Source organism: Cololabis saira, chromosome 14 (assembly GCF_033807715.1).
Source record: "Cololabis saira isolate AMF1-May2022 chromosome 14, fColSai1.1, whole genome shotgun sequence".
In the NCBI taxonomy this organism is placed as follows: Eukaryota; Metazoa; Chordata; class Actinopteri; order Beloniformes; family Belonidae; genus Cololabis; species Cololabis saira.
In genome coordinates, this window is record NC_084600.1 from 8199711 (window position 1) to 8343889 (window position 144179).

Genomic DNA, 144179 nt, shown 5'->3' on the forward strand with positions numbered 1-144179 from the left:
TTTTGCCTCCAAGACTGCCCGAGCCGCGGCCCGCTTGGCCTGCCGGTACCTATCTACTGCGTCAGGAGTCCCACCGGCCAACATAGCCCGGTAGGACTCCTTCTTCAGTCTGACGGCATCCTGTACTTCCGGTGTCCACCACCGGGTTCTAGGATTGCCGCCACGACAGGCACCGGAGACCTTGCGTCCACAGCTTCGAGCCGCCGCGTTGACAATGGAGGCAGAGAACATGGTCCACTCGGACTCGATGTCCCCCGCCTCCCCCGGGATCCAAGAGAAGCTCTCCCGGAGGTGGGAGTTGAAGATGTCCCTGACAGAGGGCTCGGCCAGACGTTCCCAACAGACCCTCACAATCCGTTTGGGTCTGCCCGGTCTGTCCAACCTCTCCCTCCGCCAGCGCATCCAACTCACCACCAGGTGGTGATCAGTTGACAGCTCAGCCCCTCTCTTCACCCGAGTGTCCAAGACATGCGGCCGAAGGTCAGATGAAATGACAACAAAGTCGATCATTGACCTCCGGCCTAGGGTGTCCTGGTGCCACGTGCACTGATGGACACCCTTATGCCTGAACATGGTGTTCGTGATGGACAAACTGTGACTCGCACAGAAGTCCAACAACCAAACACCGCTCGGGTTCAGATCGGGGAGGCCGTTCCTCCCAATCACGCCTCTCCAGGTATCACTGTCATTACTCACGTGAGCGTTGAAGTCCCCCAGTAGAACAATGGAGTCCCCAGTTGGAGCACTATCAAGTACTCCTCCCAGGGACTCCAAGAAGGCCGGGTACTCCCCACTGCTGTTCGGCCCGTAGGCACAAACAACAGTGAGAGACCTTTTCCCGACCCGAAGGCGCAGGGAAGCGACCCTCTCGTTCACCGGGGTGAACTCCAACTGGGGGGCTATAACCAAGCCCACACCAGCCCGCCGCCTCTCACCCTGGGCAACTCCAGAGTAGTGGAGGGTCCAGCCCCCTTCAAGGAGCTGGGTTCCAGAGCCCAAGCTATGTGTGGAGGTGAGCCCGACTATCTCTAGCCGGTATCTCTCAACCTCACGCACAAGCTCCGGCTCCTTCCCCCCCAGCGAGGTGACATTCCATGTCCCCACTGTGAGAGTTTTGGTCCAGGGATTGGGTCGTCGAGGCACCCCGCCACGACTGCTACCCAGCCCACATTGCACCGGCCTGCCATGGTCCTTCCTGCGGGTGGTGGGCCTACGGGAAGGCGGGCCCACGTTGCCGTTTCGGGCTGAGCCCGGCCGGGTCCCACGGGCAAAGACCCGGCCACCAGGCGCTCGCCTACGAGCCCCAACCCCAGGCCTGGCTCCAGGGCGGGGCCTCGGTGACGCCGATCCGGGCGACGTAACGGTCCTCTGATTTCTCCTCTTCATGGTAGGCTTTGTGAACCGCTCTTAGTCTGGCCCGTCACCCAGGACCTGTTTGCCATGGGAGTCCCTACCAGGGGCGAAAGTGCCCCCGACAACATAGCTCCTAGGATCACTCGGGCACACAAACCCCTCCACCACAGTAAGGTGGCGGTTCAAGGAGGGGATAAAATGAAAATTCGACTCATTCGACATATCAGGTAACTCAAAATTGTATAGTTGTAGTTTTTGAGTCGAATAAAATGAAAACTCAAAAACTACAACTATACAATTTTGAGTTACCTGATATGTATAGATAGTCATCCATCATCCAGATCTCCTGTCTTCTTTTCTGGACCTGAAGGTCTGCCTTTAGTTCTGCCAGCCTACCACCCGGCTTCGCTCTGACTTCCATTGCTTCAATAGTTGCAAGTAGATTTTCAAGGCTGTTGACAGCATGTAATGTGAATATTGCGAAGGGGAGAAAATAAATATGATCAGATCAAAATTAATCATACACAACAAAACAATATAGTGTAGCTTCAGTGTTACCTGAGGCAATATCACATCATTCCTCTGAACAGAAGGCTGAATTTGCTGATTGCATCAAACAGGTCTGCAAGAAAGTGACAGAAAGCAATCATCTTCTTGATCTGAAGGACATAACCAACATATAATCAGTAATGTTATGGACCTAAGAGAACAAATATGACATTTAAAAAAATTAATACAGACCTTCCTGCTCTTCCTACAACATCTGCGTTGGCTGATGATGCACTCAAATGATCCATTTGAAAATAGACTGCTGTGAACTATCCTGGATTCTGCAGTTGGTGGTCCCTTCCTCCACCTCCAGGTTTCAATAGAGTTTGCAGGGCAGGAGACACATGTGAGAGCCAGCGTGTCCCACTGACACCACTTGGGACGTTGACTCTGACACCCAGCTCCACTCCCAACGCCCTCAGCTCTCTCATGGATTTCCTGCTAAAACGGTATGTCTTCCACAACCTGATCTCACAAAAATCCGTGAAATGCCCACGACCTCTCACCACTATTTTCCGTGGCACCAACACGGAAATGCTATAATTCCGTGTGAGCACCACGGATATTGTACCTATGCGAAGTCAATGGGATCCGTTGTCGTGATATATACACGGATTATTACATTATTATTATGCATATTGTTCTTTATTATAGTGGCTAAGTTATGAGTTTTTGACCGGCAAGTCACTGTTTGTTACTGTCAGTTTGTAAAAGCATGTTTTTAATGTTGTTTTAACAGTGTTTTAATGGTGTTTTGATGATTTGTAACAGTATTTTGACGGCAAGTATTTAACCGTGTTTTCTAGTATTTAACGTAAATTCGAGTATTTAACCATGTTGTTTGCTGCCGCCATGACGACGGAGGTGGCGTAAGTGATGTGAAATTATTATTTTTAGCACAAACCATAACCTTTCCTACTTCTAACAAATCATAAGTGATGCCTAACCTAACCAGACCTTAACCAGAGCGTCGTCCAGCCACAAAATATCATTTTTAATTGCTTTTGAACCAGGAAGTAGTGACAGGCGATATTTAAATTAATTGTTTTAACCATTCTCCCATTCCGTCAACCACAGGGAATTCCCTGGGCATTCAGATGCACTACATAATAGATATATTCAATTGATATATGTTTTTTAAAACGTTTTTATAGATTAGGGTTAACCAAACCAATGTGACTACAAATATGGCGCTGATTAACATAAAGCTGTATAGCATGGCTCTAGGGAAATGTAGTTCTTAGCTAATATTGTTTTTTTTCTTCACAGAAATGGAGGTTGTTAATACTAAAATAAGAGTGTACATTGAAGTTTAAGGGCATGATACACACATTTGTGTAAATATATTTTAAATATATAATTGTTAAATGTGTGAAAATGAATTTGCTTGAGCTAATGTTAACTCAAAGAGTGATGTAAGAGACTGGCCCTCACGCATCATGAAAAGGTGATTTTCAACACCTCCAGATTGATCCTTTTGCTGTTCACTCACATATACATATCCTATAGCAGGTTATTTTCATCTTCCCTCTTATACTTGGAAGACTGTGGAAATCAATAGGTTGGAAAAAGTCAATAAGAACTGGATTATTTGGGGCTGCTTCCATGTAGATGTGGACCAGATATAATATTTGAACAGATAATAATAATAATAATAATAATTTCAATTTATATAGCGCTTTTCACCTGAAACGACAGATCTCAGAGCACTTTACAAAGAAGACTAAAAACAAGACTAAGAAACTAAGACAAAACCTAGCTACTAAGTAAGATAAAAAGTTGTGGGCAGCAAAAAGATAAAAAATAAATAAAAAAATATTTGAATAAAAGGGGTCAAAGGAAGAGTTCAGGGGAAAGCCTGCTTGTAAAAAAGTTTTTTAAGGCCCGTTTTAAAGGAATCCACAGAAGGTGCATTCCTGAGGTAGTCAGGTAGAGAGTTCCATGGGCGTGGGGCGGAGGCAGAGAAGGAACGGTTTCCCATCGTCACGAGCCGTGGAGAGGGGACATGGAGGAGAGTGGCGTGGCTGGAGCGAATAGTGGAGCAGATAGTGTTAACTTTGTTAATCAAAGAATGAAAGAAATCTGTTTCAATTATTGAGAGAGAAAGTTGTCTCTGAGAGAGGAGCAGACAATATTATTAATATTGTCAAATAGATCATACACACCCACTTTCCGAGTGAAAGAGACAACAAAAGAATGTGTACCTTCATGTTCAGACATGTTTCTGACCTGAAGGTAAACAGAACATGCATGTTTGCAGGCCGGAGCTTCAGGAGCTGCCCTGCGGTAGCCCCCCGCTGTATAAATAAAATTGAATTGAATTGAATTGAATAGAACAAAGACAGAGCTTTTCAGTGTCAGCGCTGAGATTGTGACTAAATAAGTTTTTATTCTTGTCATCTGGAGGAGAATACAACAGTATGTACTGCATCCAAAGTCAGCATGGCTTATGTATACGTAGTTGCTACTGAGAGAGATAGCTTTGATTAAGATTGTTAACGATCTCAGGTGTTATTTGGACTCTCAAAATATATATCTGTCCTAGTGCTAATGGATCTAAGCGTAGACTTCGATACAATAGATTCCCCTCTTCTTTTAAATAGACTTAAACACCTGTAGGTGTCAAATGGTTCGAATCCTACGTTACAGATCAGAAATGTATGGTAAATATGGATACATGCTCCTCAGGGATCTGTGAAATAAGCTGTGGTGTGCCCCAAAGATCAATTTTAGGCCCCATGTTTTTTAACATATAAATGCTACCACTAGGTGATCATCAGGAGACATGGCATACAATTCCACAGCTACCCTGACGACACACAACTGTATACTGCCATGTCTCCTGTCGACACAAGGGCAATAGATGTCCTTTTTAACTGTATCCAATGTATCAAATCCTGGATGGCAAAACATTTTCTGCCGCTCAACCAGGACAAAACCGATGTTTTAGTTATTGGTTCTGAGGCTCAGAGAGGAAAACAGTGGTGCAGCTGTAAGTGCAGCTGTCTCACAGCAAGACGGTCCTGGGTTCAATTCCCGCTGGGGAAGCTGTGGGTGCTGAGTGTGTGTTAAGTTCAGCAATCAAATTCTGCAGATACGTAGCATACTGTATATGATATTTTTACAAACATATGCATAAAAAACATATCTCTACATCAGTGTTTCCCAAGCCTTGTCCTCAACTACCCCTACCGTCCCCGTGTCCTTATTTCAACACACCTGATTCTAATTAATGGTCATTAGAATTAGAATGTCTTTATTGTCATTTATACAGGTACAACGAAATTGGATGCTATCTTTAAGGTGCATGGTTTTAAAATAAATAGATATATTAAAACAACAACTATAAAAATAAATACTCTCTAAAAGGACACAAACAGGAAGACAACATACAGTTAATGCACGATTTTATGGCAGGTATTGCACGGTGCGGTCAGTATTGCACATGGAAAAAGTAAGTTTGATTATTTAGCAGTATTGAGTGTAGTTATGGCTCTGGCATAGAAACTGTTCTTGAGTCTATTTGTGCTTGATTTCAGTGTCCTGAAATGTCTGCCAATCAGGCAACAGTTCAAATAGTTCAAAGAGTGAGTGTCCGGGGTGAGATGGGTCCTTGATGATCTTCCTGGCTTTCCTGAGACACCGGGTGTTGTACAGCTCCTCCAGGGAGGGGAGAGTGCAGCCGATTATTTTTTGGGCCGTTGTGACGACCCTCTGGAGTGCCTTCTTATTTGCCACTGTGCAGCTGGAAAACCACACACATATGCAATAAGTGAGGATGCTCTCTATGGAGCAGCGATAAAAGGACACCAGCAGCTGTTGATTTAGATGATGGTTTCTGAGAATTCTCAGAAAGTACAGTCTCTGCTGTGCCTTTTTGATGATGGTGGTGGTGTTGACACTCCAGGTCAGGTTATCCTCTATTTCCACGCCCAGAAACCGGAAGCTGGAAACCATCTCCACACAGACCCCGTTGATGAACAGAGGCTGAATGTCTTTTTCCGTCTGAAGTCTATGATCAGCTCCTTAGTTTTTTCAGTGTTAAGGATCCGGTTGTTCTCTGAACACCACAGTGCCAGCTGCTCCACCACGTCCCTGTAAGCAGACTCATCCCCCCCGGAGATGAGCCCTACCACAGTGGTGTCGTCCGCAAACTTTACAATACTGTTGCTGGAGTGGGCAGGAGCGCAGTCATGGGTGTAGAAGGTGTAGAGTAGAGGACTCAGCACACAGCCCTGAGGTGAGCCGCTGTTGAGACTGAGTGCTGAGGAGATGTGGGGGCCTACTCTCACTCTCTGGGAGCGATCAGACAGAAAGTCCTTGACCCAGATGCAGATGGAGTGTGGTATTCCCAGTTCTGACAGTTTGATCACTACCAACTTGTCCTCAAAGTCTGCACAAGTCTGATGATGACACAGTCTTGTCTATCAGGGTGTGTTGAAGCAGGGAAACATCTTTAGACTACAACAGGAGATTCTTCAGACCATTAACTTTAAAGAGGTGAACTAATTTAGCCTTCAGCATCAGCTTCAAGTTAAACTGGGTTTACTTGTGTGACTGATTGTCCAGCATGTGTCCAGTTCTTTTTGTGTGTTTTTTTCATTGTGAAGATGACTGAAGGATCTCAGTATCTCAGTGTGCTGAGATCATCTTTGCAGAGTCCGATGATGTTTCTGGAGGTCGATTTGAGGATAAAGAAATAAAAGTCTGAGTATCATGGGAAAAAGATCTGAAAGGGCTGTCATTTGTATAACGTGACCTTCCTTATGTTCTCAAAGTAACCTCTATTGGCATTTGCATGATTGGCTTGAGCCTCAGGCTTCATTTGAATCTGCTGGGCACAGTCCTGGACACTCTACACTGTACAGACAATTACACCAGGGTGTGGGGATTTCTCTGTAAATCTCCTTTTTAACAGAATTTCCAGGATAACAACATAAATAATCCCAGTTTCATGTTTTCATTCTGTAAAACCTGCTGGACATTTCTGGGCTGCAGACCTTTGATTCCATGCTTGTAGATCAGCTGCTCAGTTAGCTATGGCAGCGCTCCAACTGCAGAGCAGAAGTATCATATTAGTAACAATGTAAACAAAACCATCAATAGTCCTGTGATTGAAACCTTTTCAGAGTCTGTGAAAGGGGTTTGTGTGCAAGGATAAAAAAAGAAAAGAAAAGAAAAGGCTGATTTACGTAGCAGTTAAGGCTGTGGCTCCTCTGCGCTCGCTCCTGTTACTCAGACCGTGGCCTCTCCTCAGGGACAGGGATTGGTCCAGGGCCACATTTGCATGTCGAGGGTTACCTGAATGAGAAGCACTCCGGATTTTCACTATCTGACATGCAAAACTGATGGAGGGCCAGTTAAAATGGTGGATACTTACATTCAGCACAGGTGTACTACCGTCCAACCACCCCCCCCACCCCCCAGCTTACCCCCCAGGGCTTTAAACCGTGCCACTCTTTCAGGCAGGCCTATGCAAATTAGGGCTGTGATTGAGCTGAGCCACTTCAGTTGTAGACTGTCGAGGGATAAGGTTGGAGCTGTGACAGGAACACATCCAACCCAAACAATTCCTGAGAACTTAAATGATGCCGAGGTCTTTCCTTATAAAAAAGAAACATGGAGTATGCGGCGCATGGCAGTGGAAAGAGCCAGAACAACACAGCTGGAGAGAGGATAACACAGCAGGTATGACGTTGAAGCATGGACGGCCCTTCGGGGATGACTTAACTTCTGTTTCAGTTTAGTCCTTGAAGACAGTCCTTGGTACAGTTTGGAGTATGTTTGATCTGGGTTGATAATTTTGGTTTGCTCTGATGTTTCTTCAGCAAGAGCTGTTACTGCTGAGCAGTTGTCCTTCAGCCACAGCACCCAGCAGCCTCCCACCAAGCCTCAGCCTGCCACCAGCTCAGGATGCGAGGCAGCACCACGTGTTCTAGTACCAGTACCAGTCACTGGACCAGGAGAACAAGGGGTCAACACTCATCCACCATGGTCCAAAAGGATGTTTCAGGGCTCCTTCTGCCATCCTGGCGCCTTGGCTCTGGCCAGCAGAGCAAAGGTGAGACCAGACCTTCCAGGTCAAATTAAGTTTCACTCCTTTTATCTGCCAGATGTACCAATGGTCTGAGAGTTGGGGGCTCCCTAAGTGTGTCTGATTACTGATACCTATCCCTAATTACTATCCCACCCCAAATCACCTGTGAACAAAAACAGCACTGGACCTTAGTGCTGCTTTTGAGACTGTAGATCACCATCTTACTGCACAGGTTAAAGCATGTTGTTGGGATTAAAGGAACAGCTCTACGTCGGTTTAAATCATATCTATCTGACAGATTCCAGTTTCACTGTTATAAGTGATAACCTACACCTAGGTGTAGGTTATCACTCATAACCTACACCTGCCAGCCAATCAGAATCGAGTATTCACACAGACCGTGGTATAATCTGACATATGTCTGCTTGGCATGTTTAATTGGAATGTTCCATATTAGATGTTATCTATCAGAAAAAGTCTTATGATCTCTTCTAGCAACCATTTTTTTTATCTTTGTGTTAAATTTGGTACAAACTGTACATATCTAGAATAATATATGTAGTGACAGTTGTGGAACAGTTGGTAAGCCAACCCCCCATGATGATGATACTTTCAGATTCATTAAACTGATTTTTAAACTCCCATCTCCCCAGCCCCGGCCCCGCACCTCCTCCGTCTCAGGTGATTTCGGCTGCTCTGTGTGCCATAAAGTGTTCCCCCTGCAGCGGATGCTGACCCGTCACCTGAAGTGTCACAGCCTGGTGAAAAGACATCCGTGTCGATTCTGCGGTAAAGGATTCAACGACACCTTCGACCTGAAGAGGCATATGAGGACACATACAGGTCAGGACTTCTGCTCCAGAGATGCTCATGTAAACATCGCTCACTTACAGCCTGCTATGGTTCACACACTCCAAACATGAGAATAATGTTCACATCCAGAACTAACTCAGCTACAGAAGAATCATTCAAGAATTACCATTTTAGCTGTGCAATTCATTTGACAATGATGCTGTCTGGACATGAAAGATGGAGAATTTTGTGACCGTTAGGAGGAACCTGGGCTGAGTTTCATCCCTACTCCTAATCAGGAAGCTGAGAGCCAAAAGCTGTGTTAATTTCAGCTGTAGCGCTGTTAATATGCCACTTTATTAAGTTTTAATATTTTTTCAGGCGTAAAAGTAACCGTTAAGATCCCCAACCTGTGCTCAGTTTATCCAAATAACGCCTATTAAGAAATTTGATCTGATGTTTTCGGCGATGATGAGACCGGGGAGCAGCAGCAGCAGCAGCAGCTCACGTACAGACGTGATCGCCAGGTCAACCTGCGCAGTCTTCCCGGGGAGAAACCTGCAGCTCTGTGGAGAATTACCGCTGGCTGAAATAAATCATTTAGGAAGATAAATGTTGGTTTAATAGATGAAATCTAACAGTTGTAGCTACGCCTGTTAAGAAATTTGCTCTGAAAATTTCGGGATTTCTGCCTGCCGGCTTCGGGAGCTGATTTATGGTTCCGCGTTAAATCGACGCAGAGCCTACGGCGTAGGGTACGGCGTAGGGTACGGCGTACGGCGCGCGTCACCGCGTAACCTACGCCGTAGGCTCTGTGTTGGTGTAACGCAGGACCATAAATCAACCATAAATCAGAAATATATATTTTACTTTCATAATATAAACTCAGTGAATGTACATAATCTCTTTTTTGCCCGTTTTTTGCAACCTTAGTGCAAAGATACACACATTTTTTTAATGTGTTTCTGTCATCATCTAATTTGGTGAACAGTGCTTTTGCAGTTCTGTAGAGGAACTGCATGTCTGGATCCAGACCCTAGTGGTTAGTACAGGAACTGCAAGTCTGGATCCAGAACCTTATAGTCAGTAGAGGAACTGCAAGTCTGGATCCAGACCCTAGTGGTCAGTAGAGGAACTAGAGGTCTAGATCCCGACCCTAGCGGTCAGTAATAATAATAATAATGACTTGGATTTATATAGCGCCCTTCTAGGCACCCAGAGCGCTTTTACAGAAATCATTATTCATTCATACACATTCTCACCAGTGGTGGTAAGCTACATTGTAGCCACAGCTGCCCTGGGGCAGACTGACGGAAGCGTGGCTGCCATATCGCGCCTAACGGCCCCTCCGACCACCACCAACATTCATACACATTAGGGGTGGGCGATATGACCTAAAATTAATATCACGGTATTTTTCATCTTTTGAACGGTGACGGTATAATATCACGGTATTTTTTGGTACGTTTTGGGAGGAGTAGCCTGTCCTGTCCCTTTATGTGAATAAGGTTAATATTTTTATAATATAATAAGTAAATGGTAGTATCCTTATCAAAAGGAGACATGGGAGAGTATTATGCATTCTCAACATATTTATTTGGCAAAAAACTTAAAGATCTTATATATATATATATATATATATATATATATATATATATATATATATATATATATATATATATATTATGTGTGTGTATATATTCAAGTAGCCTCATAGTTGTATCAACATCTGCATCTGACTGTTATATTAAAAAAAGTACATTTCAAAAATATTTGCCACTTAACATGTGTTAACTTGAATTACACATATTTTTTACACATATTATATTTTAAATATTTTGTAAACCTGTCTTAAAATGTAATACTGGACCTCGGTTGGGCTGGTTGGACAGCGGGTGGGGGAAAATTTCCCTTAATTTTAAATCCAAAACTTGACAGGTTTATGCCATGAGTATTCATATACAGTAATCCCTTGTTTTTCGAGAGGGTTACGTTCCAAAAAGAACCCGTGATAAGTGATATTCACATAGTAGCAACCCTTTTTTTTTTACAATTATTATACAAAGCTTCTAATTGCGGAGTTCAGCACCGCCTCGCAGGTATTTCACTGCTCTTCTGAGCCGCTCCATCCCGACTCGCGCTGCAGCGTCTTTTTCTTCTAAAGCCCGCGGTACAGGTGTGTTTTTTCGAGAGAAGAACATGGTTATGGGTATTTTTGTGTCACTCTTTTTTTTCTTCTGGGCAAAAAGATTCTTTTAGACCGACATTCATTAATTTTTTCCGGTGACTGGTATTCCAGCAGGTTGAAACAGCGCTCTGCGCTCCGCTGCCGTCAAAGACCCGCCCAGCTCCACTTCTGATTGGATAGTGTTAGTTTGGTTGAGCGCCAGAGCTGCTTTCCTCTCATTCCATTGGTAGACGAACTCGGTTGACTCAAACTTTTTTTTCTCTCTCAAACCTTTTTTTTTTTTTTTTTTTTTTTAAAGCAGTCAAACTCGCACGCCGAGAAAAAAAACTCTGTACGCCGGAGATCCGGCACGGTGCCGGAATACTTTAAGCCCTGCATTTCTTACTACTCTTGTCGTAAGGTGTAACAGCAGTAAACGATGCCTACATTGAAAGCTGTTTAGTCTTGGGACGTGCTCCGCTGGTGCTGCTCAGCAGCACCAGCGGAGCAGCGGCCCCAGCAGCAGCTGCTGGTCCCACTTGCGCTCGTTTTGGCCCGGGTTGCCTCTTCATATTCACGGGCGTGCGTGTTTTTTAAGTGATGAAACAGGTTGCTTGTGTTTCAACCTCTTGCTGTCACAACACGGCAGCAAACCTTGCATATCACCGACGTTTTTAATGCCTTATTTAGGCTTATTATTTTATAATTGATTTATTACGGTATTGACGGTATTGCAAAATCCATGTCGTGGCGCAGTGTTACACCGGTGATGACTATGACACCGGTGTACCGCCCACCCCTAATACACATTCAAACACATTCACACAGGGCAAGGTGGGTAAGGTGTCTTGCCCAAGGACACTACGACAGCAAACTGGGACAGAGCGGGATTCGAACCGCCGACCTTCCGATCATTGGACGACCCGTTCTACCACCTGAGCTACTGCCGCCCCCAGTAGAGGAACTAGAGGTCTAGATCCCGACCCTAGTGGTTAGTAGAGGAACTAGAGGTCTAGATCCAGACCCTAGTGAGGAACTGCAGGTCTGGATTCAGAACCTTATAGTCAGTAGAGGAACTGCAAGTCTGGATCCAGACCCTAGTGGTTAGTAGAGGAACTGCAGGTCTGGATCCAGAACCTTATAGTCAGTAGAGGGACTGCAGGTATGGATCCAGACCCTAGTGGTTAGTAGAGGAACCGCAGGTCTGGATCCAGACCCTAGTGGTTAGTAGAGGAACTGCAGGTCTGGATCCAGAACCTTATAGTCAGTAGAGGAACTGCAGGTCTGGATCCAGAACCTTATAGTCAGTAAGGTGAAGTAAACATAGGAAATGCTTTGCCACAAGCTGTAACTGCAGGAACTACGCTAACTCTGGTGATGCAGATCTTCCGAGATGGTATTCCTCGGAGCATCCACATTGTTGGAAACCCTTCTGCATCGTCAGCAGGGATCTCAGGTTCACAGGTGTTTCGCCCCTTAACCTGTACACCTCGCCTGAGTGGGGCAGCAAAGACTGACTAGCCTTCACCTGCGGAAGGGTTCCAACTGTGGGCCCTCTTCAGCCACAGCCATCTTGAGCTGGACTCGGCTGTTATGTCCCTGGTGGCTTTCTTCAGCTGTTTGGGTTCCAGCCCAACCCTCTGGAGAAAGTAGCGCACCGATTTTGCTGGGAACCCGCGGCAGCCGACTTCAATAGGGAAGATGGTTGCGTGCCACCCTTTCAAAACTGCTTCGTCGATCAGGTCCTGGTATTTGGCTTTTTTCAGTTGATTGGATGTGGCTAGCCTCTCTTCCCAGGGCACCGTGAGCTCAGCAACTATGATGGTTTTCGTGCTCCTGGATAGCAGGACCATATTTGGTCAGAGCGGCGTCACTGCCACATCCTGTGGGAAGACAAGCTTTCTCTTCAGGTCCACGCTCAGCTCCCAGTCGGAAGCGTGTTGCAGGATAAAACATGGGTTCTTTGCCGCCGTGCTGGACTTACGAACCTTGTCCCCTTCCCTCACAAAGGTTATGGCTTTGGGCTGTTGGGCCTGCTTGTTGTTGACTTTGACTCGCTGGTGTTCCACCCATTTGGCGATTTCCGTGAGGACCTTGTCGTGCCTCCATCTGTAGCGTCCTTCCGCCAACGCCTTTGGGCAACCAGTCAAGATGTGGTTCAGTGTACAGGAGGCTGCTCCGCACTGATTGCAGAATGGGTCTTCCTCACTGCCCCATCTCTTCAGGTTGCTTGGTGTTGGCAACAGGTCAGCCACCGAGCGTAAGAGAAAGCTCAACTTCCCTTGGTCGGTTTGCCACAGTTCCTTCCAAGACAGCGGCCGCTCCTGTGCCTGGTCCCACTGCATCCATCGACCCTGAGAGGCAAGTCCACCTGGCGGTCCTCCTCTGCTGCCTCACGGACTCTTTGTACCATGAGACCTCTTCTGGCTCTGGCATCAGCTCTGCTCCACCTCTTATTGCTGTAGTGTCCAAGGCCCAGGCGTCCTTGGCATACCACGCCCACAATTTCCTGGTGTTTCCAGTGGGACTCTGCTTCCATCACAGCTTGCTGGGGCTTCCACTTTCTGCCACATTTGATGGTCTTGCTTGCATGTCTTACTTTCCCATCTTCAGACAAAAGGAGTGTACCGACTGCCCTTGCCTTGGTGGCTTTAAACTCCTTGACCACTGATGAAACTGGCAAGGGAAGCTTGGAGGTCTTGCTGTACAGATTGATTGTACTGAAGGATGGGGGGACTCCCAGCCATTTCCGCAAGAACCTGCTGCACAGTCTTTCCATTCCTTCCACTTGGGACATGGGAAAGTCGTACAGTAGGAATGGCCATTGCAGCCGTGGTATGATGCCATACTGAAAGCACCAGACTTTAAACCTCCCAAGTAGTTGGCTGTGCTCGATTGCCTTGAGCCAGGTGTTCAGCTGGGCTTTGGTATTGGTGAGATTGCCGCTGTCCTTTAGGGAGCTGTCGAAATGCTTTCCAAGGCATCGGATCCCTTGATCTTGAATAGTTGGGATCTCAGAGCCTTGGATGCTGAAGATGTTTCCTGTCAGCTTCCCCTTCAAGATACTGAGGCTCCTTGACTTTTCCGGTTGGAACTGCAGGCGTGACCATGTTGCCATCTTTTCCAGTGCGGTCAGGATCCACTGTGTCCCCTGGATTGATGGAGTCATCACTGTCACGTCGTCCATGAAAGCTCGACAGGCAGGGTGTCTCGTACCGTCGTCTGCTTTCGGGCCTCTGCACTGCATTCCTCCTGCCTTCAGCAACAGATTCATAGCTGCTATGAACAGGGCCACGGAAATCGTGCATCCTGCCATGATGCCCTTCTCGAGCCTTTGTCAGTAGAGGAACTGCAGGTCTGGATCCAAACCGTAGTGGTTAGTAGAGGAACTGCAGGTCTGGATCCAGAACCTAGAGGTCAGTAGAGGAACTGCAGGTCAAGATCCAGACCCTAGTGGTTAGTAGAGGAACTGCAGGTCTGGATCCAGAACCTTATAGTCAGTAGAGGAACTGCAAGTCTGGATCCAGACCCTAGGGGTCAGTAAAGGAAGTTCAGGTCTGGATCTGGACCTGTGTGGTTAGTAGACTTGCATTGTTGTTGTTCATTTTTCAAAATTAATTTTGAAAAAAGAATAGAATAGGTATGCAAGTTTATTTCTAAAGCACAATTCAACAACAAGGTGATTCGATTATAATGATAATAATAATAAATTTAATTTATAACGCACTTTCCATTTGGAGAATCTCAAAGTGCTACAAGAGGGAAAAAAAAAAAATCATTGATCATAGCTAGCGTATGCTTAGATATGATTATAATTTTTATGCAAAGACAAAAAAAGAAATACATTTAAAAAAAGCATGATTTAAAATGTTAACAAAAAATAAATAAACAAGAACAATAGATAATAAATCAGATAAAATCTGTTGTTAAAATATGATTACGTTTTGGAACTGCAGATTTAGAGCTTTATTTAAAGGCAGCTGAAAATAGGTGTGTCTTCAACCTGGACTTAAATACACTGAGTGCTTCAGTTTGATCCAGACATGTCTGGTTATGACTCTGGGAACTTACAAAAACCGGATCCAGATGGCTTGAGGGGTGTGGAAGGTTCATACTGGGTCAGAAGATCACTGATGTATTTTGATACTAGACCATTCAGAGTTTAAAGTCTATCCTCTGACAGAAAGGCAGCCAGTGTAAAGGCCTTAGAGATGGATGACATGGTACACTTTTCTTTTTTTGTGGTCCACTTTTTTGGTCTTAGTGAGGACTCGGGCAGTGGAATTCTGAATGAGCTGCAGTTGGCTAACTGACTTTTTAGGCAAACCTTTAAAGATGCTGTTACAATAATCAAGCCTACTAAACATTAATGCACAGACTAGTTTCTCCAGGTCCTACCGAGATGTCAGATCTTTTGATCTTGATATATTCTTAAGGTGATAGTAGGCTTAATTTGTTATTGCCTTGTGTGTTTTTCCAAATTTAGGCCCGAGTCCATTACTACATCCAGATTTCTGGCCTGGTTGGTGGCTTTTAGGTGTATAGATTGAATATGGGCTCAAATTAAAGCCATAAATATTTTGTATCTGTAAATAAACTTTGTACTTGTAGAAATATTTTGTACATGTGCAAAAAATATTTGTACTTATAGAAATATTTTGTGCATGTGCAAAACATATTTATAGGCTACTTGTAGAAATATTTTGTGCAAGTGCAAAAAATATTTGTACTTTTTGTAGCAAAGCAAAGCAACAAACTTTTTCCAAAAGCTACAAACTGTTTTTTACAACTACGAATTATGGCGAATTACGGCACTGTTTTGACGTGCCAATAATAAGAGCCAATCAGCGATCTTTGGCACGGGTTTCAAAGCGTTTCTGGAGAGCCAATCAGCACATTGCATACAAGCTAAAGTTACAAAATATTTGCATATTATTTATTTGCATAATATGAAATCAACATTAACAATATTATTTAAGCCTATGTATGTTAGGGGTGTGGTTTTCTAGGACCCAAGTGCAGGAGAGAGAGGGAGGCCAGAGGCAGGAGTTCTCAAAAAACAAAGGGTTTAATTCCAAAAAGGCAAAAACAAAGCGCTGCAGAGCAGGATCAAAAAACACAAAAAACCAGGAACAGGAAAAACGACGAGGAGACATGGAGGGAGAACCAGTACGGACCGACAGGGAACCAAGGAATGACAAGACAAGATATACTGAGGGGATAACGAGACACAGGTGCAGACACAATCAGGGCAGATGGGACACAGGCGGGGCAAGACAGAACTGAAACTAAAACTGGGAGGAAGTGTCAAACCCTGACAGTACCCCCCCTCTCAAGGGACAGATCCCAGATGTCCCCACAGTCAACACCCAGGGCGGGCGCAGGGGGCCTGGAGGAGGGCCCAAGCCACACACGACAAAGTTCCGGGGGCCGACCTCGGGACCGAGCAGGCCAGCGAGACAGCTCGGGGGGGGCGTCCCCGAGGCCTAGGTCTTGGCGTGGGTCTTGGCGAGGGGCTTGCCTCGGGGACTTGGCGTGGCCCCCCCTCAAGGGACAGATCCCAGATGTCCCCACAGTCCACATCCAGGGCGGGCTGGGGGGGAACACGGGTCCTCGGAGCTGGCTGGGGGGGGACACGGGTCTTCGGAGCCGACTGGGGGGGGACACGGGTCCTCGGAGCCGGCTGGGGGGGGACACGGGCCCTCGGAGCCGGCTGAGGGGGGGCACGGGTCCTCGGAGCCGGCTGAGGGGGGGCACGGGTCCTCGGAGCTGGCTGGGGGGGTCCGGGACCATCACAGGAGCAGGGGCTGATGTGTCCGGGACCACCATAGGAACAGGGACAGGTGCGTCCGGGACCACCACTGGAACAGGGACAGGTGCGTCCGGGACCACCACTGGAACAGGGACAGGTGCGTCCGGGACCACCACTGGAACAGGGACAGGAGCAGGAGCTGGAGCCGGAACAAGCTGGGGCTGGGGCTGGCGCTGACGCCGTCGTTGCTGCCTCCCCTGAGCCTGCAGGCTCCTGGGCCCACCCAGAGCCAGGTGTGTTCCCCAAAAGGGGTCCCAATACTCCTCCTTCTCGGCCCAGCGCATGTTCTTGGCCGATTCTTTCTAGAATCCTGTAGCACCTGCAGCCAACTGGATATCAGACTCTGAAAATCGCTTAAACATCCAATAAATACTTTATTCATATATTCCTGAGTCACATCAGTTCGCACGAACCAAACTTTTAATGACATTTTAGTTTTATTTTGAAATACAAATTTAGAGAACCGGTTCTTTGCTGCAAATTGTGTTTTAATGTTTGTCTGTTCAGACACAGTTATAGGATATTTTAAAGATCTGGCTTTTATCTCGAGTAGTCGTCCCATACGGTCGTCATGGCGACTGAGAGATGTCCGACCTGTCAGCAGCTCCCGCTTAAAACATCATGTTGGTCTGAGGGGGGGCACGGGTCCTCGGAGCTGGCTGGGGGGGGTCCGGGACCATCACCGGAGCAGGGGCTGATGCGTCCGGGACCACCATAGGAACAGGGACAGGTGCGTCCGGGACCACCACTGGAACAGGGACAGGTGCGTCCGGGACCACCACTGGAACAGGGACAGGTGCGTCCGGGACCACCACTGGAACAGGGACAGGAGCAGGAGCTGGAGCCGGAACAAGCTGGGGCTGGGGCTGGCGCTGACGCCGTCGTTGCTGCCTCCCCTGAGCCTGCAGGCTCCTGGGCCCACCCAGAGCCAGGCGTGTTCCCCAAAAGGGGTCCCAATACTCCTCCTTCTCGGCCCAGCGCATGTTCTTGGCCGATTCCCAGGGAGCAGGAACAGGCTGGGGCTGAGGCCGACGCCGTCGTCGTTGCCTCCCCTGAGCCTGCAGGCTCCTGGGCCCACCCAGAGCCTGGCATGTCCCCAAAAAGGGGTCCCCATACTCCCCCTCCTCGGCCCAGCGCAAAAATTCCATCAGTCTGAGGCGCTCTCCCGCTGGGTCCATCAGGTCGGTCCGTTCTGTTAAGGGTGTGGTTTTCTAGGACCCAAGTGCAGGAGAGAGAGGGAGGCCAGAGGCAGGAGTTCTCAAAAAACAAAGGGTTTAATTCCAAAAAGGCAAAAACAAAGCGCTGCAGAGCAGGATCAAAAAACACAAAAAACCAGGAACAGGAAAAACGACGAGGAGACATGGAGGGAGAACCAGTACGGACCGACAGGGAACCAAGGAATGACAAGACAAGATATACTGAGGGGATAACGAGACATGACGAGACACAGGTGCAGACACAATCAGGGCAGATGGGACACAGGCGGGGCAAGACAGAACTGAAACTAAAACTGGGAGGAAGTGTCAAACCCTGACAATGTATACAATAAAGTGGTACTGGATTTACAACCCGTCTAGAACATGATTTCTAATTTGAAAAAATAAATAAATAAAAATAAAATCAATATTGAATTGGCTGGCAAAGTATCGCTATATATTGCCGTATCGATACTTTTGCCCACTCCTAATCTGTGCCAGTGGGAGCATGTAAATGTTAAACAGAAGAGGTATCAGGATGGAACCTTGGGGAACTCCACATGTCACAACTCCCCGACCCTGCACCCCAACCTGGGACTTGCTGATTGGGCCGGAGCTTCGGGAGCTGCGTGCTGGCCTGCGGTCCCCACCCCTGGTCATCCCGTTGCTGGCCCCCCCTTCTCCTCCCTTTTCTCTCTTTTGTCCTGCAGGTGGTCGTGGGTGGCTTGTAGCTTGCATTACGGAGCACAAGTCTTTCCCTGACCCTGCACCCCAACCTGGGACTTGCTGATTGGGCCGGAGCTTCGGGAGCTGCGTGCTGGCCTGCGGTCCCCACCCCTGGTCATCCCGTTGCTGCTTCCACCTGCCTGCTGTGCTGTTGCCGTCCCTGACCCACCAGTCTGGCCCTCGGCAGGAGGGTCCCCCCTTATGAGCCTGGTCCTGCTCAAGGTTTCTTCCCTCCTAAAGGGGAGTTTTTCCTTGCCACTGTTTGGCTTAAGGTTTTTCTCCCACTAGGGGAGTTTTTACCTGCCATTGTTTATGTAATAACTGCTCGGGGGTCATGTTCTGTGTATGGGTCTCTGTAAAGCGTCTAGAGACAACTCTGTTGTATTAGACGCTATATAAATAAAATTGAATTAAATTGAATTGAATGTGATTCTTGTCAGCTCAGATGTAAAGTTACTTATTACGCGAAATACTATGATAGTCATTAAAGACAAATCTTACACTTTAGTGTGTATTTTAAATGGAATATTTGCTCTCTGTGATGTTGGCAGACTTGTGTTCAGGGTTTCTCTCACAGCAGCTAAGTCTATTTTGCAAACATGAAAGTACAAATGTATCCACACTGAAAGAAGGGGGTCCTTTGTCTCCTCTTGCAGGTATTCGTCCCTACAAGTGTGAGTTGTGTGAGAAAGCTTTCACTCAGAGATGCTCTCTGGAGTCCCACATGAGGAAGATCCATGGTGTCCACCAGCAGTACGCCTACCGACAGAGACGCTCCAAAATTTTTGTCTGTGAGGACTGTGGTTACACCTCCAGCCGCCCTGATGAGTACTTCCTCCACATGAGGCAGCGCCACCCCAGTAGTCCCGCCCTCCGCAGGTACTACCGCCGCCAGGCCCACGACAACAGCAGCTTCACTCAAGCGGATCCGAAACTCAACCCCTACCTGTTGTACTCAGCCCCCACATACTACATGTAGCACTTCTGCTGATGCTGATGCTGAGATGATGAGTGCAGACACTCCACAACCAATTCAGAAATAACACTGTTTTAATAGAATATTTGAATGTTTAACAATCAGACCATCTGAGTTTTGTGACTGTGTTTATGATAGTTTACTTTGGAATAATGCATGTCGGCACTAATGACACCCATCTATGCCAGTCGGAAGTCACTAAAATTAAGATTGTGTCGGTGTGTAACTACGCCAAAACCATGCCGCTGGTTGGACAACCAGGTGGCTACGGTGGTGTTCAGAAAATGACGTGGCCTTTATTGACAATTGGAAGACGTTTTGGGGAAAGCCCGGTCTGATTAGAAGAGACGGCATTCATCCCACCCGGGCAGCTCTTATTTCTAAAAATCTGGCCAATACTGTTGGACAATCCCCCTGACATTCCAGGGTCCAGCCTTCCATCTGTTTCTGATTCACTGTGTATTTTGGGGTGTTGTTGCAACGTGATTTTTAGTGCTTCTGGAACACTAGAGCATTGGTCCAGGCCTCCATCTAATCCGCTGGTTCAAGTCTCCATGTAGTACAGTATTTATACATATACTTACAATAACTTTGTATCTATCTACACCACTGATCCAGGTCTCCATCTAGTGTACTGGTCCAGGGGCCTCATGTACAAAGAGTGCGTGGATTTCAACGTGAATCTGTGCGTGGAATTCTTGCATACGCAAAAAAAATTCAGATTCTCAAAACTGTATGTACGCCCAAATCCACGCACGTTTCTTTGAACATCACAATCATCATATTCCGATACTCATCCGCTGCAGAAATAAAGACAAGCTGTACCAACGTGAGTATCAAGGTGCAAACGTGCGAAATAAAGAACAAAGTCGATGTAACTCGGAGTGTTGCATCCGCAGGAGGAGAGATTCCATCAGCGGAGACACACTTTCTAGAATCCTGTAGCACCTGCAGCCAACTGGATATCAGACTCTGAAAATCGCTTAAACATCCAATAAATACTTTATTCATATATTCCTGAGTCACATCAGTTCGCACGAACCAAACTTTTAATGACATTTTAGTTTTATTTTGAAATACAAATTTAGAGAACCGGTTCTTTGCTGCAAATTGTGTTTTAATGTTTGTCTGTTCAGACACAGTTATAGGATATTTTAAAGATCTGGCTTTTATCTCGAGTAGTCGTCCCATACGGTCGTCATGGCGACTGAGAGATGTCTGACCTGTCAGCAGCTCCCGCTTAAAACATCATGTTGGTCTGAACCGGAGCAGCTGGTTCAGTTCAGGGCAGCGATCCAGAAGGATCCTCTTGGTACCTAAACCAGCAGATGATCCAGTCTTAACCCTGGATCAGCAGATCGGTGTGGTCCCTGAAGACTCGCTACTGATCCTGCATCAGCAGGTTCCTCTAAAGCCGGACAGACACTGTGCGATTATCGGCTCGTTTTGAACCGATTTTCCACTAGTGGGACTATTTTTTTGGATCGGGCCAGATTTCGACCCAACCGTTGGTCGTGCTTCCTGTGGTATACGTGGGGTAACGACGAGAGATTAACACCTCACGACGAGCTCCCCATCACGAATCGTGTACTCACAAGAAAATCAACCGTGTTTGAAATGCTGGTCGCTCCTCGTGAAGGTATCGCACAGTGGAAGCAGCTACGACCCGACTGGCCTCATCCTTTCACAGAGAGCATAGGCAATCTCTGATGTCTCATAAAAAACTATTACCGTATTTGTAGTTTAAAGTGTTGCAAATTCACATTACACATCATGTTTTAATAGCAGAAAAAGAAAGACCGTACTTCCCACGTCTGCCCAGACAATTCCTTGTCCAAACACGTCGTCTTATCTTTTTTGATTTATCGCCACACAGAATGGCACAAATTGCCAAGGCAGCGCGTTTGTTCTTGCTGAGCATCTTCGGTGTCTCCCAGTTCAGGGTTCCTGCTCTTCTTCTACTTCTTTTTGACGTTTTAGTTCCAGTAAACAGAAGTCCGACGTGAGTATGATGAACGTACTGTATAGTGTGAACAGGCGGGTCGCATCAGAGCATCGGGTCATACATTGTGAGACCGTAACTCGTGGGCTGCCAACTTTTGAACTCAGCAATCTAGTCGTGCAGTTTGAGATGGGACTGAATCAAACGATTTAAAATATCCCACAGTGTATTCCCAGCTCAACAGAGCCAAAGCTGCCATTGTGATTTGCGAGTTAAATCGTTGTGCTCTTACTTTTATATATTCATGTGCTTGATTGTGAGATCGCTGCAACTCCACTCGTGTGTAACTTATCTGATGTGGGGACTGTCGTGTCCTTCACGTGTGGTTGTGAACTATTTGTTGACACCACGTTTCCTCATATTCTGGACTTAACTGCATCACCAGTGAGTGTCGCAAACGGACAAAACTTCAGGAATGTGCGTACGCCAGCCTTTTCAAGTTCACTTCAAAAGGTCACTTTTTGAACATCCGACCGTGGGCATAGAAATTGGTATACGCACGTTTTTTGTGCGCCGTACTCTTTGTACATGAGACCCCAGGTTTCTGCAGGACTCATACGTAAAGAATTCTTTATTGAGTTTCAGACTCAAAGAAGTTGTCATCTTGTTAGTGCTGTTGATTGCATCATCGCTTTTTCACAAATAAAACATAATTGCTCACTGATGGTATATGTATCATTATTGTAAAGACTGTATTAACTATATCTTAAATGTATAGATTATTTTGATATCTTCTCTACTAAAATAAAATCACGCTGATAGTGTCTGTGCTGATCTTTTCTCTGTGCTCCTTTTTCACTCCACAGCTCATACATTTTTTTTTTTTTTTAAATTGTCATTAGACATATCAGATATTAACTCTTTTTCAGGATTTTGATCAGTCAGATGACTAAGACGTGCTGCTGCTGCTCGAGCAAAATGATGTCAACCTGGAAAAAAAAGGATCAAATCAATGTTATTCAACAGAAACAAAAAATGTAGTTATGTTACTTCACTTACAATGAATAAGTTACTCTTGTCAAACTGCACTACCTCCAGGAGAAACAATCACACAATCTGGTTTACACATAATCTAAAATTCAATGTGTAGTTGTGCTGTCATAGTAGACTCAGATGGGAGAAAGAAAAACTTGGACCACTTCCCTTCATTATTCTGGCTAATGTTCATTCACCGTGCAGAACAAACAGGCTCCAGGCCAACTGTGTTGGAGTTTGGTTTTCTAGGACCCAAGTGCAGGAGACAGAGGGAGGCTGGAGGCAGGAGTTCTCAAAAAACAAGGGGTTTAATACAAAAAAGGCAAAAACAAAGCGCTGCAGAGCAGGATTGACAAAAAACCAGGAACAAGAAAAAAACGACGAGGAGACATGGAGGAAGAACCAGTACGGATCGACAGAGAACCAAGGAATGACAAGACAAGATATACTGAGGGGATAACGAGACACAGGTGTAGACACAATCAGGGCAGATGGGACACAGGTGGGGCAAGACAGAACTGAAACTAAAACTGGGAGGAAGTGTCAAACCCTGACAGTACCCCCCCCTCAAGGGACAGATCCCAGATGTCCCCACAGTCAACACCCAGGGCAGGCGGAGGGGGCCTGGAGGAGGGCCCAAGCCACGCACGGCCAAAGTTCCCGGGGGCCGACCTCGTGACCGAGCAGACCAGCGAGAGCGTTCCGGGGGCCGTCCTCGAGGCCGGGCAGACCGGCGAGACAGCTCGGGGGGGCGTCCCCGAGGCCTAGGCCTGGGTCTTGGCGTGGGTCTCGGCGGGGGGCGTGACAGGGATTCTTGGCGTGGCTCGGGGACTTGGCGTGGCTCGGGGACTTGACGGGGCTCGGGAACTTGACGGGGCTGGGGAACTTGACATGGCTGCGGGGGTACCCGGGTCCGAGGCGCCGGCTGCGGGGGTACCCGGGTCCGAGGCGCCGGCTGCGGGGGTACCCGGTTCCGGGGCGCTGGGGGGGAACACGGGTCCTCGGAGCCGGCTGGGGGGGGACACGGGTCCTCGGAGCCGGCTGGGGGGGGGGGGCACGGGTCCTCGGAGCCGGCTGGGGGGGGGGGGGGCACGGGTCCTCGGAGCTGGCTGAGGGGGGGCACGGGTCCTCGGAGCTGGCTGGGGGGGGTCCGGGACCATCACCGGAGCAGGGGCTGATGCGTCCGGGACCACCACAGGTACAGGGACAAGTGCGTCCGGGACCACCACTGGAACAGGGACAGGTGCGTCTGGGACCACCACTGGAACAGGGACAGGTACGTCCGGGACCACCACCGGAACATGGGGAGGTGCGTCCGGGACCACCACCGGAACATGGGGAGGTGCGTCCGGGACCACCACCGGAACATGGGGAGGTGCGTCCGGGACCACCACCGGAACAGGGACAGGTGCGTCCGGGACCACCACCGGAACAGGGACAGGTGCGTCCGGGACCACCACCGGAACAGGGACAGGTGCGTCCGGGACCACCACCGGAACAGGGACAGGTGCGTCCGGGACCACCACCGGAACAGGGACAGGTGCGTCCGGGACCACCACCGGAACAGGGACAGGTGCGTCCGGGACCACCACCGGAACAGGGACAGGTGCGTCCGGGACCACCACTGGAACAGGGACAGGTGCAGGAGCTGGAACCGGAACAAGCTGGGGCTGGCGCTGACGCCGTTGCTTCTGCAGGCTCCTGGGCCCACCCAGAGCCAGGCGTGTTCCCCAAAAGGGGTCACAATACTCCTCCTCGGCCCAGCGCACGTTTTTAGCCGCTTCACGGCAGAGGAAGTCCAACAGGGTGAGGTAGTCTCCCGCTGGGTCCACCTGGTCGGTCCGTTCTTTCATGGTTTGGTTTTCTAGGACCCAAGTGCAGGAGACAGAGGGAGGCCAGAGGCAGGAGTTCTCAAAAACAAAAGGGATTTATTCCACAAAAAGGCAAAAACAAGGCGCTGCAGAGCAGGATCAAAAACCACAAGTAACAAGGAACAAAACTTGGAGCACATGGAGGAGGGAACAGTACGGACCGACAGAGAACCAAGGAATGACAAGACAAGATATACTGAGGGGATAACGAGACATGACGAGACACGAACCAGACACAATCAGGGCAGATGGGACACAGGCGGGGCAAGACAGAACTGAAACTAAAACTGGGAGGAAGTGTCAAACCCTGACAAACTGTTAGGATAGCCGTAAGCGGTTATTAGAACAACAAGGCTTGAATTGATTTGAATTGATATCTTTTATTTCGAACACAAGCACAAAAAAAGAAATAAAACAGAACAATAAATCAATAAAATAAAAACTAATAATATCTTGTGCCACAAAGGGGGTGCTGGTTCAGTTAATAAAGAGTTATTATCAGTGCTTAATTTGTCCATGAAGAGGTCCCGGAACATTGAGGGGGTACTGGGGGGGGGGGGGCCCCGGGAAATTTTTTGAGCATAATGCATTTAAATGCATCAATCTGGTGCACTTTGGAAAGCTAGAATAACAATAATAGGGTGTCTGCTGCCTTAACTTACCTTGGAAACATATCCTCTCCGGAGCTTCTCTACCCGGCTAAACTTATTATCCCCTCCGTTTGTGTGAGCACAGAGCATGCACAGCCTTCACCGCTGATTGGCTGTTTCCCGTGCCTGTCTCTGTGTGTAACCAATCAGATAAAGATTAAATCTTTATAAACAACATGAAATGCTTGGGATTTGTTCTGTAAATGAATTTATGCATATTATTATTTTTCATACATTAAAAAAAAACGTTTTTATATTATTATTGTTTTATATATATACGAGAGGTGCCGGATCTGCCCAAATAAGTCCCGGAACGCAGGGAGGCCAAAATCGAGAGGTGCCGGATCCTGTTCCGGCAGGATCCGGCACAAATTAACCCCTGGTTATTATTAATCGTCTTGCGATAGTTATTAATAATTAATAAAGAAGATTACTTATGTCATGCTGAGTGTCATGCTGTGTTTAATTGTATATTTATTTATTGTTTTGGAATTGTGTTAAACATTTTACTTGCATGCATGTTTTTGTTGCTTTGTTTAGTTACTGTTATTGTTTGAAATGTAACTCTTTCTGTGTTTTGAGTTTGACATGCAATTACTTTGAGTTGATTAGACACAGCTGAACACTATTAAGGCAGGAACTGGATCTTGACTGACAGCTGCAGTGGCCAATGAACTACTGCAGGCTGGCCCCCTAGACCAATGGTGAACATGGGGAGGGTTTCCTTCCACCTAGATATTCACAGAGAGAGACATTCAAGCAGAAGGATGGACTGACAGAGGCCCACATGGGCCCAGGTTGTTGGGGAGCCCCCGGCGGACCCGGACGGACCGGAAAGCGGACCCAGCAGTCTATTGGAGGCCTTTGGACGCTAGTGGCAGAAGTAGGAACTTCTGCCTAAAAGCTGTGAGTTTCTCAAACCAATACACTGGTTGTTGCAAGCCGAACCACTTCGTGATAGCCAAACGAAATATCCTGTGGTTGTAGGCCAGATTGCTGGTTATTCTTCTTTGCTCCAGGGTCAAAGAGTGTCGACTGGAGGTGTGTAGCAGAGGGATCCCTGTTGGCGTGGGCCTGACTGTTGTGGATTCAAGAGGGGGCACTAGAGAACAGTCTTTGAATAAGACAGTGAGCCCCTGAACGGATTGACTTTGACTGTTTGTTTTTAACCCTTGCCTTTTAAGGATTGGCCATTTTAAGAGACATTTTCCCCACCCTTGATTTTATTTTAACAGTCTTTGCACAATAAATGTTTGTTGCTGCAACCTTTGTATTTGTGGGTTATTAAGTACTGCTCACCCTCGAAGAACTGAAAAGTATTTCCTTGGGGACTTTGGTTATTGCATTACCATAACTTTAAGAACCACCCCTTTGACACTTATCAAAACGGGGCACAAACTGACTTATCAGGAAAATAATAACTAAGACAACAAAATCAGTCTCAAGGTAACTGTTATTCCCTACGTTCCAGCCTGTTGCCAGGGGTGGCGTTACAACAGTGAAGGAAGGAGTCTGAGCACAGACCTTTGCAACCAGCAGCTGTGACAAATATGTATAAATTCTGATGCCTAAACTACACAACAATAATTAACTAAACATTAAGACAAACTTCAGATTATATACATGTGTCTGTGTCACAATGGCTGTTCATACATGTGAAAAGACACTGATGATTTCTTGCATTCAGCTTTAGATGAAGTTGCTCCTTTTGAAAAGGAGGGTTTCTAGCCACAGGAGCTTAACTCCCTGGTATAATTCAGATATCCTCATGTTGAAACAAAACGTGCGTAAAATGGAAAGGAAGTGGTACTCTTGTAAGTCTGTAGACTCCTATCGTGAATGGAAAGATATTCTAATATATTAGTTCTGCTGCTAAGGCCTTGGCTGCTAGGGAGGTCTGAGCATCTTCACTCTGTCTTTTAACTCTAAGATCGTCCTGTATACTTCAATAACCCTAACATCGTCTATTTTCTGTTGTCTCTCTTCTCCTACAAGTCTGAGCATGGCGAGGCTGGGTCCTGCCGCAACTGTTCCTCCTGTTCTCCTGGATTCTTTGGATGGATGGCACCACAGTGGTTAGCAATGACAGTTCAGCTGGATCTCTTGGTGTTCACCAGCATCTGGAGCCAATAGTACAAGGACACTTGATAAACTAGAAAATCATGGACAACCCTAAGCATCCTCTTCACAACAGTGATTCAAAAAATGAAAAAGATTCCCTGTAGCACAGACCGCTACAGGAGATCTTCCATCCATACGTTTTCTATACCCATTTTATCCTTTGCAGGGTCACGGGGGTCTGCTGGAGCCTCTCCCAGCTCATTACAGGCAGAAGCAGGGGTCCACCCTGGACAGGTCACTAGTCCATCGCAGGGCCACATAGATATACAAACAACCAGACACACTCACACCTACGGGCAATTTAGAATCAATTAACCTAGTATTGTTTTTTGGACTGTGGAAGGAAACCGGAGTACCCAGAGGGAACTAAGCACGGGGGGAACATCCAAAGACCCCACCGGACCAGGGAGTCGAACCAGGAACCTTCTTGATGTGAAGCAACAGTGCTAACCACTAAGCCACCATGTTGCCCTACAGGATATTTCTCTTTACACAAAATTTATAGTCTTATCTGTGTCCATATTGAGCCAACATAAGCAAAGCCAGGTGGGCAGTTCATGGAGGATCACTATGGAACCAGGCCTCAAACTTTTTTTTTGTATTGAGTAGTGTATGGAAAGCAGGAATAAATGAAATAAAATGAGGCTGATGAGCCAAAAAAGGTGAAATATTGTATGTTCATACCAAACCACATGAAAAAAATGATAATGTAATTAAAACCCATATACTTTGTGTACAGCCTCATCTTTGAATGTAACGTTGCATGTCACTGTCAAGTTTAGTGAAGTGTTATAAACCAAAACCGTTCAACAGTATTACATTTGAATAAAAAGGAAAAGAAAGTTTCATAAATCATTTCATGTGCAAAGCTGGCTAAATGAAAATAAAAAGATACACACCAAATACTGATTTTCAACTTCTTAATAAAGGTAATAATTGTGATATCAGCAGAGCAAAGCACAGCGTCTTCGCTCATTTTCTTATATCACTCAAAGTGAGGAGGAAGGAAGGACTTTTCAGCATCTGCGTTTAAACATGACATTAAACCCTTAACTGAGTAACTCAAACAACAAATGAATGTAACCAAAGTTCCACATTTTTATTGAGATTAGGGATTTTTGCATCAAATTGCTCAGTAAAGCCTTTTTTGCTGGACTCCATAAGAGTCAGTGTTTGTTTCTGGTGACTACACTTAAGCTTTATGGCTGAATTGTAAATGTATAAGGCCATCTCCCCGTCTCAACATGTTTCATAATGACATATGAAAATGATATGAAAACACGGACAAATGTGACCAACATCAGCAAATTAAAACACACAAAAGCATTGTATTATCTAAATACGGGGCTTTGTTAAGATAGCTCATGACAGAGTGGGCCTCCCGAGTCTCTCCACATGTTTAACACGTATCTGAGAAACAGTCCCGCGTTAATGATGTGTATCAAGTCAGTTAAGCTACATTCCTTGTTGCTGAGTAGCATCCTGGAGTTGGAGTATAACAGAGTCCTCCGGTGTTGTGAGGACATACAGCATGCCATCTTCCTGCCCTCCATCCTCAGTGCAGATGGTCAGCTCCTCGGCCCGCTGCTCCTCCAGCAGGACTCCGCGTAGCTGTTCCTGCACCTCGGAAGCACCTGTCGATGCCCCTTCCATCTCCTCATCCTTACTGCGGCCCCTGCTGTCACCATCCTCCTCTGCCTGCCGTTTCTGTCTTTCCCTCATCAGCTGCTCCGTCAGCTCCACACTCTCGTAGCGGATTAGCTGCAGTCGCATGAAGCCATCCTCATGTTCTTTATACCTGACAGGAGGATAAAAACGCATTAGTGATGCACTGCTTCATAGCTAATGGCGCTTTTCCACTAGTACCTACTCAGCGCAACTCGACTCGCCCCAGTTTTGCACTTCTCCACTAGGGGTCTAACGTGCCGAGTAGATACTTTTCTGTAACTATTCTGCCAAGGTTCTAAGCGGCTGAGTTGGGCTGCATCTGACATCATCACACTGAAAAATTAAAACCAATGCGCATTTGGTTCCAATAAGAGACCGAAAAGATTAGATGCGGAGTACTAAATATACGATCGTTAAGCTCCAAGTCCTCCAAGTCTCAAGAGCCGGAGCTGCTGCGGCGCTTCATACAAATGAAGGCATCCGATTGGTTCTTTCCCTTCCTGCCAAGCCTCTGGTCTTCTGACCAATCCGAGCCATTCGGTGCGCAAATAACTGATTGGTTAGAGTTTTTACAGGATTACAGTTTTCAGAGGATTGATTTTTTTCTTTCCTTTTTCTGAACACATTCACTGGCTACTCTTAGGATAGAAGGACCATTTCACCCAGTATAACAATAAATGTTTTTGAATACGATTGCAATTAATACCTTTAATATTCATATGGATGTTGAAAGCGATAATCTTAAATTATCTTTCAATTCTCTTCTAGAATCAATGGGTATCTCACAAAAAGTGGACAAACCGACGCACTGTTTTAATCATACTCTGGATCTCGTTCTCACCTACGGTGTTGAAACTGATGGTCTGTTGGTGTCACCTGTAAACTCCCTTTTATCCGACCATTATTTAATAACGTTTGAATTAAATATCGTCAATGTTGAAGTTCAAAATAGGAGGTATTATTTTAGCAGATGTTTGTCTGATGAAGCTATTGCTAAATTTAGGGGAGGTTTGTAAAATAGCATTTTTCCATCTCCGTAAAATTGCAAAGATTAGGAAAATCCTCTCGCAGAGTGATGCAGAAAAACTAGTTCATGTGTTTGTATCTTCTAGACTAGATTACTGTAATGTGTTATTAGCAGGATGTCCAAGTAATTTGCTGAATAGATTCCAGCTGATCCAAAATGCAGCAGCACGAGTACTGACAGGAATCAGCAGGAGAGACCACGTCTCTCCAGTGTTAGCATCGCTCCATTGGCTACATGTAAAATTCAGAATCCAATTTAAAATTTTATTACTTGCGTATAAAGCCCAAAACGGCTTAGCTCCACAGTATTTGCAAGACCTGATAGTGCCTTATGTTCCTGGCGAGCTGGTTCGTTTTGTTAACTCTGAGTTTTGTTGGTTTGTTTGTTAGTGTGCTGGTGTTTTTTGAGTTACTTGTGAAGAAGTTCTGAGTTCCCTGTGAGGAAAGTTTTTTTGTTCCCTGTGGGAGTTTTTCTATCAAACTATGCCTCGTTTTGGCTAAAGTTTAACCCGGTTTGGTGTCGTGCGATTGGGTTCAGAGAGAACGACCCATAACACTTGTGTGTACAGACGTGTGTAGATGTGTTAAAGAGGTAAAGCCACAGATTAGTTTTCTTTATTGTTGTAATCTGTGCTTTAAATAAATGTGACATTGTTTATTATAAAACAGACTGATTTATTGCTTGTGTAGTTGAAAAATACATGAGAACAGGACCTTGAAAAAAATAATCGCATATTAAATCGCAATCGCGAAACTTAAATCCCACAAAACCACCAGAATAAGCAGACGTTTAAAGCATTTTAAATCTCGTAGTAACTAGTTTAAGATTGAGTCTACATGCGTTTTGTGGATCTGGAGAAGGCATTTGACCGTGTCCCTCGTGCCATTCTGTGGGGGGTCAGTGAGTCTGGGGTCCAGGTCTATTAAGGGCTGTCCGGTCTCTGTATGATCGGAGCAGGAGTTTGGTTCGCATTGCCGGCAGTAGATCAGACTTGTCCCGGTGCATGTTGGACTCCGGCAGGGCTGCCCTTTGTCACCGGTCCTGTTCATAATTTTTATGGACAGGATTTCTAGGCGCAGCCAGGGGCCGGAGGGGATCCGGTTTGGGAACCTCAGGACTTCGTCCTGTTGGCTTCATCGGACCGGGACCTTCAGCATGTGCTGGGGCGGTTTGAGGCCGAGTGCGACGCGGCAGGGATGAGAATCAGCACCTCCAAGACCGAGGCCATGGTTCTCCACCGGGAAAGGGTGGCGTGCCTTCTCCGGGTGGGTGGAGAAGTCCTGCCTCAGGTGGAGGAGTTCAAGTATCTCGGGGTCTTGTTCACGAGTCAGGGAACGAAGGAGCGGGAGATTGACAGACGGATCGGTGCAGCGTCCGCAGTTATGCGGTCGATGTACCGGACCGTCGTGGTGAAGAAGGAGCTGAGTCAAAAGGCGTAGCTCTCGATTTACCGGTCAATCTACGCACCTACCCTCACCTATGGTCATGAACTTTGGGTAGTGACCGAAAGGACAAGATCGCGGACACAAGCAGCCGAGATGAGTTTCCTCCGCAGGGTGGCTGGACGCTCCCTTAGAGATGAGTTTCCTCCGCAGGGTGGCTGGACGCTCCCTTAGAGATGAGTTTCCTCCGCAGGGTGGCTGGACGCTCCCTTAGAGATGAGTTTCCTCCGCAGGGCGGCTGGACGCTCCCTTAGAGATGAGTTTCCTCCGCAGGGCAGCTGGACGCTCCCTTAGAGATTAGTTTCCTCCGCAGGGTGGCTGGACGCTCCCTTAGAGATGAGTTTCCTCCCTTAGAGATGAGTTTCCTCGGCAGGGCGGCTGGACGCTTCCTTAGAGATGAGTTTCCTCCGCAGGGTGGCTGGACGCTTGCTTAGAGATGAGTTTCCTCCGCAGGGTGGCTGGACGCTCCCTTAGAGATGAGTTTCCTCCGCAAGGTGGCTGGACGCTCCCTTAGAGATGAGTTTCCTCCGCAGGGTGGCTGGACGCTCCCTTAGAGATGAGTTTCCTCCGCAGGGTGGCTGGACGCTCCCTTAGAGATAGGGTGAGGAGTTCGGTCACCCGGGAGGAGCTCGGAGTCGAGCCGCTACTCCTTCACACAGCTGCGTGCTGTCTGCGGTCCCACCCCGCCCCCCCGGTCATCCTGCTGCTGCTGCTTCCACCTGCCTGATGTGTGCTGCTGACGTCCCCGACCCCCCAGTCTGGCCTTCGGCAGGAGCCTGGTCCTGCTCAAGGTTTCTTCCCTCCTAAAGGGGAGTTTTTCTTGCCACTGTTTGGCTTAAGGCTTTTCTCCCACTAGGGGAGTTTTTACCTGCCATTGTTTATGTAATAATTGCTCGGGGGTTTATGTTTATGTTCATGTTCTGGGTCTCTGGAAAGCGTCTAGAGACAACATTTGTTGTATTAGACGCTAATAAACAACAAATGAAATTGAATTACAGGTCACTGATTGGTCGGGGGGTTGGAGTCATACGTCTGAGTCAGGAGGTGGAAATCAGCGAAAGAGCGACTCGCGGCTTCTTGTTCATTCTATTCGACCAGCAATGGCAGCAAAAGTCTGTTTGGTGATCCAACTCTGAGGGTCAGATGTTCATAAACCTGGTGGCTGAGGAGAGAATTAAAAAGGGATCTAGACGGGCGATAAGGAACGACCAGATCTACCAGGAGCTCTGTCTCTTCATAGCTGCTCCCAGCTGACTTTTCAGCATCGCCGAGACAAACAAACAAAAAAAAAAAGCGTTGCCACTTGAAGCTTCTTTCACTCTCATTTTTTAAACTTGATATGGAACACAAGCCACAGACCCAGCAGCACATCTATCATCTCCTCCAGGTTCTACATCTTTAGTGTTGTTGTCTTCTCCGTTTAGATCACACAATCAAATACGTCACAGCAGCTTCTCCAACCTCCTACTTCTCATCTGGGTGTCTAAAAACAAACGATGACAAGGCGAGTGGAGGCGAGAAGAGGTGTGGCGAGTCGAGCAGAGTAGGTACTAGTGTAAAAGCGCCATAAGTGTGTCTCAATCTGTAACACTTACCTGAATCTGGGATGTCCAGAGGGCCATTTAAACTGATGTTTTTTGTGCAGGTGAACAGTTAAGCTGTTGCCCCTTGTGAAACACTGGCCACACACATGGCATTTGTAGCGAGCTGTAAAAGTCCCCTGATAATATGGAGCAAAAAAAAAAGTTATCAGTTATTCAAGTATAAATTAATTGTCTTAAATATGTGTAAATAGATAAATGTTAAAAGAAAACCTCATGTTCTTTCTTGTGGTGAATTTTCATGGTGCACAGTGTACGAGAGTTGAAGCCACACCCGGGAACGTCGCAGTGGAATGCGGGGTCACTGCTGTGGGTGTCCAAATGCTTTCGCAGGTCCACCAGATTCTTACAGCTGCAAGTACAGGAAGAGGGAAGAGGAGAGAAAAAAATAAAATCAGTCAGTATTTACAGTTGAAAGCAGACGTTTACATACACTGTGCAAAAAGACAAAACATTTTTGTCTCACTGTCTAAAGTTAAAATTAGACTAAACCTCTCCTGTTTCAGGTCGGTCAGGATTACCAAAATCATTTCATTTGCTTTAGGAATTTTGTGGCTCTAGTGGTCTTTTTTCCAAGTGTATACAGGAAGAGGGTAGGTAGAGAATGGGGACGACATGCAACAGAGGCCCGCAGGCTGGGACTCGAACCTACGACCACTGCAGAACTGTAGCCTCAGTACATGTGCTGCTTACTTTAACCACTGTGCCACCCAGCAGCCCAACATTATTTAATATTTCTAAATGCCACAATAATGAGAGAATCTCTTTGATAATTTTATATTACTTTCTTTGGGGTCAAATGTTTACATACACAAAAAGTACTGTCTTTAAATAACATGGAGAAGCCCAGGTGATGTCATGGATTAGGAAGCTCCTGATAGGTTAACTGACAACATGTGAGTTAATTGAAGGCACACCATGGGATGTATTTTAAGGCCACACCTCAAACACTACTACTACTACTACTAACTACTACTACTACTACTACCTACATCTGAGAGAACAACATAAGCACGGAATCCAATAGGAGGGTCCAGCTGGATCAGTGCTGGTCAGACTGCTGAGAGTCCAGTTGGACTCAGGTGCTGTAGTCAATGCGTGACATGACCAGAGCCTGAACCAAGAGCTGTGTCATATGTTCTGTCAGGTAGGGTCGGGTTTTCCTGATGTTGTAGAGAGCGAAACGGCAAGACCAGGAAACCGAGGCAACATGGTCCTTAAAGGTCAGCTGGTTGTCCAACATGACACCAAGGTTCCTGGCAGAAGATGTGGGCCCAAGTGTGGTAGAATCCAGCTGCTTAACTGAGGAGGTGAGGACTGACTGACTGGACAGACAATAAGCTCTGTCTTGGACAGATTTAGATGAAGGTGACTGTCCTTCATCCAAGCAGAGATATCAAAGAGATATAAAAGCTGATATTCGCATTGAGACGGCAGTGTTACGAGGAGGGAAGGAAAGGAAGAGCTGGCGTAATCAGCAAGTAGTGGTAGGAGAAGCCATGAGTGCTTAGTGAAGGAGGTGTATAGTGACACCCTGCTTCCTTGCTTGAAATCATGGGAAAATCAAAAGAAAATCAGCCAAGACAACAGGGAGAGACTCCTGGAGCTCCACAAGTCTGGTTCTTGGGTGTATTTTCCAGATGTTTGAAGGTGCATCGTTCATCTGTTTAAACAATTATACGCACATATAATCATGGAAATGTCCAGCCATCACACCACTCAGAAAGGAGACGGGCTCTGTGTCCCAGAGATGAACTAGTTTTTAGTGATACACCGAAATGAAAACTTGTGGCCGAAACCGAAAATAATAATAAAACACTTGGCCGGATACGGAATAATACCGAACAATGGTTCTTTGCAGTTTTTCATTTATTTTGCCAATTTTTTCACCATTGCATAAATCAAATAAATGTGCAGTGAAATACCCGCCAGTCACAATTTGTCTTACTCTACTTATTGTATTTTTTCTCATAATCCTTTTTCATTTTCTCCCATTCAAATCCAATGAATCGGGTCGCGGTGGGGCCGGGCTGATCTCCGCAATTTGAAGCCTTGTATAATAATTGTAAAAATCTGGGTTATTTTCTTGGAGGATCTCATCAAACATATCAGACAGTGAGGGTTCTCCACCACATCGGTAGTACGGGCCCTTTTCTCTCCTCTCTCTCCGATCTGCTGCGCTGTGCGTCCCGTCACCGTCTCCATCACCAAGCGGCTTTCCCAAATCCAACTCAGCCTGGATCATTTCTCGTGTCCTCTGCTTTTTCCCCACATTCAAGTAATGATTTGACATGCTGACATGTTTGCTGCATTTAACACCGCACGCCCCCTCACTCCACGCTGCTCGCTGTTTGATTGCGTCGTCTAAACATGCCGTTATTAATTGTTCGTTTTTTTCCCCACTTATTCCACCAAATACCGAAAGTGTTTTTTGCCATTTTTGGCCGAACAATTTCGGTTACCGAACATTGGGTGCATCACTACTCAGGAAACATGTTGGACCAACAAAAGGATTCTTACAGAACTTTGCTCGAACAGCAGGAAATGAGTTTTAAAACATATGTGCAGATCTTCGTTGACTCATCAAACAAGAGGATTGATGAGCTCTCAAAGGAAGGCTATGATCTCAAGGTGAGTCTGGAAATGACTCAGAAGGAGTTTGATGATTTTAAAGAGCATATTGCAGGTTAGGGTTTTTTCAAAAGTTATACCTGACCTTATGTGAAAATGACTATGTGAGAAGTTAATGTAGGATTGAATATGTTTTACAAGACATAAGGGCACGTATTCAGAGGAAAAAGTGGCTGATTTTAGCAAAGCTCCTACAAACGCTTTTTTTTCGAACACCGCGTCATATGAAGCAGCAGGAGGGAGACGTCTCCACAGCTCTGCCCCATCAGACTGCGCAGACCCCGTACACGCCGGGTATCTGCTAAACCGAAGATATTTTCCTACGTTTGGACCCGTCATCCACATGAAAACGCAAATAAACGAATGTTTAAAAAAACAAAAAAGAAGATCATTGTTGGGGTTAAATATCGCCCTCCTGACTCCCCTTTAAACCTCTCTATTTGTCTTGAGTGTATCAACAAGGAAAATAATAATAATAATAATAATAAAAATAATAATAATAATAATAATAATAATAAAAATAATAATAATAATAATAAGTTGTGTTTTATTTTAATGTAAACCTCTTGTGTCTTGTGTCGATGTGATTTGAATAATGTCATGGGTGATTTTTTTAAATACCTTTTACTCTAGTTACTTCTTCCCCCTCATCCACAGGCCTACGAGAGTTGGAGATCATTCAGTATCTTTACTCGACAATATTTTCACAAATTCTCTAGGGAAAGGAATGAATTCTGGGATTTTGTTTTCAAATTTATCTGACCATTTTCCTATTTTTCAGTGTTCTCTAATACAGGCTGATGTGATTAATTACACTAAGAAACCAAAGTATAAAAGGATCATGAGCAAGTCTCTAAATTTGAACATATGCTTGCCAACATGTGATGGGATGAGATTTATACAAATAATGCTGATTCAGCATACAGGAAGTTCATAGATATAGTAAACACTAGTTTTAATCACTGTTTCCCCCTAGGCAGTTCTTCTAAGAAAAAAAGCCAAGCCTCTAACAAGCCTTGGTTTACAGATGATCTACTTAAGCTACTAAAGAAAAAGAACAAACTAAAAAAAGTATGCATTTAATCCAACACCTCTTACCCATGGTGCATATAAAAGTTGTAGAAAATAAATATATCCATTCCATCAGATCTGCAAAAAAGAACTATTTCAGTGAAGAATTTAAGAGGCATTCAAATGATACCAAAAATACCTGGAAAGTGATTAATCAGATATTGCAAAGAGGGGAAAAAAATTCAAAGTTACCCTTAGTATTTAATGATAGTGAAAATGCTGTAAATAATCCGCTTGACATTGCTAAAAAATTTAATAATTTTTTTTTGTAAATATTGGCCAGGATTTAGCTGATAAAATTCCTGACTGTCCGGGCAGTCCATTAGACTAAACCACCCAGTAGCCAAGAGATAAGGGACATAATCGATGACCTCAAAACAGCCAATTTGACCATAGTCCGATAGACTCGTCAGCTAACCAGGCTAAGCTAGCGGCGGACCGGCCTGTAGCAGCAGCTGCTAGCCGCTCCCCTGCAGCTCCCGAGCAGCCGGCCAGTCAGGGCCGGTGGGTGACGGTTCGGAGGAAGCGTAGTCCTAAAGGGCGCACGGAACACCAGAACCCGCTTTATGTGTCTAACCGATTTTCCCCACTCAGCGACACACCCGTTGAGAAGCCGACCCTGGTGATTGGAGACTCCATAGTCCGGCATGTGAGGCCGACTCCAGCGACCATAGTTAGGTGCATCCCGGGGGGCCAGAGAGGGCAACATTGAAGCAAATTTTAAGCTACTGGCAAAGGGTAATCGTAAATTTGGTAAAGTTATCATCCATGTCGGAGCTAATGACTCCCGTCTTCGCCAGTCGGAAGTCACTAAAATGAATATTGTCTTGGTGTGTAACTACGCCAAAAGTATGTCGGACTCCGTAGATTTCTCCGGTCCCTTCCCCAATCTGACCAGCAATTACATGTTTAGCCGCATGCTCTCGCTCCGTCGCTGGTTGTATCGGTGGTGTTCAGAAAACGACGTGGCCTTTATTGACAATTGGGAGACGTTCTGGGGAAAGCCCGGTCTGATTAGAAGAGACGGCATTCATCCCACCCGGGTTGGTGCTGATCTTGTCTCTAGTAATTTGGCCAGTTTTATTAGACCCTCCCCCTGACAACGCAGGGTCCAGGCCAGGATGCAGAGCTGCAGTTTAACACACTTCTGTGCTGCTTCTCGAGAACGCCTGCCAATAAAACTATAGGATTACATGATGTAATTGGTAACTCTAACCAGGTGCCTAGCAAAATAGAAGTGGTTGCAGTTCCCCGCCCTCCAAAAGTTCACCAGGTGCGGCGTTTTGGAGGCGTTAACCAAAATAACCTTGTAAAAATTAAAACCAATGCACATTTGGTACCAATAAGAGACCGAAAAATTAGATGCGGATTACTAAATATACGATCGTTAAGCTCCAAGTCTCTGTTAGTAAATGATATAATTACAGAGAGCAGGAGTGATATTTTCTGCTTAACAGAAACATGGTTACAGGAGGAAGAGTATGTTAGTTTGAATGAATCGACTCCGCCCGGCTACTTTAATCATCACATTCCTAGAAACCCTGCCGAGGCGGAGGAGTCGCAGCAATTTATAACTCCAGTCTCCAAACAAAAATTGAACCTAAGTGCAATTATAATACGTTTGAAAGCCTCATGTTTAGTCTGAAATTTCCGAGCTGGAAATCAGAGAAGCCAGCTGTGTTAGTGGTAATGGACCGGCCCCCTGCTGGGGCTTATCTAGAGTTTCTGTCTGAATTTTCAGATTTCCTTTCTGGATTATTGATCAGTACAGATAAATTCATCATAGTGGGTAATTTTAATATTCATATGTATGTTGAAAGTTATAATCTTAAATTAGCTTTCAATTCTCTTCTAGAATCAATGGGTATCTCACAAAAAGTGGACAAACAGACGCACTGTTTTATTCATACTCTCGATCTCGTTCTCACCTACGGTGTTGAAACTGATGATCTGTTGGTCTCACCTGTAAACTCCCTTTTATCCGACCATTATTTAATAACGTTTGAATTTAATGTTGTCGATGTTGAAGTGCAAAGTAGGAGGTATTATTTTAGCAGATGTTTGTCTGATGAAGCTATTGCTAAATTTAAGGAGGCCATTGCTCATCTTACGACAGTGGAAAATAGTGAAGCAGTAGAGGCCAGTGACCTGGGTTCTATCTCTGATGTTGATTTTCTTGTTAGTAACACTGCTGATTTTTTGCATTCAGCTTTAGATGAAGTTGCTCCTTTGAAAAGGAGGGTTTCTAGCCACAGGAGCTTAACTCCCTGGTATAATTCAGATATTCGCATGTTGAAACAAAACATGCGAATGCGAAAACGTGCGTAAAATGGAAAGGAAGTGGTACTCTTGTAAGTCTGTAGACTCCTATCGTGAATGGAAAGATATAAAAAGCCATTCGCAAAGCCAGAACAGCTTATTATTCAACGTTGATAGAGGATAACAAAAGTAACCCACGTTTTCTGTTCAGCACTGTAGCCAGGCTGACAAAGAGTCACAACTCTGTTGAGCCGTGCATTCCTGCAGCTCTCAGTAGTGAAGACTTTATGAGCTTCTTTAACAGTAAAATCACGAGAATTAGAGAAGAAATCAACCAGCCGGCTGTGGGCGTTTCTTCAGCTTTAGCGACTTCCCTAGGCTCTGACTTGACTCTAGACTGTTTTGACCCTATAGACCTCCCTGAGCTGACCTCACTCGTCAATAGAGCTAAGTCAACCACATGTATGTTAGACCCCATCCCGACTATTCAAAAATGTTTTTTCTCTTATTGGTACGACAATACTGGACCAAATCAACCTATCCCTAAACTTAGGATATGTACCACAGGTTTTCAAAGTGGCAGTAATTAAACCTTTACTTAAAAAAACCTTCTCTTGACCCAGACACCTTAGCTAATTATAGGCCAATTTCCAACCTTCCATTTGTATCTAAAATTCTGGAAAAGGCAGTTTCAAGCCAGTTATGTGACTATTTGTATAGAAATGATTTGTTTGCACCATCATCCCAGTTCCCAAGAAACCCACCATCACAGGACTAAATGACTACAGACCCGTCGCCCTGACGTCTGTGGTCATGAAGACCTTCGAGCGGCTGGTGTTGAGCCACCTGAAGGACACCACAGGCTCCCTGCTCGACCCCCTGCAGTTTGCTTACCGGGCAAACAGGTCGGTGGATGATGCAGTCAACATTGGAGTGCACCACATCCTGCGTCATCTCGACACCTCAGGGACTTACGCGAGGATCCTGTTTGTGGACTTCAGCTCGGCGTTCAACACGATCGCTCCCGCAATCCTCCACCAGAAGCTCACCCAGCTCACCGTGCCTGCCTCCACCTGTCAGTGGATTACCAGCTTCCTGAGTGACAGGAGGCAGCAGGTGAGGCTGGGGACCACCAGCACTGGCCCCCCCATGGGTGCGTCCTCACACCACTGCTCTTCTCCCTCTACAGTGTTAATATTTAATGGGCCCCGGGCCACTCTGTACTGAAAAAATTGGGCCCCAAGGTCAGAAACGTTAAGAACCCCTGCCCTAGAGTATCTAAATGTAGATTTGGAGGGCAGGCGTTCTGCTATCAGGCAACATTACCATGGAACCAACTTCCAATCTGGGTTAAGGACACCACCTCCACCTTTAAAACTAAACTTAAAAGGTATTGTGACATGAAAAACACATTTTTCTTGATTTTTTGTGTTTTGTTGGGTGTCTTGACATCAATTACACCCAAAAAACAACAAACTTTTAACATTCAGTGAATTGTGTGCTTTCTGGGATTTTCCGCAGAACTATGCAAAAACGGCTCATCTGGTTTGGTGGCGGGTCGTTACGTATAGACCCGCTAAATCACCGCCCCTCCACCCAGCTCCCTGCCTCCTCTCCGCTCTCAGCGCACCATAAAGGCTGATTTATGGTTCCGCGTTACACCGACGCAGAGCCTACGGCGTAGGGTTACGTGGCGACGCACACCGTACGCTGAACCCTACGGCGTAGGCTCTGCGTCGATTTAACGCGGAACCATAAATCAGGCTTAACACGGAGCTGTTTAGAGCCTCTTTTGTTCTAATCACCGAAGGAAAACTGCTAAGAAGACCCGCGGCCACTGACTGGACTTAAGATAAGGGGACACTACTGCTTGCATGCCTTTATTTTTATGATTGTTTGCTGTGGACTGCTTTTCCCTGCTGCTTTTCCGTGCATGCTTCGCCTGTCGCTCCCGGCTTAACTCTCTGACGCCGCTGTGAGCGTATGGCTGGGTTGGAGGAGGTTGGGAGGAGGAGCGGCGCAATGATTGACAGGAAAGGGGGAAAAGGAAGCGTTTTTCACGGCGCAAAAAAACACTGTCATAAAAAGCCAGGAATGGAGTACTAGAGTGAAGTTTTTCTTGTTACACTCTTTTAGACACATTTGAGGGATGTTGGCCAAGACTTTTAATAGTGTTAAAAGCATGTTAAAAAGGATGTCACAATACCTTTAAAACCTTTCTGTTTAGTAAAGCCTATAGTTAAGTGTTTAGTAAACCTCTAGCTGGTGTTGGTAAATCTTTAGGTAGTGTAAACTCTAGTGTTTTAGTGTCAGTAGTCATAGTTGCAGCTATAGAACAAGACTATAATACAGTATATCTCAAAAGTGAGAACACCCTTTAGATTTTTGCAAATATTCTGTCATATCCTTTCAGGGGATAACACTATCTTAATGAAACTTTGATATAACTTAAAGTAGTTCAGTGTGCTGCTTTTATAACAGTATAGATTTATTGTCCTTTGAAAATTACTCAGTACACAGCTGTTAATGTCTAAACAGCTGGCAACAAAAGTGAGTACACCCCATAGTGAACATGTCCTAATTGTGCCCAATGATGTTGTTTTCCCGCCCTGGTGTCATGTGACTCGTTAGTGTTACAAAGATTCAGGTGTAAATGATAAGCAGGGCTGTTAAATTTGGTGTTTTGGGCAAAATTCTCTCTGAATGCTGGACAACATGGCACCTCATGGCAAGGAACTCTGAGCGGCTGAAAAAAAGGATTATTGCGCTTCACAAAGATGGCCTTGGCTATAAGAAGATTGCCAACACCATGAAAATGAGTTGCAGCACAGTGGCTAAGATCATACAGCGGTTTTCCAGGACAGGTTCCACTCGGAACAGGCCTCACTAGGGTCGACCAAAGAAGTTGAGTCCTCGTGCTCAGCGTCATATCCAGAGGTTGGTTTCAAAAAATAGACGTGCGAGTGCTTCCAGCATTGCTGCAGAGGTTGCAGAAGTGGGATGTCAGCCTGTCAGTGCCCAGACCATACGCCACACACTGCATCAAATCGGTTTGTATGGCCGTTGCCCCAGACAGAAGCCTCTTCCGAAACCGATGCATAAGAAAGCCCGCAAACAGTTCGCTGAAGACAATAAATCCAAGAACATGAGTTACCATGTCCTGTGGTCTGATGAGACCAAAATAAACCTGTTTGGGTCAGATGGTGTCCGGCGTGTGTGGCGGCACCCTGGTGAGGAGAACCAAGACAAATGTGTTTTGCCTACAGTCAAGCATGGTGGTGGCAGCATCATGGTCTGGGGTGTGCTGGGGAGTGCTGCCGGCACTGGGGAGCTGCATTTCATCGAGGGACACAATTCCAATATATACTGTGACATCCTGCAGCAGAGCATGATCCCCTCTCTTCAGGAACTGGGCGGTAGGGCAGTTTTCCAACATGATAATGACCCTAAACACACCTCCAAGATGACAACGGCCTTGCTGAAGAAGCTGAAGGTTAAGGTGATGGACTGGCCAAGTATGTCTCCAGACCTAAACCCAATTGAGCACATGTGGGGCGTCCTCAAGAGGAAGGTGGAGGAGTGCAAGGTGTCCAACATCCGGGCGCTCCGTGATGTCGTCATGGAGGAGTGAAAGAAGATTCCAGAAGCAACCTGTGAATTCCATGCCCAGGAGGGTTAAAGCAGTGCTAGATAACAATGGTGGTCACACAAAATATTGACACTTTGGGCACAATTTAGACATGTTCACTGTTGGGTGTACACACTTTTGTTGCCAGCTGTTTAGACAGCTGTGTACTGAGTAATTTTCAATGGACAATAAATCTATACTATTATTCAAGCAACACACTGACCACTTTAAGTTATATCAAAGTTTCATTAAGATAGTGTTATCCCCTGAAAGGATATGACAGAATATTTGCAAAAATCTAAAGGGTGTACTCACTTTTGAGATATACTGTAGTTAGTCTCAAATATATCTTCGCGGTAGATATGCTGCTATAGGCCTATGCTGCAGGGGGCACCGACATGATCCGCTGGGCGGTGCCTCTCACCCTTCTTCTCCTCTCCCCTTCCCCTCTTCTCCATTTCCATTTATTATAAATATCATATCATCATCAAATATCATAGCTATCGTTTTTGTCTATCGCTCCTGTAGTTTCTTGTGCTGGCCCCCCTTTTTTTTCCTCTTTTGTGCATGTTTGCAGGCCGGAGCCTCGGAAGCTGCGTTCTGGCCTGCGGTCCCGGTCCCCCCCCCCCCATCCCCGGTCATCCCGTTGCTGCTTCCACCTGCCTAGGTGCATGTCTGCTGTGTGCTGCTGACGCCCCCCCCTCTCTGATCATCCCGTTGCTGCTTCCGCCTGCGTCCCCCCCCCCTCTGGTCATCCCGCTGCTGCTTCCACATGCCTGCTGTGTGCTGCTGATGTCCCTGACTCCCCCAGTCTGGCCTTCGGCAGGAGGGTCCCCCCTTATGAGCCTGGTCCTGCTCAAGGTTTCTTCCCTCCTAAAGGGGAATTTTTCCTTGCCACTGTTTGGCTTAAGGCTTTTTTCCCACTATGGGAGTTTTTAAATGCCATTGTTTATGTAATAATTGCTCGGGGGTTTATGTTTATTGTAGCAGTGTGAGTGCCACGGGGGCCCGACCGACAGGATGGAGAGGACACGGAGTTTAGTGCAGACCCTTTTATTACCGCAAATCACCCAGGACACAGTGCACAAGCACATCAGCACCTTCACAGCAGCTCCTCCGCCCCCTTGCTGCTGTCCAGCTCTGCCTTATAAGGCAGGAAGGGTGGAGAGTGGCAGCCACTCAGGCGGATGGGACACAGGTGCGTGTGTCCCGTCAACCTCTCCACCCTGCCACACACCCCCAACGCCAATCTTGCGCCGGGGTCCGTCCGGCCGAGCCTCTTCTCACTCTTTATTATAGTCTAATTTACCCATATCTTTCTTACTGTAATATAGTCTGGGCCAGTGCTTTTCCCACAACATTACATAAAATGTTGGTTTGTCAGAAACGTTTTGTCAGGATAGCAACTTGTTCAGATTCATACAGCCCCTCCAGTCCTTTGTTTCAGAAACTTTATATTCTCAACATTATATCATAAATATTTATCAGACATGTGTTTTTATTTATAAGGTCTTAAAGCAGCACAACGGAACTTTCAGCTTTGTTGAGTTTGGCGCCTCCTTTGGACAAAAATCGGTAGTGCTTTACCAGAAAGAACACTCCATTTCCCATGAGCACCAGCGCGTACTGCCGGAAAACCCCCTTCCCCGTCGCTGCATTTGTTTTGATGAGAGACTTTCAAAACCACTTTTGTTTTCAGCGGCCGTTTGCAGGATGGATAGCGAAGAGGTACTGTATCTATTTTTGGTTAAACAATATAATATGACGATGTTGAAAAACACTAAGTTCAACTTGGTTTTATTAAGTTGTTTCAGCGAGATAATGCGCCCTACAAACTCATACGCTCTGCACCTTTTCCCTGTCATGTTTTTTAGAAGGATTTCGTCATAAATTAGTAGTCCAACATCCTTACTGACAAAATGAAAAAATACTTTATAACCTGTGAATAACTGAATGCCCATTCCTTATATTTTGCAGATCAGCCCTGCACAATTTTACAGTTCTCAGGAAAAATACTAGAAATGTTCTATACATTTTCTTTGCATTGCATTATTTCCTCTAGTGCTGTAATTCTATTCAATTGTATTATTATTTTATAAAGCTTCCTCATTGCGAATTACACATTTTTATGATCACTATTATTTTTCTGTCTGTTCTGTTGATATTGTCAGTAATTTTAGAATTACCAAAACCCAAGACGAATATGTGAAAACATTCTAATTTTGATTCTTATTGAACATAGAACTCTACATTTACATTTGTATCATAACAATTATGTCTCTTGTTTTATCAGGAATCTGCTGTTCCTGAGAACACCTCTACCTCTGCATCATCAGAGTTTGAACCCCCACAAAGACAGAACCAACACGCAGCATATCGCCAGTTTGTGCTCTGGCAGCATGATGTTTGGAAAATAAGAGACACCTTTCCAGACCCAATGGGACAGTACACTGGTTTCAGGGTTCACCGTCTTCTGTAGAATGGAACCTTTATGAGGATTACTGCAAATATTTTGATATTGTTTTTTTTTGTTCCATTTTTTCCTGTACAGTTGTTTTTGTGTGTGTTTAAAATAAAGACATTTGTGCAAAACAAGACAGACTTTTATTTACACACCTTTCAGAAAATAGAAAAATTCTTGAACTTTGTCATTTGCATAGTGACAGCAGTTATCCCATTGATACTTATTATAAACAATAAGTAATCTGTATCACAGTAGCAGTAATGAACAACTGTATGACAGGATAAATTACTGTGAATAAAGTAAACAAGTGTAAATAGAGTAGTAGAAAAATAAACTAAAAATAATGAACTGATAATAAAAACTGAACTATGAAACAGTGTAAGAAGTTACTGTAAATAAATACAATGACTATAGTAGCAGTAGCATCTTTTGTCCTGCAGATGGCCGTGGGTGGCTTGTAGCTTGCATTACGGAGCACAAGTCTTTTCCTGACCCTGCACCCCAACCTGGGACTTGCTGATTGGGCCGGAGCTTCGGGAGCTGTGTGCTGGCCTGCGGTCCCCACCCCCGGTCATCCCGTTGCTGCTTCCACCTGCCTGCTGTGCTGTTGCCGTCCCTGACCCACCAGTCTGGCCCTCGGCAGGAGGGTCCCCCCTGATGAGCCTGGTCCTGCTCAAGGTTTCTTCCCTCCTAAAGGGGAGTTTTTCCTTGCCACTGTTTGGCTTAAGGTTTTTCTCCCACTAGGGGAGTTTTTTACCTGCCATTGTTTATGTAATATCTGCTCGGGGGTCATGTTCTGGGTATGGGTCTCTGTAAAGCGTCTAGAGACAACTCTGTTGTATTAGACGCTATATAAATAAAATTGAATTGAATTGAATTGAATTGTCCATCCTTGTTTCGTGCTGGGAGAGTCCGCGTGCGATTCACTGCTGGAGTGTAGGAGAACCGCTTCCCTGCATGAAGATGTGATTCTGGAAGTTTTCCAGATCTGATGTAGTCCTGCAGAGTGTGAGAATAAAGATACAAAAACATTATGTCTTTCTGATAATTACTGACCTATAAATCATTCAACATATTTTGATGATCACAAGTTTGAATTTTTTTCTTTGTTGAAGTCACTGTAATTACGCAGACAGTAAAAACAATTAATGTATAGCTATAGAAAAATTAGAGAAATGTATATATTTATACACTCACAAGATAAAACGACACATTATAAACACCATATAAGGTTTATTTTACTACCCTTGTTATTATTTTAATATAATTCCAACAAAGTAGATTTATTTTATATGCTTATATGGTGTTTATATTGTATTCCTTTTATCTGGAAGTGTATACTTTGCCTATATATTTCATTTTTCTGGCTATATTTTACTATATCTACAAATTTGTTGCTTTTACCATCAGTGTATAGGTATCTGTATATACAGACTTGAAGAGTCAAAAGGTTTACATAGATATTGACATTTGATACAGTAGCAACACTTACAGCAGCTGTAGTAGTTTCAGGATAAATAATAATAATAATAATAATAATAATAATAATAATAATAATAATAATAATGATGACTTGGATTTATATAGCGCCCTTCTAGGCACCCAGAGCGCTTTTTACAGAAATCATTATTCATTCATACACATCCTCACAGGTGGTGGTAAACTACATCTGTAGCCACAGCTGCCCTGGGGCAGACTGAAAGAAGCGTGGCTGCCATATCGCGCCTAACGGCCCCTCCGACCACCACCAACATTAAGGATAATTGTTTTTGTAAAACACACTGACATAGGTGTTGACAAAAGTGCATACCTGGAGGTGATGAACGTCTTTACATCCTCCTTCAACCATCTCTTGTCCAAGACGACGGCTACAAGGGCTTGTAGTGAGTGAACGCCGGGCCAATGTTTATTTTTGTCCGGGCATTTAGCTTGTTACTCTCCCGCTTTCTTTTTTTCGCCTCCTCCGCTCCGTTAAAACTTTTATTTTCTTCGTTTTTTTCGCTGCTTCGGCCATGATACCAACTCCTCGTTTAGCTCAACACCAGCCTCTGCTGAGCTCTGCCTCTGCGCTCCAAGCCCCGCCCATTTTCTTCTCGACTACGAATCGGGAAGGAGGGGGAAGTGACGTATGTGCCGTAAAGCAGTCAAAGCCGTAAAATTTGTAGTTTTTTAGTGTGGCAGGGTTCCTACCATGCTCCTCAAAGTTACATAGTGCCAGTGAAAGCGATACAGACCCCCTCAGATGATGACAGAGGTGTCATTAAGCCTGTTGGAAGTTGATGTACCATCACAATGACTCTGGAAATATGATATTAAGTTGGAAAAGTTACGTAGTGTCGCTTTAAAGGAGGAAAGCATTCCTGCTCATCTCAAAGACTATTTCACTACAAACTCTCAGGTCCATACAACCCGTCGAGCGTTAGATCTGCATCCTCCTGCAATGTGTTACAACCAGGGGTAAATATGCAATACGGTAAAGGGGGGTCAAACTATGGAATACATATTCCCATTTAGCAAAAAATGCTTCTCTGTACAAGGTTTTAAAGCGCATATGTCAAAGTCAATGAATTATCTATGGCCCCCGGGATGATATTTGATTAGTATTAGAACCGGCCCGCTGGCTGTAGCTGCCCGCTGGTGTTTTGCACGCACCAATACTACATTTCCCACAATGCAACAGTAACCCGCAAACTCACTGCAGCGCAACAATGTAACAAAATCACTGCAGCGCAACAATGTATCGGTAACCCGCGAAATCACTGCAGCGCAGCAAGCGGCTTCATCCTTCATTAGCAGTCAGAGCAGATTTAAACTTTCAGCTATATACCTCCTCCCTAAAAAATGGCTAAACGGAAGGTGGATGCTGAGAACAGGGGGTTTCAAGGTAGGTGGGAGGCAGAGTACATGTTCACTGAGGTACATGGAAAACCTGTGTGTCTTCTGTGCGGAGAAAGTGTAGCCGTAATGAAGGAATACAATCTAAGAAGGCACCATGAAACTTCTAAGAAACACACAGACAAAGACAAGAATATGGACACAGAACAAAGGCTACAGAAGGTGGAAGAATTAAAAAGAGGTCTTAAGTCCCAGCAGGCTCTGTTCACAAAAGCAAAATCCCAAAGTGAAGCTGCAGTCAAGGCGAGTTTTATTGTGGCAGAAGAAGTCGCAAAATCTGCGCGGCCATTTACAGAGGGAGAGTTTATAAAAAACTGTATGCTTAAAGTTTGTGATGCAGTGTGTCCAGACAAAAGGCAACTATTTGCAAACGTGAGCCTGAGCAGAAACACTATTGCTGAACGTATAGACCAGCTTTCCACCAATATAAAAGAACAGCTTGTGGGAAAGGGAAAAGATTTCATAGCATATTCCCTTGCTGTGGATGAGAGCACCGACACATCTGACATTGCCCAGCTGTCAATTTTCATTCGTGGAGTGGACTCCAGCCTGAGCATAAATGAAGAGCTTTTGGCATTACGTCCTATGCATGGCACAACCACAGGACAAGATCTATATGAAGAGGTATCCAGATGTGTAGATGAGATGGGCCTGCCTTGGGAAAAACTCGTGGGATTGACAACAGACGGAGCACCCGCGATGTGTGGGCACAGGAGTGGATTGGTGGCAAGGATGCGTGAGAGGATGCGGGAGGAAAACGTCACGGGTGAGCTGACAGCTTATCACTGCATCATACACCAGGAGTCTTTGTGTGGCATGTAATGGGCACAATAACACAGGCAGTTAACTTCATCAGAGCAAGAGGTCTAAATCACCGCCAGTTCAAGGCATTTCTGGGCGAGTTAGATGCAGATTATGGTGACTTGCCTTATCACACAGAGGTGCGATGGCTAAGCCAGGGAAAGGTGCTGCAAAGGTGTTTCGAGCTGCGTGAGGAGATCTGTCTCTTCATGGAAAGCAAAGGGAAAGACACAACAGAGCTCCGAGATGAAACCTTTCTGTGTGAAATGGCGTTTCTGTGCGACATCACGAGCCATCTGAATGTGGTGAACCTGCAGCTGCAGGGACGGGGGCGTGTCATCTCTGACATGTACCGTACAGTGCAAATGTTTAAAACCAAGTTGAGTCTGTGGGAGACGCAGATGCGGAAAGAAAACTTGAGCCACTTTCCCAGTTGCCAGACCATGAAAGAGAAGCTCTCTACCCCTGTGTTCCCGAGTGCACGGTTTGCTGACAAACTCAGCATACTTGCCGCCGACTTCCGACGCCGATTTGCTGACTTTGAAGCCCAAAAATGCAGGTTTCAACTGCTCGGCAATCCTTTTGCAGTTGACGTGGAAAGCGCACCACCAAACCTACAAATGGATTTGATTGAGCTTCAGTGCAATGACACACTGAAGGAAAAGTATGAGAGAGTGGGTGCTGCTGAGTTTGCACGTTTCATCCCTGACACAATGGCCGAGCTGCGCATCCAAGCTGCTCGGACTCTCTCTATGTTTGGCAGCACATACCTGTGTGAACAACTGTTCTCCTTGATGAAGCTAAATAAAACAGCACACAGGAGCCGTCTTACTGATCAGCACCTTCACTCAATCCTGAGGATTTCCTCAGCTCAGAGCATTACCCCAAACATTGATGAACTTGTGAAAAAAGATGAGACACCACCAAGTGTCAGGCTCATCCTCAGACAAGTGAGCATTACGGAGCATTAACATATTTTTAGTTTTTAATTCAGTTAAATTTTTACATTTGATTCTACAAGACATGTGATTTTTCTTTGAAGGAAGTATTGTTCTGTCTGTGTGCCATATAGTTTTGCATTTTATTTATTTTATTATATTTTATTTATTTATATTTATTTTTCAGTTAATAGACTCAGGGGAAATTGCAGATAAGAGCCATGAGAAAGAATACGACTGATTTGATTTATTCTTTATTTTCTCATTTTACTATTTGAAGCAGTAATTGGCTGGATAATAGAGTATGGGCTCAAATTAATGCCATAAATAGTTTGTATCTGTAAATACACTTTGTACTTGTAGAAATATTTTGTGCTTGTGAAAAAAAAAATATTTGTACTTGTACAAATATTTTGTGCCTGTGCAAAAAATATTTGTACTTGCAAAAGATATTTGTACTTGTAGAAATATTTTGTGCGTGTGCAAAAAATATTTGTACTTGTAAAGACAAAGCTACAAACTTTTTTACAAAGCTACAAACTTTTTTACAAAGCTACAAACTTTTTTACAAAGCTACAAACTTTTTTACAATATAGCTGATATAACATGAATTCCTCCTATGTGGGATCAATAAAGTTCTTATTATTGCCATCTGAGAAAATTAAATATATTATATTTGGTGCCTAACTGTTTCCCAAGTATATTAGTGCGTGTGTGAATGAATAAATGAGACGTAAAACGTACATTTCTTTGTAGAAAGGTGCTTTATGAAAAGAAGTCAATTTACTATTAGTTTACAGCGCAGTCATTGCGCGATGCAATGACTGCGCTGTAAACTAACCAAATATAATATATTTAATTTTCTCAAATGGCAAAAATAAGAACTCTCCAGAAACGCTTTGAAACCCGTGCCAAAGATCGCTGATTGGCTCTTATTATTGGCACGTCAAAACAGTGCCATAATTCGCCATAATTCGTTGTTGTAAAAAAAGTTTGTAGCTTTTGAAAAAAAGTTTGTAGCTTTTGTAAAAAAGTCTGTAGCTTTGTAAAAAGTTTGTAGCTTTTGTAAAAAGTTTGTAGCTTTTGTAAAAAAATTGTAGCTTTGTATCTACAAGTACAAGTACAATTTTTTGCAAGTACAAATATTTTTTGCACACGCACAAAATATTTCTACAAGTACAAATATTTTTTTCACACGCACAAAATATTTCTACAAGTACAAATATTTTTTGCACACGCACAAAATATTTCTACAAGTACAAAGTTTATTTACAGATACAAAATATTTATGGCATTAATTTGAGCCCATAATAGAGCAGCATAATATTGCATTTTCAGTTTATAATGCATGCAGTTTCATTTATGCATTTATTTTTAAAATTGCTTTTTTGCTGTTTGCCTGTTGAAAATCTTTTCTCTTTAACTTACTGACAGAGCCATAAGAAAATATTACTTTATTTATTTAATGTACAAGACATGTGATTTTCCTTTGAAGGAAGTATTGTTCTGTCTGTGTGCCATATAGTTTTGCATTTTATTTATTTTATTATATTTTATTTATTTATTTACATTTATTTTTCAGTTAATAGACTCAGGGGAAATTGCAGATAAGAGCCATGAGAAAGAATACGACTGATTTGATTTATTCTTTATTTTCTCATTTTACTATTTGAAGCAGTAATAGGTTGGATAATAGAGCAGCATAATATTGCATTTTCAGTTTATAATGCATGCAGTTTAATTTATGCATTTATCTTGATATAAGGAACATATTTTGTTTTTGAAATAAAATAGCTTTTTTGCTGTTTGCCTGTTGAAAATGTTTTATCTTTAACTTACTGACAGAGCCATAAGAAAATGTTACTTTATTCATTAAATGTACGGGACATGCGATTTTTCTTTGGAGGCAGTTTGTTCTTGTCTGTGTGCCTGCTGAAAGTGTTTTCCCGATTATTCATTTAATCATTAAATAATACACTGTATTAGGTCTTGGTTCAATAGGTTACGTGCAATCATTTCAATATGTTTTAATAAACTTTGAACCAGTCCGGCCCTCGGCTTATAGACAATTTGTTTTTTTGGCCCTCTGTGTATTTGACTTTGACATCCCTGTTTTAAAGGATGTCTGAAACACCACTTAATTTTTGTTTTGTAAATGGAACTGCTCTGGCATAAGTAATGGATGTACTGACACATTTTATCGTCTGTGTAATTTCCTTGAAATTATTTTTTGTTTGTGTTTATTTGGTTTGTTATTTAGTCGTTTATTTTTTGTTTGTTTCTTAATCATTAAATTGTACTCTATCGTTAATTCATATATCCGATAATTTTTTCTTTTGTGTAAATTCTTTGTAATTTTCATTTATTTCTATCATCTATAGATTTCTAATTGCTCATTTGTATATTTTGTTCTTATAAGTATGATATTACATTTTATGTTAACTATAGGTGGAGGCACCTGATAAGCTCTTTGAGTTTTTGCATCTTCCTGCACTTTAATTTGTAAAGTTGTTACTTTTATTTGTGTAATTTTTAATTGTGCAAATAAATAAATCTAAAAAAAAATAAAAAACATCACCCAGGAACCTAAAACTTGGGTGCAAATGGGTCTTCCAAATGGACAATGACCCTAAGCTTACTGCCAAAATACATAGAAAGTGGTTTGAGGACAACAAAGTCAATGTCCTGGAGTGGCCATCAGAAGCCCTGATCTGAATCCCATTGAAAGTTTGTGAGCAGATCTGAAAAGGTGTGTGCGAGCGAGGCGACCGGCAAACCTTACTCGGTTACACCGGTCCTGTCAGGAGGAATGGGCCAGAATTCCAGCAAAGTACTGTCAGAAGCTTGTGGAAGGTTACCCAAAACGTTTGACCGAAGTCATCTAGTTCAAAGGCAATGCTACTAAATACTAAGGAAATGTATGGAAACCTTTGACCTTGAAGAAAGTAATATAAAATTCTCTAGGAATCTCTCTCTCATTATTGTGGCATTTAGCAAAATGATTTTGGTAATCCTGACTGTCCTGAAACAGGAGAGGTTTATTCTGATTTAACTTCAGACAGTGAGACAAAAAATGTGTCTTTTTGCACAGTGTATGTAAACTTCTGGTTTCAACTGTAACACTTGAATCTTGTGCTGCAGAAGGAGTTGATACCTGTATTCACAGTAGTCACAGCTGTACGGCTTCTCATTGCTGTGGCGAAACTTGATGTGGCTGCGCAGTGAAGAGGGAGATGGGCAGGTCATGTCACATAGCGGGCATTTGTAGTGGCTCACTGTTCCAACATATAAAGGACACACCAGTATTGAGATTAAATCCTCTACATGTTGAATGATACTGCAGCGCTGTTTTGTTATCAAGGAGTTTCCTTCACTCATTGAAACTGCAGGTAACCCTACAGTCAAACGGTTGAAAATAACAAGAAGGGTTGTCTCTGTTAAACATTTTCTTTTTAAGTGTGACACAGTAAATAAAACAGCAACACAAGGCAAAACTCACTTCATTAGAAATGAGCAGTATCAGTGCGTCCGAAATGTCACTCAAAAAGTATACTTAAGTTCAGCACACTTTTGAGTAAATATCAGTAGTATGCATTAATTCGGACGCACTACTCAGAGCCACACGGCTCTTCCTGCCGTTGGGAGGGAGTTGTTACCATGGTAACAACTCCTGTCACAGCAGCAGTAGCAGCTGTTACCACGGTAACAACTCCTGTCACAGCAGCAGTAGCAGCACCGCTCCGCTCTTTCCAGTTTATCCTGGCCCAAACAACATGACATTACATAATATTACTATATACGAATATTATAATATTAATATTATATAATATTTTTATACTTAATATTATATTTATGATATATACGTATCTGCGCAGCACTTAGCAACCAAACACTGCTGCATTGCGGGAAGTTTCTGCTTAGCTAGTGTCCATCAATCCACACTAATAAATTTCTCCGGAATGAGTATGGATAGAGAATACTATTGAGTATCTACTAATGTTTCAGACGCACTAAAAAATCTCACATACTGTTTTTGCTACTCATTAGGGTGGAAGTTTCTACGCAGCTGTTGTCTAAGATTTCTAAGCTAGACTGTGGCCTAAAACAGAAAAGAAATTCCAACACAATTATTTAGTGGCATTAGGAGCCTCAGACAGACAAGCTCCGACAGGTTAACTAACACCATTTGAATCAATTGGAGGCATTTCACTCCATTAAACACAACGGCCTCCTCCATGATGGGAAGAGACGTGCATATATAAACTCAGCACAAAAAGCGAGGACATTTGCTGATTGCTGCAACATTAGAGTAACATCTTTTGGTGGAGGCAGTGTGATGGTGTGTGGCGGCATCGCCCTCACTGGAAAAATGAGGCTCATCATCATTGGAGGAAATCTCAATACAGATAGAAATGTAGATGAGATTCTGCAACCAGTGGCAATCACATAACTCCACACTCTGGGACCGAATTCTATCCTCCAAGCTGACAACGAGAGCGGCATTTATCAGAGACTATCTCCAGAATTTGGGAGTGGAGAGGATGGAACAGCCTGCCAACAGTCCTGACCTCAACCCCATTGACCACTTGACATTTTAAATAGATGCTGATTAAGTAATGACCTGCATCATTTATCCTGATGTGGACATAAGGGCAAAGGATTGAGTAATGCTGACAGCAAAAGGTGTATGAACTAACCGTGGGTCCTCATGTGGTCTCTCAGCAGTCTTTCTGTTGCAAAACGTTTGGAACAGTGTGAACACTGGAACCTCTGACCTACAGCCCAAACACACACACAAAATAATCATTACGTGACTACAATTTGTACAATTTGACTCCGTTGGAGTTGTGATCAGCAGACTTTACCTTCCATGGCACTCTGTCGTATGATGTGATCAAAGAATTTGGTGTTGTTTGCGTACATCCCCCCACAACTTGGACAGGCCACAACCTTTTCCTGCGTGTGGCTGCGAAGGTGCTCCCGCAGCTTTGGACGCCCTTTTGCAACAGCTTCACAATCTACAAAGTGACAGGCAAAGATCTTCAACGCCACAGTCCTACATCCAAGAAAGAGTTTGGCTATGTAATTCTTAGTTCCAGAAACATTTCTGCACCTTTCCATCTGCAGCGTATTGGGAACTCGCAGTCACCTGCTGGTATATCTATGGACAGACTATGCATCTCCACATGGCGATAAAACCACTCTGGGTTTTCATATGGTGGTTGCTTTGACAAATGTTGACAGAATGGAAAAAAACAGGAATATGTTTTGTTAAAGGGGAAAAAACAACCTGCATGTAGATCATCAAATCTGCACATCTTTTCCACCAGGAGCAACACGAAGCGGCCTTCAGTCTTACCTCACATTCCTCCCAAAGGCAGTTGAAATTATCTGGGATTTCAGGAATCATGTTGCGATTGTGGTATGCAATGGAGCAGCTTCTCATCTCTGGCTGTGCGTCAAGGGCCTGCTGACCAAACTGCTTGAGCTTTGTGTGGTAACAGTGAAAGAGTAGATGCCGTCGCAGCTCTCCGGAACCTTCTACGGAGCAGAAACCGCAATCTCTCCACATACAGTTTCTTTCCCCTTTAAAACAAAAGCAAACACGTGGCATAAGTGGGCATCACTCATTCAGGGCATCAATAATTGGTTATGAATACTGACGAGCACAGAATCACACAGGGAGTCATCTGTAGGGCTCCGGTTTGATATCTGATGGCCAATCTAAATGTCTGGTTGAGACTTTGTAGGGACTATAGCTCTTAAAAGTTATTTCAACGTCACAAGAGTCAGGTGTAAATTGGAACCTAATTCACCCTCTGCTTCTTCGTCGTCGTCCATGTTCAAAACAGTCAGATGATCCTCTACGTGCTCGCAAAAGTTCTCCATCCGACTGTATGACTCTTCACAAGGACCCCATTCACATTCCAGTTTAAGAGTTTTCTTCTGGATGCGTTTGTTGGGAGGCATCTCTGTGAGCCTGAGTTAAACGCCGTGTTTCCCGAGCAACTACTAACCTTACTCGCAGCTGTGGACCATCAATGACAGCTGTTAAAATGTCTCTGACAAAGGATAACGGACAGGGTTTCATACACCCCACACTTTTAGCATTTTTAAAATGAAAGTTTATACATTAACTGACAACGTCTTCATGTATTGCGGAGCCGGCGGGCTCTCTTTAGAGGTTTCGCATCATATCATCGATACCGCTGTTGGTCAAGGATTTAAGTGTAACACTACGTTCCGACTGAAACAAGTTGTAGATTATTTGTTCCGGCTGAAAAATTGGCCTCTCTACTTATTTTTCCAGGGTATGTGTATTTATGTATGAATTCATTTATTTATACCTATATAAGTTCACAGTCACAGTGACAAAATATAATTTGAATGGTATTAATAGTGAGTGATATTTTATGTAACTTGGTAGACAAAAAAAACTAAAGAGCCCTGATATTAAATTGTCATTAGTCCATACCTAATTTAACTTTGAAAGAGGTTAACAAATCCCACGTCCTTCTCAAACTGTTCATCAATGCTGCCTGGAGATGAATTCAGACAGCAAATTTTGTGCAAACTGAATTAAGAGCCCCAACATTGTATATTTACGCAGCTGTCTTATCAAATAATAACTATAAGAACATAACTTTGATTTGACAAAATATGTGGAATTTGAGAATGAAGCATTCGATTACCGTTGACTCCCAAGATATGAGTAAAGCCTGAATTTTTGTAATTCCATTGCACCCTAGTTGGTCCGGTCTGTGTCGCGTCACGGTTGGGGCGGGGCGTTTCCAGGGGGGAAGAGAGTAGTGGAGAAAACCATAGACATATAAAGGCTAGATGACTCAGTTAACCAACTCTGGGTTAGTTGACTTAACTCATAACCGGTGTGTTGGAACCAGCTGAGCGGGTTTAGTCGTCATGGGTTTAGATAACCTCAAGGTGAGACTTTAACTCAGTGTTTGTTAAACCTCCTTCTTGGAATACCCCCCCTGGTCTCTGGAAAGATCCTAGAGAAAATGTTTGTTGTAATAGGCGATAGAAATAAAATTGAATTGAATTGAATTGCTTTCATCATTGCTGTATGTGCTGCACGTTATATCCAGCAGTCACAAAAGACGAGACACCAAAGTTACTTTAGCTGATTCCAGCTGATAGCAGGATGGAAATCTGTGACAGCAAGACAATACTTCCTAAAAGTAGGCAAATATTACTTGAAATGAGATTGAAACTAATATTTAAATATGAAAAGGGAATTTGATGATTTAACAACTTTTCATCAGCACAGCAAGTACAATAATATGCCAAATTTTGCACACATTAGTTGAAAGGCTTCAAAGTAATTTACAGTATGTATGTTTTTAAATGCAGTTGTCTAGAAATGAGTCATAACATCAATCGTATAATGGCCCTACCATTGACTGCCGACCTGTCCAAGATGCTTCAACACTGTGACTGTGACTGAGTAGAAGTATAGGTAACGGAAGACAAAGAAAATCAGAATACTAGTTGCCACTATGGTAGTGCTACATTCAAAAACAGTAGTAGTAGTAGTTACTAAACTTAAGTCCAAATAATGAAGGCACAACCTCATTTTATTCAAATTTAATTTCTGAATGTTTGCATAAAGTATAAACAGTGTCTCACTTGTAGTTACATTCCGAGAGTCCAGTGCCAGATAAATTCATGATTGTGATGTCTGCTAAAAAGTATTATAATAGGACACCCCTCATCCTCCGTAAAACTCCACTTGTGCTGTAGTCCAGCCACCAGCGTCTCACCTCATCCCTTCCCTTGTATTCACACATGTTCACCCATTCACTGATAGCCCTCAGCCTGAAAACACCCTCCTGACCTATCAGAGACAGAGCAAACATAAAATATGGCTAGATAATCATAATTTTTCCCACCATACTCCATGGAATTGTAATCATGGAAGTGCAAGTGAATGCCGTTTCTGCATCAGGTGCAGGATCGCACAATGCACCACTGTATGAATATTTTCAAATAGGGCTTTTGGCTTTTGCTATTAAATTGTCAAAAAAGCTGGAGAAATGTAGCCAAAGGTTTTGTCTGCAATGAAGAAAATTCAGTGTTCTTGATGCACTTTCCTTTAAAAAGTACAAGATTATACTTTCAAAATGTACAGACAAGATATTAAAGACACAGCTGCATTTCCTGTCTGTGATTCGGAGAGTCAGGCCTGCTGCTGATGTCAGACCAGTAATAGGTATTTTTCGATATATGCATTAAATTTTTTTTTTAAGGTCACACTGGGCCTTTACTGCAGAGAGAGCCGTCAGACAGAACAGTAGCATTGACATCATAGAATCTACTCAAAGGCCAATGAACCACAAGCCTTTCAAATGAATCTGCAACAATGTTGGGCGTTCTCAGTCAGCTCCCTTTCCCTGTTTCCAAGAGAGCTTTCTACACATCGTAGAAGAGACGCACCAGATGATAACGTATCCCAAACGCTGCAGCGCTGCCAATCACCTGCGGAAGATCCAGAGTTGAGCAAATATTATCATACAAGTCACGTCATCCAAGCAAACCCTGTTATGTCAGGAACTTTGTATACCTGTATGATGAGCATAATAACTGTGAGGGTTCTCTCATGTGTTGGCCCAAGTAGTTTAAGTACCAGATTTATTAAAGTCATATTGTTGCACTCTATAAAGTCATCATCTTTTTCCTGACACTGTCGCACCTCAAGCAGCTTCAGTGACTCTGCCACCTGTTGGGGATCACACAATATTGTTAATAGAAAACAAAAGAAGGCTACACATATGTGGATGTTTAACTATGACACCAAATCATATCGCAGTCCAATTATTAATAGCTAATTCGTTATTGAGACCTCAGAACTGATGTGTATGACTCAAACATGTCTTGTGGCTCAGATTTTCCTAATCAAATGAAACAAAATGACAATTTCATGTGATCATGAGCCTGATAAATCAGGTACTATTCTAGGATAACAACCACTCATCCTGATTTGTCATAATAGTATTCGGTACAGCTGCAGCATTTTCATATATTGAGAGTTAATGTTGCTCATTGTAGGTACAGAAAGCATATTCCATACACTACAGTCATGAGAAAAAGTTAGTACTCCTCATCCCTTGTAGAAGCTCCATTGGATCAACAGGCTATTGAATCATGGAGGTACTTAGTATTACCCACATTACTTTTTGAGGGTGTTACATCTTTGATAAAAGATTAAAAAAGTTAGATATTGTTGACTGTCTAACATCTTTTTTGCCCAATGATTATTAGGATGTTTTTATGTAAAAAAAAAACCAACCCATCGGTTTAAAGAAGGGTGTGCTAACATCTGCACGACTATGTATGGTATGAAGTGCACACAAAATCTTTGCTCTCATGGAAAACTTTAAAACCAGAAAAAGACCACTGCATTTCAACACTAAACACTAACAATGAGACGGAAGTAGAGCATAAATCAATCATCCAAAGCAACTAGCCCATATGTTCACAACCATCATTTACTTTTTATTCTGTGCTGTGACCAACAGTCCAGAAACAGTATCTGTATTTCTACTACAATACACTACATTCACAGAGAAATGAGCACAAAGAAATGCTTTACCTTCAGAATGAGGTGTCCCAGTTTTGAGAGTTGTTTTATTTTAAATTTAGAGTAGCTCATCCCCAGTTTGCCAGTATCTGGATGCAGTCTTTTAAAAAGGCAAAGACAAGACAGAAACAGTTATAAATAAAAAAAAAAAAGAATGAAAATTACAGAGTAGAAGAAAAAAAGAGCGTGAAATTACCTGGGGAGGCGGTGCCTTGGGCAGGGAATTATATGAAAAAGCTGTGGCAAAGAATAGACAAAGTTGACTACTTGAGGAATGAAGAACAGCAGCATTGTTTTGCTGAAGTGTCCCAGGATGCCGACTACAGCGAAGGTCATCCCGGCAAAGTAGCAGAAAGTGTCTCCCACAAACACAGATGAAGGGTACCTGTTATAAAAGAGGTCGACAGATTGTAGCAGCACTGAAACGAGGACAACAGCTTTGGTTGGTACATTTAACTTACCAGTTGTGGTAAAATAGAGCCAATGTGGTGAAGAAGAATGGTATCATGAAGTAGAGGGAGAAAACATGGTCAACGCGGTAATCCCCTGATAGGAAAAACAACAAACAGGAAATATGCCCAGTTACTTGCAGCTTCTTCACCTCATGTCACAAATCATCCCCACTGTAAAATACCACAAAGTCCAAGATTTAATTCCTTCAAATCAAATGTTGGACTTTGTAGTCAACCTGGGTGTTCTGTAGATTTGTACAGACTTATTTTTTTAATAGATTCACAGATTTTACTTCATATTCAAGGGTCCATGCAGAATGATGGGCTGTTTCCGAGATGATAAAAATGGGGGGGCAGAAACACCCACCACTGAGCTCCAGCAGGTTGAAGACGATGATGGAGCCAGAGATGAACAAGGCTTGACCTGATTCGATACCATTGATGCCTGCTAAGATGTTGATGGCATTTGTGCAGAACACTGCAAGCATCCCCATGTAGGCATAGTACAGGATACCTGCAGAAGATGATCACAACAACAGAACAGCTACTGGAGAGCTAGTAATTCACAAGAAAAAAAAAAAGGTAGATGTGACTGGTGGAAGAGCGTCTACCTTGTGTGACAAACAATAACCCTAATAATCAACTCACCTAGATCCAGGTGCAGTCCAAGCACGGCTCTGAAGGGCTTGGGCACCACAATGACTGTGTTGCCAAAGTTGGTAAAGTAGACCATGAGCAGCGGAAGTGAAGCCATGGTGGGCAGAAGGAGCTTGTGTCTCCACCGCAGGTTCAACACATCGTCAGCAAACCCCAAGAAGATCATGCAACAGATGGCCAGAAGTGCACCAATCAGCTGGACAAACTGTCCAACAGACCACACAAATAGATCAGAGCCAGGATGCAGATTCCACAGAAACAGCTTTCAGCAATTTTACAAACCCACCTCATCGTGTGGAAAGCCCATGCATTTATCACCCACAAAGCAGCTGAGGAAAGGTACTGGGATGAAGCAGAACAGGATGATGAGGAAGACTGTCCCACTGATGACTCCTTGTGACTCTGGACTGCAAAGAAGAAGGACCAGGAAGAGAAACGAAGTGGGAATCAACTCAGGAAGGAAGGAAGCAAAATAAACTAAAAACAGAATATTTTCATACAATCTTCAGGGTTAATAAAGAGGATCAGACAGAAATGTAATAACTCACACTTCTTTTTTGGATTCTTTGTTAAGATCTATTCCGTACAGGCGAGCTGAGATGAAGTGATGTTTGAAAGCAGGAATGAGTTTGAGTGTAGCCATGCAGCCGAGGACTGACATGAGACAGTTGATAACCAGTGGGACGACTGGGATTGGTGACACGTTTGGAAGCATTTTGATTGACCTCCTGACAGCTCAAATCACGTTCCTACACTAAATAATGGGATGTTTCCTTCACGCGATCGACGAGTGAGCTCCGACTTTTAACACTGAGGTAAAAATAAGTCACCATCATTTTAGACGAACATACAACTTTGTAATGCCTTGGTTGCTGCAGCATAAAACAAAAAGCCACAGTGGTAATCTATACCATCTTTCGCTTTAAATTGTTGCTGTCATTAAATCCACACTGCCTGGCGGTATAAACTCCACGTCTGTTAACAGTTTAACAGTTAAGTCTGGAGTTTTACAACAAGACACACTTCCGGTTAAACGCTTCTATTGTGTGGCTGAAAATATAACTCTTGATTAATTAAGACATAAATGGTCAGATTTTCTATTTTTACACAACACAAAAATATGTGATAAGTTTGTGAGAATGTTTAACATCCTCGTCTCTCGAACTTAATAGTCCTAAGAAAATGTTTACTCCGTTTCCGGAAATTGTGATGTGATGGACGCAGTCTTGATGCGGAAGAGCAGGCGAGAGAAAGGCTGATTTATGGTTCCGCGTCACACCGACGCAGAGCCTACGGCGTAGATTACGCCATCGATTTAACGCAGAACCATAATTCAGGCTGAAGAAGAAGAATCTTCTTCTTCTCTCTTAACTCGGTAGATTAAGGGAATTCTGCCATCTATTGCTGAAAAATGGAGTAGCGTTCGAACATTTGTGTTGCTTTATCATTTTGACTGTGGCAAAATTGTAGCTCAAGATGACCGTTGTAAACGTTGTAAAAAAAAAAAGTAAGACAAATATATAAATAAATAAAACCGTAACTTCGCTTTTCAGCTGTGCAATTAGAAAACATGTTTGCAATTTGTAAGGACAAGTCAAGTGAGTTGTGTATCCTTAATCTTAAAACAAGGATACCTTTACTGCCATGCTTGTACCTAGGCTCATTTTAGATGATTTTATAACCCCAGTAGAGCTTTCTAGTCGAATTTACAATTAAGGGCATCAGCACTTGTATATCAACAGTTACACCTTACAACTCTGACATGTTGCAGCTGAGAAATGAGAACTAAATTGAGCTTTATCACCAAATTAATTGCAATAGCATATTGTTTGATCTGTATAATGATCATTTGGTGAAATGCCAAGTTTAACAAAATGATCACACTAATATCAAATGTAAATGTTTTGGACTATGTTGCAATTAGCTGCAACATCACTTGCATCCAGTCGAGGTTTGTGATAAGCTTGGAGAAAAATATGTTTATAACATACTAGATCAATGAGTGCTACTCATGAATTGTGTTTGAAATTAACAGACATAATTGCACCAAAGAGAATATTTATTAACAATGACAAAGTTGACAGGAACTAATCCAAATGACAGTTTAACTGAACATTGCTTTGTGAACAAGGCTGAGAACAGATTCTGTTTGCGAAGATCACATTTCTTAGTACTCCGCTTCCTCATCTCCCTCTCCCTCAATGGAGTTGATACCGACTTCCTCGTCATCCTTCTCCAGAGTCGCCATGTCCTTCCTGGCCTCAGAAAGCTCTCCCTCCTCCATCCCCTCACCCACGTACCAGTGAACAAAGGGCCGTTTGGCGTACATCAGATCAAACTTGTGGTCAAGGGCGAGCCCAGGCCTCTGCAATAGCAGTGGTGTTGCTCAGCATGCACAGAGCTCTCTGGACCTTGGCCAGATCTCCACCAGGAAGTACAATGGCTCTATCAGGAAGGTGCAGTCAGAGTGCTCCAGGGTGTCGTGTCAGTAGGGCTCCACCACAGTGCTAAGTGGCCAGGGTCGGTCACATCCAGACGTGTACAGTGACCTCATCTCCAGGTATTCATTCATTCAGATTTTTTTTTTTTCCATGAATTGAGCCCTATGGTTTGCCTTCAGGTTCCATTTTGACCCCAAGGAAATAGCTCACAGCGGTTACACTTATGTCACTGTCAACAGTTTAGTGAACAAGTGTTATAAACCAAAACTGATCAAATTATATTATTTGAATAAAAAAAAAGAAAATGTTTCATAAATATTAATTACTTCATTTTATGTTCGAAGCTGGCTAAATGTTGTAGGTTTTGCTAAAACAAAAATGATACACACAAAATACTGATTTTTAACCTCCTAATAAAGTTAATAATTGTGAGATCAGCAGAGCAAAGCACAGCTTCCTCTCTCATTTTCTTATATCAGATTACTTGATTGCTTGTTCCAGGGGTAAACTCTGAATGTGAATAAGGACAATGTCGGGATTTCATACTTGCACTGAATCATTCTACTGATACGGAAACATTTCAAGATTCAAGCTGTTAATGTAATCCTTTTAGCAGTACACAGAATCATGATACTAAATGAGATACACTTTGATTATGATTCTGCATAAATAAAGTGGTACTCATAATTCAAACAGGAAAATCAAAAGGTGTGTCCAACAAGTAACAGTTATATACAAAATTATACACAGAGTAATATGGAACTGTACAAAAAAAACAAAGGTAGTGCAAAGACATAAAGTGTGTAAATAAAATGACACAACAAATTACTGTGATGCCGTGCAACAAATTAATGTTGCAAGGTGCAGTTGAGTAAAGGCATTGCTGTTGAGTAAACATAAGACTGCTGTGGCAGTTTTATGTTGATGAGGTAGTAGTTGTGGCAGTAGTCCAAATGTGTGTATTAGTGTTATTTTTGTTTGTACATTTCTGTTTGGTCTCTGGGACTAGATGGGTCTGATTGCTTTAGTAAAGAATCTATTTCTGAGTCTGGTTGTGAGAGTGAAAAGGCAGCAGTGTTTGTTTCTGGACATAATTTAGTCAAATAACTTGTGTCGGGGAAGTGTGGGATCATCTACATGATCTAATGTCCTGTGTCATGTTGTGTCCTTATGTACTGTCCTGTGTATTGTAATTGTACTATGTGTTTTGTTATTAATGTAAAGCGTCTTTGAGTGGCTTGAAAAGCGCTATATAAATAAAATGTATTATTATTAAATAAAATGTATTATTACGAAGGTGGTGCAATTTCCAATTCAGTCAGTGTGAAAATATAATAACATTTTAAATTTGGCATTGAAAAGAATATTTTAAGCTTTTCTTTTATTTAAATTAAAAGTAACCACACTACTCCCTATAACTTTAACAGAACACTTCATTATTATTATTATTATTACTAAAACTGAGTTTGCTTTAAAAATGTATTACATCGTTACATTCCATGGGTAATATAGTTCTGAATCAGACTGTAACATAAATAATACCAGATGTGCACTTTATAATCAAGAAAATTGAGTATTTGGATTTGTTTGTATCTTTTCTGGCTCCCAAGTTGTGGAGGTTGATGTGTCCTCTGGTAATATGACTTGCACATGACTTGCAGCTCCAGCCTTTCAACCTCTCTCACAGGCAACAGCTGTTTGATCACTGTTAATGGCTGATACATGTGAATGTTTCTTATATTTGGTGTCTTGGTAATGATGATATATATGTACAGTAGGAACAGGTTTTTATATTTGCCCCGTTCAATTCTGAATGTGCAGTATATTTCCCGTCTATCTACGGTATAACTACTCTTACTGGTTGATTACACATTGGCCAGCTGAGAGCCTCCTCTGTTTTGTTTGCACTTTGGACATTAATGTTTGTGTTTATGTATATTAATGCCTCCATGGCAGGTGCCATGGAAGCTCACTGTCAGAAAGGCAACTCAAGGCAATGTACCGAAAAGCAAAAATACTTAATATTGCTTAACAGAAGTGTGAAGAGTACCTCCTCAATATGGGTTTCATGTGCATCTCCCCACTCTTCTTTCCATCAAAGGAGACAAATCTTGAGGATGTAATTAATGTTAAAGGTGGAGAAAAGGCCTTGGAGACCAACGCAGACCACAAGGTCACTGAATCTGAGGAGAGGAGTTACTACCTGTGACTATCCACTTCTATATTGAGCTTAGCCAACACTATTGCTGACATAACACAATACACCTTTGCAGCTAGGCAGACAGACGTGTTTTCTGACAGTGTGACAAAGAAAACCATTATGTATCATTAAGAGCTAAAAGTTTCTACACAAATTTTAAAAATAAAGGAATCGTTTGCCAGGCACCCCATGAGGTAGACTCGTGGTCTTCTAAAATTCCCTCTTGTCCTGATCGACGAATAAGAGGACTCTCCGACTCCGCCCACCAGCGACCCGCAGCCAGTAATAATCTTGATGACAGCATGGAAGCCCCGCCCACCCTCGCATGTGTAGCAGCAGGCAGCGGAAGCAGGCCCCGCCCCCTCCCAGCAGCAGGCCCCGCCCCCTCCCCCTGTCTCTGCCGATACAGATTCTCAGCCTGCTATTCTAGGCATGGATGTCGGTTGCAGTGAGACATGGCAGTGCGACATTATACTCTCGACTTTAACCTCTCTACGGCAGGTAAGTGTATTGCAACGAGTAACTGAATACGGTCTTATATTCATTTTACAGTTAACTGCATCAGAGCTGCATGCTGGCTAGCTTGCTAACTAGCTCATATTAAATTGCCCTTCAGAGTTGGAGCCGTAGGTTGGTGTACTCGGAATTTGCCTTGTAGGCAACATATTCGGTCATTTTATGTTTAAAATGGATCGTTACGAAGTTGAAGGTTTTTTTGTAAATTGCATAGTCGTATGATAGATGTTTGTATTACATTGTTACACTATTATGTGCCTCTGTTCGGGCAGCAGCTCAACACCTGTCCAGCTAACTGTGAATAAAGCATGTTCAATTCAGGGCTGTCGCATAGGAAGTGGCGCTTTACGGCCATTTTTGTAGTTTTTATTTGTTGATGCTTTATAAACCTTAAAATGCGGTTTGTTGATCAGTCTGGTGCTTGTGTGAAAGTTAATAAAATGTAGTTGGGACATCTTAAACAATCCTGCTTCAAAAATATTATCAAAGTGGAGGTCTGTTTCCACAAATCCACTTGCCCACTCTCTCTCCACCTGCATATCAAACACTTTTTCCAGCGTCACTTTCCCTGCAAAATCCAACCCCCATGGACCTCGTCAACATCTACAACAGCACACTGTCTTCATCCTTTAACAAACTGCCCCCCCAAAACCAAAACTGCCACCTTCACTCACTCGGTTCCCTGGTTCACAAACTTCACAAACTCAAAAAACAACTGCGACAAGTAAAACGACTTCACAAGATAACCGGTCTCGCAGTACACGCCTTCGCATACAAAGAGCACACACATTTCTACAAACCAGCACTAAACATGGCCCGCTCTGTTTATCAATAAAACTGAAATTATAATCTTTGGCCCAAAATCCACCCTCCCCACCTCCCAACACTTCTAACCTTGCATCGATGGTCACTCCCTCGCTCCTGGTCAGAAACCATGGCATCTACATGAACCCTGCACTCTCCTTCAAGTCACACATAAACGTTGTCACCAAAACGTTCTTCTTCCACTTCCGTTACAAAGCACCCCTCCGAACCACTCTTTCCTTCTCAGCCTGAAACACTAATTCATGTCTTCATCGCCTCCAGACTCGACTACTGTAATAGCATCCTGTACGGTCTCCCCTCCACTGTTCTTCAAAAACGGCAATATGTTCAAAACGCTGCGGCCTGACTGCTCACCCACACCCACTCCAGAGAACGGCTTTCACCCGTCCTCCGTCAACTTCACTGGCATCTCGTAAAACAACGCATACATTTCAAGAGTCGTGTACATGCGGCATGCAACGCATCTACGCTCTCTATGCAAGTCGACGTATTTACGTACCGTATTTTCCGCACTATAAGGCGCACCTAAAAGCCTTTAATTTTCTCAAAAACCGGCAGTGCGCCATATATTCATTACGGTAATTTCTGTTCCTGTAGTCAGGGGGATTGTGGGTAATGTAGTTGGCGCTAAAAACGTCAGGAATGGTCAGACGTTACGTACAAGACAACAGCAGCGACGCTGACTCGCATAATGGAGACTTTGACGAGACGGAGCAAAGCTGGTTTTTATTTTTTTAATAAAGTTTGACATACGGTACTTTTTTCTTCTTGTTTTTTTTTTTTTTGCATTTCCTGTAGCGCAGCTCCATCAGGTAGATACGTAACTCAACCCCAGCCACTATAGTACGGTATTTTACCATATATTTTGTGCGCCTTATAATGCCTTTATATATGGAAAAACTTTTTAAATACGTCATTCATTGAAGGTGCGCCTTATAATGCGGTGCGCCTTATAGTGCAGAAGATACGGTAATCAATTACGCCAACGTGTCGTTGCAGCTCTACATGTACGTGTACTGTATGTATTGTCCATTTATATCCCTTTTGCTTTGTGTTTTTGTAACGTTGGGTACCTTGAAAAAGCGCTATTTAAAACCTATTTATTATAATTATTTTATAAAGTAGTAAAAACAAAACTGCATTAAGTTGTTGGATGGTGGCTAAAGTACACATTTCATTCAATATATAAGATGCTAGTGATTTCACAGAACTTTAATTTGTTTACAACACAAAAAAAATCACAACCATTAAGCTGAGTTTGATTTGCTTTCAGAGTTTTAAAATTGTCACAGTGTGTCATGTTTTGATTCAGCTGATGCCGAATAAAGTGAGAAGTACAATGCAAGATTAAATGGACAAATTTATTATAGCTGAAACAGAAGAGTTTTCACATATTTGACAAAAATGCAATGTTGACATTGATGCATCATTCAACAACCCCTACATAGTGTATAAAAAGAATAGATCAAACTTGAACATTTGCAGTGTGTATATTAACATACATCCATACATAATCAATATGCAGTAATGTAGCAATGATCAAATAGCATAGACTATGATGGTATACTATTATAGCCTACGTATCCATTCCTTTTACCTTTCATACTTGAGTACGCAAAAAGTAAAAAGGATTTTTACTGTAGTATTTGTACTTTCAATGCCTGATTTTTAATTTGTTTTCTATCTTCTTTAATCTAATATGTAATGCAGCACCACTGATGCAGGAAATGTTTTCATGGACCAGGCGGCTACAGTGTTTTTCATTTTTGTTCATTTCCAGTTGACTCTGCCTCCATAGTTCCGGGTCTGTTGTCCATATTTCATGATCATGAACTGAGTGAGACCATTCACGACACAAACGGGCACGGATACCTTGCTACATTTGTAGGCAAGAATGGGCGGTAAGAATAAAGTTTATTTGCTTCAGCTTTTACTTTTAAACTTCCAAAATAATGAATAAGTCAGTCCACAACAACTACACAACTTTCAGCTGTGGTGTTCAGACTACATAACTCACTGTTTTGTAATTGAGATACTTGAGGTCTTTGTGGTGTTCAAACTATGCAACTGATAGCAGAAATACATATAGAATTAAGTGCTTTTCTCACTTTATGGCTGTATCGACTTTTTACAATTTCTCAGGCTTGTCATTCTGCGTGTGCACTCCCACGGGCTGGTGACTATTGATTTGCAGTGTTATGAAGAGGATAATATTGCACAACTAGACAATGTAAGTGATAAGAAATAACTGTATCTACTACCTAAAAGCCATGTTACCAATGACAAGTTACAGAGAGAAAAAGTCACTGGGCAGAATTTTCAGTGTTAAATGCTTTACATTTAAGTTTGTGAGAATAGTTACGAGTCATAAAAATGGCCAACAGCTACACACAAAAGAAACTTGTGTGTGTGTGGGTGTGGGTGGGTGTGTGTGTGTGTGTGGGTGTGTGTGTGTGGGTGTGGGTGGGTGTGTGTGTGGGGGTGTGGGTGGGTGGGGGTGGGTGGGGCGGACGTCTGCGTCCAACCGGCAGCATCCATGGTTTAAAAATGGAAGCATTAGATGCGCGTAAAACTTTAGGATCATTGAGATGCATAAAACATGCATAACCTAGCCCTACAAACTCAACAATCAGTAAAATATGTTTTGTCTCTCACATAGCACGTTTCCATGAAAGTCTCTGAATTGAAAGCACTTTTACTTGTATTTTGAAGGACTTCATCTGCAAAAGAAGCGTATACAAGAGTGAAATATTAAGTACAGCTAGACTGTGAAAGAAAAGCTGTCATACATTAACATTTGTCTTATTGATTGGTTTCAAAAATGCCACATCATGAGCACTGTCTATTTATTTCAACACTGACACATCAACAAATTAACTTAAATCAACATTCATATTTATGCACGTGTAATCTGTATTAATGATGCATGCTCATTTTCTCTACAGCTTTTAAATGCTTTGGAAAAGAAGTTGGAAGTTCTCTTAAATGGCATTATTGCAAGGATTAAAAAGTAAGGATCTGGAAGTTAATGCTCATGTTTTTAGATATGTCAGCACTGTATTTCATCAAGTTTATAAAGTAGTGTTGTAGTTGTATAGATTAACAGCACTGTTCTGCATTCCCCTCAAGGCTACCAGCCCTTGTGCGAGGAGCAAAAGTGGACCGATACTGGCCCACAGCTGATGGCAGGTTGGTGGAGTATGACATTGACCACGTGGTGTACGAAGAGGATTCTGCTTACCAAAACATAAAAATCTTGCACTCACAGCAGTATGGAAATATCTTAGTGCTTGATGGAGATGTCAGTAAGTATACATAATTCTACAGAAAACACAAGCCAAGTCAGTTTGGCATTTAAAGTGTCAGTGAATTCATTAAATTCATTGTTGATAAATCTCTAAATTATATATTTTCCTTTCAGACTTGGCAGAGAGTGATTTAGCCTATACCCAAGCCATCACAGGTAATGGGAGAGAGAATTATGCTGGAAGAGAGGTGCTGATATTAGGAGGGGGTGATGGAGGCATCCTTGCTGAGTTGGTCAAACAAAAGCCAAAGATGATCACCATGGTGGAGATATCCTTTAAGGATTTGATTGTGCTGTTATGGACTCGTTCTTTATTTATTTATGTTTTCCTGCCTAAGAGGAGTGAAGTGATACTACATCATGATGCTTTTTCCTTAACAAAACATCTACATTGACCAGAAGGTGATAGATGGGTGCAAGATCCACATGAGAAGAACATGTGGCAATGTCCTTGATAACTTGAGAGGAGACTGCTACCAAGTGGGTGCTGGATAAATAGTCTTTGTCACTTGCAGGATTATCTGTATGTCATGGAGAATAACATTTGTGATCCAGAACCAAATCAGTGTAGTATATAGCTACAACAGTATGAGATTTTAAAAGAAAAAGTTTTTAAATAAATGCTCAAAATAATTTAAAATGATGAAACATTAGATTATAAATAAATGGAAGTTGTTGTAAATGTATTTAATATGAAGTGACTATTAGTGGTCTGTAATTGACCTAAAAAAGTTTTAATTGATGTAAGATTGTTTGGGCTGCAGGACAGCAGAGTTTAAAATTAAAGGCACTTCACAGAACCCAATAAACAAAAATGTAGAAATGTTTTCTCATTAAAAGTAAACAAAGTGTGTGTGATTGTACTGAAATTCAGACAAGAATAAAGTGGATGTGCATTTTTTGTAATCTCATTTTGGTGGATTACAGATACTCATTCAAGACTGTGTCCCTTTGCTGAAGAAGTTTGTCCAAGAAGGAAGGACATTTGATTATGTGATTAATGACCTCACTGCAATCCCAATATCCACCGCACCCGAAGAAGGTTTCTAGTTTTCCTTCAAACTACTGCTTCCATTAACGTGCTGCATGCGTGTGCACTATAAATAAATCATTTATCATCTACTCTTCTGTTTCCTTTTTGCAGATTCTACTTGGGAGTTCCTTCGTCTCATTTTAGATCTTTCAATCAGCGTCCTGCATCCAAGGGGGAAATATTTTACACAGGTAAGTTGTCTATTTTATTTTGTCACTAAGGGAGGAAAAAAAAAGGTTCTGAATTATGTTCCCTCTCCATTGAATTTGAACCCAATGAGGTCTGCCAGACAGAAAATTGCCTTTAAAACCCAATGTAATATAAGAGAATTGCACCATGGTGTGAAACTCAGTTGTAAATAGGTTGGGGTTTTAAATTGTTCAGATTTTCCAGGGTTTATTTGGGGAGGGGGTTATTACAACCCAAAGTCGAAGGAAGTTGGGACAGTGCTGAAAATATAAGAAAACTGAATGCCCAGTTAACAGATGTGGTTTTTCATATTCCATTGTAGAAACTTTTATCCTTCTAGTGGCACTTTTCCACTAGTACCTACTCAGCCCGAATCGACTCGGCTTGACCTCGTTTATATTCGATACCCAGATGAGAAGTAGGAGGTTGGAACGAAGCTGCTGTGACGTATTTGATTGTGTGATCTAAACGAAGAAGACAACAACACTAAAGATGTAGAACCTGGAGGAGATGATAAATGTTCTGCTGGGTCTGTGGCTTGTGTTCCATATCAAGATAAAAAATGAGAGTGAGAGAAGTTTCAAGCAGCGACGCTTTTTAATTTTTTTAGTTTGTCTCTGCACTGCTGAAAAGTCAGCTGGGAGCCGCAAGCAGCTATGAAGTGACAGAGCTCCTGGTGGATCTGGTCGTTCCTTATCACCGTCTAGATCCCTTTTTAATTCTCTCCTCAGCACCAGGTTTAGGAACAGCTGCATCTCAGAGTTGGATCACCAAACAGACTTTTGCTGCCGTTGCTGGTTGAATAAAATGAACAAGAAGCCGTCAGAGTCTTTCTCTGATTTCCACCTCCTGACTCAGACGTCTGACTATCGGTGGCCTGTAGTGTGATGATGTCAGATACAGCCGACTCAGCAGCTTAGAACCTCGGCAGAATAGTTATAGGAAAGTATCTACTCGGCACGTTAGATCCCTGGTGGAAAAGAACCAAATCAAGGTGAGTCGGGCTGAGTAGGTGCTAGTGGAAAAGTGCCATAAGATGCTTTTATTATACCCACTCATTACCCTGTTGCCAGTTAACTTACTTAAAACATGATCCTGCCACTTCATTTAAAACTATACAGATACAAAACTTATAAAAATAAACTATTAAAAATTATAAGATTTCAGAAGAAAGAGCATTACTATAAATTACTGGAACATTATCGGAGTAATACACAGGGGACATGGAAGGTAATAAATAGTGTAATTAGAAAAGGTAAGGACAAAGCAGACTATCCAAATTATTTTATGAAGGATTAAAAAAACAACTGTAAATAATCCAAAGGAAATAGTCAATGAGTTTAATATAAACTTCTCAAATGTGGGTTATAACTTGGCAAATGAGATTGTGGAGCCTGCAAATAAGGAAGGCATAGTAGATCTAGTTGAATGAAATTATTATACAATTTATATAAGTGAAGTTAAAGAAATAGATATATTTGATATAGTGCATAATTTGAAAGATAAAAAGTCTGCTGATTGGACAGAAACAGATATGTCATTAGTTAAAAATATTATAGTAAAACCAATGACCTATATATGTCATTTGTCTATCAAATGAAAACTGCCAAAGTAATACCCAATTTCCTTACTGTCTCAATTCTCAAAAATAATAGAAAAATTGTTTGTCAATAGACTTGATAAATTCATAGATAAACACAATCTACTGAGCAATAATCAATATGGGTTCAGAGGCAATAGGTAATAACCTCAATGGCTGTGATGGAACTAGTGGAGGAAATTTCAACTGCTATCGAGAAAGGGGAATATACAGTGGGGGTGTTTATTGACCTGAAGAAAGCATTTGATACCATAGATCATAAACTTTTATTAAATAAACTAGAGAGATATGGTGTCAGAGGCATTGCCAATTCATGGATAAAGAGTTATCTCGCTGATAGATTTCAATATTTTGAATTAAATCATGTAAAATCGGAACTATAAAGAGTCACCTTCGGTGTCCCACAATGCTCCGTGCTAGGTCTTAAATTGTTCATATTATATATAAATGATATTTGTAAAGTGTCTAAAATAATAAAATATGTTTTCTGACGACACAAACCTTTATTGTTCAGGGAAGAATTTGGAACAGCTGCTTAATGTGGTGGAAGGAGAACTGAAAAATGTGAGGGCATGGTTTGATATCAATAAGCTATCCATAAATCTAACTAAAACTAAGTTCATCATTTTTGGTACTAGAAAAATAAATAATCAAATAACAATTAAAATTAGTGGTATGGAAAAAGAGTATACGAAAATAAATTCCTGGGGGTAATAATTGTTGATAAACTTTGCTGGAAATCACATATAAATAGTGTAAAATCAAAAATGTCGAAATCCCTAGCAATATTAAGTACAACAAATTATATCTTCTGTCAAAGAGCACAGTTTTTGATGTATTACTCACTCATAGTTCCATACATGACTTATTGTGTGGAGGTATGGGGTAACACCTATAAAACAAACAAAAACCCTATTTTCTTATTACAGAAAAGAGCTTTAAGGATAATTAATAGATCTGACTATTATATTATGAACCAACAAAGAATCTCTTTATTAAATATAATACTCTAAAATTCCATGATATAGTAGAGCAGAAAACTGTTTTATTTGCCTTTTAAAGCCCAGCAGAAACTGCTTCCAAACTGCATTCAGGATTTGTTCCAAATAAAAGAAACCCGTTATGACGTGAGGGGTAACTCATGTTTGAGATGACGACAGTAAGAACAAATATTAAAAAGAGATGGATATCAATTAAGAGAAATATGGAATAGTTGTGACAACGAACTAAAAATGTGCAATTCTATCTACAAGTTTAAGAAAATGTTTAAAGTATTGTGAATAAATATAAAACACTTACTATAAATTATATTATCAAAAACATTCTAGAATGTGAAACGTCCATTTTATTTTTTGTCTTCTTTATGCATTGTTTGTTTCCACAGATTAATGCTAATGTTTCTGATTTAAGCTGATCACAAGAGAAAAAGGGTAGGCACTATAAGCTACGCCTTCAGCCTACACCTTTTCGGCAAAAGTAGGGGTGTAACGGTACACAAAAATCTCGGTTCGGTACGTACCTCGGTTTGGAGGTCACGGTTCGGTTCATTTTCGGGACAGTAAGAAAACAAAATGCAAAATATAAACGTGCTAGTTGTTTATTACACACACACAAAATAACATTGGCTCTACGTGTGCCGGCGCTAGGACCCCGCGGATGCATGGTGTGTCGTCGGGCTGTGTTTTCCTTCATGCTTCCCTGCAGCGTCTCATGCAAACACAAACACACGTACCTGGCAGAAACATTTCTTTATATAATGTTGTCTGTCGCCCGCAATATTTTTTGTTTTTTTGGCCGGCGCCATAGTTGGCTGGCTACAAACTCTATACATCCCATAATGTATAATAATATGCCCGCGCTCTCAGCAGCGGTACTCTCATCGTTAAGGCTGATTTATGGTGCCGCGTTACACCAACGCAGATCCTACGGCGTAGGGTACACGGCCAGCGGCCGTACGGTGCACGTCGCTGCGTACCCTACGGCGTAGGCTCTACGTCGATTTAACGCCGAACCATAATTCAGGCTTTACTAGGCAACGAAGCAGGTTGACTCACGTTGCAGAACAGCGCTGCAGAGGCGCTCCTAAACGTAAATGATCATTGTTTTTTTTTTTTTTAGGCCTGGCGGGGGGTCTCGTTGGTAGGGGAAACACTGGACTTGTCACAATTATGTGCTTAGCTTTTTAGTTCTTCATTAGTTAGTGCTTTTTTCTTTAATCTTAATACTTTCTCGGTGTGAGCGCAACTGCATGTGCAGCTGCAGCAGCGCTCTGCTCCATAGACATATATAAATGGCTAGATGACATTGTGTTTAATGGTGCATGTACTGCTTAAACAACCTTAACTTGCTCAATTCTCAACAGATTTTCAAACAGTTTGGTTTGTTATGAACGTCAGAGATGTAGTTATGACACTGCATACTTGTGAATAATTATAAACATTGAAAAACGTACTTTTATATGAAAATAACCAGAAACAGATAGCTATGACATGGTATTTATATTAAATCAATATTTCTATAGTATTCTTAGTAATGTTTATATTTACATTATAACATATATATATATATATATATATATATATATACATTATAACGCATATATATATATATCTATATTATTATTACATGTATTTATATGACATTATAACATGTTTATATATTATTACATTATGATGTATTTATATCATGACATAACATGTGTGCATATATATATATATATATATATATATATATATATATATATATATATATATATATACACACACACACGTTATAATGTAATAATATATATATATATATATATATATATATATATATATATATGGTAATAATATATATGTACATGTTATATGGTAATAATATATATGTTATAATGTAAATATAAATATTACTAAGAATACTATAGAAATATTGATTTAATATAAATACCATGTCATGGCTATCTGTTTCTGGTTATTTTCATATAAAAGTACGTTTTTCAATGTTTATAATTATTCACAAGTATGCAGTGTCATAACTACATCTCTGACGTTCATAAAAAAACAAACTGTTTGAAAATCTGTTGAGAATTGAGCAAGTTAAGGTTGTTTAAGCAGTACAGGCACCATTAAACACAATGTTATGAGTGAGAGAGCTCTCCTGTGGCAAGATGGCCACCATGTGACGATGATGCTCTGCATTGGCAGCAGCGCGGGCGAGTCATCTAGCCTTTATATATGTCTATGCTCTGCTCCAAAACGTGCGGTCCTCTACTTAATATGTCCGTGTGGAAACTCGTTCAGTACGCCTCTGTTCCGAATCGAACACGCTATACCGAACGGTTCAATACAAATACATATACCGTTACACCCCTAGGCAAAAGCAATGTTTATTTTACTTTTTTCATTTTGTTTTGTAAAATAACTTGTACAATGACCGAAATACAGACCATTCATTCATTCATTTAGTTAATATTTTTCATAAATGGTGGAATGTCTCATCATTTGAGATGATTTCTATGTTCTGATATGACTAAGATGTGAGTTTTATGAAATTTACAAATTGTAGTATTTTGCTTTTTATTTACATTTTGCAAAACTTCCCAAATATATGGGTGTCAGAGGAGGAGAATACCACTTGAGGAACTCCTGTGGGATATCCTAGAGTCTGGTCATACTAGCAGAGCACGTTTCCCACATCTGCTGTCCAGCTGGAGGATTCTGGTGTGTTTCCTCTCTGGTTCCTCCGAAACCAGCTGACTTCACTGTCACTGGCCTTTCCTCCTAGACCACAAATTCCCTTCTCTTCCACTTCAGTTGTACAGTGTGTGGGGATAGGTCTGTCTTTTAACTTCAAGAAGTGAACAAAACACCCCTCTTGTGACAGGGGAGATAAAACAAATGTATATTTTATTTGTGTCTCCTGATTTGGGCTTTTCCTATCACTGGTCTGCAGGGTAACAGCGTTAACCTGACTGAGGCCCTGAGTCTGTATGAGGAACAGCTAGGAAAGCTCTCGTGTCCAGTGGACTTCCGTAAAGAGGTGGTCTGTGTACCCTCGTACTTAGAGCAGTATCCTTTCATCAAGGTTGGTTAAGTGCATGTTAACAACCGGGACGTGTCGCACAAAAATACCATTTTAAAAATGTGTCCCATCCTTAATTACTATATATCAGATGGGTCTTCTACACTGCATGGAAGAAATAAAGATCTCCAGTCTTGTCTTTTAATGTGGAATGTGAATGTGTGGATGGTTTTCTTCTTTTTACTTGTAGCCCCAAATGTGTGCTCAGACTGAAGACATTTTTGGTAAATGCAATATGGAGGTCTAAAAAAAAGAAAAGACAATTGTTACTGACTCACTGTTTTCATAGGCACTGTCCAGACCTGGGATTAGCAATAATCTCAGGCAGCTACATCAGGTAAGACCTGGCAGTAAACTGCATCTCAAGTGGCCACTTGCGATTGCATTGTAAACAGTTCAAGGCCCTGTTAGCAGTAAAAGGGTTAGTTATTTCTGTTTCTGTGCTGGGTATGATGGAATTAACTGCTTAGATAGAATACGTGACCAGAGTAGCTGTCCGTGGACGTCCTCCAGGACACATGGATATGCACACTATACTAAAACAGTGACTCTGGATGCAGGCTGAGTGATCAGAAGTTTTCATATGATCCAGAACGCGTTAACGTCGGGCTCAGCCCATTGAAGTCTGCCCCATTATATATGGACTGCATCACACTCCCTACTTATTTCAGCTATATTAGTGGGAGTAAAATCAAGACAAAAATCATTTTGAATTCAGTCTGATTTCATCTTAACGGGCACAAGGACAGCTTTTTACATCTTTTCTCTGTTATCCCAACTCAAACCTTCTGTTGTTTTAGTTGTTTGAATATTGTTGCTACAGTTTTTCATTTTTTTTTTTTGTCACAATGTTTGAAATGTGGATGTGCATGTGCTCTGAAGAAACTTGGTTGTTGATACACTGATTTGATATGTTTATAATGTGGTGTAACTTATACTACAGTAAGAGTGTGATGTTTGTTTTGTTTTTTATTTTCTTTCCTTCTTTTTTTTTAAATCGAGCTTTGAGGATACCTAATGTTTTTAAGTTGGATTTTTATTACTGCCACCCAAATGTGAGTTGAAATTTTAAGGTTATATGCAGGCAGAGTATTCATGCCCTAGAACGCTGACATGAAAAAGTCCAGGTGTGTTTTTAAAAGGGAAAGAATTCCTCGACATACACACCTCTGCGTGCGTGCTGTTTTTATGTTATGTTTGTTAGCACCTTCGTTCTCTCCTGATATATTGATTATATTAGGTGCAGGTAAAGGACGGTGAATGTAGCTTGCATATACACAGTACATTTGATAGACCTGGTAGTTAATTTTATTTATTCATTACAAATTCACCAAATACTGTTCTATCCTCCTTGACATAACTTTGTGACCATCTAAAATTAAAGTGGTTTTTGGGACAAAGAATTAACTGTTTTGATTGACTTAAATATGAGATGAAGATGTAACACTTGAGTAAAGTTTGATTTCCTCAGTGTGAGGCAGTTGCCAGTCAACATTTACCTTATAACAATTTGAAGGTCCTGTGTGTAGGACACAGGGACATCTTGTGGGATAAATCAACAATCCCATCATGCATAAATCTCACCTGACCCCACCCTTGCTAACATAAAAGGCCTGCTCTGCTGTCAGTAGGGGAAAACTAATATTTTTCCCTTCTGGACCCTTGGAGTAGGATGCCTGCATGAGCCTGTGGAGATTTGATATGTTTGCATTGTAATTATTACTTTATAAGAAAAGACTTCTGCAAGAGATTGTGTCATTTGGTCTTGTATCTGCCAAAATAGCATTTTTGACCTAATGGCACAAAAGGAAAATGATTAACACATTGATCCATTAAAAGGGGCCGGGGGTAAAACCTGGAAAGTGAGAACTACAGTATATAATGTGATTGTGGGCCTTTCAGCTATTGTTTCCATCAGACAATTCAATTCAGTTTTATTTATATTGTGTCTATTACAACACAAGTTGTCTCTAGAATCTTTCCAGAGACCAGAGCATGACCCCCAAGCAATTATTACATAAACATAACATAAACAATGGCAGGTAAAAAAACTCCCCCTAGTGGGAGAAAAACTTTAAGCCTAAGTGGCAAGGAAATCTTCCCTTTAGGAGGGAAGAAACCTGGACCAGGACCTGGATCATAAGGGGAGGAAGAGACCTGGATCATAAGGGGGGGAAGAAACCTGGAGCTGGATCATAAGGGGGGGAAGAAACCTGGACCAGGACCTGGATCATAAGGGGGGGAAGAAACCTGGACCAGGACCTGGATCATAAGGGGGTAAAGAAACCTGGACCAGGACCTGGATCATAAGGGGGGAAGAAACGTGGACCAGGACCTGGATCATAAGGGGGGAAGAAACCTGGACCAGGACCTGGATCATAAGGGGGGACCCTCCTGCGGACAAGGACCGTGGTTGGATGCATTGATCTTTGTTAGTGACTTTATCATTGTTCAACATTTTTAAATTGGGACATCTGATTTAGAAAAGCAGAAGAGGGGGGATGTCCTGGTTTATTTTCTTGGCATATTTTTTTTTCATCTTCAAAAAACTTAAAATCATTAATAAAACCAGGGAAGGAAGGGCTAGAATTCATCCAATTAGCACAACGCATATATTTACCCAGTAGTAAGATAATGATGGTGATGATTTATAATATCTGAGCCACACAAGGCTCGATGATCCATATAAAAAATGATATAGTTCAAATGGTGGCACATCATACATTGTTAGAGAAATCAATTTTTTTATTGTCACACCAAAAACATTGTGTGATAGGGCTTTTGCAGATTATTTAATTAGGGCCCGAGCACTTACAGTGCGAAGGCCCTATTGTATCTGTAGGAATTTTTTTTTCCTTGTTTTTTTAATTTTTCCGACGAAATGAGGGCCTTTTTGCCCCCCTAAACGTGCCCCAAAAGTCACAATTTTGCACGCAAGCCAGGCCTGGCGAAAAATTTGATATTTAATGGTTTGCATTAATGGGCGTGGCCTAACGGCTCAACAGTGCCCCAAAAAATGCTTGTGTGCCTCAAGCCCCACAATACGGTTTGACGTACATGCACGAAAGTCGGTACACATCTGTATCATGTCGCAACTTAAAGAAAAGTCTCTTGGCGCCATGGCCGAAACCGAACAGGAAGTCGGCCATTTTGAATTAATTGTGTAATTTTGGCGCAATTTATGCCATTTCTTCGGCCGTTAATGCAGCCCGAACCGTAAAGTGCACCCAGGTGTGTTATACATCAAATGTGCGTCTCCATCCTGCGACAATGCTTATTACTTTTCTCTTTCAAAAGCGTTACCGTGGCGACGCTAGACGCCAAAAAGCGCACCCCCCCTTCATCTCATTGGTCCATACAGATAAAACTTTGTGCCTCAAGCCCCACAATACGGTTTGACGTACATGCACGAAAATCGGTACCCACCTGTATCATGTCGCAACTTAAAGAAAGGTCTCTTGACGCCATGGCCAAAACCGAACAGGAAGTCGGCCATTTTGAATTAATCGTGTAATTTTGGCGCAATTTATGCCATTTCTTCGGCCGTTTCTTCGCCCAAACCGTAAAGTGCACCCAGGTGTGTTATACATCAAAATGTGCGTCTCGATCCTGCGACGATGGGCATTACTTTTCTCAGTCAAGCGTTACCCTGTCGACGATAGATGCCAAAAAGCCCGCCCCCCCTTCAACTGATTGGTCGATATTTGGTGGTTCCTACTTTCTGCCATAACTTTTGAATGGTATGACATACAAAGTCGTGGGTGGTGTCATCGGACATGGTTTTGAGTCCTGACCATAATTGGTGCAAATTGGCTCCGCCCCTTCTTCTGATTGGTCGATATTTCATAGTTCCTATTTTCTGCCACAACTTTTGAATGGTTTGACATAGAGAGTCGTGGATGGTGTCATTTCTGATATGCTTATGATGATAAGTTGAGTTTTATGTGAACAGCAAAGGCACTTTTTATAGTATTATTGACCTAGGAATGTGGGGGGACCCCGGGGTAATTAGGGCCCGAGCACCTTCAGTGCGAAGGCCCTATTGTATCTGTAGGAATTTTTTTTTTCTTTCTTTCTTTCTTCTGACAAAAGGAGAGCCTTTTTGCCCCCCTAAACGTGCCCAAAAAGTCACCAAATTTTGCACGCAAGACCGGCCTGGCGAAAAATTTGATATTTAATGGTATGCTTTAATGGGCGTGGTGAAATGGCTCAACAGCGCCCCTCGGAAAACTTTGTGCCTCAAGCCCCACAATACGGTTTGACGTACATGCACCAGAATCAGTACACACCTGTATCATGGCGCAACTTAAGAAAAGTCTCTTGGCGCCATGGCCGAAACCGAACAGGAAGTCACCCATTTTGAATTAATTGTGTCATTTTGGCGAAATTTATGCCATTCCTTCGGCAGTTAATACGGCCCGAACCGTAACGTGCCCCCAAGTGTGTTATACATCAAAACGTGCGTCTCCATCCTCGGACACCACGCATTACTTTTCTCTTTCAAAAGCGTTACCGTGGCGATGCTAGACGCCAAAAAGCGCGCCCACCCTTCATCTGATTGATGAAAACTTTGCGCCTCAAGCCCCATAATACGGTTTGACATACATGAACGAAAATCGGTACACACCTGTATCATGTCGCAACTTAAAGAAAAGTCTCTTGGCGCCATGGCCGTAACCGAACAGGAAGTCGGCCATTTTGAACATTCTGAATTAATCGCGTAATTTTGGAGCAATATATGCCATTCCTTCGACAATTAATACGGCCCGAACCGTATCGTGAACCCAGATATGTTATAAATCAAAATGTGCGTCTCCATCCTGCGACTATGCACATTACTTTTCTCTTTCGAAAGACTTACTGTGGCGACGCTAGACGCCAAAAAGCGTGCCCCCCCTTCATCTGATTGGTCCATATTTGATAGTTCCCCAAAAGGCACCAAATTTGGCATGCAAGCCAGGCCTGGTGATAAATTTGATATTTCATGGTTTGCATTAATAGGCGTGGCAAATTGGCTCAACAGCACCCCCCGGAAAACTTCGTGCCTCAAGCCCGACAATACGGTTTGACGTACATGCACGAAAATCGGTACACACCTGTATCATGGCGCAACTTAAAGAAAAGTCTCTTGGCGTCATGCCCGAAACCGAACAGGATGTCGGTCATTTTGAATTAATCGTGTCATTTTGGCGAAATTTATGCCATTCCTTCGGCAGTTAATACGGCCCGAACCGTAATGTGCCCCCAAGTGTGTTATACATCAAAATGTGCGTCTCCATCCTCCGACACCACACATTACTTTTCTCTTTCAAAAGCGTTACCGTGGCGACGCTAGACGCCAAAAAGCGCGCCCACCCTTCATCTGATTGATGAAAACTTTGCGCCTCAAGCCCCATAATACGGTTTGACATACATGAACGAAAATCGGTACACACCTGTATCATGTCGCAACTTAAAGAAAAGTCTCTTGGCGCAATGGCCGAAACCGAACAGGAAGTCGGCCATTTTGAACATTCTGAATTAATCGCGTAATTTTGGAGCAATTTATGCCATTCCTTCGAGAATTAATACGGCCCGAACCGTATTAAGAACCCAGATTTGTTATACATCAAAAGGTGCGTCTCCATCCTGCGACTACGCGCATTACATTTCTCTTTCAAAAGTGTTACCGTGGCGACGCTAGACGCCAACAAGCGCACCCCCCATTCATCTGATTGGTCCATATTTGATAGTTCCCCAAAAGGCACAAAATTTGGCATGCAAGCCAGGCCTGGCGATAAATCTGATATTTCATGGTTTGCATTAATAGGCGTGGCAAAATGGCTCAACAGCGCCCTCTAGAAAGCTTTTATCTGCCATAACATTTGAATGGTTTGAAATAAAGAGTCGTGGGTGGTGTCATCGGACTCGGTATTGAGTCCTTGACCGTAATTGGTGAAAATTAGCCCCGCCCCTTCTTCTGATTGGTTGTCCCTTTTTTCTGACTATAACTTTTGAATGGTTTGACATAGAGAGTTGTGGGTGGTGTCATCGGACTCTGTATTGAGTCCTTGAGCTTCATTGGCCTGAATTAGCCCCGCCCCTTCTTCTGATTGGTTCTCCCTATTTTCTGCTATAACTTTTGAATGGTTTGACATGGAGAGTCGTGGGTGGTGTCACCTGAATCGGTATTGAGTCCTTGAGGTTCATTGGCCTGAATTAGCCCTGCCACTTCTTCTGATTGGTTCTCCCTATTTTCTGTCATAACTTTTGAATGGTTTGACATAGAGAGTCGTGGGTGCTGTCATCAGACGCTGTGTTGAGTCCTTGACCTTCTTTGGCCTGAATTAGCCCTGCCCCTTCTTCTGATTGGTTGTCCCTATTTTCTGCTATAACTTTTGAATCGTTTGACATAGAGAGTCGTGGGTGGTGTCATTTCTGATATGCTTATGGGGGACGGTGGCCATGAGTGCGAGGGCCCGTTCATCGCTGCTTGCAGCTTTAATTAGGGCCCGAGCACCTTCAGTGCAAAGGCCCTATTGTATCTGTAGGAATTTTTTTTTTTTTCTTTCTTCTGACAAAAGGAGGGCCTTTTTGCCCCCCTAAACGTGCCCAAAAAGTCACCAAATTTGGCATGCAAGTCAGGCCTGGCGAAAAATTTGATATTTAATGGTTTACATTAATGGGCGTGGCAAAATGGCTCAACAGCGCCCCCCGGAAAACTTTGTGCCTCAAGCCCCACGATACGGTTTGACGTACATGCACGAAAATCGCTACACACCTGTATCAGTACACAACTTAAAGAAAAGTCTCTTGGCGACATGGCCGAAACCGAACAGGATGTCGGCCATTTTGAATTAATCGTGTCACTTTGGCGCGATTTATGCCATTCCTTCGGCAGTTAATACGGCCCGAACCGTAACGTGCACCCAGGTGTGTTATACATCAAAATGTGCGTCTCCATCCTGCGACAACACGCATTACTTTTCTCTTTCAAAAGCGTTACCGTGGCGACGGTAGACGCCAAAAAGCGCGCCCACCCTTCATCTGGTTGGTTCAGACAGAAAAAACTTTGCGCCTCAAGCCCCATAATACGGTTTGACGTACATGAACGAAAATCGGTACACACCTGTATCATGTCGCAACTTAAAGAAAAGTCTCTTGGCGCCATGGCCGAAACCGAACAGGAAGTCGGCCATTTTGAACATTCTGAATTAATCGCATAATTTTGGAGCAATGTGAGCCATTCCTTCGAGAATTAATACGGCCCGAACCATAACGTGCACCCAGGTGTGTTATACATCAAAATTTGCGTCTCCATCCTGCGACTACGCGCCTTACTTTTCTCTTTCAAAAGTGTTACCGTGGCGACACTAGACGCCAAAAAGCGCGCCCCCCTTCATCTGATTGGTCCATATTTGATAGTTCCCCAAAAGTCACCAAATTTTGCATGCAAGGCAGGCCTGGCGATACATTTGATATTTCATGGTTTGTATTAATGGGCGTGGCCTAATGGCTCAACAGCGCCCCCCGGAAAACTTTGTGCCTCAAGCCCCAAAATACGGTTTGACGTACATGCACGAAAATCGGTACACACCTGTATCATGTCGCAACTTAAAGAAAAGTCTCTTGGCGCCATGGCCAAAACCGAACAGGAAGTCGGCCATTTTGAATTAATTGTGTAATTTTGGTGCTATTTATGCCATTCTTTCAGCAATTAATACGGCCCGAACCGTAACGTGCACCCAGATGTGTTATACATCAAAATGTGCGTCTTCATCTTGCGACTACGCGCATTACTTTTCTCTTTCAAAAGCGTTACCGTGGCGACGCTAGACGCCAAAAAGCGTGCCCCCCTTCATCTGATTGGTCCATATTTGATAGTTCTCCAAAAGTCAACAAATTTTGCATGCAAGCCAGGCCTGGCGATAAATTTGATATTTCATGGTTTGCATTAATGGGCGTGGCCTAACGGCTCAACAGCGCCCCCTAGAATACTTTTCTCTGCCATAACTTTTGAAAGGTTTGACATAGAGAGTAGTGGGTGGTGTCATGGGACTCGGTATTGAGTCCTTGACCATAATTGGTGAAAATTAGCCCCGCCCCTTCTTCGGATTGGTTGTCCCGATTTTCTGCTATAACTTTTGAATGGTTTGACATAGAGAGTCGTGGGTGGTGTCATCAGATTCTTTATGGAGTCCTTGACCTTCATTGGCCTGAATTAGCCCCGCCCCTTCTTCTGATTGGTTGTCCCTTTTTTCTGCTATATCTTTTGAATGGTTTGACATAGGAAGTCGTGGGTGGTGTCATTTCTGATATGCTTATGGGGGCGGTGGCCGTGAGTGCGAGGGCCCGTTCATCGCTGCTTGCAGCTTTAATTTGAATTGTTCTTTTAAAGACAAGTCTGCCTTTTGGCATAATCTATTCATATCATTATTAATAATATTGTGTTTTTTCTTTTGTTTAGCTTTAGAGAATTATTTACTTATTTTATTGGCAACTTCTATAATGTTAAATTTAAACCACTCCCATTTACTTTCCCGATTCTCCCTCTAGGATTTTCGCTCATTTTCAGTTTAAGTTATCCTGTTTGTCAGGTCCCGCACTGTCATCGGATTGGAGCTGAAACTTGCAGTGGTGCTGTGGCTCTGGACCAGCTCTTCGTGGGGAATAATCTTTAGGACACCTTCTTATGTCCCTTTTCCACTAGTACCTACTCAGCTCGCTTCTACCCACGCCCCCGTCTTGCGCCTTTCCACTACGGGCTTAGGCGGGTGGAGTCGTGCCAAGCAGATACTTTTTCTGTAACCATTCTGCCGAGGTTCTAACCGGGCTGAGCCGGCACTATATCTGACGTCACCACCCTCTACGCCACTGATTGGTCGGGGGGCCGTCAGACGTTTGAATCAGGAAGCGGGAGTCAGCGCGAGAGCGACTGGCGGCTCGCGGCGATTTCATTTTACAGCGCAAACGTCTGTTTGGTGATCCAACTCTGAGGTGCAGATGTTCATAAACCTGGTGGCTGACGAGAGAATTAAAAAGGGATGTAGACGGGTGATAAGGAACGATCAGATCCACCAGGAGCTGTGTTTTACTCTCAGCCGCTTGCGGCTCCAGCTGCTTTCTGATCATCGCCGACACGACCAAAGGGGTTGCGCAATCGAGTACGTCACAGCAGCTTCACCACAACCCGCCCACTTCTCACCTGGCTGTGGAAAAACAAACGAGGACAAAGCGGGTAGAGGCAAGACGAGCCGTCCCGAGGCGAGTCGGGCTGAGTAGGTGCTATTGGAAAAGCGCCATTAGATTCAATTCAATTTTATTTATATAGCGTCTAATACAACAGAGTTGTCTCTAGACGCTTTCTAGAGACCCATACCCAGAACATGACCCCCGAGCAGTTATTACATAAACAATGGCAGGTAAAAACTCCCCTAGTGGGAGAAAAACCTTAAGCCAAACAGTGGCAAGGAAAAACTCCCCTTTAGGAGGGAAGAAACCTTGAGCAGGACCAGGCTCGTAAGGGAGGACCCTCCTGCCGAGGGCCAGACTGGTGGGTCAGGGACGGCAACAGCACAGCAGGCAGGTGGAAGCAGCCACGGGATGACCAGGGGTGGGGACCGCAGGCAGGTGGAAGCAGCAACGGGATGACCGGGGGTGGGGACCGCAGGCCAGCACGCAGCTCCCGAAGCTCCGGCCCAATCATCAAGTCCCAGGTTGGGGTGCAGGGTCGGGGAAGGGTTGAAAAGGGGGAGGGCCAAGGAGAGGAGTCTTGACGGACAAACCTTCTCCCCCGCCTGCCCGGGCTGTTACCCTGCCCCCCTCACTCCCATGCTGCAGGTTCCGGTGTCCGGCAAAGGATGCTGCAACATGGACAAAAGAGAGAAAAGGGAGGAGAAGGGGGGGCCAGCACAAGAAACTACAGGAGCGACTCTGACACACTAAAGTTTACACTACCTAGAGATTTACCAACACCAGCTAGAGGTTTACTAAACACTAACTATAGGCTTTACTAAACAGAAAGGTTTTAAGTTTAGTTTTAAAGGTGGAGGTGGTGTCAGCCTCCTTAACCCAGATTGGAAGTTGGTTCCATAGTAATGGTGCCTGATAGCAGAACGCCCGCCCTCCAAATCTACATTTAGATACTCTAGGAACTACGAGTAAACCTGCACTCTGAGAACGGAGAGCTCTGACAGGAACATAAGGCACTATCAGGTCTTGCAAATAATGCGGAGCTAAGCCGTTTTGGGCTTTATACGCAAGTAATAAAATTTTAAATTGGATTCTGAATTTTACGGGTAACCAATGGAGCGACGCTAACACTGGAGAGATGTGGTCTCTCCTGCTGATTCCTGTCAGCACTCGTGCTGCTGCATTCTGGATCAGCTGGAGCCTATTCAGCAAATTACTTGGACATCCTGCTAACAACACATTACAGTAATCTAGTCTAGAAGATACAAATGCATGAACTAGTTTTTCTGCATCACTCTGCGAGAGGATTTTCCTAATCTTTGCAATATTACGGAGATGGAAAAAGGCTATTTTACAAACCTGATTAACATATGGTTTAAACGACAAATCCTGATCGAAAATAACACCAAGGTTTCTCACAGTTGCACTGGAAGCCATCGCAACACCATCTAATCCCTTCCTAAGATGCTCTGGACCAAGAATGATAACCTCTGTTTTATCTGAATTTAGAAGCAAGAAGTTTCTGGACATCCAGTCCTTGATGTCCCTAAGACATGCCTGAAGTTTAACTAACGGTTCTGTTTCATCCGGCTTCCTAGACAAGTAGAGCTGCATATCATCAGCATAACAATGAAAGTGTATGCCGTGATTCTGGATTATACTTCCCAATGGCTGCATGTATAAACTGAACAAGATTGGCCCTAGCACTGAACCCTGCAGAACACCATAACAGACCCTTGACTGTTCTGAAGAAACCTCATGTACATGAACAAACTGGAACCTGTCAGATAGATATGATTTAAACCAACATAGAGCTGTCCCTTTAATCCCAACAACATGCTCTAACCTGTGCAGTAAAATGCCATGATCTATAGTGTCAAAAGCAGCACTGAGGTCCAGTAGAACCAGTATGGAAACTAATCCCTTATCTGAGGCCATAAAGAGGTCATTCGTGACTCGAACCAGTGCTGTCTGATTAGAGACTGTGGCTCTGCTTGCATAGCATATACATTTTTCTCTTAAAATAATAATATGCGTTAAAAGTAATTTCTGGTTAAATACCTCCTAAATCAGTTGTAAATTTCCGTTTGTGTGTGCTGTGTATTAGACTGATCTTCCCTGCTTGAAAGCTTCAACCAACTATTGTAATATTATGAAGAACCAGCATGTTAAGGAGTCAAGAGAGATCAAGGAATACGGTATCTACAGCATGTAATCATAGGAGGACAGTTTGTACCTTTTAATACACATAGGGCCAAATCCACAAAAGGATTGCGCGGCTTTTGCGGCCGCTAAACCGGTGCAAATGAGACAAAAAGAGAGCGTCTAATTCACAAAGCACCCGCAAAGGGGGAATTGCTCCACAAACTGCGCTGCCAAGCATATAGTGGCAGTCTGCGCCGGTACCATTTGCATGCATGCAAATTAGGTAATTCGTCGCAAAATTCCCCCCTTTCTATGCAAATAAGCCTCATTGCAAAAAGCGCCTAATTCACAAAGGCCAGGGCTATTTGCCACACGCAAAAATAGTGGAGCAAATACCGTGTTTCAGAATCGTGTATTAAACTGCGCGCAAACTCACTCCTCACTCCCCATCTGTATGTTTCTCTCTCTCTTCAATGTCATTCAAGCCTGTGTGATACTGAATTGATGATATTAAGGGTGAAATCTATAGTCAGACATGACTGTACACAGTCAGATCAAGTGGGGTTGTGGACTTCTCTCGGATTTAAAAATAAAAGTAACAGGACGGAGTTCAGGATTCATCCATACAGTAGGGGCTGCTTTATTACAAACAATTCCACCATATAAACATATAAATCTAGAATGTGTGTGTTTAACAGCTTAATAATGTCATCACATATCACAACATATATCAGACTTATAATAAAATAGCGCTGATCGTGTCCGTGTGAAGCTCAGCGTCAGTCAGGACTCTCAGCTGCTGCTGGAGATGCAGCAGCTGGACGGGTGGGCTGCCACCCGTCCCTTGAAACACGGAATTGTTACGTAATTGGGAATTAAAATTCATATAAAATAGTTTATTCCGTATTTCACAATCGTCCCATGCACGTCTGTCACATACGCACACACTAGTTAAGCCTAATTATGCCTAAATAATGGTCCGCGTTAAATCGACGCAGTGCCTACGCCGTAGGGTACGCGGCGACGCGCACTGTACGGTCCGCGTCTCCGCATAACCTACGCCGAATGCTCTGCGTCGATTTAACGCGGAACCATAAATCAGCCTTGAACAGCGCTGAGGGAGGAGGGAGGAGGGAGGAGAGGGAACGGGGCTCTGCGCACAGTGTCTTGAGGATTTACAGGCTGAGCCTACCGTTAGTTCTTAAACTTAAAAAAAAAAAAAAAAAAACGGGGGGAGAGAGACAAAAGCATGAGTTTGAAAAGTGGGGGGGGCATGTCCCCCTTGTTCCCAGGGAAATTGCGCCCTTGCGCCTCACGGCGTTTTATTTTCACTCGCTTTATTTTTTATTTCTGCAGTTTTCATTATGGACCAATGTGTGTGCAGAAATATGGATAACACTGGAAACAGCTCCGCTCGACTCAGACAAGTGCAAATTGCACTCAGCCGCAAAACTTTATGGGCGTGTTTGCGCTGGTATATCATTAGAGCAAAATCTTTTGTGAATAGGACCTTAAAGCGGGGCAAATTGCCGGCGCAAATGCAGCGCAATTCACAGCGCAATTCACAGCGCTATTTGCGGGCGCAATCTGTTCTTTGTGGATTTACCCCTTAGGGCCTGATTTACTAAAGGTTTGCGTGTGTAAAAACGTGTGCAAACTTGACAGCACCCGCAAACCAAAGTGCCAGCTGATCTACTAACAGCGTGCAAAGAGGACTGCGTCTCTCAAATGCGCAAAATAGCACACGCAATTCAGTTAGTACTTTTGCCCTGATGAATAATCAATATGGGGCGTACCCGCCAGAAATCGCTAAATACTGGGAGGGGAAAATGCAAATTGGTCCATTTACCACGCGCAATTAGATTTACCAAGCCTGAAAGTAATTGCGCGTATTGTGATTGCGTCTGTATTTAATACGTTCGAAAGGAAGGTGCTAATCTGCTGCTGCTGTTATTGTGGCAAGGAGGCGACATCCAAAATCAAAGAATACGCAGGGAGAGTCTTTATTCTGCTGCATGCTATTTTAAAAATGGTTGCACAAGTTTTATTAAAGGCCACTTTTTCTTTACACCGCGTTCCAAATTATTATGCAAATTGTATTTAAGTGTCATATAGATTACATTTTTTGTTTTTCAATTAAACTCATGGATGGTATTGTGTGTCAGGGCTCTTTGGATCACTGAAATCAATCTCAGACACCTGTGATAATTAGTCTTCCAGGTGAGCCCAATTAAGGAAAAATACTTAAGAAGGGCGTTCCACATTATTAAGCAGATGACCATTTCCAAGCAACATGGGAAAGAAAAAGGATCTCTCTGCTGTCGAAAAGCGTGAAATAGTTCAATGCCTTGGACAAGGTATGAAGACCTTAGATATTTCACGAAAACTTAAGCGTGATCATCGTACTGTAAAGAGATTTGTGGCTGATTCAGAGCACACACGGGTTTGTGCAGATAAAGGCACAACGAGGAAGGTTTATGCCAGACAAAAACATCGGATTAAGAGAGCAGCTGCTAAAATGCCATTACAAAGTAGCAAACAGATATTTGAAGCTGCTGGTGCCTCTGGAGTCCCACGAACATCAAGGTGTAGGATCCTCCAGAGTCTTGCAGTTATGTGTAAACCCTCTATTCGGCCCCCCCTAAACAACGCTCACAAGCAGAAACGGCTGCAGTGGGCCCAGGAATACATGAAGACTAATTTTCAAACAGTCTTGTTCACTGATGAGTGCCGTGCAACCTTGGATGGTCCAGATGGATGGAGTAGTGGATGGTTGGTGGACGGCCACCATGTCCCAACAAGGCTGCGACGTCAGCAAGGAGGTGGCGGAGTCATGTTTTGGGCCGGAATCATGGGGAGAGAGCTGGTTGGCCCCTTTAGGGTCCCTGAAGGTGTGAAAATGACATCTGTAAAGTATGTGGAATTTCTGACTGACCACTTTCTTCCATGGTACAAAAAGAAGAACAGTGCTTTCCGTAGCAAAATCATCTTCATGCATGACAATGCACCATCTCATGCTGCAAGGAATACCTCTGCATCATTGGCTGCTATGGGCATAAAAGGAGAGAAACTCATGGTGTGGCCCCCATCCTCCCCTGACCTCAACCCTATTGAGAACCTTTGGAGCATCCTCAAGCAAAAGATCTATGAGGGTGGGAGGCAGTTCACATCCAAACAGCAGCTCTGGGAGGCTATTCTGACATCCTGCAAAGAAATTCAAGCAGAAAATCTCCAAAAACTCACAAGGTCAATGGATGCAAGAATTGTGAAGCTGCTATCAAATAAAGGGTCCTATGTTAAAATGTAACTTGACCTGTTAAGATGTTTTTGATTGAAATAGCTTTTGATTTCAGTAAATATGACCTCCTAATGCTGTAAATTCTAAAGATGAGCATTTCAGTTCATAACAACCTATAAAATGTTATAAAACTCTGTTGTGCGTAATAATTTGGAACAGTGTATTTTAAGTTTTTTATTTTTGAAAAATTCTGTTATCATTGGGAGGTTTGTTCAATAACATTCAAATTCATTAAACTAATGGTTGATGACTTGAATATTATGCTGACTGTCATTTGCATCGACTATTTAGGAAAATCTGAGAAAAATATCATTTGCATAATAATTTGGAACACAGTGTAGTTCTTCGCCTTATATCTTGCCACCTTCTTTTAATGTGCCCCCCTCCACTCGCCCACAAGCAGGCCAAGCCTTTGTGCCAAAACTTTGTATTTTATTGATTACTTATCTTATTGAACGTGAAATCATCCTTCGTAAATTACATTTAATTAAAACCCGTGCTTATTAATCAAAAAACACAGGTTAAACATCATGACCAAATCTGCTCCGACCCGGCGTGTCAGTATCAGCGCAGACAGACTGCAGCTTCGCCTGAATTATGGTTCTGCGTTAAATCGACGGCGTAGGGTCGCGGTGCGGTGTGCGGTGTGCGTCGCCGTGTACCCTACGCCGTCTTTTCTGCGTTAGTGTAACGCGGAACCATAAATAAACCTTTAGTGTGCGCTCTGTGCGCTGTTCTGAACACTTCTCTTCTGTTCTTTCGGCCATATGATGGTCCCGTCTGTCACACATTTACTGTCAGTGTTTGCTATATAATATTTGCAATATACTTTGGACATCTGAATAAAAACTTAACTCATAAATAGATTGAATCAAAGCGCTCTCCAGCTCTGTGTCTGATTGTCTTTTTCTCCTCAGATCATGCCGAGCACCGCGGGGTCACGTAAACCCGACCAATTAAATATTAAAATCAAATTCAGTCCTGTGGCCCGTTTTTTGATTTCATATTTTTGATCTGTGCCTAAAATTGAAATATGAAAAACCAGCCGTTTTTTCGTTTTTTGTGTTATAATAAAAAACTAATAACAACATAACCAGTCACTTTTTCATGTTTTGGTTTTTGATTGGCAATTGAAAATGGAAAGAACGAATGGGTCCGTGTATCTTTTGGTCATTGGATTTTTCCGTCATGAGTGGGAATCAAAAAACAAAAAACGATTGGTTTATTTGATTTTCCTTTTAAAACAAAAAAGAAATATTGAATACACTGCATTTTTTCTTTTTCTGTGTTAATATGATTTAACAAAGATTCAAAATACGCTTTTATTTTCGTTTTCTATTTCATATAAGAAAAATGAAATCCCTAGTCAACAGGAAGGAAAAAACGAACCAAAAACAACCGTTTATTCATATTCGTGCACCGGAAGCTGGCATTTACAACCGAATGAACTTAGTTCTGGATATTTAACAGGCATTCCTGTGACAATTCTCTCCAGGGGAAGTTTGATTTTAATATTTTATTGGTCGGGTTTACGTGACTCGGAAATGGCTCTGTATGCTGCAGTTCGGGTAACCATGGCAACCATAGCGGCGCTAAAACAACAGATTAAGGATTATTTTTTAAAGATTGATTAAGGACTTGTTCCACAGCGGTTTGACGCACAATGACATTTCCTGCACGTTGCAGCAGATGTGTCTCCTGCAATGCTCAGAAATGAGCGTCAGAAGATTCTGTGCTCGGCATCATCTGAGGAGAAAAAGGCTACGCAGAGCTGGAGAGCGCTTTGATTCAATCTATTTATGAGGTTTTTATTCAGATGTCCACAGTATATTGCAAATATACACACTGCATGCGACGCGAGCGAGAGTCAGCGTCAAAAACAGTTCCATTGCTTTATTTTTTATTGCACTGTCTATACTGGTTGCGAGCGACGCGGCGTCGTTTTGAGCTGGACTTTTGTCCCACGCCCTGCTTCTATTTTCTTCCCGTCGCTCGCGTTGAAAGCCGGTTGAAAGTTGAAAAAAAAGTGTAAAGCGCTGTAGGAAACAGTCATTTCAATACAAGAACTTCAATAAAGTGGCAGCTGCTGGAGGGAGATCGCCAGGCTGGAAGGTTCTGATAAGATAATAAGATATAATAAGAATCTTATCTTAATCTTATTAGGGCTTAATTTGTCCCGGATCCTGCCGGATTGATCGTGTCCTCTGCTTTTTCCCCACATCCCAGTAATGATCTGACATGCTGACAGGTTTGCACCGCACGCCGGTCACTCCAGCTGTTCGCTGTTTGATTGCGTAATCACACGCCGTTATTAATTGTTCGGTTTTTTCCCCACTTATTCCACCGAATAATAAGCTTGTTTTCTGTTTAGAAAGTACAAACGTAGGGAGATTACAAGTAATCACCCATCTTTTACTTGTCCCTTTACTCTTTTAGGAGTCTGCTAATGTTAGGAGTTTCTTTCAGGAGCGCACGGGCGGGTGAATAAAGGCTGATTTATGGTTCCGCGTAAAATCGACGGCGTAGCCTACAGCGTAGGGTACGCGGCGACGCGCACCGTTCGGTGACCGCGCCGCGTACCCTACGCTGTAAGGTCTGCGTTGGTGTAACGCGGAACCATAAATCAGCCTTCTAAAAGGCGAGTCTCAGCTGTCAATCAAAAGAACGTGGTAGAACGTGGGGCCGATAACGCGTTCAGAGCGGGTCCGATGCCACGCATTGCGGCGCGACAGTCGGACGCTTGCATGCAGTTAGGACAGTTGGGAGCCGTAGCCTAATTTTTGTTGACAGCTTTGTACTGAACACTGATCACCCCGATCACGTTTGCAGTGTACACGTTTAAAACCCATTAAGCATGTCGGAAGGCCGTTGTGGCTGAGTTTTGTCATTAAACGCCATAAAACTTCTGTTGGACTCAGCGTAGCCTACTTCTCTGTCAGCAGCGCGTCATGCAAATATACAGGACCTAACAATAAACTCTCAAGCGGCTCTTAAAAGTACAGGAAAGCCGCTATCTGTCTTCACTGGGGGTGCTTGCTGGAGAAGGTCGGGTTGGAAGAACCTGAGAGAGCTCCATCAGCCATGCCATGAATTCCGGCGTCAGGTAAAGTTTGTGCTGCAGTGCAATTTATACATATAATGATAATCACGTGGATACCTCACGCGTGGGACTAAATTAATTCTTCCAACCCGACCTTCTCCAGCATGCACCCCCAGTGAAGCCAGATAGCCGGTCATTCGGCCATGATGAATCAAAGCGCTCTCCAGCTCTGCGTAGCCTTTTTCTCCTCAGATGATGCCGAGCACAGAATCTTCTGACGCTCATTTCTGACCATTGCAGGAGACACATCTGCTGCAACGTGCAGGAAATGTCATTGTGCGTCAAACCGCTGTGGAACAAGTCCTTAATCAATCTTTAAAAAATAATCCTTAATCTGTTGTTTCAGCGCCGCTATGGTTGCCATGGTTACCCGAACTGCAGCATACAGAGCCATTTCCGAGTCACGTAAACCCGACCAATAAAATATTAAAATCAAACTTCCCCTGGAGAGAATTGTCACAGGAATGCCTGTTAAATATCCAGAACTAAGTTCACTCGGTTGTAAATGCCAGCTTCCGGTGCACGAATATGAATAAACGGTTGTTTTTGGTTCGTTTTTTCCTTCCTGTTGACTAGGGATTTCATTTTTCTTATATGAAATAGAAAACGAAAATAAAAGCGTATTTTGAATCTTTGTTAAATCATATTAACACAGAAAAAGAAAAAATGCAGTGTAATTCAATATTTGTTTTTTGTTTTAAAAGGAAAATTAAATAAACCAATCGTTTTTTGTTTTTTGATTTCCACTCATGACGGAAAAATCCAATGACCAAAAGATACACGGACCCGAATGATACACGGATTCATCCAGACTCTCCATGGCGCAAAGTTTGCGCTCGCAAACCGCAAGACGCGCAACACCTCATTTAATTACTGCAGTTTGCACCAATTTGCATCAATTGCGCACGCAATCTTAGTTGATCACCCGCAAAACACACAACAACAGCACGCGCAAACTTTTTCAGTGCACACGCAATTTAGTACTCTTTATTTAGGATCTTAGTAAATCGGGCCCTTACTGTTCAATATGGAATTAGCAGTAATACATTTTTTAGAATACCAACAACTTAAGGCCATAATAAATAAAACATATAAACTTAACCAATCAGACCTACAACTTCCTTCTAGGATAATAGATGGCAAATTATTGAACCTAAGCACTCTAAAGTTGTTATCAAAACTTTACAGTTTAGTGTCTAAAATAGATAATTCAGTCCTCTCTTCCGATTTCAAAATGAGAGGCGGATCTCTCTTTTTTTTTATATATATCTTTTTATTGGTATTTTTGGGCAATAACAAAATGATAAAAACACAGATATCAAAATCAACCCTATCAAGTATGCCATTTTTTAAACCCCAACCCACCCACAATTGCATGGTTGTACAAAATAATATATAGATATGCAGAGAGGAGAAAAAAAAAAATATTGGGTAGCAATAGATAATAAAGTAGCAAGGACATTAGAGGCACAGATTGTAGCCTGACATGTGAACAGGGCTAGGTATGGCAGTCCAAGACATTCTGAGATGGGGGAGTGAGGCCCCATAGAGCTGGGACAGGCGGGCCCTGGATGAGCAGAAATCCCAGAATACTGATATGGTTTCAGTTTCAGGTTTCAGTTTCCATAACAGTCCTGTCCATACGGATCAAGGCAATGACAAATATCCCGGCCAAATAAACAAAAACAAAACAATAGCACTACAATAAAAACGTGTAAGATTGTGACAATAATGCAAATTAAAAGGGGAACATAAAGAGATAGAGGGGAAAGAGAGAGAGGGGGTGTGGGGGGTGGGGGGGTGTCCTAAACCCAATTCAGATTATTGCTCATCCCAATTCAAAACTTGTAGCCTATCATATTAAACTAAGAAGGGGAGCCACATTTTGCGAAATTTCACCATGAAGCCTCTCAGTGTGAATTTGATATTTTCTAATTTTATGTATAACAGAACATCCTTAATCCATATGCGGATCTCTCTCTTAACACCGACCAGATTTCTGGTCACAAATATGTTTAAATACTTTCACTATGACTAAGAACCCAAACTTAGAACTTATACAGTACAAAGTTCTTCATAGAATACATTATACAGGACAAAGGATGTTCCAGATGGGCTTTGTCCCCTCTAACATCTGCTCACAGTGCACAGAGAATACCCCTGATAATTATATACATGCTTTATGGTTTTGCACACCGGTACGGAGGTTCTGGACGGAGTTTTGTGAGGATTTATCCACAACTACAGAATTCCAGTGTGCCCCACGATATGTATATTAGTATAGGTCTCCGGTTTTTCCTGGGGGGACGTGGGCGTCCTTCCAGGGCCGGCTCTACTGGCCCTGGCTCCTGGCTTCGGCCTCCACTCCCCCTCCTGCCCCCCCTACACGATTCATACGCACACAGGCGAAGGGGCGTAGGGGACATTGTCCCGCGTGGCCCGGCACTCCCCACCTCACGGTTTTAATAACACTGTAGACACTGCATATTCAACATGTAATAAATACATTTAACAAGGATACTTAGTTCTGGAGTGGGGGGATCATTGTCAGCATGATACCCTGACCTCCCCCTCCCTGTTTTTATTGCATTAATTACATGCACTCAACACCAGGGGCGGGAGGGGGGCCGACATCACCCGTGTTCCCTCGCCGGCCTGGGATAGGTGGGTCGCGATGCCCGGGCCTGTGGGGCTCGCCGTGCAGCCTGGGGTGCCTTCTGGCGGTGCTGGACCCCCCCTGGGAGGGGGAAACGTGCGTGAATGTGCGTCTTTGTCTGTGAGAATGTTTTATGGAAGGGTCCTGCCATGGAGGATTTGGGCCTCCATGGCTTGCTGGCGGTGGGTTTCCTCCCACCCTCCTCTCGCCCTCTGTGGGGTTGCTGGTGGCCTGGGTTCCGGGTTCTTCCCTGTCGGCCTCTTGTCTCGCGGGGTAGCCCCCCCCCCTCCCCTCCCCGCCCCCGCTAGATACACTTCAGGTGGAGCTTTGATAGAATTATTACACTCACGTAGACACACACACATATACATATATTCATACATGCATACATACACACAGATAGCCACACATATACATACACATAGCCACACAGATATATACACACGCACACACACACACACACACACACACACACACAGCCACTCAGACATATACACACACACACACACACACACTGGCTTGTTCACCTGCATGCTTGCTCTGTAGTTTTTGGGGTTAGTTAGCGGTAGCTTAGCTCAGACTGTGATTTGATTTTGAGATTTGGGTCGATTGCTGCTTGTGTTTTGGTCGGCTCCATGTCGGTTTCGTGTTTCGTTTGTGGTTTCTGTTGCAGATTTCCAGTGCTCGACGTGTGCCTCCATGTGTTCTTGCTTCTTGCTTCCTGGTTTAGCAGTATGTATGCGTATATATATATATATATATATATATATATATATATATATATATATATATATATATATATATATGCATATATATTAAGTATAGTAACAATGCACATATATGTGCCTTAGGTTTTTACCAGCATGGTATCAACCATTAATATGTGTGCAGACAAGGTAAAAAAAAAAAGGAACCAGCATGTTGGACTGAATTGTTGAGGATAAGAGTGCTGCATTTAAAAATGTAATTCAGTTCAATAATACTTTATTTGTCCCTGAAAGGAAATCACAACCGTGGATCAAGTTTGATTTGTAACGTCGGGTGTCACCCATTACAGATCATTTAATCTATATGTGTTATTGATAGATAATACATAAATTAATCTCATAATTTACTCTATATACAAGCATTTCCAGTGAAGAGTCAGTATTCAGGTTATTCTGGTCTGTTTGGATCAGGGATCTCATTGGTTTGAACCTTCATCAGCTGTGATTGCTACATCTTCAAATGGAATGCCTGCAAGGTAACAAAAATAATATAAAATTGTTTCAAATGGGAAAGTGAACAGAACACACTGGTTCAATCATAACAGAGCATTGTGGGTTAATTTCACCCAATGCTTATGAAGGAGAAGGATTTGTAACAATGGCAATGTTAAAAGGGTCTTCCTTACCAATGCCATTTATCTGCTCTGAAGAGTTGCTCACAAGGAAGGAAGAGGAGCTGGATGAGTTGTTGCCATGCAAGAACATTGAGGAGTGAAGGGACGTCACTTTAGACAGCGAGTACTTCTTTTGCGTTGCAGTGTGACTCCACTCTGTAAAACAAAACAAACTCAAAAGGGTGAGAACCCAGACTGAGCACGATGTGAACTTGAGGTTTTAAAAACCTGTATATAGACAGTTAAAGTGAGCATTTCTAACCAGAGTTTTCCAGCAGTCTCATTTTTCCACAGCACAGGTAGGTGCTCCAATGCTTTCTCACACTTTCCTTCATGGCACAGTGGAACACAAATATGAAGAAACCTACAATGCAAATGTTTTTCAACATCATATTATCATAATTTAGCTTGTACAGTTACAGGACACAGATGGAGATATGTAAACAGTTTAGTGTTGACATCACTGATAAACCTAAACTCATGTTATAATTTTTGGTATTCCAACACTAAATCATCCATCCATCCATCTTCCACCGCTTATCCGGAGCTGGGTCGTGGGGGCAGCAGTCTCAACAGAGATGCCCAGACTTCCTTCACCCTAGACACTTCCTCCAGCTCTTCCGAGGGGAGTCCGAGACGTTCCCAGGCCAGCAGAGATACATAGTCTCTCCAGCGTGCTGGGTCTTCCCCGAGGTCTCCTCCCGGTGGGATATGCCTGGAACACCTCCCTAGGGAGGCGTCCAGGAGGCATCCCATACAGATGCCCAAGCCACCTCAGCTGACTGATGTGAAGGAGCAGCGGCTTGACTCCGAGGTCCTCCCGAGTGACTGAGCTTCTCATCTCTAAGGGAGCTTCCAGCCGCTCTGCAGAGGAAACTCGTCTAGGCCGCTTGTATCCGCGATCTTATCCTTTCGGTCTCTACTCAAAGTTCATGACCATAGGTGAGGGTAGGTGCGTAGATTGACTGGTAAATCGAGAGCTTCGCCTTTTGACTCAGCTCCTTCTTCACCGCGACGGTCCGGTACATCGACCGCATAACTGCGGATGCTGCACCGATCTGTCTGTCCATCTCACGCTCCATCTTTCCCTCACTCGTGAACAAGACCCCGAGATACTTGAACTCCTCCACCTGAGGCAGAACTTCTCCACCCACCTGGAGAAAGGCACGTCACCCTTTCCCGGTGGAGAACCATAGCCTCGGTTTTGGAGGTGCTGATTCTCATCCCTGCTGCGTCGCACTCGGCCTCAAACCGCCCCAGCACATGCTGAAGGTCCCGGTCCGATGAAGCCAACAGGACAACATTATCTGCAAAAAGCAGAGACGAAATCCTGTGATTCCCAAACTGGATCCCCTCCGGCCCCTGGCTGCGCCTAGAAATCCTGTCCATAAAAATTATGAACAGGACCGGTGACAAAGGGCAGCCCTGCCGGAGTCCAACATGCACCGAGAACAAGTCTGATCCACTGCCGGCAATGCGAACCAGACTCCTGCTCCGATCATACAGAGACCGGACAGTCCTTAATAGAGGGCCCCGGACTCCATATTCACCGAGCACCCCCAACAGAATGGAACGAGGGACACGGTCAAATGCCTTCTCCAGATCATCAAAACACATGTTGGACAAATTCCCATGAACCCTCGAGCACCCTGCGGAGGGTGTAGAGCTGAATCCGAGGTTCAACTATCGGCCGTATTCTCCTCTCCAGTACCCTGGCGTAGACTTTCCCGGGGAGGCTGAGAAGTGTGATCCCTCTGTAGTTGGAGCACACTCTCCGGTCCCCCTTTTTAAAGAGAAGGACCACCACCCCGGTTTGCCACTCCAGCGGCACTGTCCCCTTCCTCCATGCAATGTCGCAGAGGCGTGTCAACCAAGACAGCCCTACGACATCTAGAGACTTGAGGTACTCAGGGTGAATCTCATCCACCCCCGGTGCTACTGAGGAGCTTATGAACCACCTCAGTGACCTCGGCTTGGGTGATGGATGAGCATGCCCCAGAGTCCTCACTCTCTGCTTCCTCAGTGGAAGACATGTCAGTCAGGTTGAGGAGATCCTTGAAGTATTCCTTCCACCGTCCGACGATGTCCCCAGTCGAGGACAAGAGCTCCCCACCCACACCATAAACGGTGCCGGCAGAGTACTGCTTCCCCCTTCTGAGGCGCCGAACGGTCCGCCAGAATTTCCTCGAGGCTGACGGAAAGTCTTCCTCCATGGCCTCACCGAACTCCTCCCAGACCCGGGTTTTTGCCTCCAGGACCGCCCGAGCCGCGGCTCGCTTGGCCTGCCGGTACCCATCTACTGCATCAGGAGTCCCACAGGCCAACATAGCCCGGTAGGACTCCTTTTTCAGTCTGAAAAGACAACAAAGTCGATCATTGACCTCCGGCCTAGGGTGTCCTGGTGCCACGTGCACTGATGGACACCCTTATGTTTGAACATGGTGTTCGTTATGGAAAAACCGTGACTAGCACAGAAGTCCAACAACAAAACACAGCTCGGGTTGAGATCGGGGAGGCTGTTCCTCCCAATCACGCCTCTCCAGGTATCACTGTCATTGCCCACGTGAGCATTGAAGTCCCCCAGTAGAACAATGGAGTCCCCAGTTGGAGCACTATCCAGTACTCCTCCCAGGGACCCCAAGAAGGCCGTGTACTCCACACTGCTGTTCGGCCCGTAGGCACAAACAACAGTGAGAGACCTTTTCCCGACCCGAAGGCGCAGGGAAGCGACCCTCTCGTTCACCGGGGTGAACTCCAACACATGGCGACTGAGGTGAGGGGCTATAATCAAGCCCACACCAGCCCGCCGCCTCTCACCCTGGGCAACTCCAGAGTAGTGGAGGGTCCAGCCCCTTTCAAGGAGCTGGGTTCCAGAGCCCAAGCTATGTGTAGAGGTGAACCTGACTATCTCTAGTCGGTATCTCTCAACCTCACGCACAAGCTCCGGCTCCTCCCCCCCCCAGCGAGGTGACATTCCATGTCCCCACTGCGAGGGTGTTGGTCCAGGGATTGGGTCGTCGAGGCACCCCGCCACGACTGCTACCCAGCCCACATGGCACCAGCCTATCATGGACCTTCCTACGGGAAGGCAGGCCCACGTCCCCATTTCGGGCTGAGCCCGGCCGGGTCCGATGGGCAAAGCCCCGGCCACCAGGCGCTTGCCTACGACTCACTAAATCACACTAAATCATAATTATACAAAATACTCAAAAATCTCTATTCTTGCTGCTTTGTGAATAGGAGCGCTTTGAAACAGAAATGATCTGGAAATGTCACGCACCTTGCAAAGAGTTAAAGATGGCAAAAAGGTACATGAACGCTAGGTTAACAGGCTCCCAGGCAAAAAAGGCAAAGCCCCAAGTGAGGCCCAAGAGGACGGTTATTCCAATCACGCTACGCACATCCTGCAGGGTCGTGCGATGCTGAACGTTGTGAGGGTTCTGCCTTTTTATACGATACAATTGGACCAGCACTAAAATGAACATGATGAAGTTGAAGAGGAAAATCAGACAGTAGTAGGCCACCACAGCCACGTAAAAGGCAATGTCATTTTTCAGCCAGCAGCTGGAGAGAAAAAAAGAGGATTGAAAAGATCTAATGGTTAGGTTTTTATGTTCACTTTTTACGTCACAATCGTGTGGCTTATACAGTGGGGAGAACAAGTATTTGATACACTGCCGATTTTTGCAAGTTTTCGCACTTGCAAAGCATGTAGAAGTCTGTAATTTTTATCATAGGTACTCTTCAACTGTGAGTGACAGAATCTAAAAAAAATTCCAGAAAATCACATAGTATGATTTTTAAGTAATTAATTTCCATTTTATTGCATGACATAAGTATTTGATCACCTGTCAACCAGTAAGACTTCCGGCTCTCACAGACCTGTTAGTTCTTCTTTAAGAAGCCCTCCTGTTCTCCACTCATTACCTGTATTAACTGCACCTGTTTGAACTCGTTACCTGTATAAAAGACACCTGTCCACACACTCAATCAAACAAACTCCAACCTCTCCACAATGGCCAAGACCAGAGAGCTGTGTAAGGACATCAGGGATAAAATTGTACACCTGCACAAGGCTGGGATGGGCTACAGGACAATAGGCAAGCAGCTTGGTGAGAAGGCAACAACTGTTGGCGCAATTATTAGAAAATGGAAGAAGTTCAAGATGACGGTCAATCTCCCTCGGTCTGGGGCTCCATGCAAAATCTCACCGCGTGGGGCATCAATGATCATGAGGAAGGTGATGGATCAGCCCAGAACTACACGGCAGGACCTGGTCAATGACCTGAAGAGAGCTGGGACCACAGTCTCAAAGAAAACCATTAGTAACACACTACACCGTCATGGATTAAAATCCTGCAGCGCACACAAGGTCCCCCTGCTCAATCCAGTGCATGTCAAGTCCCGTCTGAAGTTTGCCAATGACCATCTGGATGATCCAGAGGAGGAATGGGAGAAGGTCATGTGGTCTGATGAGACTAAAACAGAGCTTTTTGGTCTAAACTCCATTCGCCGTGTTTGGAGGAAGAAGAAGGATGAGTACAACCCCAAGAACACCATCCCAACCGTGGTCTGATGAGACTAAAATAGAGCTTTTTGGTCTAAACTCCATTCGCCGTGTTTGGAGGAAGAAGAAGGATGAGTACAACCCCAAGAACACCATCCCAACCGTGAAGCATGGAGGTGGAAACATCATTCTTTGGGGATCCTTTTCTGCAAAGGGGACAGGACGACTGCACCGTATTGAGGGGAGGATGGATGGGACCATGTATCGCGAGATCTTGGCCAACAACCTCCTTCCCTCAGTAAGAGCATTGAAGATGGGTCGAGGCTGGGTCTTCCAGCATGACAACGACCCGAAACACACAGCCAGCGCAACTAAGGAGTGGCTCCGTAAGAAGCATTTCAAGGTCCTGGAGTGGCCTAGCCAGTCTCCAGACCTGAACCCAATAGAAAATCTTTGGAGGGAGCTGAAAGTCTGTATTGCCCAGCGACAGCCCCGAAACCTGAAGGATCTGGAGAAGATCTGTATGGAGGAGTGGGCCAAAATCCCTGCTGCAGTGTGTACAAACCTGGTCAAGAACTACAGGAAACGTCTGATCTCTGTAATTGCAAACAAAGGTTTCTGTACCAAATATTAAGTTCTGTTTTTCTGATGTATCAAATACTTATGTCATGCAATAAAATGCAAATTAATTACTTAAAAATCATACAATGTGATTTTCTGGATTTTTTTTTAGATTCCAATCACTCACAGTTGAAGAGTACCTATGATAAAAATTACAGACTTCTACATGCTTTTCAAGTGGGGAAACCTGCAAAATCGGCAGTGTATCAAATACTTGTTCTCCCCACTGTAAGTGCAACCAAATCATCTTTCTGAGGACTCACAAGTTATCACTGGTGGTGTTGGTAAACTTTCCATAGGACACAAGACCATAGTTGTCTTTGTCAATGGCAATGACAATAATGACCACGATCATGGGGATGCCCCAGCCCACCAGCGAGAACTTCAACATATAGCGTGACACATAGCTGGTGAAGACTTTCACAAGAGCCAAGTACATGTGAAAGCCTTCCAATCCCATCCAAGTGAAGGACACCAGCAGGAAGTAGTGGAGGAACCAGGCAGTGGAAATGCAAAGCCCAACAGCCTCCGGATAGAGTGCCAGCCATGCGTCCACTAGGAAGACCAGGTTGAGCAGCAAAAGAGCCAGGCACAGCTGGATCAGGATCTTGGATGGGATGTCTTTACGCAATTTCCTGCAGGGATGAAATAGTTTCAGAAAAGAATAAATAAAGACTTGACGCTAATAGTCTAAGTAGAGGATGCACTCACTGACGGGTTTTGCTGAAGAACCTTTACTTTTTGGTGAATGTAGATCATATATTACAAGCGACAATTTAAATTAGGCTACAAAAATTGTGAATTCCAATGCTGACCATAAACTGAGCTGTTTCCAGTCCTAGTGAATGCAAAAAAAAAGCAATAAAAAGGGTTGATGGTCATTTACTCACCCAAAGGCCAAGTAAGTGAGGAGAGTGACTGAAAGGAAGATGGCAGAAACTCCACAGCCGATATATGTGATAAAGCTAAGGATGGTGGCCTGGACGGGGCTGATCTCAAATTCTCTGGAGATGTCCTTGAGAAGAAGAAGAAAAAGAGAGATTAAGGACAATTGTTTGACTTTTCAGTTGTCACCAGACATAAAAATAAATGGGGAAAAAATATCACAAATGATCATATTCTTACCAGCAGGATACCAAAGCTGGTTAAATGGTTGCAGCTACAAACTGTTTCATTATCTGTACTGTTTAAAACAGTGCAGCCATTTGAATTCCAACCACCAGAACCATCTGTTGACAGAAAACGAAAGTTACGAATGTAACTACGGTTCTATGAATCCCAAATGACCGCCAGAGGCGGTGCTTTAAGCAATGAATATTGCCCTTTGCGCAGTTCGAGTATGTATACCAACAACGTCACCTGTGACCCCTGGATAACCCGGAGAAGTCGATATCTTCCGGCGTCGTCAGAGGATCAGTTACTACAGAATCTTCTCGCGAAAAAACACGTGACAAGAGTGCTCTGGCGGTCATTCGGGATTCAAGATGGTACGCCTAACAGGGTCCACGCAACTGCTCAATAGCGGTTCGTGCCCTCCAGCAGCTACACACACAGTTGGAGGCGTTGGGGGTAGGGATGCCAGATCCGACCCCCTAGCTGGGAAAGTAGATCTCTCCTGCCGGGGAGGCGCCACGGTGCACCGCGGCAGAGTCTGTGCAGCAGAGGGAACCAAGTCCTGCCCGGCCAGAAGGGGGCCACCAGCAAAATTCTGTGACCCTCCCGAAGGACTCTCTGAAGTACTGGACGAATCAGAAGAAGTGGGGGGAAGGCATATAGGGGACCCCCTGGCCACAGATGAGCCAGTGCATCCTGGCCTAGAGGGCTGGGGGTCTCTGCCAAAGAGATCCACATAGGGCAGTGGGTGGACACCTCCGAGGCGAAGAGGTCCACCCCTGCTCTGCCGTAGAGGCTCCAGATGGTGTGCACCACCTCCGGGTGGAGGCGCCACTCCCCCGATGGAGGCTTTTGGCGGGAAAGGAAGTCTGCCAGGTGGTTTCGCCTTCCCGGTAGATATACTGCCCGTAGGCTGATCAGGCGAGGGGCTGTCCAGGCCAGGAGCTCCTGCGACACCTGCAGCAGCCGTGCAGACTTGGTCGCGCCTTGATGGTTGATGTGATATACAGTCGAGGTGTTGTCTGACCATATGAGGACGTGCCTGCCTCTGAGGTATGGCAGGAAGTGCTGTAAAGCCAGGTGCACCGCACGCAGCTCCAGCACATTGATGTGTTCGGCACCATCGGCCACCGACCACCGGCCTTGAGCTGTCCTGCTCTGCCACACAGCACCCCATCCTGAGGGGCAGGCATCGGTGGTGACAATCTCCCTGCGAGATGGAATACAGCCCATAGGGACATGAAGATAAGCGTCCTTGAGATCCATGGACCATCCACTTCCCTTCGGCGACAGTTCGCAGAACGTCTGCCATGGTCAACATGTGGAATGGTATGTCCTTCATAAACCTGTTGAGTGCCCTCTGGTCTAAGATTGGACGAAATCCACCGGCCTTTTTTTTTCATGAGGAAGTATGTTGAGTAGAACCCCCTGGGGTGCGACAGAGGGTCTACGGCCTCGATGGCGCCCTTGGCCAGGAGGGCGAACAACTCCTGGTCCAAAGCTAGGGCTTTCACCGGGTCGCCGATGATGGTCATGTTGACCCGGCTGGATGGTGGGGGCCGGCGTCGGGAACTGAAGCTCGTACCCATGGGTTAAGGTGGCAACAGCCCATGGGTCCGAAGCATGAGCAGCCCAGTACTCGAGCTGCTGATGGGAAAAGTATCTGACCGCCGGCCCCGGGGCCTCAGTTCCTGGCCCCCCTGCCCCTGAAGGGCGGACCGAATCTGCGGCTCGAGGTCGCCTGGAGGGCAGTCGGACAGAGTCCCGAAAGTCACGGGCTGGCCTCTGCACAGAAGGTCGCTCATGGCGACCACTGGTGGTGGAAAACGGGCTCGGGAGGCAACCGCCGGGCCCCTAGGTCTGTCGCGGGGAGGCATACGCCCAGGGCCTGCAAGCTGCTGCCTGGTCTGCCCAGCCTTGATGGTCTGCTCCAGCGCTTCCTGCGCTGCTGGGTCAAACATCTCTCCCGGCTCCACTGGGAGGCCACGGAGAGTCCTCCGAGACGCCTCTGTTAGGGTTGATTGTGAAAGCCAGACTTGGCGACGAGTCTGGACCAGGATGGACATCATCCGTCTGACTTCCCTGGACAGAAGGCCGAAGGCTTCCAGAGAATCATCACAGAACGTAACTGCGTCTGCAGCCACATTGTCCTCCTGCAGAGAGGCTGAGAGGGGGAGTGGAACCAGCAGGTCATAGAGAAGGTCATGATGCTTTCCAGGAAGGCGTAGTAGAAAGTCATCATGATGTGTGTGCTGACTCTAAAGGAGTTGAGTTTCCTGAGGAGGTACAGCCGTTGCTGACACTACCTGAGAATCTCCTCTGTGTTGGCAGAGAATTTCAGGAGGTTTTCAAAGATGGTGCCCAGGTATTTGTACTCGACGACTGTCTCCACTGGCTTCCCGTGGATGGTGGTGGTGACTGCAGCAGCCAGATCCCTCTGTCTGCTGGAGAAGGTCACCACCATCTATTTGGTCTTGCTGGGGTTAAGTTCCAGTTTGGAGCTGTCACACCACTCCACAAACTCCTGTAGAACAGGTCCATGATGTTGTGAGGGGCCTGACAGCAGCGACAGGAGAACTGTGTTGTCAGCGTACTTGACCAGATGGCAGTTGGGCTGAGTGGCTCTGCAGTCATCGGTGTAGAGGATGAAGAGCAGGGGGAAGAGCACACAGCCCTGGGGGGAGCCAGTGGAGGTGGAGCAGAGGTCAGAGAGAGAGTTGTTGACCCGGACCCTCTGAGTCCTGTTGGTCAGAAAGTCCAGGATCCACAGGATTAACTGATCATCCAGATGAAAGTGGGAGGAAAGTTTAGTGGCCAGGATGTGGGGCTGCAGGGTGTTGAATGCTGATGAGAAGTCAGCAAACAGTAGTCTGGCGCATGAGTCAGGGAGCTCCAGGTGTTTGTGAATGGAGTCCATGATGAAGGTTTTTGCATCATCCACGCTTCTGCCTGCGCGATATGCAAACTGGAGTGGGTCCATTAGGAAGTCAGTTGCTCTGATGAGATGGGTTTGATGATCTTCTCCATGGCCTTCATCACCAGGGAGGTGAGGGCCACGGGACAGAGATCATTCAGAGTCTTAGGTTTATTTTTTGGGGGGATAGGGATGACTGTGGAGGGTTTCCACAGCTGTGGAACGGTGGGGCTGTCGAGGGAGTGTTGAAAAAGAGTCCGGAACACACTCCCTAGTTGCCCTGCACAGTGTCTCAGGAGTCGGCCGCTGATGTTGTCGGGACCGGGTGAGCTCCTCTCTCTGGTCCTCCTGAGGGCACTCACCACGTCCACAGTCCTGAAGGTGAGTGCAGAGCTACCAGGTTTGAGTGAGGATCTGGACTCCTCCAGCTCGGTGGTGTTGTCCGACTCAAAACTGGAGTAGAAGGTATTTAGGTCGTCAGGGAGGGAGGAGGGGGTGCTGCACTCCACCTGGATGGTTCTAGGGGAGGTGGAAGCAGTGTCAGAGGCCATGGTTTTGAGGCCCTGCCAGGCTGAGCGGAGGTCCCCTGTGATGAACTTTTCCTCCACTTTGTTTTTATAATCCAGCTTGGCAGTTTTAATTGCCCTTTTGACCTACTTTTTTCCAGAGCGGAGCCAGTGAAGAAAATCCTCTTATTTTTGTTGAGAATTTCCTTGAGCTCCTTGGTGATCCAGGGTTTATTGTTGGGGTAGATGGTGACTGTTTTTGAGGGAATAATAGTGTCCGTGCAGAAGGAGATGTATGATGACACTGTGTCGACCTGTTCATTGATGTCATCGGAGGGAGAGAGGAGGCTGTCCCAGTCAGTGGCTTCGAAGCATTCTTGAAGGGTGAGGATGCTTTCCGCTGTCCACTGCTTTGTTTTTTTGGTGGCCTTCTTAATCCTCCTGATGACTGGAGTGTAAGCAGGGGCCAGCAGGATGGTGTGGTGGTCTGCTGAGCCGAGGGTGGGGGGTTTATTTAATGCTTTAGCTGCATTAGCTCTGGGGTGGATGTAGACCAGGATGATGAAGAGCTGAGGGAATTCTCTGGGGAGGTAGTAGGGGCGCAGGGAAACAGCCAGAAGCTCAATGTCTGCGGTGCACAGCCTCTCTCTCACAGTGACTGTAGAGCACCAGTTGTTGTTTACAAACAGACACACGCCGCCATGTTGTTTCCCGGTGTGTTCACTGTCTCTGTCCAGACGAACGAGTGCTGAAAAGCAGTAAATGTGCAGCATGCCGTCGTGATCGCTGTTATTAAGCCACGATTCCGCGAAAGCCAGAACAGAAGCAGTTCTGAACTCGTGCAGGTGGTTGACACAGGCCTGTAGCTCGTCCAGTTTATTGCGGAGAGACCGCACGTTGGCCAGGATAATGGACGGGAGCGCTCTTTGTTTGTGTGTCTCCCGTTTGAGTCTTGCTCTCACTCCACCCTTCTTTAATCCCCTCCTGTTTACCTTGCGAGTTTTGCAGTCAGAGTTGTGCTGGTTATTGGGGTATCCACGGAGCATAATCCCAGGAAAGTAGTCCGTCGGAGCGGAAAGTCCGGAGTTCAGGCTGGGGCCGCAGCTGGATGAGGAAGTCTCTGCTGTAATTGAGCCGCGGCGCCATGTCGGGGTGTAAAAAAACACATGTAGCGTCGCAGAGAAATGAATCCCCAAAAAAGTGCCGGATGGTCGCCGAAAATACAAACAAAACAGGCAAAAAAGAGAAAAAACAGAGCGTAAAGAGAGCGTAAAAAGAGCGTAAAAAAGAACGTAAATCTGCTCAGCTGACCGGCCAGTCGACCACATGAGCAGCGACCAGGAACCGGAAAAAGGCCAACTGTCGCTGCAGGGTTCGACCGTCAGCAGAAAGCCGGGAGCAAGCCTTAGTGTCTCTCCAACAGGCCTGTAACACCTTCAAGTAGTCCTCCGAGTGAGGAACAGCAAAGGCTGTGGAGGCCGGCCTGCGCCTGAAGAAGGCACTTGCAGGAGCCGGCTCCGCCTGCTGTGGGATGTCCAGCCGCAGGCGATCTAGGGCCAAGCGCATGGAGCCGTCCTCTGTCTCAGCCAGCGAACTCCGGGCCGAGGAATGAGAGCCTGGCCCTGAGGCCTGGGAGACCCCATCTCCCACATCTCCCCCATCTTGGAAGTAGGTAGCCGAAGCTGCTACTGAGAGCGTATCATCCTGTGGGAACAGCTCTTGTATCGAAGGAGTGTTCCCTCACCACATCCTCCTCCGAAGGGACAGCAGGTGGGCAGGCCCTGAACATGGCCCTCATCTGGGCTAACTCAGCAGACAGCTGATCCACCTTTGAAGAAAGCCTGTCGTGACCAGACTTTGCCTTCTCGGAGGGCGCAGTCACAGTCGCCTCCACCCGGCGTTTAGAACGTCTAGATTGGAGCATGCAACCTGACGGAGGGAGGCCCCCTTCACCCCGACTGTTCTAGCTAGCTTTTACAGCCAAAGGCATGTAGCTGCTGTTCCCACAGGGATTGTCGGAGAGCGCCTCCCTCAGGTGCTCAGGGCCGAGGCAGGTGGGGCAGAGATCATGCCCATCATCTGGCTGCAGAGGGGCCTCACAGGACACACAGTAGTGCAGCACCTCCATATTTGTGGCACCACACCACTGCACTTTTCGAGAGCGTGCGGTCGCTGGAGCCGAAATAGCGAATGCTGGGGGGAGGGAGCGCGTACGCTGCCTACACCAGCAGAGGCGTTATCACAAAAAATAACAAAGAATATATAGTGGCACCACACCAATGTACCTATCCAGATGCCAAGAGCGTGGACGCCACTGGTCGCCAGCCAATGAAGCCTAACACTGGGGGGAAGGGGCGCGTACGCCACCTGTACCAGCCAAGGCAATGTAGTGGCAACACTCCAGACCACCCGGGCGCGAACGCTGCGGTCAGCTGGAGCAGGACCAGCGAATGCTGGGGTGAGGGAGCACGTATGCAGCCTACACCAACAGAGGCGTTATTATAGAATATATCTCTTACTCTGGAAACATGGAGCGCTTACACTCCAGGGGTCCGTTTCACAAAGCAGGTTTAGTGAAAACTGAGTCTGTTAACCCTGAAATGAGGGAAACTCTGAGTTTTCCGTTTCACAAAGGGAGGTTACTCAAACCAGAGAAAGAGGGGTAACTCTAGCCTGTTTCACAAAGAGAGGTAACTTAAGCTCTCGGTCAGTTACCGTAGTAACAGACGCTCTGAATCTAACCTGGTCAGGACCAGGTTTATGTCAATGAACCTGGAGTTTCTCTGCGTCTCCGCCCTCTTTCAGAGCCACACGCACATTTGATTTCCTCATTCATTCAGTCAGCAGGCGAGTTTTGGCGAAGTTCTGCCGTCTGTCATTAAAAACAGAATCAGTAGCCTATATATATTAGAAGTCCATTGTCACGAACATGGCATGTCCTTTTGATGAAGACACAATTGATGAAGGTGCAGAATTAGTGCGCAGAGAATTAAATGTTCATCGGGAGATGGTTATCAGACCGCGTAATACATGTACATTACAGTACATAGTCTCATTACAGGCAAAGCAATCTATGTTAATCCTTTATTTGTTATAATTTTGATGATTGAATTGTTTAATGATTTCATAATATATTCTAATTTTTGGAGATTTTTTATTTGGGGTTTTCATAAACTGTGAGCCATAAACATCAAAATTATAACAAATAAAGGCTTGAAATATCTCACTTTGCATGTAGTGGGAAATAATATTTGTTTCACCTTAAGTTGAATTTACTACGAATTAAGTTTTGCAATATATTGAAATTTTCCGACCTCCACCTGTATATTATTACATGAATAAATAAGAGCATAATACAGGGGTCTCCAACTCCGGTCCTGGAGAGCACCTATCCAGCATGTTTTAGGTGTCTCCCTGCATGAACACACCTGATTCTAATCAATGGTCGTCATTAACTTGTCATCAAGGTCTGGACAGTTCTGTTGCTGACACAGCTCCTTGTATCATGGTGTGCTGAAGCAGGGAAAGATCTAAAACATGCTGGATAGGTGCTCTCAAGGACCAAGGTTGGAGACCCCTGGCATAATATGTGTCTGTATTGGTTCAATACGGAACGCAACTTTTAATTCCCAATTACGGAACAATTCCGTATTTCAAGGGACGGGTGGCAAGCCTACATAAACCTGTCCAAGCCATCAAGGGGTACCACAGGATTGCAGGGGAATGATGTGGAGATCTGTTAAATTAATTTTATATTATATTCTGTGCTGCGGTGTTACTCTTTTTTTTGAAAAACATGTTCAAATTCGCCGTATGCGTGCATTAAAATCTCTAATTCCATTCGGGTGAAAAAGGACACGGTGTGAAGTATGTGGATCTTAAGATGCAATGTTTCCTCAAAGGGATTTTGTAAATTGAAATGTTAAATAAAGTAAAAAAAAAAAAGAAAAAGTATGTGGATCTTTTGCCGTTGTTGTCGCCGGTTGCCATGGTGAATCGTTGTATCAGGGCTCTATAGATACTGGCTTTTGATAGTTGTGGCGCACGCGCTTAATTCCAGGTGAAACTACTTAGAGTTGAGTAAATTACCTCAAATCCGCTGTTCTGGAACCGAAAACTCAGAGTTTCCGATCTCAGAGTAGATCAACTAAGAGTTCAGGATTAGACTCAGGGTTTGTTGAACCTGCTTTGTGAAACGGACCCCAGCAAAGGATTTGTGAAAAAACAAGACAAATAAACAACACTACACAAAAGCAGAGCGCTAACGCTGCAGCCAATCAGAGTGAGACCATATGCTGGGGGGAGGGAGCGCGTATGCAGCCTACACCAGCAGGGGTCGGTTAAGACAACTAATAATATACATGCTGGCAGCTGGGAAGTGCTAACGCGACCCTCCAGCTGAGAAAAAAAGCCAGGAAATAAAGAAATCGGGTGCGCAAAAGCAACCATATCAATACAAAATAAACAATGCAAAGAACTCAGTTGTCACATACCTCGTCCCGGGAGTGACAGCACCGGCTCACCGGCGAACACAAGGACGCGCCGCGTCCACATGCTGACAAACTCCAAAGAAAGTTTTGCCGTCGCAGTTCCTGGAGGGTGAATTGTCCGCTGCTCCGACCGGCAACGGTCACGGAACTACCAGCCACGAACTATAAGTCAGATTTGTTGAAATGCGGCTTCAACGCTTCCAAAGCAAACCTGCGCGCGAGAAGATGAAAAGGAACTGATCCTCTGACGAAGCCGGAAGATATCGACTTCTCCGGGTCATCCAGGGGTCACAGGTGACGTTGTTGGTATACATACTTGAACTGCGCATGCGCGAACGGGAATATTCAATGCCTGAAGCACCGCCTCTGGCGGTCAGCAGGGATGAAATAGAACACAGTCTATGCTCAGATTTGTTTTTTGTGTTTAATAAATTTGAGTAGACATTCTGGGAAAAACAAAACAAAGCAAAAATAAAAACTTACTATTAGATGTAAAGTCCCAGAAAACACATACTGGTACAGAATTAGCCTGTAGTTTGGGAGAAGGATACAAGGTTGTAGTGGTCTGCAGTCGACATGTATCATGCTCATCATGGAAACCAAGGATACGTGCAAATAGTATGACTTCTTTTCAGGTCTCAAAGGATATACAAGTGGAAAACCAACATTGTTATATTTTTGCAACTTTTTTACTTTGCCACTGGGTTGCTTGCAACATTGTTGCTCATCTGAATGAATGAAACAATATATAGCAGGCTTTACTGAACAAAGCAGAGTGTGCAAAGTGCTTCACATTTAAAGGTAGGGAAAGCAATGTTTTCATTACTAACGAAGAACACTTTTTTTGTCACATTCAGTGAATATCTCATCATTTGCTAGCTATGCTTCCCATGAGTATGCTGTCAAAAATCTGGTCTTCATAGACAGCTCTGACTCTACAAAATAGGAGGTATTATTTTAAGCAGATGTTTGTCTGATGAAGCTATTGCTAAATTTAGGGAGATTGCTCATCTTAAGACAGTGGAAAATAGTGAAGTAGTCGAGGCCAGTGACCTGGGTTCTGCCTCTGCAGATGTTGATTTCCTTGCTAGTAACACTGCTGATTTGTTGCATTCAGCTTTAGATGAAGTTGCTCCTTTTGAAAAGGAGGGTTTCCACAGGAGCTTAACTCCCTGTTATAATTCAGATATCCGCATGTTGAAACAAAACTTGCATATAATGGAAAGGAAGTGGTACTCTTGTAAGTCTGTAGACTTCTATCGTGAATGGAAAGATATTCTAAAAGTATATAAAAAAGCAATTTGCAAAGCCAGAACAGCTTATTATTCATCGTTGATACAGGATAACAAAAGAAACCCACGTTTTCTGTTCAGCACTGTAGCCAGGCTCAACAGAGTCACAACTCTGTTGAGCCGTGCATTCCTGCAGCTCTCAGTAGTGAAGACTTTATGAGCTTCTTTAACAGTAAAATCACGAGAATTAGAGAAGAAATCAACCAGCCGGCTGTGGGCGTTTCTTCAGCTTTAGCGACTTCCCTAGGCTCTGACTTGACTCTAGACTGTTTTTATCCTATAGACCTCCCTGAGCTGACCTCACTCGTCAATAGAGCTAAGACTACCACATGTATGTCAGACCCCATCCCGACTCGACTATTCAAAAATGTTTTTTCTCTTATTGGTGCGACAATACTGGACCAGATCAACCTATCCCTAAACTTAGGATATGTACCACAGGTTTTCAAAGTTGCAGTTAAACCTTTACTTAAAAAACCTTCTCTTGACCCAGACAGCTTAGCTAATTATAGACCAATTTCCAACCTTCCATTTGTATCTAAAATTCTGGAAAAGGGTTATGTGACTATTTGTATAGAAATGATCTGTTTGAAGTCTTTCAGTCAGGGTTCAGAATGCATCATAGCACAAAGACAGCACTGGTTCGAGTCACAAATGACCTTCTTATGGCCTCAGATAAGGGACTAGTTTCCATACTGGTTCTAGTGGACCTCAGATAAGGGATTAGTGTCCACACTGGTTCTACTGGACCTCAGATAAGGGATTAGTGTCCATACTGGTTCTACTGGACCTCAGATAAGGGATTAGTTTCCATACTGGTTCTACTGGACCTCAGTGCTGCTTTTGACACTGTAGATCATGGCATTTTATGCACAGGTTAGAGCATGTTGTTGGGATTAAAGGGACAGCTCTACGTTGGTTTAAATCATATCTATCTGACAGGTTCCAGTTTGTTCATGTACATGAAGTTTCTTCAGAACAGTCAAGGGTCTGTTATGGTGTTCCCCAGGGTTCAGTGCTAGGGCCAATCTTGTTCAGTTTATACATGCAGCCATTGGGAAGTATCATCCAGAATCACGGAATACACTTTCATTGCTATGCTGATGATACGCAGCTTTATTTGTCTATGAAGCTGGATGAAACAGAACTGTTAGTTAAACTTCAGGCATGTCTTAGGGACATCAAGGACTGGATGTCCGGAAATTTCTTGCTTCTAAATTCAGATAAAACAGAGGTTATCATTCTTGGTCCAGAGCATCTTAGAAAGGGATTACAGGACTGTCTCAGAAAATTAGAATATTGTGATTTTCTGTAATGCAATTACAAAAACAAAAATGTCATACATTCTGGATTCATTACAAATCAACTGAAATATTGCAAGTCTTTTATTATTTTAATATTGCTGATCGTGGCTTACAGTTTAAGAAAACTCAAATATCCTATCTCAAAAAATTTGAATATTCTGGGAATCTTAATCTTAAACTGTAAACCATAACCCAAAACGGCTTAGCTCTGCATTATTTGCAAGACCTGATAGTGCCTTATGTTCCTGGCAGAGCTCTCGGAGTGCAGGTTTACTCGTAGTTCCTAGAGTATCCAAATGTAGATTTGGAGGGCAGGCGTTCTGCTATCAGGCACCATTACTATGGAACCAACTTCCAATTTGGGTTAAGGAGGCTGACACTACCTCCACCTTTGAATCCATCCATCCATCCATTATCTTACCCTCTTTATCCCTTGCGGGGTCACGGGGGTCTGCTGGAGCCTATCCCAGCTCATTTTAGGTGAGAGGCAGGGGTTACACCCTGGACAGGTCCATCACCAGTCCATCACAGGGCCAAATATAAACACACAAATCTTCTCACAATCACACTCACGCTCACACCTACGGGCAATTTTAGAATCATCAATTAACCTAATATGCATGTTTTTGGACCGTGGGAGGAAGCCGGAGTACCCGGAGAAAACCCACGCAAGCACGGGGAGAACATGCAAACTCCACACAGAAAGGCCCCTGCCGGGCCTGGGAGTCGAACCGGGGACCTTCTTGCTGTGAGGCAACAGTGCTAACCACTAAGCCACCGTGCTGCCTCCACCTTTGAAACTAAACTTAAAACCTTTCTGTTAAGTAAAGCCTATTGTAAAAACCACTAATGACTGGTTAGCTGAGGAGTTGGCCCGCTACAGGGTGTTCGATAAGAAATTCAGCCAGAGATGTCGAATTAGTAATTTGTGCAGTTTATTCTGCAGCTGGTATATGGTATGCGGTTGTTTGATACACACATAACGTTGCAGTCCACAGAAACAATCAACACATGTACTACGTTCATCGCGGTCTGCTTCTACAGCTGCCTGGCTGCATGTGGGACGGGCATGTGTCCCCATGCGCTGTTGCTTGCTCCTGATTGGCTGAGAGCGTCTGAACATGCAGAGACCGAGTGGCACTGCGTGAGAGTGAGAAACTTGCGCAGCTCTAGCCTTTTCAGACAAACATTAATTGAGCAGGCAATCCTAAGGTGCTGTCTAGCCTTTTCCACAGCCGCCCCCAGCTTCCCTTGGGAAGCTGTACCATCCAGAAAAGGCTTCAGGCGTCTTTAGTCGGGTAGAGCTGGGAGACGGATGACACGGGCTACTGGGCGTGTGTAGGTGGAGTCTCCCACTCTCACGTCAACAGTTCTGACACGGTTGTCGGATCCAGGTATAACCTGGGAGATCTTCCCAACTGGCCACAGTGCTCGGGGTAGCTGTGGGTCCACTACCATCACAGGAACACCAACTTGCAGATCCGTGGATTCAGAGGTCCATTTCTGGCGCGTTTGTAGGCCAGGGAGATAGTACCTGATGAAATGCTTCCAAAAGTGGTCGGCTAAGAGTTGGCTGTGCCTCCACCGGCGTCGACTGAGGATCTCTGTTTCTGGGTACACCACTTGGGGCAGTGATGCGTTCGGCCGCCCCATCAGCAGGGAGTTCGGGGTGACTGGATCCGGGTCAGCGACATCAGACGAGACGTATCCCAGTGGCTTGGCATTGAGGATCCCTTCGATCTCAGCCAGAACAGTCCTTAGCACTTCTTCGGTCACCGACTGTGCACCTATGGTAACCTGGAGGGCTTGTTTCAGAGAACGGATCTCTCTTTCCCAACATCCCCCGAAATGGGGGGCATTCGGGGGGTTGAAGCTGAACCGAATCTGCTCCTTAGCGAGTTGGGCTTGGAGGTCGGGTTGCAGGGCAGTGAAGGCCTCCCTAAGCTCCCGTTCGCCGCCCCGGAAGTTGGTTCCCCGGTAAGATATGAGCTCGAAAGGCGTACCTCTCCGAGCTGAGAACCGGCGGAATGCCATAAGGAAGGAATCGGTGTCGACTCCAGAAAGGAGGTCGAGGTAAACTGCTCGGGTTGTCATACATTTAAATATGATCCCCCACCTCTTTTCCTTCCTCCTTCCTATGGTGACTGAGTAGGGCCCGAAGCAATCTACTCCAGTGGAGTAGAAGGCAGGCTGGTGCAAGCGCAGTCTAGATGGGGGAAGATCTGCCATCCGTGGCACATCTGGCTTACTACGCCATTTGCGGCAGTCTGTACACCCTTGCTGGTAGCGGCGAATGGCCTCCCTTCCACGCAAAATCCAGTACTTCCTGCGCACCTCAGCAAAGACCCGTTCCGGCCCTGGGTGGCGCAGTTTCCCATCTAGGTCTTTAATGATTAGTTGCGTCAGTGGGTGTTGAGGGTCGAGGATGATGGGATGAATTACTTCGGTGTCGAGATGAGTACAGCAACGTAAACGCCCTCCCACGCGGATTAGCTGAGTGGTGGTATCTAGTTCCGGCGCCAGGGTGAGCAGGCGACTGTTATTCTGTAGTGGCTTGCCGGCTCTAAGGTGTGCACATTCTAGAGGGAAGCATTCTTCCTGTGCCTGTTGGAGGAGGCAGTTTTCAGCCTCTCTGTAATCGCTGGCCGAGGGGGTGGTGCCAGCCGCCCCGTGTTGGCTCTGGATGGTGGCTTTGAGAAGCTCTGCCAAGGATGTATATGAGCTTACATCAGATGCTGTGGAACTAGGGCTCGTGGTGGTGAGGTTACAGAGTGTTGCCTTCCTGAGCTCTTCCCCATCCAGGTAGGTGGCCGGTGGAGTCTCTGGCCACTGCTCTGGTGCTTGGCGAAGGAAGGGTGGTCCCTGGTACCAGCGGCTCTGTGCACTTAATTCGGCCAGGGTCTTTCCCCTGGTTATATCGTCCGCTGGGTTGTTAGCCGAGTCCACATAGCGCCAGGTGCTACCCTCAGTCAAGTCCTGTATTTCCGCAACACGAGTACCCACAAAGACTTTGAATCGGCAGGACTCTGAATTAAGCCATGTGAGCACAGTGGTTGAGTCGGTCCACAGGACGATATGACGGATGGTCAGTGTGAGCTCTGTGGCAAGGACTGAGGCAAGTTGTGCACCTGTCAGAGCGGCACACAGCTCCAACCGAGGGATGGTCTGCTGTTTCTTAGGAGCCACGCGTGACCTTGCGGTGAGGAAGGCCGTCTCAACTTTACCACCGGGGTCCTCCGTTCTGAGATACGCTACGGAGCCATAGGCCTTCTCTGAAGCATCACAGAACACGTGAATGTCCCTCTGACTGCTTGGAGTGTCCAGATCTGAGCTGCTGTAGCATCTGGGAAGGGTGATGTTCTGAAGCTCAGGCAACTCTCTTTCCCACTCCTTCCAGGTCCGGAGCAAGTCTGCAGGGAGGTCAGGGTCGTCCCACTCTCTCTGCTTTGCCCAAAGCTGTTGCACCACCACCTTTGCTCTTGTGGTGAAGGGCACCAGGTAGCCTATGGGGTCATATTGGCTTGCCAATATCTTGTAAATGACGCGTAGAGTAGGCTGTGAGTACGTCAGGGTTCTGAGTTTGTAGGATAGCGTATCGGATTGGCAATGCCACTGGAGGCCGAGCGCTGACTCCTGACCGTCTGGCTGACCCTGGGCTATCCAGAGCTCAGAACTGACTGACCTGATTTCTGACGGAAGATGATCGATGACGACCGAACGGTTGCTTGCCCACTGGCGCAGCTCAAAGCCTCCTTCGGCCAGGAGCACTTGCAGCCTGTTCACCAAGGCTCTTGCTTCCTCCTCAGATGGCAGGCTCCGCAGGCAGTTGTCCACGTAGAAGGACTTGAGAACTGCCTCTTGCACCTCATCCCCCGGCTGGCTATGGTCAAGGACGTGCTTCTGAAGAGCGAATATGGCACAGCAGGGGCTGCTGGTGGTGCCAAAGGGCAACACTCTCCACTCATAGACCCTTGGTGGTTCCTCCCGTTTCAGATCTCGCCAGAGGAACCGGAGTAGGGGGCAGTCCTCCGGGAGGAGTCGGACCTGGTGGAACATTCCACGAATATCACTGCTAATGGCTACAGAATGTTCTCGGAAGCGCAACAGCACTGCAAGGAGGGAGGGCCCAAGGGTAGGCCCTGGCAGTAAGAGCTTATTGAGGTTCTGACCCTGGAACTGGAAAGAACAGTTGAACACCACTCGGTTCTTACCGTTATGCTGAACCATGTGGTGCGGTATGTACCAACTTGTGGGTGTATCTTCTGCACCTGGTTCCAGTTGGACCACATAACCTGCTGTCTCCAGTCTCCTTATTTCTCCTATGTAGGCGGCAGCCTGCTCCGGTGCCCTGGCTAGTCTCTTCTCCGTGCTCCGTAGCTGTGGGAGGACGGATTCCTTGGGAGCGCAAAGTTGAGGCAGGGAGGAGACATGCAGCAGTGGGGTTGCGTAGCGATAGACCCCTTCAATGTTCAGTCTTATGGTCTTAGCCTCTAGGAGGTCTACTGCCTGCTGGTCCTGACGCGACCTAGTGCTGGCCTTTGCATTGCGCCACGGTAAAACGTCCATCTGCCAAAGCCGCTCAACATGAGTGTACAGCTCCTCTGGTGGGGTTCGTGTGGAGGTGAGATAGCAATGTGATGGACTGAGCCAATGCTTCAGGGTTTGAGCTGGACCTTGTAATGTCCATCCCAGCCTGGTTTTGACGGCAGCCGGCCCCCCAGGCGGACCAAGTCGGACGGGCTCGACTGGGGTGATCAGGTGGGGGTAGTCGGAACCAATCAGCAGGACAGGATGCGCTCCGTCTATGTTCTGTAAGGGCAGTCCTTGGAGGTGGCGGTATTTCTTTACCAGGCTGTCAATGGGGTGTGTGTGTTCGGCCAGACCGAGTTCTTTGGCGGTGAAAGCCCCCTTGATGTGGTAGACTTTATGTGGCTGGGATGCAGGGGACAGCGTGAAGGACACTGACCACCCGTGCAGGACCTGGAGATCCCGACTCACAGTTCGGAGAGGCAAGTCCTCAGGTTGGCCATCCAGCCCCAGCTGCTGGGAGGCAGCATGCAGCAAAATAGTCCTTTCTGAGCCGTCGTCCAGGACAGCATAGGTCTCCAGGATTCGATCCCCATGTCGGAGCAGAACCTTACTAACCTTCAACAGCACGTTCCGTCCTCCAGGTGGTCGGTCGACATACAGGACCTCCTCAGCTGTATTCAGGAGACAGGAGTCTGGCTGGGGAGCGTTATGGTCCTGATTGGCCTTCTCTCGAACCCTGCTGTTGACGTCGTGAAGGACAAGCAAGTGTCTGTTGTTGCAGGTTTTGCAGGTCATCTTCAGGTCACACTCTGCAGCTCTATGGGCTTGCCCACAGCGCCAGCATCGGTTATTGTCTCTAATCCAGCTCTGCTTCTGGGCCGTAGTGAGCTGCTTGAAATTGGTGCAGTTGTTGAGGGTGTGCCTACTCTGATCGCAATAGGCGCAGTACTTCTTCCCTTTCTCCTGGCTGGCAGGTGACTTTGCCTGCATTTCAGACTGTGGATGCTCGGTACTAAGCAGGATGGCAGCTGATTTCCCGGAGGGCTTGGCAGGCCTGCTTTGCTCCCTCTTAGCGCTAACCACTTTGTAGGAGCTGAACCTTGACGTGTCAACCTGCACCTGCATCTCAAACTCTAACCAGTCCGACAGATCAAGAAGAGTAGGGATCGGGACACGCTGCGGATGGATGAACCTGCGAAAGCTGGATCTCATGTCGTGTGGCAGCTTTCCAAGGAGCCTGGAGACATGGGACCCACACTCCAGCTCCACTGTGCCCTTCCTACCTAGCTGCTCCAACATGCTCACTAGGGAACGGACCTTCAAGGCAAAAGTCCGAAACGATTTGACGTCTCCGCTGAGGATATTGGGTCCGTCCATCAGCTCAGCAATACGCTGGAGTGCCAACTGGTGGGGCTGCCCGAACTGTTGGTTGAGGGCTGCCATGGTGTCGGAGAAGGGGTATGGTGAGTTGACGTATGAGTCTGCTGTCAACAAAGCCTCCTCCAGCTTGAGGTGGTCACACAAGACCTGGAATTTAAACCTCTCTGTCGCGTCGGCGGGGAGGAGGTTATCCAATGCCATACGGAGTCTTGAGAATTCCCTCGGGTTCGGATGAACGAAGTCAGGGATTGTGGGTGTAGGACCCCGGTATGACCGCTCCCGACCACCGATTGGACTCTGAGAGCGGTGTCTGGAGTGACGGTGCTGCGTGGCATCATGTCTTCCTGATCGGGGTTGGTACTCAGGAGATGTGGCATAACGTCTTTCTGGCGTGGCCCGGTACCTGTAAGGGTAATCATAACGTTGCTCTGTGGCGTAGAATTCCACTGGGGAGCGGACACAATGTTTCTCCGACATCCGTCTATACTCGTCAAAGTGAGCGTGAAGTCGCTCTGGTGATTCGTGGTGAGCTGAGGAGTAGACTCGATGTCTCTCGAGTCGTGGCGTGCTGGGGAGTGAACTCGACGTTTCTCCGGCGTGCAGCTATACTCATAGGGGCGAGCATGATGTCGCTCAGGTGAGTCGTGGCGTGCTGGGGAGTGAACTCGACGTTTCTCCGGCGTACGGCTATACTCATAGGGGCGAGCATGATGTCGCTCAGGTGAGTCGTGGCGTGCTGGGGAGTGAACTCGACGTTTCTCCGGCGTACGGCTATACTCATAGGGGCGAGCATGATGACGCTCAGGTGAGTCGTGGCGTGCTGGGGAGTGAACTCGACGTTTCTCCGGCGTACGGCTATACTCATAGGAACGAGCATTATGTCGCAGCGATGACTGGTCATCATCATTCCCAGATGTGGGTTGGTGTGAAGGCAGGCTCTGCTGGCGGGGTGAAGAGTCGAGGCTAGCTACACTCTCCTTGCTAGAATGATGAGTGCCTCTGAGTGGCGGTGGTGTTATAGCAGCTCCTGGGTGAGTGACGGTCTGCTGGTTCTCGTCATGATCTGCGGGTGGTGCCGGTCGGGATGCCTGGAGCCGCTGCACTTCTTCTCCCAGGCGTCTGATCTGCTCATGAAGCTGATCGATCTGGTCTGTACTCTGTTGCTTGAGTAGATCCACCCTGTATTCACTCTGCCTGCTCTTGAGATTAAGATCATGATGTTGCAACTTCAGGTCCTCCATAAAGGCTCGTAGGGAGACCGGTTTGTCCGTCGGATCCTCATTTCGCTGTCGCCGCTGCTCAGAATCGTCACGTGGTTGCACCTCCTGAGCATATGGGGGCAGGAGGTGGTCGCCTTGGGTGAGGCGCTGCTCATCTTCTAGAACATCAGCTGCTGGTACTGGTCTCCAGTCACCGATGCCACCAACATCATAGTCGTTAAGGTGTGTAGGGAGGGTGGTCCGCCTCTTGGCTCGTGCACCGAGTCCTGCTTCTCTTGACATCTCGTGCTGTAGTAGGCCCTAATCCGGCTCGAAGGACCATGTAAAAACCACTAATGACTGGTTAGCTGAGGAGTTGGCCCGCTACAGGGTGTTCGATAAGAAATTCAGCCAGAGATGTCGAATTAGTAATTTGTGCAGTTTATTCTGCAGCTGGTATATGGTATGCGGTTGTTTGATACACACATAACGTTGCAGTCCACAGAAACAATCAACACATGTACTGCGTTCATCGCGGTCTGCTTCTACAGCTGCCTGGCTGCATGTGGGACGGGCATGTGTCCCCATGCGCTGTTGCTTGCTCCTGATTGGCTGAGAGCGTCTGAACATGCAGAGACCGAGTGGCACTGCGTGAGAGTGAGAAACTTGCGCAGCTCTAGCCTTTTCAGACAAACATTAATTGAGCAGGCAATCCTAAGGTGCTGTCTAGCCTTTTCCACACCTATAGTTAGGGTTTAGTAAACCTCTAGCTGGTGTTAGTACATCTCTAGGTAGTGTAAACTCTAGTGTGTTAGAGTCAGTAGTCATAGTTGCAGCTATAGAACAAGACTATAATAGTTAGTTTCAAATATAGCTTCGTGGTAGATATGCTGCTATAGGCCTATGCTGGAGGGGGGCACCGACATGATCCGCTGGGCGGTGCCTCTCACCCTTCTTTTCCTCTCCTCTTCCCTTCCTCTCTTCTCCTTTCCCATTTTTATTTATCATAAGTATCTCATATAAATCATTTTTGTCCATTATACCTGTAGTATCTTGTGCTGGTCCCCTTTTTTCTCTTTTGTGCATGTTTGCAGGCCGGAGCTTCGGGAGCTGCGTTCTGGCCTTGTCAATTCAATGCTCTTACTGAGGGAAGGAGGTTGTTGGCCAAGATCTCGCGATACATGGCCCCATCCATCCTCCCCTCAATACGGTGCAGTCGTCCTGTCCCCTTTGCAGAAAAGCATCCCCAAAGAATGATGTTTCCACCTCCATGCTTCACGATTGGGATGGTGTTCTTGGAGTTGTACTCATCCTTCTTCTTCCTCCAAACACGTCGAATGGAGTTTAGACCAAAAAGCTCTATTTTAGTCTCATCAGACCACATGACCTTCTCCCATTCCTCCTCTGGATCATCCAGATGGTCATTGGCAAACTTCAGACGGGCCTTGACATGCACTGGCTTGAGCAGGGGGACCTTGCGTGCGCTGCAGGATTTAAATCCATGACGGTGTAGTGTGTTACTAATGGTTTTCTTTGAGACTGTGGTCCCAGCTCTCTTCAGGTCATTGACCAGGTCCTGCCGTGTAGTTCTGGGCTGATCCCTCACCTTCCTCATGATCATTGATGCCCCACGAGGTGAGATTTTGCATGGAGCCCCAGACCGAGGGAGATTGACCGTCATCTTGAACTTCTTCCATTTTCTAATAATTGCGCCAACAGTTGTTGCCTTCTCACCAAGCTGCTTGCCTATTGTCCTGTAGCCCATTCCAGCCTTGTGCAGGTCTACAATTTTATCCCTGATGTCCTTACACAGCTCTCTGGTCTTGGCCATTGTGGAGAGGTTGGAGTTTGTTTGATTGAGTGTGTGGACAGGTGTCTTTTATACAGGTAACGAGTTCAAACATGTGCAGTTAATACAGTTAATGAGTGGAGGACAGGAGGGCTTCTTAAAGAAGAACTAACAGGTCTGTGAGAGCCGGAAGTCTTACTGGTTGACAGGTGATCAAATACTTATGTCATGCAATAAAATGCAAATTAATTACTTAAAAATCATACAATGTGATTTTCTGGATTTTTTTTTTAGATTCTCTCACTCACAGTTGAAGAGTACCTATGATAAAAATTACAGACTTCTACATGCTTTGCAAGTGGGAAAACCTGCAAATTCGGCAGTGTATCAAATACTTGTTCTCCCCACTGTATGTATGTATGTATGTATGTATGTATGTATGTATGTATGTATGTATGTATGTATGTATGTATGTATGTATGTATGTATGTATGTATGTATATATGTATATATATATATATATATATATATATATATATATATATATATACACACAAAATATGGGAAGAGAGAAAGAAGAGAGAAAGTTGCTTTGGAGATGTGCTGAAATTGTACTTACTGGAATTGTTTCTGTGTTTCTCAGGTTAATTGTAACATTGTCTTGCAGTCCTTTGATTGTTAGATTAGCCACACTTGCTGCTAAAATGCCACTGATCAGTCTACGATCTCCCATTGATTGGTCCTATGTGGTTCAAGAAATACATGTTAGTTTAGAGACGACATATCTCTGTGGAACTGAAAATCAGTTTACTCACTGAATCAAGGATGCAAAATTATAAACAGATATGTGATTTTATAATCAAAAAGTAAGAATACGATAGTCCTGTATCTCTTTAAAGGAATGTTGTAGGCTGTATAGACCTGGAAAACTGTGCTCCTCTGGTAGAAATTAAACTGGACTCTGGAGGCCAGCTGCTGTTCCTCTGGGATTAACCCCTGTGTGAGGGAGGGGGGCAGTCTGACTGAGCCCTGAGGTATGGAGGGATCTCTCACACTCCTTCTCATTCTGGGATTACCACGCACCTGCAGCACACATGGCACATGGACAGAGAGACACAGACTCAACAAACGGGAAACGGATTTCTCTCAGCTAGACTTTCTTCCTTCTCTTATATACATGCATAATAAATGTAATCCAAGGATTACACAATCAATCAATTCTAGGAAGAAGGTAAAAAGATTGGCAGCCAGAATTTTAAATCTAGTTCACCTTGCTGAACTGTTGTTGTTTGTTTGTTTTTTTTTTTCCATTTTTATACGTTTCCAAACCTTGCTTCTGCAGACCTATGTACAGGTTCTGTTCATTCATGTCTTACCTGCACATTACTGGAGCTTGAGATGGAAAAAATTGTCTCCTGAAAATTAGTGCCATCTACTGGCTTAATAGACAGAGCGACATCTGGGGACAACAGATTCTCAGTGATTTCTCCCATGACCAGCTTCAGCCCCACTGTATCAACGATGCCTATAATCCTAATGAAGGAAGAACAATGCATTGGTATGGAAAAAATTACTTTTTATTTTCAAGTTACTTTGTTCTGAAACTTTGTGATCAATAACTTTTTTGCATTGACACTTTTTTTTCACCATCAGAGGATGGTGAACAAAAGGAACAGAGAGGGACATGAAATTGTCAATGCTAAAAAGTTATTTATCACAAAAATTCAGTATCCCAAAGTCATGTGTGACATGTGTGTGGCATTACAACTGTGACTTCACGCCATATGCGTGTAACACAAGATGTAAACATAAATTGTACTGACTACTCTTGTAAAAATGTCTGGGTGTCATAAACAGTTTTATAAATAGCCCATAACCTGTTAGAAGAAGTTAAATAATAACAGTGACCTGTTGGAGGACTTTGTCAGCTTCCCGGGTGAAGCACCCAGCAGATTGCTGACAATGTAGATGGAGGTGTTTCCCAGCGCCAAGCTGATGGTTGGGCCCAACAAAAGGTTCTCCAGCTCAGAAACCAGCTCATCTATTTGCTCGGCCGTCAGTTTGGATGTGTCTCTCGTCATGTCAAGCAGTGCATAGGCTTGACCTAAAGCAGCTGTCAACAAAATTTGAGAACAAATTCATGTGACCAGCACGCAGGTTTATAAATAAAAAATGAAAAACCAAGTGGTTTTTTTTTTTCAATATTAAAAGGAAAATCGGTTGGCCGTCATATACACGGTCCAAGAAGGCACTCTGGTCAGATGAGACAGTTTTTGGCCCCAATGAAAATCCAAACATGTGACATAAACCCATTATTACATGCCACCATCCATTTCATGGTGGTGGCAGCATCATCCTGTGGGATTTCAACAGTCAGAATTGAGGAAATGATAAATATCGATAAGTAAAGACAAATTCTATAGAAAACCCGACTGCAGTCTATCTGTAACTATAGCAAAAGGTTCTGTATTGACCTTAGTAGGGATGGATACAATAAACATTACGTTTCTTTTTTTTTATATACATTTTACCCTGTAGAAAACAGAACAACAGACAATTCTATGCTAAATTTTGTAATACTACTCTTCCTCACTAGAAGTGCACTTGTGCATGCTTAATGCCAGACACAACCTTTCTTACGATATGCAGACACCATGTGGCAAGACGTGGCATTTCTACATAGAGTGGCTTTACATAGTTTTTTTTCACCTATTGATTTCACACTATAATTTTGTAATGTTTAGTGAAGGTCCATAACATTAACCTTTTTAATGACAACTTTTAAAAACAAATAAATGAACGTGAAGTGGGGGGAAGACTTTTGCAGTGGTCCGTAATTTGTACATGGTGCTGAATGGACAACTCACACGTTGCATTGGTAGTTGTAGTCTCTGAAGGGATTCCAGAAACAGGTTTAATTGTGGTGGCCAAAGTTTTGTTGATTGTTGCAGATACTGTGGCTGCAGAGGCAGACGTGGTCACATTCAAGGCCCCTGTTGTGTTTTGTGGTGTTGTTTTTGTTGCTGCAGTTAACAGGGTCACATTTGCAGACAAGGTGGTGCTGGTTGGTTGGATTGTTGTCAGATTTGAACTAATTGTGGTAGATGCACCACCAGCATGGCACCACTCCTCCAGCTGCACAACCACATGTGTTCCATTTTGACTAAGAAAAGGGATACATTGATGAAAAAAACTTTTAGAAATTTACATCAGTTGTTACATCATGTATTTATCATGTATGTATGTTTGTAAAATCCCTGAATCATATAACTTTATCAGTTTCAGTTGTGGTAAAGCTTTTCCTAAGCTGGCAGTGATTATATTGTGCAAGGCATATCATACAAACCACGTTTGAGTGATGTTGGGCTCCTGTTCTTCTGCACAAAAGTTAGCAGGCCTTAAGATGCTTTCTACCCATATGAACTGGGAGTCCAGTGGGTTGTCGACCAGCCCTACATTTCCACAAATTGCTGAAAAAAATACAAGGAAAATACAAACGAGGAGTTTTACACAACACATCTGCAGTTTCTGTTTGTGTTTATGAACATAGAGAAAAATGTACATTCCCCATATATACACACCTGCTCGTCTCATTTGCCCATTATAATGTATTTGTTCTTCAGACTGAAACAGGTTTACCACAGCTGCAGCCACTGAACAGATCGGGACTTCATGGGTGAAGCCTAAAATCACTCTGCAGCTTTGAAGACTTTAAAGGGAAAACAAAAAACACATACGCTTTTCCACCAAACCGGTTCCAGGGCTGGTTCTGGGCCAGTGCTGTTGCTGGTTCAATTTGCTTTTTCATAGCTCGGGGTGCTAAGGGGAGCCAGGTCATTACGTCATTGCAAACGTCAGTTACATCGCTACGTTTGAAAAATTGTAGCAACAACAATGTATTTGCTCTAATATTGGCTTGGTCCGCGCAGCACCCTCCCTCTCTAAAAGACAGGTTGTCTCCTCCTCATACCACTGCTGCTTTGCTGTATCCAGATTAATTCGTCGCTTATTTGAAAATCTTGCAGTCTTGCTATTGCCATGGTCTTAACAACTCCGCCACCTTCCGCTTACGTAAGCGGTTCTTTCCTCTAGACCAGCAAGGAGTTGGTGCTACCTTGGAACCGGTTCTTATGGCCTGGAGCCAGTTCTTTGTCAGTGGGAACAGAAAGCCTGGTTCCAAACTGACCACTGGCCCAGAACCAGCCCTGGAACCGGTTTGGTGGAAAGGGGGTAGATATGTTTGCATGTAAAACATTTTAAAAAAAAATACATAATAGTACACTTACTTTATTTCTGCACCATTACAACCCAAATTGGCATCCTGAGGAGAAATATAAATGTTTAGATGCAAATTTTACTTTTGTAATGTGTAATAATGTTTTGTAATTTCTTCCTAAATAATTCAATTTTATTAATATGGCGTCTATTACGACACAAGTTGTCTCTAGGATCTTTCCAGAGACCAGAACATGACCCCCGAGCAATGGTGTTTTGATGATTTTTAACAGTATTTTGACGGCGAGTATTTAACCGTGTTTTCTAGTATTTAACGTAAATTCGAGTATTTAACCGTTCTCCCATTTTGTCAACCACAGGGGCACAATTCCCTGGGCATCCCCTCTACGTCATAGAGTGACGAGCGGAGATCCTGATCACGTGAAGAGTGTCCCGATCGCGGATGTGTGGTCATTGATTACTGTTGCTATGGAAGTGGAAGTAAACCGTTAAATATATTGTGCTTTTGAATGGTAAATATTAAAATAAAACCGTACACAGGTACATTTACAACTTATATTGAATCACTGTGAATACATCAGTCAGTTACATAACGTTAAATAAACAATCCTAAATAAACAAACATATTTACAATTCCTTAACATACATTATCTCTATAAATGTAGTTACTATTTCAGATGCACTACATTATAGATATATTCAATTGATATGTTTTTTTAAAACGTTTTTATACGTTAAAACCAAACCAATGTGACTACAAATATGGCGCTGATTAGCATAAAGCTGTATAGCATGACTCTAGTGAAATGTAGTTCTTAGCAAATTTTTTTTTTCACAGAAATGAAGGTTGTTAATACTAAAACAAGAGTGTATATAGTAGTTTAAGGGCATGATACACACATTTGTGTAAATATATTTTAAATATATAATTGTTAAATGTGTGAAAATTCATTTTAACCATTTAACCTCATTGACTTCGCATAGTACAATATCCGTGGTGCTCACACGGAATTCTACCATTTCCGTGTTGGTGCCACGGAAAATAGTGGTGAGAGGTCGTGGGCATTTCACAGATTTTTGTGAGATCGGCAGAGCCGGATTAAATAAATGGACTACACTAGGCAGACTGTGATCCAGGCCAGGATGCAGAGCTGTAGTTTAACACACTTCTCTGCTGCTTCTCGAGGACCAACGCCTGCCAACAAAACTATAAGATTACATGATGTAACTGGTAACTCTAACCAGGTGCCTAGCAAAATAGAAGTAGTTGCAGTTCCCCGCCCTCCACTAGTTCACCAGGTGCGGCGTTATAGAGGCGTTAACCAAAATAATCTTGTAAAAATTAAAACCAATGCACATTTGGTACCAATAAGAGACCGAAAAATTAGATGCGGACTACTAAATATACGATCGTTAAGCTCCAAGTCTCTGTTAGTAAACGATATAATTACAGAGAGCAGGAGTGATGTTTTCTGCTTAACAGAAACATGGTTACAGGATGAAGAGTATGTTAGTTTGAATGAATCAACTCCGCCCGGCTACTTTAATCATCACATTCCTAGAAACACGGGCCGGGGCGGAGGAGTCGCAGCAATTTATAACTCCAGTCTCCAAACAAAAATTGAACCTAAGTGCAATCATAATACGTTTGAAAGCCTCACGCTTAGTCTGAAATTTCCGAGCTGGAAATCAGAGAAGCCAGTTGTGTTAGTGGTAGTGTATCGGCCCCCTGCTGGCGCTTATCTAGAGTTTTTGTCTGAATTTTCAGATTTCCTTTCTGGATTATTGATCAGTACAGATAAATTCATCATAGTGGGTGATTTTAATATTCATATGGATGTTGAAAGCGATAATCTTAAATTAGCTTTCAATTCTCTTCTAGAATCAATGGGTATCTCACAAAAAGTGGACGGGCCGACGCATTGTTTTGGTCATACTCTCGATCTCGTTCTCACCTACTGTGTTGAAACTGATGGTCTGTTGGTGTCACCTGTTAACTCCCTTTTATCCGACCATTATTTAATAACGTTGGAATTGAATGTTGTTGATGTTGAAGTGCAGGGCAGGAGGTATTATTTTAGCAGATGTTTGTCTGATGAAGCTATTGCTAAATTTAAGGAGACCATTGCTCGTCTTGCGACAGTGGAAAATAGTGAAGCCTCTACTGAAGCAATAGAGGCCAGTGACCTGGGTTCTACCTTTGATGTTGATGTTGATTTTCTTGTTAGTAACACTGCTGATCTGTTGCACTCAGCTTTAGATGAAGTTGCTCCTTTGAAAAGGAGGGTTTCTAGCCACAGGAGCTTAACTCCCTGGTACAATTCAGATATTCGCATGTTGAAACAAAGCGTGCGTAAAATAGAAAGGAAGTGGCACTCTTGTAAGTCTGTAGACTCTTATCGTGAATGGAAAGATATTCTAATAGTATATAAAAAAGCCATTCGCAAAGCCAGAACAGCTTATTATTCAACGTTGATAGAGGATAACAAAAGTAACCCACATTTTCTGTTCAGCACTGTAGCCAGGCTGACAAAGAGTCACAGCTCTGTGGAGCCGTGTATTCCTGCAGCTCTCAGTAGTGAGGACTTTATGAGCTTCTTTAACAGTAAAATCACGAGAATTAGAGAAGAAATCAACCAGCCGGTTGTGGGCGTTTCTTCAGCTTTAGCGACTTCCCTAGGCTCTGACTTGACTCTAGACTGTTTTGATCCTATAGACCTCCCTGAGCTGACTTCACTCGTTAATAGAGCTAAGTCAACCACATGTATGTTAGACCCCATCCCGACTCGACTATTCAAAAATGTTTTTTCTCTTATTGGTGTGACAATACTGGACCAAATCAACCTATCCCTAAGCTTAGGATATGTACCACAGGTTTTCAAAGTGGCAGTAATTAAACCTTTACTTAAAAAACCTTCCCTTGACCCAGACACCTTAGCTAATTATAGGCCAATTTCTAACCTTCCATTTGTATCTAAAATTCTGGAAAAGGCAGTTTCAAGCCAGTTATGTGACTATTTGTATAGAAATGATCTGTTTGAAGTCTTTCAGTCAGGGTTCAGAATGCATCATAGCACAGAGACAGCACTGGTTCGAGTTACGAATGACCTTCTTATGGCCTCAGATAAGGGACTAGTGTCCATACTGGTTCTACTGGACCTCAGTGCTGCTTTTGACACTGTTGATCATGGCATTTTACTGCACAGGTTAGAGCATGTTGTTGGGATTAAACAGCTCTACGTTGGTTTAAATCATATCTATCTGACAGGTTCCAGTTTGTTCATGTACATGAGGTTTCTTCAGAACAGTCGAGGGTCTGTTATGGTGTTCCGCAGGGTTCAGTGCTAGGGCCAATCTTGTTTAGTTTATACATGCAGCCCTTGGGAAGTATAATCCAGAATCACGGCATACACTTTCATTGTTATGCTGATGATACGCAGCTCTACTTGTCTATGAAGCCAGATGAAACAGAACCGTTAGTTAAACTTCAGGCATGTCTTAGGGACATCAAGGACTGGATGTCCAGAAATTTCTTGCTTCTAAATTCAGATAAAACAGAGGTTATCATTCTTGGTCCAGAGCATTTTAGGAAGGGATTAGATGGTGTTGCGATGGCTTCCAGTGCAACTGTGAGAAACCTTGGTGTTGTTTTCGATCGGGATTTGTCGTTTAAACCATATGTTAATCAGGTTTGTAAAATAGCGTTTTTCCATCTCCGTAATATTGCAAAAATTAGGAAAATCCTCTTGCAGAGGGATGCAGAAAAACTAGTTCATGCGTTTGTATCTTCTAGACTGGATTACTGTAATGTGTTGTTAGCAGGATGTCCAAGTAATTTGCTGAATAGGCTCCAGCTGATCCAGAATGCAGCAGCACGAGTACTGACAGGAATTAGCAGGAGAGACCACGTCTCTCCAGTGTTAGCGTCGCTCCATTGGCTACCTGTAAAATTCAGAATTCAATTTAAAATTGTATTACTTGCATATAAAGCCCAAAACGGCTTAGCTCCGCAGTATTTACAAGATTTGATAGTGCCTTATGTTCCTGGCCGAGCTCTCCGCTCCCAGGGTGCAGGTTTACTCGTAGTTCCTAGAGTATCTAAATGTAGATTTGGAGGGCGGGCGTTCTGCTATCAGGCACCATTACTTTGGAACCAACTTCCAATCTGGGTTAAGGAGGCTGACACCACCTCCACCTTTAAAACTAAACTTAAAACCTTTCTGTTTAGTAAAGCTTATAGTTAGTGTTTAGTAAACCTCTAGCTGGTGTTGGTAAATCTCTAGGTAGTGTAAACTTTAGTGTGTTAGAGTCAGTAGTCATAGTCGCAGCTATAGAACAAAACTATAATAGTTAGTCTCAAATATAGCTTCGCGGTAGATATGCTGCTATAGGCTTATGCTGCAGGGGGGCACCGACATGATCCGCTGGGCGGTGCCTCTCACCCTTCTTCTCCTCTCCTTTTCCCTGCCTCTCTTCTCCATTACCATTTTTATTTATTATAAATATATCATAGCTATCATTTTTGTCCATCGTTCCTGTAGTTTCTTGTGCCGGCCCCCCTTTTTTCTCTTTTGTGTATGTTTGCAGGCCGGAGCCTCAGGAGCTGCGTTCTGGCCTGTGTTCCCGGCCCTCCCCCCCCCTCTGGTCATCCCATTGCTTCTTCCACCTGCCTACGTGGATGTCTGCTGTTGCTGCTTCCGCCTGCCTGCACCCCCCCCCCCCCCCCCCCCCCCCCTGGTCATCCCGCTACTCCTTCCACATGACTGTTGTGTGCTGCTGACGCCCCCCCCCCCCTCTGGTCATCCCGCTGCTGCTTCCACATGACTGTTGTGTGCTGCTGACGCCCCCCCCCCCACCTCTGGTCATCCCGCTGCTGCTTCCACCTGCCTGCTGTGTGCTGTCGACGTCCCTGACTCCCCCAGTCTGGCCTTCGGCAGGAGGGTCCCCCCTTATGAGCCTGGTCCTGCTCAAGGTTTCTTCCCTCCTAAAGGGGAGTTTTTCCTTGCCACTGTTTGGCTTAAGGCTTTTCTCCCACTAAGGGAGTTTTTACCTGCCATTGTTTATATAATAATTGCTCGGGGGTTTATGTTTATGTTTATGTTTATGTTTATGTTCATGTTCTGGATCTCTGGAAAGCGTCTAGAGACAACATCTGTTGTATTAGACGCTATATAAATAAAATTGAATTGAATTGAATTGAATTTTTGGGCCCCCCTCCATCGATGTTATTTATGAAATCTTAAACTTACCAAAGTTACTAATAAAACTTAATTCACATTTTACATAGCATAGTCATAGTCAAGTTGGTTCTTTGTATTCCAAAATAAGTCATGTGTTGTATATTAAACAGTCTATCAGACTATTTTTAGATTTTTATTATTTATACGTTATTACAACGCTCTATTAAATGCTATTAAATTATCCTTATCTTATCGATTGTGAGCATTTTGCAGAAAATCTTAATTAAATGTGTTGATTAAATTGAATAGTTAAATAAGAAGTCAAATCTACAAAGACCAATAAAATTAGCAGTAAGACAAAGTGTGCTGTAGTATGTATGTCTGTATGTGTATATGTATGTATGTGTATGCGTATGCAGAGCCGTTTGGGAGATTTGCGAGGCCCTGTGTGAAATGGCTAGGGGGGCCCTAGCCATTTTTGGGTTTTTTTGGGTCGGATCGGGTGTCTATATGCGCAATTTTAACTCTCCAATTAGCAAAATACTGGATACCTTGCCCTGCCTCATCATCATCTGGGCTTGCCTCGACGCGGGGCCCCATGGCTGCTTGAGACCCGGGCGGATCGGTGATTTTTGTAACAAATTTATCAAACGTGCCTTTCAGAGAGGCATTAAACTCTTCCATTTTCTTTCGTTTTTTTCTTTTTTCATCCCCTGATGGAAATTTCCTGAATCTGTCTCGTTCTCTCGACATTGTGTGACAGTTTGTTCCAACTCCACCCGTCTGGATCAGACTAGCTTGTGTCCGCGCTTGGTCTGATGAGTTGTATTGAACAACAGACACGCGTCATCATTGCACATATATTTATTGATATGCACAGACTAGTACATATTTAGGTCTGTAATGGAACGTGACTGTTGATATTTATAAGGGAAAAAAGGAAAAGAAAAGAAAAAAAACAAAAAAATTGGGGAAAAAAAAAAAACGGCCCATAGCGCCAGGCCCCTTGGGGCGCGAGGCCCCTTGGGGCGCTAGGCCCCGTGCGGTCGCACGGTTCGCACATCCCTTGCGGCGGCCCTGTGCGTATGTATGCGTATATATATATGTATGTATACTAAATATAGTAATAATGCACATATATATATATATATATATATATATATATATATATATATATATATATATATATATATATGCCTTAGGTTTTTACCGGCATGTTATCAACCATTAATATGTGTGCGGACAAAAAAAAAAAAAAAAAAAAAAATTTTTTTTTTTTTTTTTTTTTTTTTTGTCCCTCTGTCTGGGCCCCCCCTGTCAATCGGGCCCTAGGCACATGCCTAGTTTGCCTTTGCGTTAATCCGGCTCTGGAGATCGGGTTGGTCTGATTACCTTGTATTCAGATGCAATGATGGACAACGGACATGTTACACTGCAATGGAAAGTTACAACAATTATGATATGTTATTGATAAAAGTACATTTTTGTTGAATTTCATCTCCCTATGCTTGACAGAAGGTAAGACTCACTTTTCAGTGCTGGAGCAAGCTGGTGGTGTCTTCAGTAATGAAATCTGTCGAAATGCAGTCAGTATTATCATCTGATTCAACAAGGTTGGACAGAATAATACATATTTTGAGTGTGATTGGGAGGTTACCACGGAGGAAACACGTGAAAGGTTCATCTGGGGATCTTGTATTGAGATGGAAAAAGCATAGTATGCATCTGAAAAAGGAAACTATTAAATATTTAAAAGCTCTCAGAGTGCATGTATGGTCATATAAATCTGATGATTTTGTATGGTGATAAAACACTAACCAGATTGATTGCAGAAAGTGGAGCAGCTGCAGTTTTCTGTAACAAAGTCAAGGAGGTTTATTGTACTGATAGTCATGTTTTTTAGTTCTCAACAATCATTAAACTACGGAGACCCCCTTGGGGATATGGGGAGATTTTTTTCTTTTGCTTTACCTTGCAATACTCTGCATTACCTTACAATAAGTTTTGCATTCTCTCGCAATAAGGTATGCTGGTCATGCAGCACTGTCATTTTGTATCGCCAGGCCTGAGTAGTCCTTGCGAGGACTGTCTGCTTAATTTTAATAAACTACTTTTTTCCAAATCTCTCAAACTGATAGGCAAGATAAGAAAAGCAACCATATTCCACAACTTTTTTTCAGAATATTTAAATAAAGCATTCAGCACTCACTTGCACTACAGACGGATGAATTGTTTTGTGAAACCACATATGCGGCTCCAGAGTCTTCACTGTTGAAAAAAACAGCATCAGAAGTAGCCTTGAACCTTGAATACATAATTCTGGCTGTATATTTAATCTAGACACCTCCACCAGAGGGTATTGCATGAAAAAGAAATGATCATTTGGGCAATTATCAATAAATGAATACATTATTACTAAAAATAAAAAAAAAGAATGATATGAACATATGACCAGTTAAGACCACCCTCAAAATACAGTCAAATGACGCAAAGAAAGCATCAGTTGTGGGATTTGAATCATTTGATTCCGCCCTGACAGGGATTTGCCCTTATTATCCTATTGGATATGGAGATGAAATACCAAGCAAATATCAAAAACCTTACCAATTTGCACCCAGTGGACCAGAATAAGTGCAGCTGTTTTCCTCCTCTGGATTAATGTTGCACTCATGTTCAAGCATACCTGACCCATGAAACAGAAGATTATTACATCTGAAAACCTCTCAGGTTGGTGACTTTGTTTTAGGTGATGCATCACTTACGTAGTCTGTCTGCTTTATTTCCCACCGCAAAGATGTTGGTGGAGTTTTTACTGGCTGCGCAGAGAGTGCGGAGAATACAACATGGTGGAACTGTTTGGTTTAGCCGCAGTGTCACAGCGCACTTTGTATTTCTGAAGCAAAATATCAGTTTCAACAACAAAAGCATGATGAAAATCAGTCAGTCATTTAAATGTTATTTCACTTACCTTATTGCAGTTCTGACAGAGCATGACACCTCCATTCCCTTTTAAAGCATAAACAGGCTACTTTATATCATTTATTATTAGACAATAAAGACAATTTTTATTCTAATTTTTACAAAGTATATTTATTAACAAGCTGTTAAAATATTGATTAATATAAACACGAACTTACTTGAAATAGTGAAGTTTGTGTTACGTTGCTGAAACATAAATTGAAAGAGCATTATTAATATAGTAGACTTGTTTAGCGTAAATTAATCAGTGTGTTAGCTCTCTGATACTGTAGCTGGTTTTTCTGTTTCATTTTTTAGATGACAATCAAAGTACATACAGACAATTTTAACTCTTTTCATTAAATATACGGTTAGATCCAGAAGTAAGTCAGTTTGAATGATTATGGGTTAAAACCTCACCACAATAGATTTGTAATAAACAATTGAGATGCGATCAGTGTGTATACTTCCAGATTTCATTTAAGAGGTTACACAAAAACATTGCATATACCTTTGAAGAAATACATCCTTTTTAAAAGTGTTTTCATTTTCTGGGGCTCAAAAGTATTTAGAGAATTGACTAAAATAAAGTAAATGTGCTGGGTATGATCTCTTTCTTTTTATACTTTAAGAACTTTAGGGGTGTCCAAATGAACAGTTTGGTACACTTTTAAAAAGAAAGAAAGCAGTGATGAGCTCAACACCAAAATCGAGGGGTACTTCTGAACCCCTAAGAAATTGAAGTACTTTTTCCTAAAATACCTACCATTCTGAAATAATGAATACCAATTTTTAAACATCTTGAAAGTGTACACTTTGATCTTGTCTTGGTTGTCTTATTTCAGATAAGCTGTAGTGGTGGTGTAAAAAAGGTATCGTATGAGGCATATTCATTTTTGGATTATTTCATGTAATTCTGTTCCATGCCACTAGGGGGCTGTATTTGCTGTGTGGCTCAGCTGATTCCAGGGGTCCGTTTCACAAAGCAGGTTCAACAAACACTGAGTCTAATCCTGAACTCTTAGTTGATCTACTCTGAGATCGGAATCTCTGAGTTTTCGGTTCCAGAACAGCGGATTTGAGGTAATTTACTCAACTCTAAGTAGTTTCACCTGGAGTTAAGCCCGTGCGTGAGGGAAATAAAAAGCCATCATCAGTAGAGCGCTGATACAAGGATTCACCATGGCAACCGGCGACACAAAAGAGCACAATACATTTTTTTTTTCTTTTTAACTTTATTTATCTTTTCAATTTACAAAATCCCTTTGAGGAAACATTAGTTTGCATCTCAAGATCCACATACATCACGCCACTGGAGTTAGAAGTGTTAATACGTGCGTATGGCGAGTATGTTTTGGAGAAAAAAAAAAAGAAATTTTATTGTCATTTAGATCAGGGCCGTCAATTGGGTACGGCAGCTGCCACACCTCGGCTTCAGGGGAAAATGTAAATGTTTTTTTTTTAAATACATTTATGGAATTACTCTGTATCTATTTGTATTGATTTATTCTATTAATTCATACATATAAAATAACTACAAATGCATATCAGAACAACATGATGGATTTCAGTAGGTATTATCTTTCCCAACACTTGTATACCCCCCTCATATCTTGTAATGTGATGTCCCAGCGTCCCTGACGACAGTGGTCGCTGGTTTTTAGTGCGCTCTGCAGTGTTACTAACTTACAAAAATGAAAAGGAAGCGGACAACCACGCAATAAAAAAAAAGAAAGAAGGCAAGTGATGGGTCCAGAAGATATTAACGAGGCTGTTAGCCACTGATGGATTAATTATGCAAGTTCATCTTAAAGTAAGATATAAATCCTCTTATAAATCTGTTTAAGGGAAATATTTGACTTTTTTTTACTCTCCCTCTCCTTTTTGCATTTGGACTTTAACTGTTTGAAGTTAAACTGGGATGTCCCTGTGATATTGTTGCACTGACATAGTGAATAAAGTGAACAAGTTCAATTGCGTTTGTCAGATACGCTTTTTCCGCTCTCTAACTCTGCCGCTTGCTGTCCGTGGTGCAGAAAACGGATGTGTATTGCGTAAAGACCCATTGGCTGAATTGACGCCACTGAGGGAGGAGACGGAGAGAAACTCCAGGTTCGCTGAAATAAACCTGGTCCCGACCAGGTTAGGTTCAGAGCGTCTGTTACTACGGTAACTGACCGAGAGCTTAAGTTACCTCTCTTTGTGAAACAGGCTAGAGTTACCTCTCTTTCTCTGGTTTGAGTTACCTCCCTTTGTGAAACGGAAAACTCAGAGTTTCCCTCATTTCAGGGTTAACAGACTCAGAGTTTTCACTAAACCTGCTTTGTGAAACGGACCCCAGGGGCCTGTACTACGAAGCAAGTTCAACATACCCAGGATATCTTTTCCTTATCCAGATTCACTAACCCGGCCAATTTCAATCACGCTAAGCGGTCACACGACGGTGGTTATCAACTCGGTATATCAACCCAGGTTTCTCCAATCTGGATATGAGCGCGTGCACATAAAAGGGGCGGTGTTTTCAGCGCATGACCAATCGCAAGCATGGAGAAGTCCGCTGTCAGAGCCGCTTATTTCAGTAGCGAAGAGCAAAGGGTAAATTACACTGTGATTTAACTTAATATTTAGACTTGAAATTAAAAGTTCATGTCGTGTTCAAATTAAACGAGGTCTGACATTTCATCCTCTCTCAAATTACTCATACCTTGTTTCTACAGTATATTTACAGTTTGTACATAAAGGTTTATTTGCAAAAGTAGTTTTCTTAGAAAGACGGAGTGAAGGTATCTACAGCAAAGACAAACGTACTCGCATACCTCTCTGTCAGGAGAAAAGAAATGATAAAGTGTTGATACTTGGGTATGAAAGGAATTGCTTAGTTTCTTGACTAATTCAATTTTTGTTGAAAGTCAGCCCACTCTTTTTTTTTTCCTCTCACGATCCGCGCACCGAGCTCCACTGGATTCTCTTCGAAAGGGCATGCCATTTTCCAAGAGAGCTGATTGGTCAGTGGGCGGTGCTTTTATACCCGGCGATCTGTATCTGGAACATAACCTGCTCCGGAGCAGGTTAGCGGTTCAGCATAAGTTACCATGGCGATGTACCCCGGTAAGAAGTGAACCACCGTCGTAGTCCTGAAAACCCAGGGTTAAACCTGAAGTTACCTCGCTAACCCCAAATCCCGTTTCGTAGTACAGGCCCCGGGTCAGCTGGGTTTTGTCATTTAACCTGGGAAAACCAAAACACAGGTATTGCTGATTGAAAATCAAACGGTGCCTAGTGTGTGCATAGTATGTGGCTAGTTTGTGCTTATGTGTTTTTGGATGTGAGTAATTCGGTTTGTTGTTTTCGTTAAGTATTATGAGTTAAAGTGAAGAAAAATAAACCTGCAAAGCAACTGAATCAAATACAAGCTTTCGCCTGATATGTTGGAAGCGCACTGGGCGCACGTCTAAACCAATTTCTCCATATTAGCCACCCGTACTAATGTACTACAACTCTGTCAATGTCCAAATACCTCTGGACTTGTCCGTAGCAATTTTCAAAGATAAATTATTGCAGTAATAAGGGATGGGGACATTTTGAATTCATCTTTGCAACAGCACCAATGCAGTAGCATACCTCTCCAAGAAAATACCTGAATTCAGTTAATATAAATATTTTCAACGATACCTGCTTTGTTTCACATTGGCATCAACTTCCCGAGACCCCCGTTTCTTCCTTGAAAGATTTGAACTTGGGAATGTCTCTGTATTATTGCTGTTAATGGAACTGCCTGTCCTGCTGTAGTTCTGAGCTGTAGCTGTCAAGTTCATGTCATTTGTGGCAGCTTTGGTTGTGCTGCTCCCTGTCAATGATGTTGATGCTGCAGCTGTTGTGTAGTTCCGTTTTAATGTCATTATTGCAGCTTTTGTTGTGTTGTTGGCTTTTATTGTTGTTGATGCCGCAGCTGTCGTGTAATTCCCTTTGAATGTTGTCGCTGAGGTGTTGGTCGCTTTTGTTGTTGATATTCCATCTGTTGGTGTGTAGTTCCATTTAGGTTCTGTAGTATAATTAAAGTGTTGTAGTGGCGTAGTCTCTGAAGTTGTTGTGATGTTATAAATTGGTTGTACTGTTGTCACTTGTGCTGTCACATTTGCAGTACTTGCAGTTGTTGTTAGGGAAGTTGTGGGTGCAGCAGTTTTTTCTCCTGGGTTTGAAAACAAACAGGATTCCAGCTTGTTCTGGAACACCTGTGCAAGCTGAATAAAGGAAAATGAGGGCAGTTAATTACTTATAGGATTTTAATCTCATACATGAAGCATTTTAATAATTACTGCTTTAGTTAGTGTCCATACGCACCCATTCAATAATTTCAGATTCATTTGTCTTCTGTCCAGTGACTTCAATCGTGATGTCAGTAAAGTAGTACGCTATTACAAGAAAAATATTGACAGATTTTGAAAATGGTCAGAATCAATCTGACTAATGCACATGAAATACATCCAGAGGGCAAGTCCTGCCAAACTGAGTTACAAAGGCATTGATGAAGCTTGTTTTCATTTACATTATATACCAGTGACTGATATGATTATTTTATGTATCGACCTGATATGTGTGTAGCTGTTGTAGAAGTAGGAAGAGTGGATGGACCTGTGGAAATCTGACTATTGGAAGGTTTACCTGATGGAGAAATAAACAGTCCTGAATCTTATACTGTATGTATATGGGAAACATGTATTTTCAAAGTAAAACTTGAACAGCTACCTTGTCATCAGTCAGATATTTATATGATAACAATAGGTTTCATTTACATGAGGTCACTGCAGCTGTTGTAAGATTAGGAAAAGTGGAAAGAGTAGCTGAGGTCTGACTACTTAAAGGTTGCCCTGTTTGAGTAATAAACAATTCTTAATTTGCACATGTCACCTTATCTGTGGTAACCAGTGTCTGTGCTTCTCTCTTTGCTCCCAAACCTTTATGTACCATTTCCCTACTTGAAGTTATCCATGTGGATTTATGTCCCAGTGTCTGGCAGGATAGTTCAGAAAGGGCATTTTCTGATCATCGTCCCTCATCCCTTATGAGCCTTATGTTTGCTTAGTCTGGATACTCCATGGCATCGTCATGAAACAGGTGATCCATCTCGAAGTCATGGGGTGGCATCGTCATGACTTTATGCTGGCGTCATGATGATTAGTGTAAATCGTAATTATCGCTCATTGCATTTACCTGAAGTAGGTGCAACTGTTGAATGATTCAGAAGAGTTGAACGAGCAGCAGAGGTGTGATTTGAAGCTTGGTCTGATGGAGTGATATACAGTTATGAGTTATGACAGATATTTAGATTTTTCAAGCATGCACTCAGTCTCGTTGACGTTTTAAATCGGTTAACACATTTAATGTCTTTTTTTTTTCACTTTGCATCCTATCCCAGTTAGCATTATGATTATGTTCCTGAATGAAGACAATTCATGGCAAAAAAAGATATGCCACTGTATAGCATATACTATATTCTAAAACCAGACCATAGAGTTCAGAGGGTTTAAAAAGCTGTCTTATATTTTATTGAAAACACTTCCGTTCTCCTGCTATTTATATTTTCTTCTGGGAAGAAGCTTCAACTTTTTGATAATTGTGGGATGAGTAAACAGACTAGACGAACAGGTTACAACATAAGTTAGAAAGGAATTTTGCACGTTTGCGTAAGTGTGTGTCAGCCTGCCAGCCTGCAAAGAGATATGGATCTGTCAATCCTCTCCGTGTCCGGGCCGGTGACATTTCCCCTGTTCATACATGGCTCTATTGCAACCTCTGTCTCGGCTGATGTCACAACTTACCTGCCAACACAATCACCATCAGGATCTGCAGCCAGACTCCACATCTAACAAGGGAACATGTGTTCTTCAATCTGCAATATATCAAATAGTTATTGGTATTGAATTGTGTTTGTGTAAAAGATAACAAGACGGTTGAAACTTTAGTCTCTTGACAATCACCAGCCTTGGTAGAAGAATGTGTCAAAACTAATAATTCAAAACCACATCTAAGACTAATCATGAACACCTGCAATTAGGTCCAAAGTAATTTGTACAATGACAGTTTTTATCATTTTGTTTTTATACACCACAATGGATGTGAAATGAAGACTCTCAGCTTCACTTTAACAGGTTTCACAAGGAATTGAACATTTGAGAATTGCAAAGTACATTCCCTTCACAGTGCAGTTGATTCTCAGGGTTTCAAAAGTATTTGTGGCATTGTTGAAAATGTAACCATAATTTTAATGCTTGGGTGAACATTTCTGATATATCTCTGGCCACATACATCACCAGATTCTGAGTTTCCTGCCCAGATATTCACTGCAGTCAGCCTCAGTTGCTACGATTTGGTGGACCTTTCTTGCTTCATTTTTGTATTCAGTAACTGAAAAGTTACTTTGCTGGGTTGAGACTTTGAAAAATCAGTCAATCAGTCAACCAACAAATGAATGAATCAATCAATAAATCACAGTCTCTCTTTGTCGTCTGCTTTTAATCCATCACTACGATCAGTGAGCTACCGTTTTTCCAGCACCCAGGGAGCTTCACAAAGTCTTAAGTTACTTTTGCAGAATGTTCACTGTCATAATTCATCTATAATTTGAAATGCTGTCCTATCAGTTTTGTAGCATTTGGCTGAATGTGTGCAGGTTTATACCTGTATTCCCCCTCAGAATGAATCTGGCTACTGGTTAGCAGTCACATCAGCAATAAACACTTTCCCATACCATAACACTGCCTCCACCATGTGTGACACATACCACATGCTACGCTTTGGATCATGATCTGTTCCTTTCCTTCTCTATACTTTTTCTGTTCCCATCATTATCATAGAAGTTTATCTTGGTTTCATCTAACCATAAAATCTGATTCCAGAACATAGGAGCTTATTTATATGATTTCTAGAAGTCTAATGTGACTTTCCTGTTCTTGAATGTTACCAGTGGTTTCCACCTCATTGTAAACCCTCTGGATTTTTCTTTTTTTTTTGGCTGTCTGCAACTGTCTGCATATATATTAATGGTTAGTACCATGATATGGTAAATCCTTTATCTATGATATGATATCTATATCCCTTCTGGAGTGTATTCTTGACTGCATGTTGATTTTGTATTTTTCGTGTTCAGCTGTCACAGTTCGGAGATTGTAGCAAGACCCAAATGTTGAAAAAAAAGTAATTTGTTACAATAAAAGGTGCTGCAATGCAGGAAGATCAAAAGTATAAACTAAAAGGAAACTAAACCCAGAATTGAAATCTCAGGACAAACCAAAAGCCCACATAGAAGCTGAATAGAGTACACATACAGAATAAAACAGTAACAACCAGGGAGGAAACAAACCACAAGACAATATCTACTACAGGCAAGGCCTGATGAGACACAGTGCAAACAGTCAGGGCAGATAAACTAGGGGAAGTCAAAACAGAACTAAAACACAAAGTTACAGCCTTTCAAAATAAATCAGGAACAAATATAAACCCCTAATCATGACAGTCAGTAAAGGTCAAATTAAATGCTTCTGGACCTACTTGTATTCCTATTGAACTCAAGCAAATAATACTGAAACCCTGTAAGTGCGTCAGAGCTATTGGTCCTGAAGTGATGAAAAATAGAAAATAAAAACACACAAACTTCCTTTGCAAAACTGCTTCTAGTAATACGGCATAGAGTGGTATATTCTGAGTTGTAGAGTCACTATCTAGTGACATTGAAGATGATATTTTCCTGGGCCAGCACCTTTCAGAAGTGATTATGAAGCTGTGCTTTTATGCAGTGATTTAAAACCAATGTGGTAACTTTCGAAATTCTCTAATGACAGAAGTTAATGACATAATCCAAACATAAAACAATATGGGGA

At 43.9% G+C, this 144179-nt stretch overlaps 5 protein-coding genes across 9 annotated transcripts in view; 2 read left to right on the forward strand and 3 right to left on the reverse strand.

The window, feature by feature from the left end:
- The first annotated feature begins 7386 nt into the window (after positions 1–7386).
- zgc:171929 (uncharacterized protein LOC100124596 homolog) lies at positions 7387–20686 on the forward strand. The gene is made up of 4 exons (XM_061739577.1): positions 7387–7590; positions 7731–7963; positions 8593–8782; positions 19289–20686. Exons 1-4 carry the CDS (start codon positions 7488–7490, stop codon positions 19609–19611), a joined length of 849 nt encoding a protein of 282 aa, XP_061595561.1. The 5' UTR covers positions 7387–7487; the 3' UTR covers positions 19612–20686.
- A 7621-nt stretch (positions 20687–28307) lies between these two features.
- Positions 28308–55866, reverse strand: hinfp (histone H4 transcription factor). Its single transcript, XM_061739576.1, has 9 exons — positions 55469–55866; positions 55012–55238; positions 54766–54877; positions 54518–54670; positions 54350–54427; positions 52807–52927; positions 33179–33317; positions 32960–33084; positions 28308–29025 (listed from the first exon to the last, which is right to left on the reverse strand). Exons 1-9 carry the CDS (start codon positions 55620–55622, stop codon positions 28683–28685), a joined length of 1452 nt encoding a protein of 483 aa, XP_061595560.1. The 5' UTR covers positions 55623–55866; the 3' UTR covers positions 28308–28682.
- A 1376-nt stretch (positions 55867–57242) lies between these two features.
- Positions 57243–61589, reverse strand: dpagt1 (dolichyl-phosphate (UDP-N-acetylglucosamine) N-acetylglucosaminephosphotransferase 1 (GlcNAc-1-P transferase)). Its single transcript, XM_061740803.1, has 9 exons — positions 60908–61589; positions 60646–60766; positions 60351–60564; positions 60070–60216; positions 59712–59796; positions 59447–59635; positions 59263–59350; positions 58234–58389; positions 57243–58148 (listed from the first exon to the last, which is right to left on the reverse strand). Exons 1-9 carry the CDS (start codon positions 61072–61074, stop codon positions 58083–58085), a joined length of 1233 nt encoding a protein of 410 aa, XP_061596787.1. The 5' UTR covers positions 61075–61589; the 3' UTR covers positions 57243–58082.
- Positions 61590–65379: 3790 nt separating this feature from the next.
- Positions 65380–77953, forward strand: sms (spermine synthase). 2 transcript variants are annotated; one of them, XM_061739578.1, is made up of 11 exons: positions 65380–65501; positions 68122–68242; positions 68484–68571; positions 69287–69351; positions 69471–69646; positions 69763–69917; positions 70039–70128; positions 70576–70690; positions 70793–70872; positions 76404–76519; positions 76624–77953. In XM_061739578.1, the coding sequence occupies exons 1-11, from the start codon at positions 65456–65458 to the stop codon at positions 76652–76654; spliced, it is 1083 nt and encodes a 360-aa protein (XP_061595562.1). In that variant the 5' UTR covers positions 65380–65455; the 3' UTR covers positions 76655–77953. The 2 variants fall into 2 exon arrangements, with proteins under 2 accessions (XP_061595562.1, XP_061595563.1); XM_061739579.1 differs by lacking the exons at positions 68122–68242; positions 68484–68571 and having other exon boundaries at positions 65418–65501.
- Positions 77954–97210: 19257 nt separating this feature from the next.
- Positions 97211–144179, reverse strand: part of LOC133459544 (adhesion G-protein coupled receptor G2) — a 47529-nt gene continuing 560 nt past the window's right edge. Inside the window, exons 2-30 of one of the 4 annotated variants that reach the window (XM_061739580.1) lie at positions 142122–142192; positions 141514–141585; positions 140644–140714; positions 139975–140543; positions 136482–136509; positions 136313–136350; positions 136107–136237; positions 135949–136027; positions 135554–135612; positions 135163–135198; positions 135002–135069; positions 134874–134917; positions 134737–134776; positions 128215–128249; positions 127510–127637; positions 127275–127398; positions 126796–127091; positions 125837–126041; positions 125305–125461; positions 124850–125011; positions 124548–124670; positions 112918–112963; positions 104537–104640; positions 104302–104426; positions 103675–104046; positions 101564–101847; positions 98546–98647; positions 98296–98439; positions 97211–98138 (exon numbers count right to left, since the gene is read on the reverse strand). In XM_061739580.1, the coding sequence (XP_061595564.1) occupies positions 98086–98138; positions 98296–98439; positions 98546–98647; positions 101564–101847; positions 103675–104046; positions 104302–104426; positions 104537–104640; positions 112918–112963; positions 124548–124670; positions 124850–125011; positions 125305–125461; positions 125837–126041; positions 126796–127091; positions 127275–127398; positions 127510–127637; positions 128215–128249; positions 134737–134776; positions 134874–134917; positions 135002–135069; positions 135163–135198; positions 135554–135612; positions 135949–136027; positions 136107–136237; positions 136313–136350; positions 136482–136509; positions 139975–140543; positions 140644–140714; positions 141514–141585; positions 142122–142192 (3766 nt within the window). In that variant the 3' untranslated portion in view covers positions 97211–98085. Of the gene's footprint in view, positions 98139–98295; positions 98440–98545; positions 98648–101563; positions 101848–103674; positions 104047–104301; positions 104427–104536; positions 104641–112917; positions 112964–124547; positions 124671–124849; positions 125012–125304; positions 125462–125836; positions 126042–126795; positions 127092–127274; positions 127399–127509; positions 127638–128214; positions 128250–134736; positions 134777–134873; positions 134918–135001; positions 135083–135162; positions 135199–135553; positions 135613–135948; positions 136028–136106; positions 136238–136312; positions 136351–136481; positions 136510–139974; positions 140544–140643; positions 140715–141513; positions 141586–142121; positions 142193–144179 lie in introns of those variants that run through there. The other 3 variants (XM_061739581.1, XM_061739582.1, XM_061739584.1) reach the window with 3 other exon arrangements.

Excerpts from the sequence above, each read along its gene's own strand:
- hinfp (XM_061739576.1), bottom strand. The coding sequence starts at position 55,622 with ATGCCTCCCAACAAACGCATCCAGAAGAAAACTCTTAAACTGGAATGT. Across the intron at positions 54,878-55,011 it reads GCCTTTGGGAGGAATGTGAG|CAACCACCATATGAAAACCC; the intron begins GTAAGACTGAAG and ends CATTTGTCAAAG. Across the intron at positions 33,085-33,178 it reads ACCACAAGAAAGAACATGAG|GGGACTTTTACAGCTCGCTA; the intron begins GTTTTCTTTTAA and ends CCATATTATCAG.
- sms (XM_061739578.1), top strand. The coding sequence starts at position 65,456 with ATGGCAGTGCGACATTATACTCTCGACTTTAACCTCTCTACGGCAG. Across the intron at positions 68,243-68,483 it reads TTTGTAGGCAAGAATGGGCG|GCTTGTCATTCTGCGTGTGC; the intron begins GTAAGAATAAAG and ends ACAATTTCTCAG. Across the intron at positions 70,691-70,792 it reads ATCCACCGCACCCGAAGAAG|ATTCTACTTGGGAGTTCCTT; the intron begins GTTTCTAGTTTT and ends TCCTTTTTGCAG.
- dpagt1 (XM_061740803.1), bottom strand. The coding sequence starts at position 61,074 with ATGCTTCCAAACGTGTCACCAATCCCAGTCGTCCCACTGGTTATCAAC. Across the intron at positions 60,565-60,645 it reads TGGGCTTTCCACACGATGAG|TTTGTCCAGCTGATTGGTGC; the intron begins GTGGGTTTGTAA and ends TCTGTTGGACAG. Across the intron at positions 59,797-60,069 it reads CAACCTGCTGGAGCTCAGTG|GGGATTACCGCGTTGACCAT; the intron begins GTGGGTGTTTCT and ends TTTTCCTATCAG.
- zgc:171929 (XM_061739577.1), top strand. The coding sequence starts at position 7,488 with ATGATGCCGAGGTCTTTCCTTATAAAAAAGAAACATGGAGTATGCGGC. Across the intron at positions 7,591-7,730 it reads GAGAGAGGATAACACAGCAG|CAAGAGCTGTTACTGCTGAG; the intron begins GTATGACGTTGA and ends ATGTTTCTTCAG. Across the intron at positions 8,783-19,288 it reads GCATATGAGGACACATACAG|GTATTCGTCCCTACAAGTGT; the intron begins GTCAGGACTTCT and ends CTCCTCTTGCAG.